We start from the raw sequence: 144179 nt of genomic DNA on the forward strand, positions 1-144179 counted from the left end.
CTTCTGAATTGTCGAGAGAGTTATTCTTTCATATTTTGGGTGTTTATTTAAAATATTATGCCTTTTAATAATGACAGCATTAACCAGATAGAAAAATCTTACTTTTTTTTTTTCTAACACTGTTATTATTATTACAGAGAATTTTTTGAAGGCTACATTGCATTATGCTAGATCATTTTTAAAATTTTACTGAGTTTTTAATTAAAAAAGTAATATGTACAGATGGTAAATTTGTTTCTAATAAAACAAAAAGGTCCCATGAAAAGCCAGTCTGCAGTCTTTATCCCTTCCTCAGAGGTTTTCTGTGAGTCGTTCCAGAAGTGGTCCATGCATATGCATCTGTGTCTGTCTACTTACCTATCTCTCTGTTTATCTTTATCTGACTTGTCTTTTCTCCCTCACCAAATGGATTTGTACAGTATATTCTCTTCCATGCCTTTTCTTTTCTTTCCTCTTTTTCTGAGAATGTTATTATAACATGTTCCTTTTTTTATTTGTACAAATTTATGGGGAGCATAAGATATTTTGTTACATGTATGTAATGAGTACTGATCAAGTCAGGGTATTGAGGGGTTCACCCGAGTACGATAGATTCCTGTTAAGTACAGCCACCCTACTCTACTATCCAACATTGAATTTATTCCTTCCATCTTAGTGTGTGTTTGTACACTTTCACTCACTTGTCTTCTTCCCCTCACCCCCACAACTCACCCTGCCCGGTGTCTGTTCTCCATCTACCCAATCTCTACCTTCATGTGGTCAAAATTTTTAGCTCCCACATATAAGGGAGAACATGTGATATTTGTCTTTCTGAACCTGGCTTGTTTCACTTAATATAGTGGTCTCATGGCTTGTACATTTCATATACTAAAGCGATATATGACATTGGCACATTTCTTTTTCTGTGGCTATGTAGTAATCTGTTATGGATATGAACTGAAGCTTATTTCGTCAGTCCACCATTAAAGGTCATTTAGATTGTTTTTGGTCTTTTGCATGAATATTTTATATACATCTTCACTTATGCTTTCTCATCTATAGGATAAAATCTTAAAACAGAGTAACTGGCTAAAGACTATGTGCACTGAAAATTCCAATAGATGTTGCCAAGTTGTCCTCCACACTGACATAAAATGCTGGACCATTCTCAAAGGCCAGCTGATCCATGAGGCTGACTTTCAAAAGATGAAATTTTCACTCTCACTATATTAATATACCAGTGTACTTCTCCCCACATATTGGCTAACACTAAATATTTTCAAACTTTTTCATGTCTGCCAATATCGAAGATAAAACTATGGTATTTTATTAAATTTACATTTCTTCCGTTTGACATCCTTGAAATTATACATCCCATTTCTTTAAAGTCATTTGTGTGATTTTTTTTTCCTGTGGTTTGCTTGTGTCCTTTATTTTTCTGTTGAATTATTAGTATTTTCATTATTTGTTTATAAAACTCTTTATCTTTAATCAAATCTAGGCTTTTGTGAAGTGTGACAATTATTTTTCTACAGTTTGTTATCTTTTGCCTTTGTTTATGTTTTGAGGGCATATGTGTGAAGAAAGTATTAGCTCTGATGTATTCAACTATATCAATCTTTTATTCTTTGATTTGCTTAGAAAAACCATTTCAGCATTAAGGTGCTTAAATTTCTTATACAAGTGTTCCTTCAAGTTCTTTTAATGCCTTAATTTTTAAGGCTTATATCTTCGATTCATTTGGAAATGATTTTGATTTAGATTAAGGAAGGAAGGGTATGTTCGGCTGTTCTTCTATGGCTATAAAGAAATACCTGAGGCTGGGTAGTTTATAAGGAAAAGGGGATTGATTTTGGCATATGGTTCTGCACTGTACAGGAAGCTTCATGTCAGCATCTCCTTCTGGAAGGTCTCAGGGAGCTTAAAATCATGGCACAAGGCAATGGAGAACCAGTATGTCACCTGGCGAGAGCAGGAGCAGGAGAGGAAGCACAGAGGTGCCGCACATTTCTCAACAACCACAGCTTGCGTGAGCTCACAGTAAGAGTTCTCTTATCACCAAAGGGATGGCACCAAGCCATTCATGAGGGATCTGCCCCCATGATCCAACACCTCCTGCCAGGCCCAACATCCGGTATTGAGAATTACATTTCAGCAGGAGATAGGGAGGGGACATGCATCCAAACTACATCAAAAGGAGTCAGCTTAGTTTTTGCTATTCAGTGAAACCTAGATGAATATTGGATAATACACTTTCCCTCTATTGGTCTAAGATGCCACTTTTATTTAAAGCTAAATTCCCATATAACATTAAGCTAATTTCCCATATAAAATTTTGTATAGGATTATTAAATTCTGATTTTATATGTTCATTATTTTTTCTTTTAATTATTGAGTGCTTTGGATGTGCTAAATGCTGGAAAGATGGACAGGATGGATATGAATTTTCCTTTCCTAGAACTTGCAGTCAAATTTCTACATAGGAAACAAACAAAGAGGTAACTAGAAATTGTCATACAGGCTATCAAGAGGCTAAAGAGGACTCTAGAATAAAGACTAACCCCTGTGTCTGTGCATGAGAGTGTGTGTGTGTGTGTGTGTGTGTGTGTGTGTGTGTGTATGTGTGTATGTGTTTATGTACTTTGCTTTAAATGGAGTTGGGGCTCTTCAAGGAGCTCACATTGAAGCTGTGAATTAAAAAGTAAGAAGAAGTTCCTCATTTAAAAAGAGAAAGTGCTCCAAATCAGGTGTTCTTAGCTTGTGCTAAGGCTCAAAATAGGAAAGAGCTTTGTGAATTAGAGAATATAACAGATGCCAATGAGACTGGAGACTATTGGGTGCCACACAGGGTGGCAGGTGTGGAAACACAGTGGTGAACAAGACAAACTCCTTCCTCCAAGAATTGACAGCAGAATGGGGGAGAAGACACGATGTAGGTCAATGACCACTGCTTCGAACACTCACTATTATTTTTTCTTTAGTGTTGAGTTTTTGTTTTATTGCCCACTGTCTCCTTTTGCCAGCCCAGACTTCTCAGGGCCATGTCCTCTCTGCCACACCTCTGTGTCACTAACCACTCCTGCCAGGAACTCCTGATCAGTGACGCCTCAAAGGTCAAGAGGGGCAGGGCAATTTGATGTGCAGTGCTGGCTGTAGAGATAAGTTCTGTTCAAGGGTGCTGAGTTACTGAGCACAAGAAATGCCTAGTTAAGAGATACAGTTTATGGCTCCAGGGAGGTGCAAGCCAGACAGCTGAGAAGCGAAAGTGTCTTTTTACTTTTTGATATCACCACCAGCATAGACACCTCTTGATTATTTAGACTTGGCCATAGTCAGATTTTGATTTGACACAGATGGAGCTATCCCTAGTGTCCCTCCTCTTCTCCTTCCTGAGGTGAATGGGTACTTGGGAAAGTGGCTGGGATAATTACCATCAACAGCAGCAGTGGGGAAGGAAGGGACATTCCTATGGCCTCAGGCCATTTCTGGAAGGATGTAATGCTTGGAGGCCCAGAGGGGAGAAGGAGGGAAACTATCTGGGAGGGAAGAGTGAGAAGACCGGATCTGAGTGAAGAGAGGGCACAAGATGGGTGGGAGGGTTTTTTGTATTGTTGTAAATATTTAGTGATTGTAAATTATAACAGGTGCTGTGTAATAGGTTCCTTTAGTCGACTGGGCTACATCTACTTTTTACATCTCTTGGTTTTTGGTTCTCAAAGTCATGATGTTGCCCACTGAGAGGGCAGTTGGCAATGTGTGTGGGAGTGTCTGGGTGGCCAGAATGCGTGATTGAGTGGGGATTGGAGCCCAACCAAGGTGTAATAAACATCCTGCACTGCATGAGACAGTCCCACACAACAAAGAATTGTCCAGTCCTCAAGACAATGACACCCCACTCCCCTTGAAAGGTGAGAGACCTGTCTTTCCCACCTTCCTTTTACGAAGGGCTCTATTGGCAGACCAGGAGTTTATGAACTTCTGCAGGGCTCCTGGGTCTTAAAAGTCTGTAAAATCTGGCTGGGTGAGGTGGCTCATACCTGTAATCCCAGCCCTTTGGGAGCCTGAGGCAGGCAGATCACGAGGTCAAGAGTTCAAGACCAGCCTGGCCAATATGGTGAAACCCCTTTTCTACTAAAAATATAAAAACTAGCTGGGCATGGTGGCATGCGCCTGTAATCCCAGTTACTTGGGAGGCTGAGGCAGGAGAATCACTTGAATCCAGGAGGTGGAGGTTGCAGTGAGCCAAGATTGCACCACTGCACTCCAACCTGGGCTACAGAGTAAGACTCTGTCTCAAAAAAAAAAAAAAAAAAGGTCTGTAAAATTTGAAATTGCAATGCTATGAGCTTAATTGGGACAACTGGAAAGGTATGAAAGATGGAGAACGTGTAAATGGACAGGTGGGACCAGAAGAGACAAATCACTTGGACCAACTTCTTCATTCTATAGATTAGGAAACTCCGGTCCTGGAAAGCTACCACATCTCACCCAACATCAGCCTGCTAGTTAGTAGAAAGGATGGTGGGATGAGACTATATACTACAGGATGTTCCTCAACTTGCAATATGATGCAGTTACATCTGATAAACTCATCACAAATGGAAAATACAGTTAAGTTGGAAATGCACTGGACACGCCTAATTTACTGAACATCATAACCTAGCCTAGCCTACCTTAAACATGCTCAGAACACTTACATTAGTGTATAGATGGGCAAAATCATCTAACTAAGCCTATTTTATAATGAAGTGTTGAATGTCTCATGTAATTTACTGATTACTGTACTGAAAATGAAAAACAGAATGGTTGCATGGATGTCCTTAGAAGAAGGGGGAAATGCGATATGAAGACTCAGGCACGGAGGGAGAAGGCCATGTGGCAATGGAGGCAGAGAGGGGCATGCTTCAGCCGCAAGCCAGGGGATGCCAAGGACTGCCAGCAACCACACGAAGCCAGGAAGAGGCGAGAAAGAATTTCCCCCTGCAGGTTTCAGAGGGAGCATGGCCCTGGCCAACACCTTGATTTTGGACTTTTTTTTTTTTAAGACATAGTCTCACTGTCACCCAGGCTGGAGTGCAGTGGCACAATGGCAGCTCTCTGCAGCCTTGAACTCCTGGGCTCAATTGATCCTCCAGCCTCAGCCCCCGACCTCACAAGTAGCTGGGACTACAGGCGTGCATCACACCTGGCTAATTTTCCAAACAATATTTTTATAGAGACTGGGGTCTTGGCCAGGCGCGATGGCTCATGCCTATAATCCCAGCACTTTGGGAGGCCAAAGCAGCCTGGGTAAAAAAAAAAAAAAAAAAAGAAAAGGTGCAAAGACGTTTGATTAGAATCAGAGTCGGCCTGATTGGAATGAGGAAGAACAGATAGCTGTCACTCAGGGACCTCTAGGCCCCCTGTCCACCTCACTACATGACTCTGCTTCTCTGTAATTAGCTGGAGGATGGCTCTGAGCAAGCCTTTTCCTTTTTACAGGCTTCCATTTTTATAACTCTAAAGCGGGGGAGTAGACAAAACTGCTTGTAAATTCCCTTCCGTCTTAAGGCTACTCTGATTCTATGATCCCAGCTAGAAGCATTTATCCAGTCTTTTCTTATTAAAATTTACTAACATCAATTTTAAAAAACCCAACAACTTGGTTTTGGTTCCAAAAATTTACTTAAAGTTCATGTTGCCTGCCTTAATGTGAAAAAAAAAAAATTCATTTCTGACTTTTCATCATTTCAGGCAAAGCAATGTCAGTAGCAAGATGCAGGATCCCTATTTTTAGGCTGCTGTTGTTTTCATGGCATCTTAAAGCCTGTTCCATGTTATAAATTAAGTTTTACTTTATGAGGGTACATTATGACCAAGACGCCTAAGATGAGACTTCCTTGTCTTTTGAACTTCCACGTATTTTGGCTCTATTGTACTGGCCAACTTCAAGATCTGAACTTTCTTTTTTGTTTTTTTGTTTTTTTTTTTTGTTTTTTTTTTTTTTTGGAGACAGAGTTTCGCTCTTGTTACCCAGGCTGGAGGGCAATGGCACAATCTTGGCTCACCGCAACCTCCGCCTCCTGGGTTCAAGCAATTCTCCTGCCTCAGCCTCCTGAGTAGCTGGGATTACAGGCACGCGCCACCATGCCCAGCTAATTTTTGTATTTTTAGTAGAGACGGGGTTTCACCATGTTGACCAGGATGGTCTCGATCTCTTGACCTCGTGATCCACCCGCCTAGGCCTCTCAAAGTGCTGGGATTACAGGCTTGAGCCACCGCGCCCGGCAAGATCTGAACTTTCTATCAAGAAGGTACACTTTGAAAGTGATTTGTCACCAGGCCATGTGGGCTACACCCAGGAGTCTGACTAAACTTTGATGATCTACACATGGCAAAGGTAAAGACCATGTGAATGAGGACTCCTTTTCTTTTTCTTTTTTTTGGCGGGGGGATGGAGTCTTGCTCTGTTGCCTAGGTGGAGTGCAGTGGTGTGATCTTGGCTCACTACAACCTCTGCCTCCGGGGTTCAAGCAATTCTCCTGCCTCAGCCTCCCAAGTAGCTGGGATTACAAGCATGCACCCCTGTACCCAGCTAATATTTGTATTTTTGTAGAGACAGAGTTTCACCATGTTAGCCAGGCTGGTATCGAACTCCTGATCTCAAGAGATCCGCCTGCCTCCGCCTACCAAAGTGCTAGGATTATGGGCAGGAGCCACCATGACTGGCCTCCATTTCTTTTTTTTAAGTTTTTTTTTCATTGTGTATACATAAGGTACACAAAATTATGTTTTGAATTACATATACCAGTGAAATGATTACTACAGTGAAGCAAATTAACATATGATCATCTCATCTAACAGTTACCTTTGTGTGTGTGTGTGTGTGTTAAGAGCACCTAAAATCGACTTTCTTAGCAAATTTCCAGGATACAGTATAATAGTATTAATTGTGGTCCTCCTGTTATACATTAGATCTCTAGACTTAGTCATCCTACGTAACTGCAACTTTGTACAATTTGACCTATGTCTCCTCATTCCCTTACCCCTTCACCTCTGGTAACCATGCTCTGCTCTCTGTTTCTGTGCATTTGACTTTTTAAAAGATTCCACACATAAGTGAGATCATGCAATATTTTTCTCTCTCTGTCTGGCTCATTTCACTTTGTGATATCTGCATTCGCATGTTCATTGCAGCATTACTCACAACAGCCAGGATATGGAAACAATAAAGTATCCACTGACAGATGAGTGGATAAAGAGACTGTGGCATACATGTATGTATATAAAAAATAGGGCATTAGTTAGCCTTAAAAAAGAAGGAGATTCTGCTGTTTGTGACAATGTAGATAAACCTCAGGGACTCCTTTTCTGCTAAATACATTCATGATATTCATTTATTCTTGGTTCAGTGTCATTAGGAGCATTCTGGGGCTAGAAGGACCCCTATTAGGGCAAGGTTTGTTTAAAACTAATTAGTATGATAAAGACCATTAAGTTAAAATGAACATTTTTATTTGGTTGAGAATATATGTAAAAGCCTTCTTGTACAAAATTCAGCTGCATTGTGTAGACAAGTGAACATTGCTTAACATCAAAAATATTAAAGCCTCAGTTGCCTAGTTATAGATATCATTGCACTGCTGGATTTTTTTTTTTTTTTTTTTTTTGAGATGGAGTTTTGCTCTTGTTGGCCATGCCAGAGTGCAATGGCACGATCTTGGCTCACTGCAAACTTCGCCTCCTGGGTTCAAGCAATTCTCCTGCCTCACCCTCCCAGCCAGCTGGGATGAGAGACACAAGCCACTACACCTGGCTAATTTTGTATTTTTAGTATATATGCAGTTTTTCTATGTTGGTCAGGCTGGTCTCGAACTCCTGACCTCAGGTGATCCACCCATCTCAGCTTCCCAAAGTGCTGGGATTAGATTACAGGCTTGAGCCATGGCACCCAACCCACTGCTGGATTTTTCATTTGGTGAAATTGTGTCTAGGACAACCACCCAAGGTGAGAGTGTCCTGTGGTCTGTAATCAAGGTGCCTGAGGGTGTTTGGAATAGAGATGAAGGCCAGAAGTCAGTGTATCTTGTGTTGGCAAGGTTCTCTATAGCTGTACTGTTGAGCTGAAATATGGGTTTGGTATTTCAAAGTTATTTTAACTCTCTTCTGCATTTCATTCCACTTGATAACCTCCAGGTGTCCTATAAATGTCTACTGAACTAAACCAACCTTGCCTGCATACCTGCCTACTATGTTCTGGGCACTATGCAGATTCTAACAATGTAAATGATAAAGTCATTACTGGTATCACTGATTGCATCATTGGTGAAAAAGACGTATAAGCATCATTTCCTACAACATAGAAGGTGCTATGGTGTAGGCTAACCTGCTGTTAGGCCTGTGTGCAGCAGGGTACTTATTCCAGTATGGGGGAGTTACCGTACCATAGTTCAAATTTTGGCCAATGGGAGGTTGAAAACAAGAAGGAGCCAAGAAATCAATGCCTCACTCCTTCTTCTCCCAAGTAGCTGTTTTGAGGTACAGCGATTTCATATTACCTTTTGAGATGTATCACACAGGACTGAGCAGCTGACTTCTCCAGAGGCTACGGCCTACTCGGTAACATAGTATTTGCTTGAGCTGTATTTGCTGTTTGTCCTTTCCTGCTCATTTTTTTTTCTCTCAATTTTGCTGCCCTGGGATTTTACCCCCTGTAAATATGTTTTCATAGACTTTATTTATCTTTTTTTTCTAGAGAATTGGGGCTGAGACATTATTTTTTAAATGTTGGGAATTTTATCCCTGGGTGCTATGGGGCATATAACCTGAGGTGAATGAGTTGAGGAGTATTGGAGGAGGAGATGCAATCAGGAAAGGCTTCCAGAAGGAGGTGACCCTGGAATAGGGTTTATAAGGAAGAGTAAGATACAGTCAGGCAGAGTGGGGTTAATAAGAGAAGATGAAACAACATGAACAAAAATATAGGGACAAGGAGCTATGGAAATAAGATTTCGATTTGGAAAGCTAGTAGAAGAGGTGGTGTCTTGAATCCTTACTTGCATTACTGCTTGGGAAGAGAAAAGGCTGCTTTAACCTCTCTCTTCATTAATCCTTCCAGTAAGGAGAAGAAGAGAAGTAAGAGGATTCAGGAATACCCTGGAGTTTGTACCCCGGAGGACTAAGTATAGAATCTGGCTCATAGGCATAAACCCACTAATGTTGGTCCATACAATTGGGAACTTTTTGTTTGCTTTATTTGATTGCCTATCACTTTTATGTAAAAATGAGAAACCTTGTTTGTCTTGAAAAATAAGACCTGGCTTTTATTTCTACACAAAAAACAAATGATAAGGGCTGAGCAGCAGATGCCCACTTGGATGAAGCATGAGAGCTCAATTTCACGCAGTCCCCACCACTCCCTGGTCTAGCTACTGTTACTCATTCACATTAGATGACCTGCCTTGCCTCCCAAGCATTGGGGTTTGCAATTTTGGGAATTTTCTCAATATTGGGTACTTTTGAAGAGCTGTAGGAAATGTGTCTACATATCCCAAAGATATACAATACAAAGATGAGAGTGATAGTAACCACTGTATTCAGTTTACTTGGCCAATAAGACAATTTGTTCTCTACAATGAAAACTATAAAACATTGATGAAAGAAATTGAAGAGACTACTAATAAATGGAAAGATATCCTGTGTTCATGAATTCACAGAATTAATATGTTAAAATGTCTATACTACCAAAGGTGACCTACAGATTCAGATCCTATCAAATTGCCAAATGACATTTTTCACAGAAATAGAAAAAACAATCCTGAAATTCATATGGAACCACAAAAGATCTCGAATAGCCAAAGCAATCCTGAACAAAAAGAACAAAGTATGGGAGGCCTCATACTATCTGACTTTAAAATATGCTACAAAGCAATAGTAATCAAAATAGCATGGCATTGGTGTCACAGGATCGGTAGGATGTCACTTTTCCACCTGGAAACCTCTGTGGCTGGTGCACCTTTGCCTGAGTTTTGCTTGGGCCTGCTGGGCTTGTTTCACTCACTCGGCCCAGCAGGCTGCACTCAGGACTGCTACTGGCCTGGATCCCATGCCTTTCAAGGGTGGGCCAGGTGTGGTGCAGCAAGGGGTGTGTGAGTGAGTGCAGAGTCCAGCCACTGTGAGTGAGTGCAAGTGTGCTAGCTGCAGCAGGGCAGGCAGTTCCATGTGGTGACACAAGCATTGTCTCTGTGCTAGGCTGAGGCTGGAGCAGGTGTACAGCAAAAGGGTTCCACTGTGGGGACCAGGAAATATGGTGGTGCCCAGAAGCTTGGAGATGCCAGGACCTGCAGAGCCCCAAAGAGCATGTTACATCCCTGACTTGGAAGCCCCTGGATCTGGGCTCCCCAAAGGGTTGCAGCTCTTACTGCCACATGGCAAGCCAGGGGCCTGTTTCAGCCCTGTTTGTGTTACAGCTCTTTCTAGTCCCGTTATTTGGCAGGTCCTAATTGTCTCATATCCAGGAAGAATGAGTACGCAAACAACTGGAGAGTGAGCAAGGCAGAGAGGAGCTCTGTTGAATGACAGAACAGCTCTCAGGAGACCCAAAGTCAGTAGGTCCTTTCTGCAGGCAGGTTGTCCCTATAAGTGTCTAGATCTCAGTGGAGAGGAGAAACACAGTGGGTAGCTCCTTTCTGCAGGCAGGTTGCCCCAATGTCTGTGAGAGTCTGACTGGATTTGGGGTTTTTATGGGCTCAGAAGGGAGGAAGTGCATGCTTATTGATCCATGGATAGCCATGGGCAGGCCTGGAAAAGCACCATAAGTTCTTACTCCAGGCCACGGACTCCACCCAGGCTGCAGGTGGGCCCTGGCTTGAAGGTGGAGCTTCTCCAGGGACCCACCCCTTTCCACCTAGGAGCCTGTCTGCCTCCTGTTGCAATTTGCAGGTTGTCTCTGGTACCCAGGCTGTTCATGCAGAGGGGCTCCTATAGCCTATGCCAATCTGCCTTCAGCCCCCCTCAGTCTCTGTCCTGTGCTCATCAGTGCCCAAAGTCCAGAGGGGGCTGAGGCAGCAAGAGGCCAGAGTGTTAGCACCACCCTGAGTCCATGCACACCTGGCCAGGTTGTGACAGTGCCCAGGCTGGGCCATAACTTTGCTTTGAAATCAGAGTGGGTGCAGGGAGCTGGGGGAGGCCAGGGAAAGGGAGCAGGCACTTCCAAGCCTGCAGGGGCAGGGGGTTTTCCCAGGCCCCTAAGAATGCAGGGAGGCCCAGGTCTGAAGCTGTGGTTGGATGGCTGCAGCTGTGACAGGGAGCATGGGACTTCCATCCCTTTAGCTCCATCCCTGCTAGCTCCACAACGCTCTGTGCACAGCCCCTGCCATGCCACCCCTATGACAGCTGGTACCCCCTCAGTGGCTGCTACAGACAGGCCACTGCCACTGGCATAAAAGCAGTCACATGGATCAATAGAACAGAATAGATAACCTAGAAGTAAATTCATACAAGAGAGGTTGGCTAATGGGTACAAAAATACAGTTAGATAATGGGAATAAATTCTAGTGTTTGAAAGCACAGCAGGGTGACAGTAATTAACAATAATTCATTGTATAATACTTCAAAATAGCCAGAAGAGAAGATTTGAAATTTTTCCAATGCAAAGAAGTGATAAATGTTTGAGGCAATGGATATCCCTTATTACCCTGACTTAATCATGACACAATAAATGCATGTATCAAAATATCACATGTGCCTTATAAAGAGGTTCAATTATTATCAATAAAAAATTAAAATTAAAAAAGAAATCCAGATTTTTATAGCCAACAAACACATTGCCAAGAGCACACATGCGGAAAGGACAGTCTCTTTAATAAACAGTGCTGGGAAAACTGAATAGCCATATGCAGGAGAATGAAACTGGATTGCTATCTCACTGCTGAAAAAATTAACTTTAAATGGATTCAAGACCTAAATGTAAGACCAGAAACTAATAAACTACTAGAAGACAACATAGGGGAAATGTTTTATGACATTGGACTGGGCAAGAATTTTTTGGATAAGACCTCAAAAGCACAGGGAACAAAAGTAAAAATAGATGCATGAGATTACATCAAGCTAAGAAGCTTCACACAGCAAAGGAAATAATCAACATAGTGAAGAGGCAATCTACAGAATGGTTAATATCTAGAATACATAACAAATCCATCTCAATAGCAAAACAAAAATAAAAATCAGATTTAAAAATGGGCAAAAGATCTGAATAAACATATCTCAAAGGAAGATATGCAAATGGCCAACAGGTATATGAAAAACTGCTCAACATAATTCATCATCAGGGAAATGCAAGTCAAAATCACAATGAGATATTAGCCTCACCCAAGTCAGAATAGCTATTACCAAAAAGACAAAAATGAAATGCTGGCAAGGATGTGGAGAAAGGAAAAGTCTTATATACTGTTGATGGGAATGTCAATTAGTACAGCCACTATGGAAAACAGTATGGAGATTCATCAAAAAGTTAAAAATGAAACTACTATATAATGCAACAATCCCACTAGTGAATACACATCTAAAGGAAATGAAATCAGTATGCCAAAAATATATTTGCACTCCCATGTTTATTATAGCGCTATTCACAATAGCCAAGATATAAAATCAACCTAAGTGTCCATCAATGGATGTATTAGTCTGTTCTCACACTGTTGATAAACACATACCCAGGACTGGGTAATTTATGGAGAAAAAGAGATTTAATGGACTCACAGTTCCACTTGGCTGGGGAAGCCTCACAATTGTGGCAGAAGGTGAAAGGCACCTTGCACATGGTGGCAGGCAAGAGAGAGCTTGTTCAGGGGAACTCTCCTCATAAAACCATCTGATCTCGTGATACTTGTTCACTATCAAGAGAACAGCATGGGAAAGACCTGACCTCATGATTCAGTGACCTCCTACCCAGTCTCTCCCATGACAAGAGGGAATTATGGGAGCTACAATTAAAGATTTGGGTGGAGACACTGCCAAACCATATCAATGGATAAATACATTTTAAAAACATACACAATGAAATCCCATTCAGCCATAAAAAAGAATGTGATTCTGTCATTTTCAATATCATAACTGAACCTAGAGGACATTATGTTAAGTGAAATAAGCCATGAACAGAAGGACAAATACTGGATGACCTCAGTTATATGTGGAATCTAAAGAAGTTCATCCTGTAGAAGTTAAGAGTAGAACAGTTGGTTATCCGAGGCTGGAGAAGGGAGAGGGGAGAGATTGGCTGACTGGTATGAAGTTACAGATAGACAGGAGGAATTGTTCTGGTGTTCTATTGCACAGTAGGGTGATTATAGAAAACGATGCATATTTCAAAATAGCTAGAAAAGGATTTTGAATATTTTCATCACAAAGAAATGACAAATGTTTGAGATGATGGCTATTACCTGATTTGATCATTACACAATGTATACATGTATTGAAACATCACACTGTACCCTAAAAGTATGTACAATTATTATGTGTCAATTGAAAGTATTTTTTCCAAGAGCCAAAATTTTTTTCAGATTCAATTTTGTCAAGGTTTGATTCAGCATAAACAAGCTAGAAATACAGTATGCTAAAGTCAAAAAGGCACTGACCTGGGTTCTAATCCTGACCTAGCCATGGCATGTTGTGCAGAACACAACTTTTGTGGATCTTCGTTTCCTCACTTATAAAGTAAGAGTGTATCTGCTGGGGTTTCATTTGCAAACCATAGGAACTGATGCTGGCTGAATTAAGGATTTTTGAAAAAGATTTATTAAGCTATATAGGAGCTCTCGCCAAACTTCTGGGAAGGCTATAGAACCAGAGTCGGGAACAACACCAAAAACCGTACACCAAATTGGACAAGTGAGAAAAATCACTGCCACCTCAGCTGCCCAGGGATGGATGTCCCTGCAGCCCTAGAAGCTCATCTTGTTGGGACTGGGAAGATTCACACAGTCCCTGCTTCTTTTCAGCACCAGCTTCGGATTCAGGCTCAAGCATGAGCATGTCTGACTGATGCAGCTGAGATCACACGCTCAGGTGTTAGTTGCAAAGGTAGCTGAGAGTGAGAATATTTGTCATTTATCGGGAGGTGGGCTCAGCCAAACGAATGGCAAAAATCTAATTAGGGTTTGGACATCTAGGTTCCTTTCCAAATCTGAGGCTCTGTATGCCACTGATTTTCAATAATTGCTGCAAGTCTGCCAGTGAAGCACATGTGAGATGATTTTAGTTGCAACATACAAAAAACTATACTTTGATAGCACTGCATTATTTCATGTATTTTAGGAAAATACAACTAAGGTATCAAACCTGTGAATGACACAAAAGATTTATACAAAGTGTGACGATTTAAAGAAGAGTCTTAAGTTAAGGATAGTTTAGATAGTACTTAAAAATCATATTATTCTTCAAATGACGAGGTTTTGGAAACTGGTCTAGGTAAATGCTTATCTCTAAATTCCTTTTGTGACAAGTAATAGTAATAATGATGATGCCAACAGTGATAACAAAAGTTTCCACTTTTTAGTGTTGTGGGCCAGACTCTCTTGAAAGCCTTTTACATGAGTTTGGTCTTTTTTCAAACAGTACATCAACCTTATGAGATAGTTAGTATTATTATCCCCATTTTACAGATAAGGAACCTGAGGCACAAAGCAATTAACCAGAAATCACTTAGTACACAGTCAAATGGGGAGGTGAATTCAGGCCACTACCTTCTACCTGACAATGACATGAGTAGATTGGACATGAATTCCTGTACAGTTATTGCACCTAATATCTTCAGCATTAGTTGGAATTAGGGGTCAGAAGCATAAGATGAATGTTTTTACAATACACTTTCACGACGAGTGGTTTGTTGTCTAGAGCAGGGTTCTCATCCTTAGCTCTATTGACATTTTGGGCCAATACTCTTGATTGTAGGGGACTGTCCTATGCACTGTAGCACAGCATCCCTGGCTCCTATCCACTAGATGCCAGTAGCACCTTCTCCAGTTGTAACAACCATAAATGTCTCTGGACATACCCAAACGTCCCCTGGGGACAAAGCTGCCCCCAGTTGAGAACTACTGTTTAGGGAGTTCTGAAGTGTCTTGGTGAAGAGCCCATTAACAATCACCAGCATGACACGATAGTGTGACTAAGTTGCTCTGGTATGTTTCCTTGTGTATTCTCTCACAGTTTGATGTCATTAGTTGTTCATAACAGGTGTTCTTAGCTTCTCAAATCAGAAATAAACATACGGTACCAGCTTGTACCAACTATTGGTTTTCCACGCAATGTGTGGTGAATCTTTAACTTTATGGATTACTTATAAATAGAACAATAAGCTTTTTATTTCCTTTAAATCCGGGTGGCCACACACAGAGCAAGAAATTCGATATATCCACAATATCTTTAAATATTTAAGCCAGTCCACATTTCTTTCCTTGACTTTGTGTTTGGTCATATTGGGAAGTTTTTTTTTTTTTTTTTTTGGTTCTATGTAAACATAGGACAGATTATAAACTTGGTACACTCTCCATATTTAAATATGTTCATCAGGATTTTAAAGACAAAAGTTCATCAGGATTTTACAGACAAAAATGAAAACAAATCATGATATAATAATATATCACAAACTACTGAAGAGCTACAAAGAAAACAAAAGGACAGGTCGGGGCGCGGTGGCTCACACTTGTAATCCAGTACTTTGGGAGGCCAATGTGGGCAAATCACCTGAGGTTGAGAGTTCGAGACCAGCCTGACCAACATGGAGAAACCCCATCTCTACCAAAAATACAAAATATTAGCTGGGCATGGTGGTGCATGCCTGTAATCCCAGCTACTTGGGAGGCTGAGGTAGGAAAATCGCTTGAACCTGGGAGGTGGAGGTTGTGGTGAGCTGAGATCATGTCATTACACTCCAGCCTGGGCAACAAGAGTGGAAACTCCATCTCAATAAAAAGGACAAATTATCACTTAGGTGGGACTTTCTGGTCATTGATACCAGAGTCTAGCGAGAATGTCATTTTATTCTTTTTACTTTAATCTACCCTTTTCTTACCTTGCATCTTCCATATAGTCTCTGGCAGCCAAAACACCTTCTTCTCTAATCCCTTCAGATCTTTTCCAGTGTTAAAACCCAGCATAAAGGCCACCTCTTTCATGATTGCTTCCAGAATCCTTAATGAGAAGCTCCATTTCCTTCTACTAGCATCTTTTATGTGTCACTGCTTTCTACAGGTATTGATTGACTTACGACCCATGCAACTTACGACCATTCAACTTTACGATCACAATCGCTAGCCACGACTGCTCCGCGTCTGGCAGTGCAAACGTTGTCCAGCTAGGCGTATGACAGTGCGGACCAGCTTCTGGCAGCACTACCATCTCCGCGTGCACCATTTCAACTGTACATATAGCCTACTCAACTTATGACCAAAGTGTGTTACAACCGCTCCGCGGTCCCAACCGTGGTCGTAAGTCGAGCACTGCCTGTACTTCGTATTTCGTTGGGTTATGTACCTGGATTCTCAACCCTATTCACTGTAAATTATTTAAGGGTAAAGATGATGCCTTATTCATTTATGTGTCCCCAAATGCTTAATGTAGCTCCTGGCACATAGAAACCATTTAGTCCTAAAATAAGGTATCCTTTTGTTAAATTAATCCTTCTCAGATTAATTTCAGATTTCTAGAATCAGAAATCAGTATTTGGAAGCAAGGCATAACCAGTTGCAAACACTATTTTTGTTGTTGGACTCTGAGAATCAGGGTTGTGTGGGGAGCTCGGTGTCAAACTTTCCACCTCTTTCCTTATTTATAGAGTAAGAGATTTTCCTCTGGGATTTTTCTTTAGCCCTAAATATTTAACTGCTTTCTGTCTCTTTCACACTTGAGAATTAATCGCAATCTTTGGTATTCATTTCAGTGGTGGAGTCCATGAAGCAATCTTGATCCCTATGCTCTTTGTAGCCTGGGTCAGCATTATCTGCCTAAAAGAACCCCACCAAAACTTTGATCCTTTAAAAGATTCAGGGTTCCCATCAGAGACAGGCTCTTCAGTAAGTCATAGTTTTGGTTCTCTTGGTTATTTCTCTGAGTGATCTGTGAAAACCTGCTTTCCTTCACCTCATGACAGGCTCTGCTGTGTGATAGCCAGGGATGCTAATGTGTGGATACTCATGCTATCTTAGCAGGCAGATAGCGAGGGATTATCACTCCAATTCAGTCTTGCTCCTTATCTCCCATGTGCAGAAAATGGGTCTTGGTTCGGACTAAAGCTGGTAGTTGTTTTGGGTGGAAAATATTCATACGGGACTAATCACAGACACAAAGAAAATGCAACTGGTTTCTTTCCTAAGGTGGACCTAATCATTCTTACACTCTTGCTCCACTGGCTAGTGGTGGGAGTTGGGGGGAAGCTTAACCCTATCAATTGAAAGGCTCTTATTTGGCCTCTTTCTGTTTAAATATAGTCATCTCACTGGGACTATGGTTTCTACTGGGAGATGCTCTCTCTTGAAGATTTCAACTTCCTCCCCTGTTTCTCCCCAAGATATGGCAATGGGAGCTAAAAGAATTCAGAAAATCCTTTTTTCAAGAAAGCCTGGCTTTTCAGACTACTGTCTCGCTCAGACTCCAAAATCCTAGTTTGTATTTCAAAAGCTGAACTTTGACTTTCTCTTGGCCTTTCTTTGTAATAATCCTTATTTTCTCAAAAGTAAATAGGTGTATCTAGCTTCTTGATTAATCTTTTTCTGACTTTTGCTTCCCTGGGCCTACTTTTACCAGGTGCTCAATACAGCTAGCTTTCTATATACCTAAAAAGAAAAGAAAAAAGAAGTACTATGCATTAAGGCTATATCATTTCTAAAAACCTGTGGTAATTAATAACTTTACTAAATCTAAAAGAAAGAGAATTCAACATTTCTGTTCCTCAGAGAGAACAAATCCTTACATAGACCTGGCCAAAAAACAGCCAATTTATATTTTTCCAGGATCGGTTGTAGTTGTAGCCTATCTCTTACTCACATCTCATTATTATAGAGGTCACAAAACAATCCCACAATACTTGAACTTAATCCCTAATCAGTTTACACTAGTAGACAAATTTGTATTTCTTGTTAGACAGTTAAGAGATTACGTGTTGCTGAAGGTGTAAAGTTTGAATGATGTAATGGAGAAGGAAACAAAAATGATTTCACTTTTGCCAAGTTCCAAGGCACTGCAACAATATACCCAAATAAGCTAAGAAGACCTAAGGTGGCCCAGTGCCATTATGTGTGACACATACTCAGATAATTTCCATATTGACCCAATAGTGTGCCATTCTTTATTTATCTCCTAGTGTTATCAAGGGGTGGGGAAATTATTTCCTTGGTCTACATGAATGTTGAATAGATGGCTGCTTATTTCTTACACTAAAAGCTTATATTGGGTAATTGTTTTGCATATACAAAAATTATTATACGCGATCATGGAATTATTGAGTTGTAGAGTTAGAATTGGACATGAGAAGTTATCCAGTGGGGTGTGGTGGTTCATGCTTGTAATCCCAGTACTTTGGGAGGCGCAGGTGGGCAGATCACTTGAAGTCAGGAGTTTGAGACCTGCCTGGCCAAGATGGTGAAACCCCATCTCTACTAAAAGTACACAAATTACCCGGATGCAGTGGTGGGCACCTGTAATCCCAGCTACTCAGGAGGCTGAGGCAGGAGAATCATTTGAACCAAGGAGGTGAGGGTTGCCGTGGGCTGAGATCGTGCCATTTCACTCCAGCCTGGGCAACAGACTAAGACCTCATCTCAGAAAAAAAAAAAAAAAAAAAAAAAAAAGAAGTTATCTTTGTTGAGTCTCTTCATTTCAGCAAATGATTATTGAGTACCTGAGGCCCAGAGAGGCCTGAAAAATGGTGGTCAACTTTAGTTGTACATTGGAATTACCTGGGGATTTTTTTTAAATGCAGCACCCAGCTTATCCCTTGGAAAGGTTTTGCTCTGTCGCCCAAACTGGAGTGCAGTGGCCCTTTGAGGCTCACTACCACCTCAAACTCCTGAGCCCAAGTGCTCGTCAGCCTCCCAGTGGCCTTTGTAGACAGCCTGAAGGAGTCTCATGGCAGACAAGATTAATTAAACAATGTCTTCCAATTTTAACAAATTTCTGCAATCAAAAAAAAAAAAAAAAAAAAAAAAAAAAAAAAAAAAAAATGCAGCACCTGGATTCTAACCCCAGAAACTCTGACACAGTTGATCTGGTGTGCGACCTAGATGTTGATAGTTTAAACAACTTTTCAGGCGATTCTTGTGCTCCTAGTACTACCCCCCACCCTTAAAAAAAACTGGCATTCAAGGTTTTTATTCTGTATCTTATCCCTTCAAGATTACCCATATACTTAAATAAACTAATTTGAGGAAGGAATGTATAAAAAAAAAGAAGAAGAAGAAGAAAAACTTTCCAGATGGCATTCACTTCCACTGGCTTTCATCGTCTTACGCCTTTTGTCTCTTTGTATTTCCAGCTAGTCCAACGTTTTCTAAAAAATAAAATTGAGAAAATTGAGTACCGATGTGGAATACCTCCCCATTCACTCAAAATGTGATTTTTCTTCTTGTCATGGATACTGTGACAATATTTTCAATTAAGGATAAATCATGCTCTGTAGCTGACCAACTTAGCCTCTCTACCTGAGCTACCAAGAGGCACAAATGGAGACTTTGAGATTGTACGAACCTCAATTGGATCACTTCCTGGTGGGTGGGCATAAGTACGAGTGCTATTAGAAACTGCAGACAAATTAGAAAATGAATTTCACGGACCCTAGGGCCTGAGGAAATGGCTTGGGTTACAGTCGATAGTTAGATATGGGAAAGTGGAGATTTTGCAGGTTTTAAATATAGATTTGTTGTGTGAGATCAACCCCTGGTGGTCACCTTGACTATTACAATTGTGTGGCATTTGCGTTGAGGGAGCTTGATCTTGGAATGTTCATTTCCACCTCAGATCACAAATGTCCTAAACACAAACTGACTTCAAATGGCAGAAAAATAACGTTCTGCATAGTACACATGGATACAGAATGTTCATCTTTCAAAGGCTGTGTGGCAAGGGAATCTCTAAAACAAGCTTGTAGTTTTTCAGTTGTTTTCCATCAATTGCAAAAGAAAGTTCTAGAAACTCTTTAAAAAAGAAAAATGTTCCTGCATTTTCTTGCCCCTTCCCACCTCTGCATCTTCACATCCTGATTCTTCAGAATTCCATTCAATGTCCAGATAAAAAGTTTTCCAGGTAAAGAAGGAGGGATAAGCTTTCCAGAAACTGGTATTCTATATGCAGAGATATAAAGGGATTAAACAGTAGGACATGTTTAGGGGGATTGCAAATGTCTTAGTCTTTCTGAAGTGTGTGAAGCAAGAGACGATGGACAACTGACCTTTCCAGTCTAGCTGAAAAGTTTTCTTACCTTTCCACAGAGACAAGGCTACAGAATTATTTTTTCACTCCAAAATAAAGAAAGCATAACAGACAGCTTCCATAAAAGGGAGTCAGTAGGGAGTAATGGGGAATATGGTCCCCGGGAAAGCTTATGTCCTAAGCAAAGCAGCCTTTTCTCAGCTTCACTGTCTGGTATGAAGGGGCGGTAATGCTGCAGGACTTTCCAAATTTTCAGGAGAATCCCCGAATCTTAACTTTTATGAAAATTCTGCTCCTATGCAACACTGATCATTCATTCAATATTACTGAGTGCCTACTATGTGCTGACCTAAGCCTGAGGACACAGCAGAAAACAAAACAGACAAAAGACCCTATTTTTGGAAGCTTCCTCTCTGATGGGGGAGATAACTTTAAAGATTAAGTCATTTACTGAATATATGAGGTGGTAATAAGTGCCAACTCCACTTTATGGAGAAAAATAATGCAGGGGAGGAGGATGCAGAGGGTTGGAGATATGTTATGCGTTTGAAGAAGGTGTTCAGGGAAGGCTTAACTGAGAAGTAGCACTTGAGAGCTCAGATATCACATAGCCAGTTCATTCATTCAATACGCTCAGTGGTATTTATTGAGCACTTATTATATATGGTACATGATTCTAGGTCCTAGAGATAAACTGATGAACAAGAAAGACAAAGCCCTTCCTTCTGTGCAGAGACAGTCAACAAACAAGGAACCAAATAGGATAATGTTGGACAGCAATTCCTTGCAATCAAGGACATGAATAAGGTAATGAGAGAGGTAATGAGGTTAGGGGGGTGAAGGGAGAAGTGACTAGGTTGGCCAAGGCAGCTTGAGAAAGCCACTCTAAGTGACACTGGGGGGACTGAAAGGAATCTGCTGTGCAAAGGTCTGGGGGAAAGCATTCAAGGTGGAGGGGCTTGGAAGGGCAAAAACTGGGAGGTAGGAACAAGCAGGGCTAAGGTGTCTGGCATGGGAGAGATGAACTTGTTCATAGAACACAGCAAAGCACATATGGTATGGAAACCTGAGGCTAAGGTCGGACTCAGAGATAATGAGTATGGTCTGTCTGGTATGAAGGGGGTCAATGCTGCAGGACTTTACAAATTTTCAAAAATCTGGGCTTTTATGAAAATTCTGCTCCTATGCAACATGCATGGTTCATTCAGTATTACTGAGTGCCTACTATGTGCTAACCTAAGCCTAAGGACACAGCAGAGAACAAAACAGACAAAAGCTCCTATCTTTTGGAAGCTTCCTCTCTGATGGGGGAGACAGGCAAAATTGTGAAACAGAAAAATGTTTACAGTGATTCCCTTTCCTCTCTTTTTTCTGGACACCATTTCCTCTCCTACAGGTGTTTCCTCAGCCTCATTTCATCCCTGAGCTCTTTCTCTTTCAAATGTGCTCTCAGAAAAAGATGTGCCAGCTCATGTATACTTAAAACATAATAAGGCTTAAAAGGAATTATTCCTCCTAAGGCCATTTACCTCTGAATCACAATGACTTTAGTTATAAAATTTGATGCACCAGCTATTTAGCTGTTGAAATATTTTATCGTTGGGGGAGTATATTAATTTCCTGTTGCTGATGTAACAAATTGCTACAAATTTAGTGCCTTAAAATGACATACATTTATTATCTTATATTTGAGAAGATCAGAAACTCAAAATGGTTCAGCAAAATTCTCCTTTTGGAGAATCCATTTCTTCTTGCAGTCCCTAGAAGCTGTCCACATTCCTTGGCCTGTGGCCCTGTATCATTCTGACCTCTGCTTCTGTTGTCACATCACCTTCTCTAACTCTGACCCCCCACCCCCCTCTAAGGACCTGGTGATTACCTTGAACCCACTTGGATAATTCAAGATTAGTTTCCCATGTCACGATCCTTAACTGCATCTGCAAAGTCTCTTTTACCATATAAGGGGCAAACTCACAAGTTATAGGAATTAGGATGTGAACATCTTTGGGGGCTATTAGTACTCCGACCACAGGGTGTGACATTCTTGGGTCTTTGAGTGGGGTCACTAGATGGCTCCCTACTTTCAGGTAGTTTCTGCTTGTTATTTCTGTTGAAATTCTGGGAATGAAATAGTTCTGCAGTCTTTATGAAGGGCAAATTACCTAACCCAGCTGGGCAGTTTTCCTCAATATGATCTGGTAAAGCCAGGTAAGACCGAATTTCACTGCGCTTGTTTATGGTTTTGAAGACTTTTCTTTCCTTTTTTTTTTTTTTTTTTTTTTGTTACCCACGGAGTTAATTTGAAGGACAGCTTCAAGGATGGAGCTTCTAATACTCTGCAGTTTCTGACCTCTCTGGAATTTGAAAAGCCAAAGGTCTAGTATGGTAAAAATTAGCAGGAGCCTCAGTCAGGGACCTTAAGGAAGGACATTATTGGCAAGCGAAAAGGTGAGGTACTGTAAAGAGTGCTACATGTGGCGCCCAGTGAGCTGCTGTTTTCAGCTTTCTGGAGCTTGGGGAAGAAGTCCTGTTCCTGAACTTCCCAGCAGAGGGGGTCATGGAGCCGTGTGGGTTAACTTACACCTTTGAACTGCTATCCTCTCAAAGAATGGTCACCTTGGGGGGAAATGAGGCAGATCAGTACTCTAATAAGATTGTGTATCAAGCGAAACCTGGTTCCTATTCTTTAGAGCTTGTTATTTGAATCCTTCCCGTCCACATAGCTTTGACTCATTCCCATTTCCTCCCTCATGTGTCTGCTTTTGTCAGCTACTTGCTGAGTGAGACTCTTTAGCCATAGGGTCACATTTCAAAAGTCTGTTTGCCTTATTGATTCAATGGGTGTAGGTTCACCTCCACTTATCCCATGTCCACTTTTATAGTTTTTGATGCATCCACTAAACTCAATATAGTACATTGATCAGGTATTTACCTGCTGAACTGCTATCATTAGCTAATAATAGTTTACAGGGATTTTTGAACTAAGTTGACTTTAATTTTCATTGTTACTTATATTGCATTAGACCCAAGTTACACTTTGAACTCTACACTTTGAACTGTACAGTTAGCTCTACACTTAGAACTGTAAAACATTATTTTAGAGGACGACTACGTTGTTGACTTTGAATGAACATTGTCTAAATTGGAAGAGAAGGTAGAAGAGTTCAGTGAGTGAAAGCCTGAGGTGGGGAACCAAGAGGATGGCTCTAGAGTGAGGATAGCCGTGGGCTCCAATCTGGCTCTGGCACTACTACCCATCTGATCTTGTGAGCAAGTCATGTAGCCCTGCCAAGCCTCAGTCTCCTCCTCTGTCAAACTGGGATAGAAACAGTGGTTACTGTTGTAGGAATATCAGGGTTGTGAGGAACAACAATCTATTGCAAGTCAAGGGCTTAATACATGGTGGGCAGGTAAGCAATATTTGTTGAACAAGTGTCTTACGGTTAGAGTTCAGTTAACTTTAGTTATGCTGATGAGGATCTGTAAACATAAGATTCAGAGTACTTAGCTCTGGGCTATTACAGTTGTATAACAGGAGGCCAAAACATTTATGAAGGGAAGTGTGTACTTGTCACCTTTGTTTCATCAGACATAATGGGGTTTCTGCTAAGCATCAGACTTGCCAGCTGTCGAGGTGTGAGTTAGGCATCTTACAAAAAGTTCTCTAAGTCTACAACTCGCAATGTATAATGAAACATTATTTAAAACCATTGTTAAAAACTGAAAAGCAGTTGTGTAAGGTCTTTTAGGCCGACTGACAGTGCCACGGACTATGCCATGGTAACCTCTGTGATGTGTATGGATATTCCAGATGAGTTCCTGGAAATACAAAGTCTGAAGTAACTGGAAAACCACAAAAGGGAAGAATGACTTGAGACGTTCTTCTATTGTTCCTTATTCCCCCCCCTCTTCCCCCACCACGCCACCCACCGGCAACTGATAAGGCAATTGGACTTTGTGACTGACCTGGTCAACCTCGTGACTCCAGACCCTACGACCTCCTTCCAGCTTGCAAAAACCACCCTAAACTGTAACTTCTGTAACTTTCCACTGCCTACCCCAAACCTATAAAACCAACTCCTATCCCATTGCCCTGGGCTGGCTCTCTTTTCCGACTCAGCCCAACATCACCAGGGTGAATAAACAGCCATGTTGCTCACACAAAGCCTGTTTGGGGGGGTCTCTTCATTCAGTGCGTGTGATTCAACAAGCTGCAAAAACACTGAAGTTGTCTCTGGTTGCTGCCAGGAGTAATGGTCATGGGTTTGCTAAGGCAGTGTAACAAATTCTGGAAGAAATTATTCCCAAGGACCTTATCACTCGATCTGAATATAAGACATGCTGGATTTTTGCTTTTAAAAAGTGACTCTGGAGGCATTTGTGTGGCGCAGGAGAAAGCAGAAATTGAGAGGCTACATGCCAACGGTTGGCAAGGGTCTCTCTGTCTCCTAGGTGCCTGTGGGCTGCTTCGATCTGTCAGCACCACTGTTTAAAATTTCAGCTCCCCGAATCCCTTGCATTGTAAGAATTTGGATCTTCTTGGGAAGTGCAGCCCAATGGCGAGCAGCACACCTTGGATGGGAAGAGAGCTTACCAGACCTCCGCTCTCCCACTGCCCTCGCTTCTCGCTCAACCCGGGGCAAGATCTGACTGAGAGACTCTTTCCCCAGGGGCCTGGACCCGTTCCCCCGTCGTCCTGGCCCGGGTTCCGGGCTGGCCTGTGGAGAACCCCGGCGAGCGCACCGCACTCCTTGTAAAGCCAGCCACCGCCGGCCCGCTTCCCAGGTCGCTTTTCTCAGACAACCGATCCCAGTGCGTGCAACCACCTGTTCTGGGACCACCCAGCTTCACATTTTGAGGAAACTGGGTCGTCAGCAACGGCAACACAAACCCAAGTGACAATTTCCATTCATTCAGAGACAGAAACAGGGAGACGAGGCGCGCGAGCGATGGGCGCTCACCCGGGTACTTCCGGGCACCTCATCGTCGCCCCGCCCTGCAGCTAGTAGAGGGCGTGGCCACAGGCCAGTCCGCGCCCCGCCCCTCCGGCCGCGCGCCAGCGGGCGGAAGTGACGTGAGCAAAAAAAGCCATTTCCGGCGGGCCGAAACTAGGAAGAAACTTGGAGCTGTTAAGGCGACCCAGCCTTCTGTCGCTGCTGCTTGTGCTCGGTTTGTCCGGGCCACGCTGAGCTGTCGGGAGCCCAGGCCATGGGGCAGCTCGAGCCTTCGGCAGTGTGAGACGCGGGGCCTCCCGCGGGGCTTCCCTGACAGGCCGCGGGCGGGCAGGCGGGAGGCGTAGTGTGGGTCGCGGTCGCGGCCCCTGCCGCCGGCCCTGGACACGGCATCATGAACATAGACGTGGAGTTCCACATCCGGCACAACTACCCCTGGAGCAAGTTGCCGGCCAACGTGAGACAGGTACGGCCGGAACCTGGCTGGGACCGGGCCCCTGACGGGTTCGGCCCGCCCCGCGGTCACCTGCTTGCTTCGCCCGCGGGGCCCGAGCGGGCTGCTCCCGGCTGACTCCCTTCCTTTACCCCGCCGTGGTCGACAGACCCTCAGCTCAGGGCGAGGAGGGGACGGCAGTGGGGCCACGGGGCCAGGACGGGGCCGTTGCTAAATGGGATGGCAAGGTGTCCACAGGACCCGGCTGGCGCTTTTGTCCGCAGCCTCCCTTTAGCCAGGCACCTGCGATGGAGATTTTAAGCACGGTCCTTGACCTCCAGAACTTCAGGATGGTGGGAAAGGGATGAGAAACAAACGAATACGATACAGGATGATAGCAGCTCATACACACCTCCACTGTAGTATATGTGAGAGCACAGGGATGGATGGAAGGATGTGTAGAGGAGGCACTTAAATTGGGCCTTGGAGAACGAATCAAAGTTAAGTAAGAGGGAATAAAGATCTTTCCAGGGGGAAGGAAAGTCATTTTACAAAGTTTGGATGACTGAAAGGACATATCTCATGAATAGCAAGTGACTGAATATCACCAGAGTTTGGACTGGTATGTTTGGGGTTGAAATTTTTTGAGTGTGTGGGGCTGGTACCAGATGAGGCAGGAAGAGTGGTTAGGGCCAGATGTTGAAGGGGCTTATGTGCTTTGTTTTGTTGGACTCTATCCTCTAGAGAAGATGAGTTTATCAGAGGTGTTTCAACAAGGGCGACATGAGGTTTTTGAAAATTAATGCTCGATTTTTTGAGTGTGTTTTACTCAGTTGTTTAATAGATGTTTATTGAGCACTTACTAGGTGCTGTGCGTTGTTTTAGATGCAGGTAATTCGCAGCAGTCAACAAGACAAAGATTGCCTTCATAGCTTCCATTTTACTGAAGAAAGACAGTAAACAAATAAATTGATAAATACATAACAGCAGATGGTTTTAAGTCTTACGAAAGTAGTGATAAGGGCTGCAGATAAGGCACTGCTGCTCTGGTCATAGATTGACGTTCACTTCTTCCCATTATACGAGGTCGAGGGTGAAATTTGGCTTTCTGTTGGCACTTGGCGGTGGTGTTTTTGGGAATTTGGAATGGTGGTAGTGATGATATAAGGATTATAATAGTTTAGTTTGCTTTGCTCCCTTCCTCCCTTGGGACTTAGCGCCAGGAAGTGAATATTAAGGTTCTGGTCATGCATCATGTGGCCAAGAAAATGCTTTCACTTTAATATAGCAAACCCAAGGAAGTGGAAAGATAAATTTAAAGGATTTGAATTCTTGGGTGTCAGTGGCTGCCCGTGTGACATTTATCTTAAACTGAGAGAACAAAGCTCTAAACCTAAGGGAATAAATTTCTTTCGTTAATCCTGAATAAAGGCTTTAAAGGACACTTTTGTACTTTAGGGTTTTGTGGCAAATCCGAAGACACAAGAAGAAACAATTCTTCTTTTCGTCGTTTCTATTTTTTCTCTACTCTTCATCGGAATAAATGTAGCATACTGAAAGAAAGATGATTGATGAGATTGTATACAACATGAATAATTGTCTTTAATTAGTATTGGCAAAAGAGTTTCTAAAACATAGTCATGACTATTTGAAAATAATCACAGATCAGTTAAAATTAGATCTAAATGTGAAATTAAGTATGTTTTTGTTTTTAAGATCACTTGAAACTGGCTATTTTAGCTTAGGATAAGGTTGGCCATTCGAACCCGTGTGTACACGTTTACTTCAAGGACCTTCTCTAGCTTAATCACTGCTTCCCTAGGCCGAGCTCCATCTGAGGTTACTACATCAGCGTTCTTCTGTCTGGTCTCTTGCTCTCAGAATAGGACTTTCTCCTGCATTCTTCATGCTGCTCTAGGGGTGAGGCTTCTGAAATGCAAACCCAACCTTATTACTGCCTGTCTCCTTTATATTGCTTGTATTTAATAGCTTCTTTTTGAATCTCACTCTGATACTCACTGCTCGTGGGAGGTTTCCCTGACCTCCTAAATCTGTGGTGGTTGCCCCTAGTCTGTCTTACCATTGCGTTGTATTCCTCACCTGTCATAGAGCTTACCCCACTATGGTGCATTTTCTGGTTACAACACTGGCTTTGCTTTTGTACCTTGAGTACCTCTCACATACTTAGCTTTTAGTAAATATTTATGGCTGAGCACCTAAAGCTCAGTCAGTTTAAATGTGGGGAATATTCCTTGTATGGAAAGAAGTTGTCTTTTGGCATTATAGATTTTTAGATACTTTGGTGGTGTTTCCAGTAAGTTTTGATGGGTTTCCTCGGAAATGACTCACATTTTCCAGTTCTGAAAGCTGGGGGCAGGTGATTTAGATTTTTTAAAAATGTATTTTAAGCTAAGTCATTTTTATGTGGATGAGAGGACATTTTAAAAAATGTGATATGGGTCATGATAGACTTTTAAAAAATACATTAAAAATTGGGGATGGGTCATTATTAAAGGATTTTTCTGTAGTTTACCAGTATCTTATATCCTTTATTCAAAATAATTAATAGTACTTTTATTTTAAGGGACATCTTATGATGAGGATACATCTAAGAAGGATCAATTTTAAAAATGTGTTTTTTGGCAGGGCACAGGGGTGTACTAGGGGATGTATATGCCATGATTGGAGTCTGTAGGACCAAAAGTTTCAGAAAATCTTTGTGCTTTTTAGCATAATCTGTGATGGGTGCTTTATAGCTAGTGTCTTATTCTTACGTCGTTGTTTCATCTGATGTAGTTACTTTTATATGCAACCCAACTTCATTTGTCAGACCTGGTCAGTATTTCTGCAGGGCTAGAGTTATCTCCCGATAAAATGACTTTTCTTTTTCTTCTTTTTAAAAAGTTAACCTTCTCTAGTGGCAACTGTGTTTTAAAATGTGAATGATGGGAGAAGGTGGGGTAAGAGTGGGAGGGGAGCCCAAGAATCTCAGAATAAAGCAATTTATATTACATACTTGGCTAGTGAAGAGTAAAGCCAACTTTTAATGTGGGCTTTAGAAGTTTGTGTGCACTCATGTGTATTGATTAATATATTCAGGACCAGTCATGACTTGATGCTGAGAGCCAAAGCTTACAAATTTGGTAGGTGAAGAGACTTATTTTGAAACAGAAGAGCAAAACCTCAACTTTGGAAGTTGCTAAGATGTTCACAGAACTGTGTGCTTATGTGAGTATAGGTGTATTTGTATTCCCTGAGGAAAAGACTTTTATTTAGCAGTAAAGACAGAGAAAATCTTTAAAAGGGTGCTATTTTGAATTCTCTAATATTGTCTCTTCAGTGCAGTGACCCTGGCACTGTTGCTACCAAGAGGATGGTAGAGTAGTTTCTTTACAGTGAGGTCTACTCTTAACCCCTTGTAATGTGAAGATGGATGAAAATCATATGAGCACATACATTCTGGTAGTACCGTGAGTTCTGGCTTGGCCTGTGATAAACTAAGCTAGATGCAGGAAGAAAGCTGACCCTTGGACAACATGGGGTTAGAGGTGCCTGCACCCCTGTGCAGTTGAAAATCCATGTATAACTTTTGACTTCCCCAGAACTTAACTACTTGTAGCCTACTGTTGACTGGAAGCCTCGTCCAAAACACAGTTGATGAATGCATATTTTGTATGTCATATATATTATTAATAGATACTATATTACAATAAAATAAACTGGAGAAAAGAAAGTGCTATTTCATCATATTTTTATAGTCATTAAGTGGAGATGGCTCATCTTAGAGGTGTTCATCCTTGTCTTCACATCAAGTAGGCTGAGAAGGGGGAAATACAGGAATTTTTTGGTCTTGCTGTTCAGGATGGCAGAGGAGGAAGAAAATCCCAGAGTAAGTGGACCTATGCAGTTCGAACCCATGTTGTTAAGGGCCAACTGCACTTAACTGCACAGTTAAAATGGGACACATCATGTTCCATGTTTCTGAAAATACTACCTACCAGTGGGTCTAGTTGTGTATCAGTTTACTTAGATGTGAGTTTCATCTGTCTTATTCTGAAGATTGCCTTAAGTGAAAGATGTATGGACATTTCTTTAGTTTTGGCTTACATGTGAGTAAGAAATATGACAAACTAAATCCTCTGATCTTTCCATCATTACTTTCCTAAGATGTCTAATTTCACTTTATAGTGTATTGGAAACACCATCCCTAGAAATTAGAAGGGGGATAGCAGTCATATATTAAATTAAGTTTATGTTCTTACAGTGAATATAATGTTAACCATAATCAGGCAAACTTGTTCTTTACTTTCATGGACACTGCAACAGAACACTCAGTGCACAACTAGAAAGATTTTAGCTTATTAAAAATAGATCAGAATTCTAAAATTGTCTAAATGCTTTCCAATGAAGCCAGGAGATTGCATTTTTAAGAAACAATCTTGTGTACCTTTCCAGAAATCTTAATCTTTAATAATTATAACCCTGAGCTACAAGTAATTATCAAAGAGGGATGTCTATGTCCTTAGTTGCCATTCTTAAATTTAAATAAATGTAGATGCAGGAAACCATCTATCCATTCACTTAACATAAGATTCTGGAAGGAAATCTGTATAAGAATCAGCAGAACTTAGTTCTTTGTTAACTGAAGCGAAATTATACTCTCCTACTTCTCTTTTATTTGATACTAAATACTTTGGATAATTTTAGAAAACTCTTTTGGAAAGGTAGACGGAAAATACATTGAATTTTTGCTCAGAATGCTGTAGCAGGAAAGTTAGCATAATAACATTTAAGAAAATATTTTTTATTTAATTCTGGAAATTAGAGATGCCAGGATAAAATCAGGAGTCGTGGTTTTAAAATGTTTGGGAAAAAAATAGTACTCTTGTTCAGTTTGGAAGTTGTTTAAATTCTATTTGAAATTTCTTTTAGAGTCTTGGAAATTCACAGAGAGAATATGAAAAGCAGGTTGTCCTGTATAGTATCCGCAATCAGTTACGATATAGAAATAACTTGGGTAAGTAGGGGCATTTTTATATTGGGGTGGAACTGACCATTGCTTTATCATATTCATAAATCTGTCTTTGCAATACATATTTCATAGTACTGATATTATTCCGTGTACAGCCTTTAAGAAACTCTCCACTGATCATTTCACCTAACAATTTATATTAGCAAGTAGACTTTTCATTCTAATTCTGATAAAAATTATTTTTAGAGTACTGTTTGTAGACTCATTTTACCTATAAAGTAATCTTAATTCAAATGTCCTCTTTTTGCCTGAGGTTAGAAAATATGCTATAAAAGAAAAAATATATTAGTTCTTAGTAATTTGACTTTGAGTTGTCTCCATAAATTTTTCAAATAATATGAAAAACTTTTTCTATAATAATTGTGACAAATTTTAAACATAGTTCATTCCATTATTTCTTTTTCTTCTTTCTAAAAAAAAAAAAAAAAATTGCTTTTTATTAGATTATTTTGGTTAGTCTGTTCTGCTGTTGCCCTGGTGGTGTTTCCCTCCTGTTTGTTGCTCTTATTTTAAGCATAATGTTTCTGATAATTGTTTTTCTGTATGAACATTTTCCATGAAAGTCAGAGGGCTTTTTTACATCTAAAAACTAAAAAAACAGCAAAAAAAAAAAAAAAAAAAAAAAAAAAAAAAGATTTGACTTCATTGAAAACTAGCATTCAGTTTGGCTCTCTTATAAAGTAATGTAATAAGCCTCTGTTTTGTACCTTTTTAGGGGCCATGTTGGTAGTTTCTCATTTGGCAGGAATTATTCTCTACTAATCTGTCCTATTATACATTTTACTTATATACTCTGAAGTCTGTTTCATGTCATACAACTGTTTCTTTGTTCCAACTTAGAATATTTTATTTGTTCTCTTGCAACTTACATACTTTTCTTTTAAATCACTGTTGGTTTGTGAAGTATTTCTTACTGCATTTATAGTTAATATGTAACTGTAAGAAATCCGAAAAAAACTAGACAATTTCCCTCTTTTGTGCAGTTAAACATGTCAAGAAAGATGAACGCAAATACTATGAGGAACTGCTAAAGTACAGCCGAGATCATCTCATGCTGTACCCTTACCATTTATCGGATATTATGGTGAAGGGCTTGAGGATAACACCATTTTCATATTATACTGGGATTATGGAGGTGAGTTTACAATGTGGGTGAACCACTGGGACTGGGATGGGACTGCATGTCAGGGACACTTTGCAGATGTTGACCAGCTCTTCTGCTCTCATCTACGGTGAACAGTCTTCTGAACGTACAGTGTAAAAAGGACAAGTTAACTGTTTGAGCCACACCATGCAAGTACTTATCCTTATTGATGTTTTTACATAGGGAAGGTGCCTATTTCTATTCTGGTTGTTGAAGGTGCTCTTGACCATTTGTGCTGTTGTAGCACTGATCAGTGATTTATCTTAGCAGAGTCTGTGTAAAATTTATTGCCTTTTAAAACAGGTTGAAAATGTGGGTGACAGAATTGAACATAAGGCTCTGAGAAAATTAATGTATTTATTCACTAACTGTATAAAGAATAAATGATGACATAGACCCAACATTATGTAATACAGGTGCCAGAAAAGAGAAATGTGTTAGTAGTCTTGGCTGTTGATCTCTTTCTATAATTATTAACTTTTAGTCGTTAGCCTTTTTCCAAAGACAGCTTTTAGGCTTGTACTGGATAACTTAAATACTAGTTATATACTGTTTTCAAGTGAGCTTTATGAAAGATTGGCAGTATTCATTTAGTGTTCATTTGCTCCTTAATTGTGTTTGAGTGCTCCTGTTTGGGGCTCACTAGCCACTTGAAGAGCAGAGAGGAGTCTAGAACTGAAAGAGTTGGGAACCTGTGGTAACATGAGGTTAGCCCTGTGATGACATGTCCCGTACTGCTCACTCCCTTTGCTTATCTCCAGAAGCCCCTCCTTCATGGGCACTTCTGCAGTCCCATGCTTCCCATGTTCCTCTTTTGGAGGAAATAACTAGAAAAAAGCAAGAGGCCTGATAGCCCAGGTAGAATAATGAAGAACCAGGGTAGCATAATGAAGACGGCAGCTCATCAGGAAGTAGCATAGTTACTGCTGTCTCTTCATTTTTCTAGTGTAGTCCACAAGTTTGGGAGCTAAAATAGGTGGAGTTTTTGTTTCATTTACCAGCTTTCATTTCAGTTACATCTACATAGTTGCTGCAATCTGGTTTCTGTTCTTATGTCATTGGGTATAGCTCCTGGGTTGAAAACGGGCCTTATCCCCACAGCAAGCAGTGGGTTTGTTATTGGAGAAACAGCTTGGGGTGGAAAAAGCTGGATGTGAAGTTTAACTCTTCTACAGATTGGGACTTGTAGGATCCAAGACCACTAAAGTGGTTACAATGTTTATTGGTAGTGCATGTGCTTTGGATGCATGTTGATGGAGCTGTAGCACGTTATTTGGCTTTCTCTCATGGTGGGGATCTAGGATCAGGTATGAAATGTGGAGAGACTGGACCCCTGAGCTCTAATAGAGCCATTACTTAATTGGTTCCACAGGGCAGAGGTTACAGGGCAGCTGTCTGGGAGTTGTAGAGAGCCTTGTGAGAAACCCATACCCAAAAATCTGCCCTTTAATTACTAGGTTGGGAACATGTGGGAAGTGCGACAGGGTGGCATGCATGCTCTAGGTTGCCAAGCTATGATCTCACTGCTTCCTGTAATAATCATTGTTATTCTTATTGGCTATAGAAATATATTTATGCACATTTTATTTAAGGACATTTTAGATTTCAAATTTTAAATTTTTTTCTTTTTAAAAGGACATTATGAACAGTGAGAAAAGTTATGATTCATTGCCCAATTTTACTGCTGCCGACTGTAAGTATTTAATCATGCTGAAGAAGGTAATGTTTAGGCTGTGTCTTTGTGCATGCATTCTGTCATCTGTTAATATTGTAATGTATGTTTTTAACCTGAAATATGTGAAAAATGAGAACAGTAAGCAACATTATTAGTGGGAATTTTATCAGATGATACAAGACGCAAATGTAAAATTAAATGTCTAAGAGAGAAATATTTGAGAGTGGTAGAATCAAAAAAATAGGACTAATCTGTATATTTCCAGGGAATGAAGTTCTTTCTGATACTTGGGGTGTGTGTGTATTAAATGTGGGAGGAAAACTGTGCACAGTATTTTTGCAGAGTGGCATACAGTTTTTACTGACTTAATTTGCTGCTGTTTTATGATGCTTATTTTGACAAAGTATATATTTTGAATGTGTCATAATTCTGTTGTTTAAGAAGCTTTCACTGAGTATTACATTTTGACTTCCTAAAATTGGCAGGAATTCTGCTTTTCAAAAATGTTTTTATTTGTTAGAAGTGTCACCTTGAATTCAACTCTCCCAAAGTTTAACTTTCTTTTATGTTTTGTTTGAAGACTTCCGTTTAATTTGATATTGATATATGATTAGTAATTAAAAGATGAACATAAGCTGGGGTTTTTCCTCAAATCACTTGTGAGCATATTGACATTTCAAGATATATGAAATGTTTTTAAAGGAAAGACTCTTTTTCAGGTCTAAGGCTTCTTGGCATAGGAAGAAACCAGTATATTGATCTTATGAATCAGTGTAGATCATCAAAAGTAAGTTAGTAATTTCCGTTTCTGTTTCATTGTTTTGGCTTCATCACACAGTTTGATTAGTTTTTTCAAGCGGTAGAAATAATGAATTGTATTTCTTTGACCAAATTAAATGTACTTAACACAGAAACAATACCAAAATAACTCCTCAGTGTTCTCTAGGTTATAGCTTAAATGATTATTTAAAAATTTTAATGCATAAAACATTCATTTAAAGAATTATTTTTGTTGTCTTGGTCTTTTTATTTGCTCATTCTACTTGTAGAGTTAACAGGTGAAATAAGTGTTCACATTTTCAAATGCATTTCCCATTGTTTGGGTTTCACTTGAGTTTCTGGAATTAAATCTTGATTTAACAGTGTTTTGAAATAATTTATTTTGAGACAATTTAAGAATGACTGTCTTCATTCAGTATATTATCTAGAATTTCGTTAAGATTTTAAAACATGAAGGTTTAAAAAGATATTTATTTAGTCTATTAGAAACTGTCTTATGGTTGATGAAAGAAGAAAGTGATAATTTTAGGTTGCAGATTCTCAAGTGTTTGTACCATTGCAGAAATTCTTCAGAAGGAAAACAGCCCGTGATCTTCTACCAATAAAGCCAGTGGAAATTGCCATAGAGGCATGGTGGGTGGTGCAGGCTGGATATATCACAGAAGATGACATCAAGGTAGAGACCTTTAAAATTAAACATAGAATTTTTATTTTTAAAATTTATTTTATAATTTTTAATTATAGCTTATAATTTTAAAAAAAGTAGCATTTTATTTTCCTGAAGAAAATTAAATTTAAAACTTAAAATGATCTTGGTAGACAAGAATATTGGTGAGTTTCTGAGATACTCTGTAATGATGAGGGAGACCTGACTTGGTTCAAATTCAATTATCTTGGTTCAAATTCAATCTTGGTTAATTAGATAGAAGCTTCATGTAAAGTAGCATATGATGCCACAGCTGCCAACAACAATAATATTGGCTAATACTTTTAAATACCTTCTGTGTGCTAGATGTTCCATGCTCTTTTGCAAGTGCTTTTCACATTGTCTTAATTCTCATAACAACCCCAGAGATACGTATTATTTGCACCCCCATTTCACAGATGAGGAAAGTTTGCACAGAACAGTTGAGTAACAGCTCAAGTCTTAGCCGTAGTAAAGGGCCAGGATTTTTTGGCAGTTTGTCATGGGACCTCGTACTCTTAATCACTGCAAAGAACTGTTGCACTGAAGTGATAGGTGCCTTTATGGGCGATAGTGTCAAGATCAAGAGAGTTGATATTCCTAGTGGTCAGACCACATCTTGGAAGGGATGTCGATTTAGAGGAAAGGAGTGGAGTAATGAAGGGACCTGGAAACCACGTTGTATTTATGTGCCGCTGAAGCAGTGTAAGAGAGTGTGTGGCCTTCTTTTTAGTTTGCGTTTAATTTTCTCCAGAGGACATATTAAATATGATGAGTGGAAGGCTTAGAAATTTTACTTCAGTCTAAAGTACCTCCTAGTGGAGCTCTCAAACTGTGTTATAATAAGCTAATGAACCTTCCTGTTACTGACAATATTCATGTGGAGTTTGACTAAACTTCTGATTAGAGAGACTCTGAATTAGTAAATGTATCTAATTCCAGTCCACTGACAAGCAACAAATATACTAACCAGCAAACATTGGTACTTACAGTAAGTTTGTTCTCCATGTTCTGTTGGCATGTTGCATATTTTGGCACCTTAATTGATGGCTATGTGCATAGTGTTTTGTTTGAATTCTAGAGTGATAAATATGTAGTTCATTGAGCTAATAACATGTATTCACTGGTTTCAACATAAATAAATTTCAGGAGACTTATGAATTAGTTAATTTGGACAGAACTTAATTAAAAATATTTTGCTTTTCTTAGATATGCACTTTGCCTGAGAAATGCGCTATTGATAAGATCATCGATTCAGGCCCTCAGCTCTCTGGATCACTAGATTACAATGTAGTACATAGTAAGTGGTTAGTAGAAATGATCTTCTGTCAACATAAAAACTTGTTTTAAACCATCAATAATTTACTAGCAATTACTTATCAAGTAGGTACAAATAGTGCTATTTTCTAAGGCATGTTATTGTTTGAAATGTGACCTTAGTCTTTTGTTTTCCAGTGTGGCTATAATTAGTCACATACACTAGAAATTTATGCAACTGAATGGCAAGGAAAATTTTGTACTTCTGAGCATATGCAAGAAACCGAGTTTTAAAAACTTAATTATAATTCTTTTTCTCTTCTATTTTACTTTTTCCTTCGTCACATAGCATTCATTTGTAAGAATCTTTAGAGAAAGCCAGGAATCAGTTTTTTTTTTTTTTAAATTACTGTTGTGTAGTGTTCCGTCTAAAACAAGGTACTTTTGCTTCTTTAGGTTTGTATAACAAAGGATTTATATATCTGGATGTACCAATATCTGATGACAGTTGTATAGCAGGTAAGACTGTGCTAACATTTTTCACTATTTTTTGAACAGATATCAGGTGGTAAGCACTGTGTATCATCCATTCTAGGATCTTAGATGTTAGGATATTTCAAGAAAAACATGTTTTCTTTTTTACATTTTAACACAGTACAATGGTTTTACTTAAATTCCTTATTCTCAGTTTTGTATTTGGTTGTATACACTATATTAAAATGATAGAAACCCAAGGTAAAATTCTAACAATCCCAAATCAAATCAATAGTTTTATAAATTTGTGTTGCCTTTTAATCCTTGTTCAGTGTGTAGTATTTAGTAATACCATACAATTGTATGTTCCCATTTTCACTTAACAGACTGGTGCATTATTTTTTCATGTTTCTGTGGTTTTTTATCTATTTCCTTTTCCATTCCTCTTTTACCCACTTCTCCGAGTAAACCAGTATTAAGAGCCTTGTTTTGTGCTGTACTTTATGGATGTATCAATTTATTAAGCCATTTTGTATTGCTGGTTAGTTAGATTTTTCCAGATTTTTGCCACTATGATGCTGGTATGTTCAGTATTCTTGAACACAGAGTGGTGGTTTTTGTTCAACAGGTTAGATTTCTTACAAATGTACAGAAACACTTATCTGTTTCAGGTTATATGTTACAAGTATGTCTTGTGGCATATTTTTTAGCTATTGTTCTTGTATTTTATCATACTTAGATATTTAATATTTGTTTAATCAAATACACAGTATCCAAATTTCAGAGAATGACCTTAATATTAACAAATTAGTGGTGATAGGACTTATTGCAGAAATACTTCCTTATATCAGTGTTGAATCCTGACAAGCTGTCATGCTCTAGTGTGTCCAGACCTTTGGGTTGGCATATATTTGTGATTCTTTAATAGCACATTTTAAACCTCGTGACTATGCTAATTCTCTTTTTTTTGAGACAGAGTCTAGCTCTGTCACCCAGACTGGAGTGCAGTGGCATGATTTGGCTCACTGCAACCTCTGCCTCCTGGATTCAAGCGATTCTCCTGCCTCAGCCTCCCGAGTAGCTGAGATTATAGCTGCCTGCCACCACACCTAGCTAATTTATTCTGCTGATGAAAACCGTAGAGATGAGGTTTCATCATTTAGGCCAGGCCGGTCTTGAACTCCTGACGTCAAGTGATCTGCTGCCTCAGCCTCCCAAAGTGCTGGGATTACAGGTGTGGGCCACCGTGCCTGGCTGCATCCTATTTTAAGCTTGGACAGGCACCTTAAAAAGTATAGGAAATAGTAATTTGGGTTTGTATAGTTGATGCTGTAACAAATACTAGTTTTAAAATGAGAAAGATTTCGAAAAGCAAATTATTTCAGAAGACAGGTGGTAGTGGTTTCCTATCACAGTTGGAAAATATGAAAGCATTACTCTAGTTGCTACTCTCATCAGATAAACTGAGTTGACTCATTTGAGATCCACCTATTAATAGGAAGATTAGTTGGTCAAGCTTGGTGACTCACGCCTGTAATCCCAGCACTTTGGGAGGTGGAGGCAGTCAGATCACGAGGTCAGGAGTTCGAGACCAGCCTGGCCAACATGGTGAAACCCTGTCTCTACTAAAAATACAAAAATTAGCTGGGCGTGGTAGCAGGCACCTGTAATCCCAGCTACTCGTGAGTCTGAGGCAGGAGAATCAATTGAACCCCAGAGGCGGAGGTTGCAGTGAGCCGTGACCACACCATTGCACCCCAGCCTGGGCGACAGATTGAGATTCCGTCTCAAAAAAAAAAAAAAAGATTAGTCTTTGACTAGTTAATTTCAGTCTAGTTTGACTGACGGTTTGAACATTGACTCACATTAGAGCAACTTTTTAATATTAGTTATGGCTAAACTAAATTCATTTGAAAAAAGCAGACAGAGAAGGGCCAGATGGATGGCTGCTCCATTACATTGATGTGTTCTACCATACTTAGTAACTGCTGGTTTTTGTTGGTACAAACAAACAGACCCATGGAATGATAATTGCTGAACTTACCCTTGTCACCATGTTACCTCTTTGGCTATTTCCCAAATTAGCATAAACACATAAAAACAGTTTGACAATGTGGAAGCCATCAAATTCAGTACAAATGATAGAAGGTGATTTCAAAAGAGGCATTTCAGATAACGTTTCGACAACAAAAGAAACAAGCACTATGGTTGGTGATACAAATATAAATGGGGGATAGAAATACTTTAAGGGAGTAATCATGCAAGGCTCTGTTATTAAATAAAATATATTTATTTCATTATTCATCACATTTTCTGACTGTATTTTGTGTATCTATTTTTTATAGCTTTCTGAATTCTTTTATGCTTGAATACCGGTAGAATATAGAAATAGTCTAAAAATTCTTGAGAACTTTTGCTATATATATTTAAATATGTAGTTTGTTAGGAACTTACTTTCATATTTGATAAGAGTTCAGCTTATTTTTCTTCTCTTTGAATAATCAATAGCATTTGGACAGTGCTTGCGCTATTTTTTTCAAAAACTCATTACTGCTGAATGGAGGCATAACTTCTGTTGTACACTAAATTCTACTCTATATTGGATCTAATTTTGATACACCTTTTTCTTCTGCTAATACAGTGTTTGTGTGTGTGTGTGTGTGTGTGTGTGTTTGTGTGTGTGTGTGTTGTTAATTCCTCTGAGACGCTGTCCTGCTTTGTCGCCCAAGCTGGAGTGCAGTAGTGTGATCTCGGCTCACTGCAACCTCCACCTCCCAGGTTCAAGAGATTCTCTGGCCTCAGCCTCCCAAGTAGCTGGGACTACAGGTGCCTGCTATTGCACCCAGCTAATTTTTGTGTTTTTAGTAGAGATGGTGTTTCACCATGTTGGCCAGGCTAGTTTTGAACTCCTGACCTCAAGTGATCCGCCCGCCTCAGCCTCCCAAAGTGCTGGGATTACAGGGATGAGCCACTATGCCCAGCCTACAATATTGTTTTGATTATAGTAACTTAGAGAAACTTTTAATATTAGTTATTGCTAAACTTTCTTTGTAAGTCTTTTTTTAGTAGCTTTCTTGGCTATTCCAAGACATTTATATATATGTGTATGTGTGTGTATATATACATATAATGTTACATATTATATATAATATGTAGCATATTACATATTATATATATTGTATATAATAGTTATGTGCATTTATGGGGTACACTGTGATGTTTTGATCTATGTATACAATGTGATATGATTAAATCAAGCTAATTGTCATATTCATTACCTCCCTTACCTGTCATTTTTTTAAATGGTGAGACAACTGAAGTTTACTTTCTTAGTTATTTTGAAATACTTAATACATTAATATTGACTATACTCACGGTAGTGTGCAATAAATCTCAAAACTGATTTTGTCTGTCTGAACCTTTATATCCTTTACTTAACAGCTGCCCATTCCTCTGTCTGAAACTGTACCCTTTGATCAGCAACTCCCTATTCCCTCCTTCTCTATCCCTGCAGCCTTTGGTAGTCATCTTCCTACCCTCTGCTTCTATGAGTTCAACTTTATTAGGTTCCACATATAAGTGAGACCATGGAGTAGTTGCCTTTCTGTGCCTGGCTTATTTCACTTAGCATAATTTCTACCAATATTATTCATGTTGTTGCAAATGACAGGATTTCTCTGTTTTTTGTGGCTGAATAGTATTCCATTGTGTATGTATACCACATTTTAATCCATTCATCTGTTGATGGACACTTAGGTTGTTTCCATGTCTTGGTTATTGTGATGTATGCTGCAGTGACCATGGAAATGCAGATATCCCTTTGACACACCAATTTCAGTTCCTTTGGATTATACCCAGAAGTGGGATTACTGGGTCATATGATAGTTCTATTTTTAGTTTTTTTTTAGGAATCTTACCACTTCTCATAATTAAAAAAATTTTATTAACATTTTTCAGTAGGCGATAATTACGATACAAAACTCTAAATCTACAAAGGGGTATAAAAAAGTCTGCCTTCCACTTCTGTGCCTAGCCACCCAATTTCTCTTTCAGAAGCCACTGTTAAGTTTCTTCTGTTTCTTTCTAGAAGCACCATATATGTATATATTCTTTGTATGTGGTTGTATTTTTACACAGATGGTGTACTCTAGACTTTTAAAAATCTTTAATATGCATTAGAGACTATATCAAATTTCTTCATAGTCACCTTTTTCTTTTTGCTTAGATATAAATTAAGGCCTAGGAAAATTTCTAATCTCATAGTGCCCTGGTTTCTTCATCTCTCAAAATAGAAGGTGACTGACCAAGCACAGTGGCTCACACCTCTAATCCCAGTACTTTGGGAAGCCAGGGCAGTAGAATTGCTTGAGTCCAGGAGTTTGAGACCAACCTGGGCATTATAAAGGGACCCCTTCTCTACAAAAATAAAAATAATTAGTCATGCGTGTTGGCATGTGCCTGAGGTCAAAGCTGCAGTAAGCCACGATCACCCCACTGTACTCCAGCCTGGGTGACAGGGTGAGACCCTGTCTCCTAAATAAATAAACAAATAAATTTAAAAACAGGTCTAATTATACTACTGTATAGCTCATGGGGTTAGGAGGATTAAATGAAAACATACATATATATATATATATATATATATATATATATATATATATATATAAAGTATTTGGTAATAGTCTAGCACATAGTAAGCATTCAATAAATGTTTGCTATTATTTACATAATTAATAGTGTAGGGAAATAATTAATGTTGTCAAAGATGGGATTTCTAAAATATTTCTAAAAAGAAACCATTGGTCATTAAAACTACCTAGATGACTAGAAATGTAGGTAGTACTAAATTAGAAAATGACATGAAGCCGGGCACAGTGGCTCAAGCCTGTAATCCCAGCACTTTGGGAGGCTGAGGCGGGTGGATCACGAGGTCAGGAGATCGAGACCATCCTGGTCAACATGGTGAAACCCTGTCTCTACTGAAAAATACAAAAATTAGCTGGGCATGGTGGCTTGTGCCTGTAATCCTAGCTATTCAGGAGGCTGAGGCAGGAGAATTGCCTGAACCCAGGAGGCGGAGGTTGCAGTGAGCCGAGATCGCGCCATTGCACTCCAGCCTGGGTAACAAGCGAAACTCCGTCTCAAAAAAAAAAAAAAAAAAAAAAAAAAAAAAAGAAAATGACATGAGCCAGACCTATTAGGGCCCTAATATCATCTAATTGTACCTAAAAACTTAAGGATACCCAAATGCTATATGGCCTAGGCATTCCTCCTCCTCAGGATATTTTCAAGGTAAATTACACACAGGAGAGATTGTCAGAGGAAAGCATAGAGCTTCTTTATTATTGGCTGGGCAGAGCACTTAAGATTAGAGCATTTGTACCAAAGAGATAGAAATGAGTATGAATGGACATTCAGGTGGAGAGTGATAGTTGGGCTGCTCTCTGTGCTAAAGAAGGTCTTGACCCTGTTGCCACTGTGGCCCACTGGGGAGGATACCAGAATAAAAAGCCCCAAAGAACAAGTTAGCCCAGTGACTCCTGGTAATTGTGGCAGTCATGCAAATGAATTTCCCTTTTTAGGATGGAGTAGGGATGATAGGGAGACAGCCAATACTTTGCATCCACCTGGTTTTCATATAGCATAGCAACTCTTTCTTGTGTTTCTTTTGCTTTTCAGCTTTGGCCCACTCACCGCTGCTGCCTATGAGGCATCAAAAACAGGCTTATCAGAAACCGTTTGCAGGCTCCCCCATTCTGAAGCAGCCCCTGTTCCATCACCCTTCTACCAAGTCCATGTCATCCAGCATTTCTGAGTTACCTGTCTCAGTAATTCTGAGAGTTCCATGGTGAATTAAATGAACTCTTTATGGATTTTGTATTTACCCTCAGAGTCTTCTTTGTGTAGATATTGTTGTTTGAGGCCTTAACTTTGAGAGTTTCAGAAAACTTGCTATGGAGTGGATAAAATAAATGAAAAGCTGTATTCAGTCCCTAAGTTGGAGGTTTCTTTTTTTAATTAGATATGTAAATTATACTTTCTTGTTTTATAAAATTGCGTCACTGAGGAAAGTCTCTTCTGTTTTAGTTCCTCCTCTTGAAGGTTTTGTAATGAATCGAGTGCAAGGTGATTATTTTGAAACTCTACTCTATAAGATATTTGTTTCAATAGATGAGCACACAAATGTTGCAGAGGTAAGTTTGACATCGTCTCATGAAATATATAATCTCAAGATTATAAGTTTGAGTAAAATAAGCAAAATTAATATGGTAATATGCTTTTAAAATCGTCATGTGGGGAGATCATACCATTATACTTAAATGTCACTATTCCTAAGTTAATTTTTATAAATGTATATTAAAATTTAAGTTAATAATTTATAATTTAGTTAACTTTTTATGTGAGTTTTTTACTAAAGTATTGTAGACTATATTCATCTATCCAGGAATTTTAAATGAGACAGAATTAAAGAATAAGGAATCTTAAATTGTTATGGTCATTACCTGGATTTGTACTATAAGGATCTTAGAGATAGGGAAAGAAGAAAGATCTGAATTCTAAATTTATTCAGTGTTCTAATTATTCATAATTTACAATTTTGCTAATTATGATTACATTGGTCTATTACAACTGTGTAATGTGCTGTTAATTCTAAGAATGTAAAAATACTTTAATATTATCTTCTAGCTTGCAAATGTCCTTGAGATTGACTTATCCCTGGTTAAGGTATGTTACTTTTATACTCTTTTACTTGTGATGTGATTACTGAATGGATTTTACTAGTAGGTTTTTATCTTGATGAACTGCTGAGAAATGATGGCATTGAGATTCTTGTTAGCTGTCTGAAGGAGCATGCACAGTAAAGGGGCACTTGTAAAGCCAGGAAAGAGCAGGATAAGGGGCCCTGAATCGGGATTTGAATGCATGGACTGAAAAGAGAGCACTCATTCTTCTGTGTGCTGCAAGAAGCAGCCTAGACAGCATCTTGCAGTGAGGTCCATTAAAGCAGCAACTCCTGCTTCATTGGGGGTAGATGTAGGGAGGGCAAGGCCAGAGAGTTGGAAACTTTCCGTCCTATACATTTATGAAGACCTTAAAGGAGGAGCAGGTCTTCTGAAAATAGTTTCTAGTTATGGGATGAAAATGTTTGAGAATTAATCTATTGATCTATTACACTATTTTTTTTCTCTACAAATACTCTGATGTCTAGTTCAATTTTAAATGCTAATTAGTTTCCTGTATATTCCTTTCAGAATGCTGTTTCAATGTATTGCCGATTGGGCTTTGCCCATAAAAAGGGACAAGTAATAAATTTGGATCAACTTCATTCATCATGGAAGAATGTTCCATCCGTAAACAGATTAAAGTAACTTATTTATTCAGTATGAGATACTAGAGTTAACTTTTGAAAAGACATTTAATTTTATATACAGGAATTTATTGATTGATGGAGACAAAGTCTCACTCTGTCGCCCAGGCTGGAGTGCAGCAGTGTGATCTTGGCTCATTGCAACTTCCACCTCCCAGTTTCAAGCGATTTTTATGCCTCAGCCTCCTGAGTAGCTGGTACTATAGGAGTGCTCCACCATGCCCAGCTGATTTTTTGCATTTCTGGTAGAGATGGGGTTTCACCGTGTTGGCCAGGCTGGTCTCAAACTCCTGGCCTCAACTGATCTGCCTGCCTTGGCCTCCCAGAGTGTTGGGATTACAGGTGTAAGCCACTGCATCTGGCCCAGAAATTTTATTTATTCAACCTGTCGGTTGAGGGGAGCCCTATGTATTAGTGATTTTTAATCTTGTGTGCGTTACGGATCTTTTTTGGAATCTGATGAAAACTAAGAAGCCTTTTCCCAGAAAAAAAGGAAATAAAATATTTTACATAAAATCTTGAAGGGATCTTGAATTTCCCAAAGCCTATCCATGGGTCTTAGTTAAGAACCCTTGTTGTATGTAGGCAGAGCATTTTGGGGCTATGTCTTTTTGGGCTTGAATATAAGACTAGATTTAGATGGATTGTTCATAATTTAAGTCGTGACTTCAGTAGATATTTTAATCTAAGGTCATTTATGTGATTTTTAAAAAGCAAATACATTCTTCATTAATAGGAGTACCTTAGATCCGCAGAAGATGCTCTTGTCATGGGATGGAGGGGAAAGTAGGAGTCCTGTACAAGAAGCTTCATCAACAACTGACACTGATACAAATAGTCAAGAAGATCCAGGTTAGCAGTAACTCAGTTTAATGTCGAGTCTGTCAGTAGATACGGCACATGTCCAAACATACACTCTTACTGTTATCTGCTAGTTTTGTTTGATTTTACTTATTCAATATGCAGTCTTTGAGTGTTTCGCTGTGTTTTGGGTATTGTGCTAAGTCCTAGGTATATACAATTGATAAGAATATGGTGTCTCCCTTCTAAGAATTAAGTCTAAAGAGAGAGAAGGAAGTGTGACCAAAAAATTTACAGCAACGTGGGTGCCAATTAAGATGCTTGTAGGGTGTCAAGAGGAAGAGATCCTTAATTGCCTAGAGAGGTTTGGGCAGCTTTCACAGAGAAGATGTTACTGAGCTATGAATGAAGAAGAGCCTGCCAGCTGGTCAGGGAAGGAAAGCCATTTCAGTCCGAGAGAATAGTGAGACTAAGCCCAAAATGAAACGCAGCATAGTGGACAAAGGCCTAGGGTTTCATGCTTTTTAATATTCTTTGTGCTTCAGAATAGGTATGGCTGGACCCTCTTATGACTATTATAGTTCCTTTTTAAAATTATGTACTTTCTGGTTATCAAATAAAGCTGAAATGAAATACTTTCTCACTCCAAATGGTAAGCAAAGAATAACTTCCCTTTAGTTGATTTTAAATTCCGGTGTTTTTCAGCTGACACAGCCAGCGTGAGCAGCCTGAGTCTGTCTACAGGACACACAAAGCGCATTGCGTTCCTGTTTGACTCCACTCTTACTGCCTTCTTAATGATGGGAAATCTTTCACCAGTAAGTCCATTTCTTGTTTAAATATGAAGGCATTTAACGTAAATATTAGATATAAAATGATGCTTTTATGTCTTTTTTAAAGTACTACATTTATTCCTGAAGCACAACTGACTTAGAGGTGGATAATAACTTTCAGGGAGGGTCCTTTTGTAATTGGAAGAATTAGCCCCTCACCCCCCACATCCTTAAGTTTAAGTATATTTGAAAGTATAATATAAATATTAGATATTATGCTTAGCCTAAAAAGGGAGAGGTAGAACTTTAATATTTTGTTTCTTTTTTTCAGAACTTGAAAAGTCATGCAGTCACAATGTTTGAAGTAGGCAAACTCTCAGATGAGTCTCTGGACAGCTTTCTAATAGAACTAGAAAAGGTAAATTAGATTGCATGTTGGGGGTATTAGGGCATTTTGAACCTTTTCTTGCCTTTCAAAATGTCAGTTATGCAGTATTGATTTGATGGGCTTTTGGTGTATTCTTGCTCATTCCTGCCTCATTCCCCAGCTTAATAATAGTTATTTAGGCTTAAACATATTGAGTGGGTGAATTGATTTTGTGATTTTTAAAGTGGTATGTCTCCCTCATCTAACTCTTAACATAATTTGATATAATGAAGAAGTGGGATATAGAAATTTTAGTCTGTAATTTTTTAAGTTGAATTTTTTCTAAAATAGCCTTTCAATTTTTTTCTGGTATGACTCTCTAAGATCACCTCTTAAGCAATTTGATTTGACGTTTTTGTTCCATTTACCTTGAATCTGGAACAATGTCCCTGGGTATCATATTTATATCCGCTCTCACTATCCCTTTTAGCATCTTGAAGACTTCAGCCATATTTGCTCTTAACCACCTTTTTCCCCGTGAGTATAGCCTTAGTTTTCCTTAGCTCTAAATAAATCTGATTGCCCTTTATTGGTATTTTTCATTCTTTGAATATTTTATTCTGTCCTCTTTGTATTCAAATAGTGTGTGTGCCTAATTTGTTCCTTGACTAATAATTTTGGTGCCTTTTGTGCTTTAGTGATGAGCTCTGTATATTAAATGTGCTGTATAGAGATTTTGTGATAATTCTATAACTCCTTTATATCTTAAAAAAAAAACACCGTAACATTTTTCACTGCTCCTCCTCTGTAGGATTTTTACTCTTAGTGCAGAAACGTGTATGAGATAATCCTCTGCTATTAATTGGTCTCTTTTACCTTTATACTGCCGTTTATTTCTTCATGCATTTTTATATGTTAACCCCATTTCTTATTGTATGTTATCTTTTACTAATAAATTTTTTTACTATGTTACTGCACATTTCAAATTCTGGTTTCCTGATTTTTATCTTTTTTTCACCTCAACTAGTCTTTTATCAAATGTAGCAAATTGCAAGATCATGTCTTCACTTTTCCTCACTCATAAATCTATGTTCTTCTTCATCACAGAGTCATTCTTTGGAAAGCCTTTCAGTCTGAGGCTTAGTTTTTAAAATGAATTCTTAGCTATTTTTTTTTTCTTTTTTATTACACTTCACAGATGCAAAAGCTATTTTTTAAGTAGTTTGATCTTGATTAAGATTGATTTTTAAAAAATTTATGCAAATCTAATTTAGTTGTTTTCTCCTGGTGGACCTATCATTCCATTTTCTGTGTTGTTTCTGGGATGTATGTGTCTCTACATATTAAACAGGTGACTTACTCAGAAGAGCGTGCATTAAACTATAAGGCCAGTGAAGGCAGGTGTTTTGTTCATTACTCTATCCTTATCTCCTAGGGAGATCATAATCCATAGGAGGCTCTTAGTAAGTCTTTGTTGAGTGAATTTAAGCTGTGTGTTCAGCAATGGTGAACAGCTATGTTGAATCAGACTCCAATGCCCCTTGTAACTGGTAATACAGAATTGTGAGCAAAATGATGGGAATTATAGGTAAAACTGGTGACCTTGGATTGGAGTACTTTCTGTAGATTGAGCAGAATATGGGTTTTACAGTTGTTTAAGCACTTGATTTGAATCGTGTCTGGGACACTAACATATAATGCTATATGTTAGCATTATTCAGTTACTAAAATTGTTAGTCGTAGTTGAAGTACCTTCTGTCATCTTCATAGATGTAGTAAAATTGGGAACTCAACCAAGACTGAGGTTAATAACTTGTTTCAGTGTTGCCTGGGCAAATTTTTGATTTACTATTTTGGAATAATGCCTTAATATCTCTATTATATGATTATTAGGGTGAATGGCATGAAAGTGGTATTTTTGTTGCAAAATCTATTTTCTCTTGGTTTAGGTTCAGAGCACTGGTGAAGGAGAAGCACAGAGATACTTTGATCATGCACTTACTCTGAGAAACACAATACTGTTTCTGCGTCATAACAAAGATCTAGTTGCTCAAACTGCACAGCCAGACCAACCAAATTATGGTATGATGAATATATTTAATTTTGAAGACATGATCGTATGAAACTTCTTTCTAAGAAATTAAACAGATCATGCTCACTTATATAATCACTTATATATTTTGTGTAGATAGCATATTGAATTTATAACTAGAGGCCTGTTTTGTGAGTTTCTTGCTTGTTAACTGTATGTTAACCTTACTTTACTTTTTCTCTTCTCGTGTGCCATTAACATTTGTAGTATTTAAATCTGTTCACTACCTACAAAAGTATTAGAGTGTTTATTTAAGTAGCTGGAATTTAGAACGGTCATCAGCTCTGAGAGGTGAACAAGGGCAAAAATTTAATGTAGGAAGCGTGAAATTTCAAGAATGAAAGATTCCATCATAATGAAAAGAATAAAGAGGAGCCTTCTGTTCAAATGCTACTATAATATTTACCAAAAGATTTTACTTTGAAAAATGGAATAGATAATTCTTTTTAAAGAGTAAAAGAAATAGTGGCAACTTTAAGGTATTGATGAACTTTATGGAGCTGTTGGCCCAGGTGGGCATTTGGATTCAGTAGGTTTTGAGGTATGACGTGGCACCCAGGAATGTGTGTTTTTTAAAAGATTAATCTAGTGCTCAGCTAGGCTTGGGCACCACTGCGTGAACACTTGGCTCAAGTTCTTGGACATTTGCAAGAGCTGTGTCTTGGGGCTTCATGGGTCCTCAATACCACTATAATATTTAATTTTGATTAGTTTCATTTACCTAAAGACCATTATTTTGGCCAAGAACATCAGTTTCTTAATCATCTCTATTTTCATTTATTCTCTCACTGGCATCTGGCTTTCTTTCAGCTCAGTTTTAAAAATTGAGGGAGGAATCAGCCGTTACTTCACAAGCTGTCACATAGATGAAGATGCTGAGTAGTTTACTTGAGGGAGGCTAGACTTGACAATCAAGTGATTCACTTGCACAGCCTTAGTATGCCTTATCAGCAGAATTACAAATTGTTACATTCTGGGGCTGTTTTGAGATCATTCATAAGTAGTTAAAACTGAGAATATTAGATCACCAAATGCCAATAGTCGGAAGCACTTACTGGTAAGAGTTGGTTGATGGATAACTATTTTTCATTAAAAAATACTAAATCTTGTGATGAAGCAGTGCTGAGTGCACAGTCTTGAAGATATCTTTGGATATAAAACTCCTGGAATTTTTGGGACTTCTTAGTGATTTATGGAGATAAGATTATTCGAAATACTCTGTTAAAGCTCTTGAAATACATTGTCCTTTCCTACCTATCACAGAATTTGAGAATGTTAGAGAGTACTAGTGACCAGCGAAGTATAACTCCTCTTATAGATAAAGAAATTGGAGTTTATAGTGGGTAAATCTTCTTCCTGTTTTTAGTCTTCAAAGCCCATTAGTAAATGGAAGAACCAGGAATGGAAGACTTGAATCCGTGTCTGTTGAATTTTTTCCATTGCCCTGTCCCTTATATTATCTTCTTTTGACCACTAAGCTTTGTATTGATTTACTCAAAAACATTTGTTGCTTAGTAGTATGGGCTAAACTAAACCTATTCTCTATGAAAATAGTTCTGTGTAATTCTAACCTTTAAGGTGGGTTTAATGTTACACTGTTCCTGACACCGGTTGGAGATTTAACTGCTTAGACTAATTGTGGGTCTCCAAAGTTAAATTTGATAAACTCCTCCCCTTAAGACCAAACCTGCAATTATTTATGAAATTTCATTTTTGCTACCAGCATTTCTTAGCTGAGCTCTTTATCTGAACCACAGAACATAGAAAATGATTGCCATGACTATTTCTCAATTTTTCTAATGATGGCACATCATTAGTGCATTCTCAATGTCATTCTCAAAGGTCATTCATTCCATGTAGAGGATGCCTTAGGGCATTAAGGCTTCATGCCTGCCTAGTTGAGAATGTTGCTTTCTGTGGGTACTGGGCTTGGTGACCGAACCTTACTCTTTTTTACAAAAGAAATTATCTGCCAGAGGTCATGGCTCATGGCTATAATCCCAGCATTTTGGGAGGCCAAGGCAGGCCAATCACTTGAGAACAGAAGATCGAGACCAGCCTGGCCAACATGGTGAAACCCCATCTTTACTAAAGATACAAAAATTAAGCCAGGTGTGGTGGCAGTTACCTATAATCTCAGCTACTTGGGAGGCTGAGGCGGGAGAATTGCTTGAACCTGGGAGGCTGAGGTTGCAGTGAGCTGAGATGGCACCACTGCACTCCAGCCTGGGTGAGAGTGAGATTCCGTCTGAGAAAAAAAGAAATCCTCTACTATTGGTGTTTTAAGCATCTTGTTTGAATAAAAATAATTTTCTTTTTATATCACTAATAATTTATACTTTCAGTATATCATGTAGTATTTATTATCTTCTATAAAGCAAAAGTGTTGCAGTATTATCATACAAGCAAACTCTGTTATACATGAAACTAGTTTCTAGTCCTGAGAGTCCTTAATCCCTTGGTTTTAAATAGCATGGGGCATGGCTTATAAATAAAAGCCATGCGTGGTCTGTTTTTTTCTTATTTTATAAACATGATTTGTTTCTTCTTAGATATCTTTGTCTTTAAAAATACATTGTTTAACTGTGATTAGTACATATCAGACATAAAAACCACTGTTTATAATTTGGCAGCCTACTACTGTGGAAATGTTTAGAAATTAAACCACATTTGTAGGAAAGCAATCACAGTTGTAAAGCTATTAGAAAACGTGTTCTAACCACCCTGAACTCTGTAGACTTCCTACTTTCCCTGTTTTAGTATACGGGCCGCATGCAGCCCCCTGCGGCCATTTATCTGCCCCCCCCCCCCCCCCCCCCCCGCGCTTCAGGAAGGGGCACCTCTTTCATTGGTGGTCAGTGAGAGGAGCACAGTATGCGGCGGCCCTCCAACGGTCTGAGGGACAGTGAACTGGCCCCCTGTGTAAAAAGTTTGGAGACGCCTGCATTAGATATTCTCTATACTTGACATTGATAATGTTGAATTTTGCCTGAAGGTTAAGACATCCCTTCACCCTTTTGTGTTTTGGGAAGGGGCTTACTGCAAGGACTCACTTTTTCCCCATAGATAAGATTCACAGCTGAATTCCCCACTCCTTTCTGTTTACCTATGACAAGGTCAGAAACAGATCCTCCGAATTCCCCTTCTTTGCTTCATAAGCAGTGGGCTGAACTGCCTGTTCTGAATTGTCAGTAGGAACAAAATGCTTGTTAGCTAAAGCTTGTTTAAGCTTCTCTCTCCTTTTTCCAGCCCCATGAACTTTGACTCACCCTCAATCTGAGCCCGGATGTAGGCCTTCCTTTAGGACCCCTCCCAGAAAATAATGCAGACCTTATGGTCAAACATTCTGTGATCTGCTGTCCTGTACCTCACCCTGTCATCTCACTTCCTCATACCCCATGCTTTCCATCTATTCTTCATTGGTGATGTTAATTTTGATCACCCAGTTAATGCATTGTCTGATTTTTCCACTGTATAGTCAACTCTGTTTTTCCCCTCACAACCAATAAACAGTCTGTGGGGAGATACTTTGAGACCATGCAAATATCCCACTCCTCATCAGTGTTCCCTCCCAGATTTAGAATCCATTGGTGGTTCTTCCCTGAACCAGTCTGTACTTTGATGGTTGGAAATTGGTAATTTTTTTTCCCCCGCTTTAGCACTTCCACCATATTTAACAGTTGGGACCAGGCATTTTCTCGTATTCTCTGTTTGAATGTATGAATTCTTATTTTTTCAGTGGTCTGTGAGTAGTCATTATTATCTCTCAATTATTTCTGTGTCCTGGTTGTCTCAGATTTTGCCATGGGGAGTTCCTTTAAGCTTGCTCCTGTCTCCTTTCTCCTTTCTCCTTATGACAAGCCTTCAGTTTTTTCCCCTAGGCAATTCTTTACTTTCCGGCCAAGCAATAATATCTTACTGTGTATTTATTCTGCCTCAGTCCTGGAATCAGCCATTTGTCCTAGGAGCCTAGTTTTTTTTTTTTTTTTTTTTTTTTTTTTACTGGGGATTGCTGTTAGAGACCACGATACTGTTGTTAGTTGTGCTTATTGCTTCTAGGCATTTTCAGGAGGTCATAGTATGGATATCTGTATTTTTAGTTACATTCTTGCTTGAAGGAGGAGATAGCTACCCTGATCGTTCTGAAGTTTCTTTTAATGTTAAATATCTCTTTTTAGAGAGCAATAGGATTTGGTGTTTTCCTAAAGGATTAAGAATAAGAGCGCTTAAAATCTGTTGTATGTTGAGTGAGTTCGTGCTCTATGGATCAGAAGTCTAGGATACACATTTCCAAATGAGGAGCTCTTGCCCCTATACTAAAATGAGGACTTGGCTATGATTCTCTTTGTAGAGATTGGAAACTGGAGGAGAGAAGAATATAACTTCTCCTGGCACTTAGGCTTTCGTAATACAGTTGACAAGTGAACAACATGGCTATGAATTGCACAGGTCCACTTATGGGCTGATTTGTTTTTTGAGATGGAGTTTCTGTCTTGTTGCCCAGGCTAGAATGTAATGGTGCGATCTCGGCTCACCGCAGTCTCCACCTCCCAGCTTCAAGCACTTCTCCTGCCTCACCTCCCAAGTAGCTGGGATTACAGGCATGTGCCACCACACCTGGCCAATTTTGTATTTTTAGTAAAGATAGGGTTTCTCCATGTTGGTCAGGCTGGTCTCAAACTCTTGACCTCAGGTGATATGCCTACCTTGGCCTCTCAAAGTGCTAGAGTTACAGGTATGAGCCACTGTGCCTGGCTGAGCTGATTTTTTTTGTTTGTTTTTGAGATGGAGTCTTGCTTGTCGCCAGGCTGGAGTACAGTGGCACGATCTTGGCTCACTGCAGCCTCCACCTCCCAGGTTTAAGCAATTCTTTTGCCTCAGCCCTACTGAGTAGCTGGGACTACAGGCGTGTGCCACCATGCCCAGCTAATTTTTGTATTTTTAGTAGAGTCGGGGTTTCACCATGTTGGCCAGGATGGTCTTGATCTCTTGACTTCCTGATCCCCTCACCTTGGCCTTCCAATGTGCTGGGATTATAGGTGTGAGCCACCGTGCTTGGCTTGGGCTGATTTTTATGAGTAAACATATTGGAACTTTTTTTGGAGATTTGCGACAATTTGAAAAAACTCGCAGACAAACCTTGTAGCCTAGAAATGTTGAAGAAGTTAAGAAAAAGTTAGATGTGTCATTTATGTATAAAATATATGTGGATACTAGTCTTTTTTATCATTTATTACTATAAAGTATATTCAGATCCATTATAAAACATTCAAACATATCAAAACTTAATGCACACATTTACAGATCGCACATCAACACTGCAGTTGAAAGAAATGTAAATAAATGGAAAGATTTAGTATTAAGCCATACTGCGTAAAATTACCTGTAGTATGTAATACTACTGTCATGATTTTGTAGTTATCTCTTGTTGCTATTGTGGTGAGCTCAAGTGTTGTATGTACTTGATTATCTGCTTAAAATGCCCTGTGACACTAATCATCTCTGAGTGAGCAGTGTGTCTTTATTTTAAATGGCCTATTACAGTTAAAAGTGATCTCTCGTGGTTCTCTCATATTTTTCATTGATTTAGTGCAGTACCATAAACCTGGAATAACACTGGGGGAGCCATACAAAGAGCCACTAGTGATGCTGGAAATTTTCCCAGAAAGCAGAGAAAAGTCATAACATTACAAGAAAATGTTGCATTGCTTGGTATGTACTGCAGATTGAGGTCTGCAGCTGTAGTTGCCCATCATTTCAAGATAAATTAATCTGGTATAAAAAAATTATTAAATAAGGGAAGGAAATTTATGAACCTGTTTTTGCATCTATACCAACAGACATGAAAACATTGTACTTTTTGCAAAATACTTTTTTTTATCTCGTATTGAAAATGCACCTTTTATGTGGGTGCAGGATTGCTATGAGGCATAACTATAGACTGAAATATGATTTGAGAAAAAGCAAAGTCATTATGACAAAGCAAATGAAAGAGAATATTCTCTTAAACTGGAGAATTTAATGCCAGCGAAGGATGGTTTAATAATTTTAAGAAGAGGTTTGGCTTAAAAAATGTTAAGATAGTGGGAGAAGCAGTTTCTGTTCTCCTGTTTCTGACCAAGAGGCAGCCAGTGAGTTCCCAGATGCTAATATGTTTTGATTTGTGTCCCCACTCAAATCTCATGTCTAATCTCATGTCCCCACCCAAATCTCATGTAATTCCCAATGTTGGAGGTGGGGCCTTGTTGGATCATGGGGGCAATTTCTCATAGTTTAACTCCATCCCCATTAGAGCTGTCATCACGATAGTGAGTTCTAACAAGATTTGGTTGTTTACAAGTGTGTGGCACCTTCTCCATCTCTCTCTCTTCCTCCTGCTCCAGCCATGTAAGATATGCCTGCTTCCCTTTTACCTTCTGCCATGATTGTCAGCTTCCTCAGGCCTCCTCAGAAGCAGAGGCCACTCTGCTTCCTGTACAGCCTGTGGAACCATGAGCCAATTAAACCTCTTTAATTCATGTATTACCCAGTCTGAGGTATTTCTTTATAGCAATCTGAGAATTGAGTAATACAGATACCATTAAGAAAATCATTGAGGAGAAAGGATATCTGCCTGAAGAGGTCTTTAATACATGCAAAAGTGTTCTATTCTGGAAAAACAAATGCTTTAAAGGACATTTATCAGTAAGGAAGAGAAGTGAGCACCAGGATTTAAGGCAGGAAAGGACAGGCTCACTATTGTTTTGTGCAAATGTAGTCAGGTTTCTGGTGAGGACTGCCGTTATCCATAAAGCTGCTAACTCCTGAGCCTTGAAGGGAAAAGATAAACAGCTGCCAGTCTTTTGGCCATATAGTAAAAGGGCCTGGACAACAGGAACCCTTTTTCTGGACTGGTTACTTTGATGTTTTGTTCCTGACGTCAGGAAATACCTTGCCAGTAAGGGACTGCCTTTTAAAGTTATTTTGGTACTGGAGAATACCCCTGGTTAACCCACGCAGAACTTGCATGAGTTCAACACTGAACGCATTGAAGTGATCTACTTGCCCCAAACACAGCCTCTCTGATTCAGCCTCTGGGTAGAGGGTCATAATGACCTTTAAGGCTCTTTACATGCAGTACTCTATAGAAAGGATTGGAAGAGAATGCTATGGAAGAGAACGCTAATAGAACATCATGAAAGTATGGAAGAATCACACTACTGAAGATGCCATCATTGTTTTTGAAAAAGCTGTGAAAATCATCAAGCCGAAAACAATAAGTTTTTTGCTGGAGAAAACTGTCTAGATGTTGTATCTGACTTCACAGGATTTACAACAGAGCTAATCTAGGAAATCATGAAAGAGATTTTGGATATGGCAAAAAAGATGGGGAGTGAAGAGTTTTAAGATTGGGTCTTGAAGAAATTCAAGAGCTGATAGATAGACACCTTGATGGAGATGGGCGTTTCCAAATGAGTGCCAGACAATGAGGAAGACATAGAAAAAGCAGTGACAGAAAACAAATTGACATTAGACTGTCTGGCAGCGTTCTGATTATTCAAGACTGCTTTTGACTCTGTGCACTCTTCTATGATACAGACACTGAAACTAAAGCAGATGGCAGAAGAAGGATTTGTACTATATAGAGAGATTTTTAGATATATTAAAAAACAAGAAAGTTAGATGGAACTTACAGTATGTTTCCCTAAAGTTAGAACGAGCATGGCTGCCTCTCCTGCCTTGCCTTCCACCTCTTCTACCTGTCACCTCTGAGACAGCAAGACCAGCACTTCCTCTTCCTCCTCCTCTTCAGCCTATTTAATGTGAAGACGAGGATAAAGACCTTTATGATGATCCATTTCCACTTGGTGAATAGTAATAAAGTTTTTCTTCCTTATGATTTTCTTTTTTTCTAGCTTTATTTTAAGAATATAGCATATAGTATATATAACATATAAAATATGTGTTAATCAATTGTTTATGTTATTAGTAAGGCTTCCAGTCACCGGTAGGCTGTTAGTAGTTAAGGTGTCAGGCGAGTCTGAAGTTATATACAGATTTTTGACCGTGCAAGGGGTCAGCATCTGCAACTCCTGTTGTTCAGGGGTCATCTGTAAGCCGCTATTGTAGAGTGGCTCTGGATGGGGAGAGGAAGTAAGGTAAAACAAGTCCATCTTGTTGCAGTAAAAAGTAACATGAAGTGGATGATTATCTGTCTAGACCAAAGAATAAAACATTTCAGCTTTACATCTTAAAGTGTCTTGCTGGTCTCCTGGGAAATTTGGCACTTCTTAATTGAGTTATTCTACCTTAAAATTTAAAATCTCAAGTCAATTGTCAACGTTGTATCTTTAACATTTTTGTTTCACATTGTCAGTCTTTCCCTTATTCTCTGTATGTGCTTAATCATGACTTAGGTTTTCCTCTGGATCTCTTACGCTGTGAAAGCCTTCTTGGTTTGGACCCTGCAACTTGCAGCAGAGTTCTAAATAAAAATTACACGCTGCTTGTTTCCATGGCTCCCCTCACCAATGAAATCCGGCCGGTCAGCAGCTGCACCCCTCAGGTAGAGACCTACTTGGGAGATCCACTTGATAGCGTCATGACTCCCATCAGTTTTGTTTACGTCTCAATCTGCAGATACCAGCTATTAAAAATCACTGAACCATAGAAAGCAGTTTTATATTTTATGCCTTTGTAAGATGATATGCTCAATTTGTGGAGTGTAATTGCTATATATGTATCACCTAGTGACTTGTGGTACATTAGATTAAAATTTATTCATGTGCAGAATATTTTAAAGAGAATGTTTTAGGATGCTCCGAAAAGGAAGCTGGCATCATTTTGAAGGATAAGATAAATTTAGGAAAAATTAAATGTCTTGGAAGGGGGACCATGATTCTGAATAAGCTGAAAAGAAAAGATGGTGCTTGAAAGCTAGAAGTCTGGTTAACTGTATAATTTATATGTGAAAATTCCTCCTGGCCTTTTACTTAAAAAATACATACCAGTTTCATTCATTTGTATGCTTAGCAAGGAAGTTGTGGGCTGTGCCATTTTCAGAGTTGGGATTATGTTCCCTACCTGGTTTCCTAGATAATGCAGGGTTTAATGGTATAGCAGAAATGAAGGGATTCTTGTACACAGTTAATTTGCCCGTGTTCTAGCTGCCTCAGTGAGGATCCTGTCTTCACACCAATTTTGTCCTTAGTATTCAACAAGCGATTTGCATTTAACCTTTTAAAAATAATTCTTTGTGCACACTCCCCAGCTTCCTCCTATTCTTTAACACAACCTCTGGTCGTGGCAGGAATCCATGAACTGCCTAATAAATGGTAAAACGGATGAAAGGGTAGATAATTCCTTTTGTGAAAATTGTATGTGATTAATGATAATAGCTAACACTTTAATGTAGAGCTTATATTCCAGATACTGTTTTAAACTTTTTGAACAACCTTACAACAACATCCTCTTGAGGTAGATTATTTATTGCTGTTTTATAGATTGAACAAAATGAGGCACAGAGAGCTTAAGTAGCCTTAAGGCGATATGGCTGGATGGATAAAACCAAGATTCCAAACGTAATTTCTTAATTCCAGTATAAAATTGAAACTATTTTCATGAGGATAATGCAGTTAACATTTAGCATTTAACAGTTAACACTTACGTGAAGGGATTTGCTGTTTATAAGACTATACTTGGTCACTTACATAACACTTTATTATAACTTTATTTTAACTGTTTTATGATTGTAGCATATTGGACCAGCTATCCCAGAAGTCAGCTCTGTCTGGTTTAAACTGTACATTTATCATATCACTGGGCAAGGACCACCATCCCTTTTATTGTCCAAAGGTACAAGACTTCGAAAACTGCCAGATATATTTCAGGTATGTGTGTGAGGTTTGGATTTGTGTGTGTGTAACTTCTTAATATTTTCCTTATTTCTGAATGCCATTTTATCTGTTAATTTCTTTTCGATAGAATTATGATCGATTACTAATAACATCTTGGGGTCATGATCCTGGAGTAGTTCCTACATCAAATGTGCTCACGATGTTGAATGATGCTTTAACACATTCTGCAGTTTTAATTCAGGTACATTTATCTTATTTGAAAAAATCAATTTTGTCTTTTTATTATAAAGGCGATCATTTTTCTAGCTTTCTATATTGAGTTGCAATAAAATGTCAGTCATTTGAAATTTATGAAGTTGAAACGTAAAAAATCAGAGATGTGGATTTTAGTGCTGGCACTTTGGCAGTGTGGGAGTGGTAGAAGCGATCATTGAAGTTAGACCCAGGTTTGCATTGCAGCCTCACCTTCTGTTAGCTGTGTGACCATTATTATTATTATTTTTTAACATAATAGCTTTACAGTACTTTCCTCATCTGTGGGGGATAAGTTCCAAGACCCGCAGGGGATGCCTGAAACCACTAGTAGCACCCAACCCTATACAGTATGTGTTTTACATATACATACCTATGATAAAGTTTCATTAATAAATTAGACACAGTAAGAGATTAACAACAATTACTAATAAGAAAATAGTATACTGTAATATAAGTGATAGGAATGTGATATACTCTACTTACCTGTTTTATATACTATACTCACCTATTTTCAGACCTTAGTTGACCACAAATAATAACTAGAACCAAGGAAAGTGAAATCTCAGATAAAGGGGGACTACTGTATATAATCACATACTGTACAATTATAATGTGAGTATATAATTCACATACTGTGCAATTTACCAATTTAAATTGTACAGTTAAGTGGGTTTTAGTGTATTCACAGATATGTACAGTCATCACCACACTCAATTTTAGAACATTTTCATTACCTTAAAAAGAAACCCTGTATCCTTTAGTGATCACTTTTCTATTTTCTCCCCACTACTCCCCTTCTTCCCCTTAGACTTAAGCAACACTAGTCTATTTGCTGTCCCTACAGATTTGTTTATTCTGGAAATTTATATGCATGGAATCATATATAAAAATATGTGGTCTTTTGTTACTGGCTTCCTTCATTTAACATAATATTTTCAAGGTTCATCATGTTGTCATATGTATCAGTACTTAATTCCTTTTTATGGCCAAATAATGCTCCATTATATGCATATGCCACATTTTGTTCATTCCTCCATCAGTTGATGGGCAAGTGGGTTGTTTTCACCTTTTGGCCATATGAAAAATGCTGTCATAAACATTGTATACAAGATTTTCTGTGGTCATGTTTTTATTTCTCCTAGCTAAATATATCGGGATGAATTACTGGGTCATATAGTTATTCTATGTTTAAGCATTTAAGGAACTGCCAGACTGTCTTGCAAAGTGGCTGCATCAGTTTACATTTCCACAGGCACTTGGTATTATGGGGCTTTTTGATGATAACCACCCTAAGGGGTGTGGAATGGTATCTCATAGTTTTGATGTACATTTTCCTGATGGCTAATAATGTTGAGTTTCTTTGTGTGTGCTTATTGGGCTGTGTGACATTTTCATGATAAACCTTATACTTTATTTCCCACCTATGAAATGGAGACGGCAATATCTGTTGTATAATAGCAAATACTTGTAATAGTAGCAGCTAATGAATGGTAAGGTAGGCAGTTTATGCTCTTAGAATTGAGAGAATGAAATGAAAATGTACATGTGAAATCTGTAGCACACTTTCTGATGCATAATAGGTTCTCAGTAAAGGTTTTCTCACTTCATCTAATAATTGAATATACATATTTTGTGCTAATTAATATGGATATGCAAATAAGACAGGGCCCCTCATCAATTTAAGGATGGTGGGAAAAGTTGTGTAAGTACCCAGTTTCACTTTATTGAATTAAAAAGAAGTATCCAGTCCAGCCTTGGGGCAAGGAGAAGGGCTTAGGTAGGAGAGGTTCCTTAGAGAAAGTGAGACCCAGGCTGAATACAAAAGGATGATTTAAAAGAAGCCAGGTAGTAGGGTCAGCATGATTAAATCTCTGGGTAGAGGATTTTTTTTTTTTTAAATTGCTGTTTTTCTAGTGCCCAGCAGTGCTCAGGTCATAGTAGTTGTCCAGTTAGTGTTTGTAGAATAAATAAGAATATGAAATGGCATAACATGCCAGGGCCAATAAGCTGTTTGGCATTTTTGAGGGGTGAGTTGGAACGTGAGGGGGCCATGGTCTGAGATGAGTCTGGAGAAGTAGGCGGTGTGCCTTGAGTGTCTGCTGTCCTTGAGTGTCCTACTGTGGAGCTGAGACATTGACCTGTAGATTGATGGTGACAATTACAGAGGGCTAACAGGGATTAACATGGTCAGATGTGTTTTAGGAATCAACCTGGGATGATATTGAGAATGGAAGTGGGGAGATACCTGAAGGAAAAAATACCAGTTGGGACTGTGTGTAGTGGTTTAGGTAAGAGATAAAGATAGCCTGGATCAAGGACATGGTAATAAGAATTAAAAGGAAAAATGAAATAAGAACTACTACAAATATACCATTGATAGAATTGATCAGTATCTGAAAAAGAGATGGGAAGAGGGCAGGAAGATTTTGATTTGGCTTATGAGGGTAGAAGGGTGGTGATAACCACTACTGTAGAGAACACAAGAGGAAGTGACGTCACAGGAGGTGGAGATACCACTACTCCAGAACACAGTGGGAAGAGCCCATTTATAGGGCAGATGATGCCTTGTGTTTATATGGTGCCTGTGGTAAATGGAAATATTCTGAAATTCAAATGAGCGATTAGATGAGTGATTAAGTGTCAGCATCAGCTGGTAGATGGTAGTTGAAACCATGACAGGGTGAAATTAGCCCGGGAGAATATTTAGTATGGGGTAGTTGTGGGAGATAGCATCATAGAATGGGCTAGACACGGACTTAAGTCAGGCTGCCTAAGCTCAAATCTTGGTTCCACCACTTACTAGTAATCTTGGGCATGTTGAATACCTTTTTGAACTTTAGTGTCTTTACCTGTAAACTGGAGATAATTAAAGTTCCTGTCTTTTTAAGGATGTTGAAAATAATGACTGAGCACTCTGTTTAGCACATAGGAAGATCTCAGAAAATGTTATTGTGTTGGTAGTGGCAGTAGAAGTAGAGTAAAGGAACCAATGGGTAAATCCATAAGCTTCAGTTTTCCTTACCTTTAAAATGAAGGATAGCTGGATGCAGTGGCTCATGCCTGTAATTCTAGCACTTTAGAAGGCTGAGGTGGATTGCTTGAGCATGGAGGTTGGAGACCAACTTGGATAACATAGTGAAACCCTGTCTTAATTTATAGTAACAAATCCTTTTTTGAATAAAGTAAAATGAGAAGGGTGGTTACCAAGGTCTTTTCTGTAGGTGGTACTCAGTAGGTCAACCTAAGTTAGGTTTTTCGGTGTGTGTGGGGGCGTGGGTGCTGCAAAATATGGTTAGAAAAACAACCAAATCAGCAGACAGTACCTGTTTTTATTTTTTTATTTCATTTTTTTCATACGGGGTCTCCCTCTGTTACCCAAGCTGAAGTGCAGTGGCATGATCACAGCTCACTGCAGCCTTAAGTTCCCCGGGCTCAAGAGATTCTCTCACCTTAACCTCTGGAGTAGCTGGGACTACAGCTCACGCCACCATGCTTGGCAAATTTTTTGTAGAGACAGGGTTTCGTCATGTTGCCCAGGCTGGTCTGGAACTCCTAGGCTTAAGTGATTCACCTGCATTGGCCTCCAGAAGTGCTGGGATGACAGGTGTGAGCCACCACACTGGGCTAACAGTACTGTTTTTAAAGTGTTATTAAAGAGTTTTGCTTTTGCTAAAGAAGAATGCCTTTTTAATTAAATTTGATGGGAAAAAAATTTACCTTAGTAGAATTTTAAACATGTTACAAATGAAGATTTTGGTTAAAACCATAATTTATTGCAGACATCTGGTTTAGGGGAAAAAAGAGAACTGTCAGAAATATATTTAAATTGTTACATGAAGCAATGAAAAGAGTATGCTTTCTCTTGGATATATCAGGGTTTCTTGAATTTGAATAATGTATAGGTCTCTCTTAAAGGGAAAAACAGATCCTCAGCATTAAATTTCTATGATAATGGTTCTAAATGCATGTAGACAAAGTTAAATTCTTCATGCTTGTTATTACACAACTACAAATTCAAATCAAATTTTGGAATTAAATATAAGCAAAGCTTTAAAACAAAACTCAAATGAACAATATTAATTGAATATGATAGATGAAACTGAATTATCTTTTATAACATGAGAGTGAGGTGGGTAGACTCAGATTTTTTAAATTTAATCTTTGAATTAATAGTACATTCACATGATTCAAAAATGAAATGTTATTAAAAGGTGAATGCGGTGGCTCACGCCTGTAATCTCAGCACTTTGGGAAGCTGAGGCAGGTGGATCACCTGAGGTCAGAGTTTGAGACCAGCCTGGCCAACATGGTCAAACCCTGTCTCTACTAAAAAATACAAAAATGCAAAAAAAAAAAAAAAAAAATGGTGGCGGGTGCCTGTAATCTCAGCTACTTGGGAGGCTGAGGCAGGAGAATTGCTTTGAACCCAGGGGGTGGAGGTTGCAGTGAGCCAAGGTCGCACCATTGCACTCCAGCCTGAGTGAGAGAGTGAGACTCTGCCTAAAAAAAAGTATATAGAGAAAAGTATCAGTCCCTTGCTAACCCTGTCTATCATGTTTCCACTCCCCATCTTTCTTCCAAATCAGATTTCATCTGTTCGTTTCTGCTGTATCCTTCCAGAGTGTCTTTATGCATATGCAAGTGCTTGCACACAAATGTGCCCCCTACATTTTCCATTTAGCCATTGGAAATCTTTCTATTGCAGGTCATAGTTTTCTTTCATTTATGCCGCTCCATTGAAGATATGTCTCCTAATTTACTTAACCAGTCACCTATTGGTGGACATTTGGTTGTTTACAATTATATGTAATTATAATATTGTAGCAAGTAATTTTGAATATATTTCATTTCAGGGCAGGTTTTTGAGTTTCACTTTCTTATTCCATGGTGTGCTATGTGAATATGAGGATTCTTCCTCCACATTTTCCTCTCAGAACTGTGGTTAACCTTTGTGCGACTAAAGTTGGCCTCATTCTTCACTTGTCTAACACCTGACTTACCTGTTAAATTAGCCTCTTTTTTTTGCATTGGCCTATACATTCAATTTGAGAAACATTGCCTTATAGGTTATTATGCACATAAGATTGTCACTGCTTGCTATAGAAAAACAGAAAATTGTTGGAAGCACTTTGATGATGTATTAATATGGGATATACCATTATGTGACAACATCAATGATTGGGAATAAGGTTTCTTGTATACCTTTTCATTTTTGTTTCTTTATTTTTAGGGGCATGGTCTGCATGGTGTAGGAGAAACTGTCCATGTACCATTTCCATTTGATGAAACAGAACTACAAGGAGGTACATTTTGAATTGTTCCTATTGACTTTTTTTTTTTTAAATTACTCATGTCAACAGTTTGGTGGAAAACATGGCAGGAAATGAATTCTTAAAATTTGTAAGTTCTAGGTTCATATTATGCTCTTAAAGAGTATTGGCAAATGGTAGTTTTTTGTCATGTGCTTTGCCATCCACAAATATCAGATAGAACAAGACCCATTTAGGATTTTTGAAGGACTGCTAGTCTGTCTTGGAAATGGAGAGAGGAAGTAGATATCTGCCTAGATGGAAGACTTTTCTCTACTTCTCCTTTTTTATGATTCATACAACTGTCTAATACGCTATAAAGTCTAAGGAAAATAACTTTTTCTGGAGATGCAGGTAGTGACAACAGGATCTTAAAATTGATAAAATCTCAAGAACTGGTTGGTAGATTCTTTGCCTTGGGGGATTATTGTGTAAATTATAAAAATAGATATCTTTATATTTAAATACAGAGCATTTTTCTCTTTTATGAGTTCACATATTTATGAGAACTTGAGTTAATAAATAAGTAATTTAGGGGTGTGATTTCAAGTGCATTGTTAGTTTTAGTTTCAACAAGAATAACAACTTTACATATTTCTTTATTGGAATCAATCATGATTTATTAAAGTATAAAAGTAGTTCTAAGAGTTGTTAAAGAAAAGTATGTTTAAGTTGTTGGCGTTTTGTTGTTTTGAAATTGTTCACTAATATGATGTCAATTCTGTTCTTAGAGTTCACTCGTGTTAATATGGGTGTTCACAAAGCATTGCAGATATTAAGGAACAAAGTGGACTTCCAGCATTTCTGTGGATATGTCACCATGTTGAATGCTTCCAGCCAGCTTGCGAATAGAAAACTCAGTGATGCTTCTGATGAGAGAGGTTAGCCAATAGTTGGATTCTTTGAATTAAGATGGTTGGTTTTGAGTTTAACACAGTGTTAATACATGAAAAACAGCAGACCTTTGTGGGGATGCTGAATTGTTGAATTCTCAATATTCTTTCACTGAAGCACGAGGAAATATTTTGGAACATCATTTAGACAAATATCAGTTGTTCAAATGAAGAAAATAGGATTAGGGTACAGAATGCTTTTGGTGCTTTACTATCATATCTGTGTTTATAAGGCTTTTTTCATTTAGTTGGCTTTATAGGGTGATGGTTTCAAAACTCAAGTCTCTGTACAAATGGTACCAAAATTGGCTAAGTAGTTTTTCTTTTTCAACTTCTTCTGTCAAAAGGCACCATCTTAATTATCTAGGTCTAAAAGCTTATCTTTATGTCATTCTTTCTCTTTTCCACTATGTTCAGTTAGTTTCCAAGTTCTCTGAATTAGGCTTTAGATATGTCTCTCATGTCCATTTCTTTCCCTTTCTCTTCATTTTAAATTCTCTGTGACTGCTCTTCTGGTCTGGGTCTTGATCTTTAAACCTTAAACATGTGCTGTTGCAACCATTCCCTGATGCCTTTCTGCCCTCTTCTTTCTTTCTCCAATCTGTTTTACATATTGGCAACAGCTAATTTTCCTTAGATACCACCTTTTTTTAAAATTTGAAAATTCATTTTCAAATTACCTTCTCATGCTTACTATTTCTTCTCTGGCATAATATTGGCATATATGTGGTTTGGGTTGCCATGGTGCAGTTCTTGTTCATTGATTTGGGAGACCTTTCATTGTCTGCCATTGAGTGACAGTATTCCATTAGCCTCTTAGTTTGAAATTCTGAGAAAATGTTGTTAATTGTATCTGATTGGCTCCCATTGAGATAGGTACTTAGTCCTGTCTTATGTGTCTTTGGCCAAATAGTTGACTGCCAAATATTGCAGGGACATTTTCTAGAGAAGAGGGCTCTGACTTAGGCAGTCATTTCAAAGCATGTCTACTATAGCGGTCCATTTTTTATGTCATTCATTCCACAAACATTTATGGAATACCTGCTTAAGTGCTGGAGCTATTTAAATTAATAAGACCAGGCCAAGCATGGTGGCTCCCACTTGTAATCCTGGTCCTCTGGGAGTCCAAGGCAGGAGGAGTGCTTGAGGCTAGGAATTTGAAACCAGCCTGGAGACAATATAACAAGACCCTGTCTCTACAAAAAAAAAAAGAAAAAGAAATAAGAAAAACAATGTTGTTCCAAGGATTAGAGCCCTAGAGAGGATACAAGTGAATCCGTATAAAGTGTGGTGTTATTAAGTATGACGGGGTCTGCGTTTTTGGAGGGTGGCAGCCTTTCAGGCAGAGGGAATTAGGAAACAGTAGCTCATTACGGCCAAAAGAAAGGATTTGTTGGACAGTAGTAGAAGATGAGAGTAGAGAAGTAGATAAGATCTGAGGGAGCTTGGAAGATCTTCTGTGCTGAAAGATAATGAATCAGAAAAGAACTTTCAAGAGTAGTAACATAACAGATACATACTTCCACAGGGGAGCAAATGGCTTCGGTAATGACCTGTGTGAAAATCTGAACTTGTGTTCTCCTTTTTGAATTTTGGTTTCTTTAGGCTAAGGTTCCTCAACCTCAGCACTGTGTGCAGTTTGAGTTGGATAATTTTTTTTTGTGGAGGATTGCCTTGTGCATGGTCGGTTGTTTACCATTCGTAGATATGAATAGCATCTCTGTCTTCATTCACGTCTGTTGGGCATCAAAATTGCTCCCCTGTTTAGAACCACTTCTTAAGCCAAGGATTATGCATTTTCTTTCCATCGTCATTACTATTGTCTGAAGTCCTTTCCATGTCAGGACTGATTTATTGGCAGCTTCTGCTAACTGCTAGAATCCTAATATTGTGTATGTCCTTTAATTATAAGGAGAACCTGATTTGGCTTCTGGCTCAGATGTAAATGGGAGTACAGAGTCATTTGAAATGGTCATTGAGGAAGCAACTATAGATTCAGCAACAAAGCAAACCTCTGGTATGGTGTTAAAACTTTTTGCAATTTTATTAGACTAATTTTTGAGGTTTAAGTTTTATGTTAAGTCATTTGCATGCCATTTGTCTGTTCTTATTATTTATAATAGACTTTTAAATAAGACTTTTCTAGGAAGCATTTTTACATACTTAGAATAATAATTCAAGTATTACAAAATTATAACTTGAAAATAACAACTTATTAATAACCTTATTCCTGTGGTAAATGTTTTGATTGATTCTCTCATCTTACAGATGTCTTGCATTACTGTTTATTTGGGCAAATGACTACTTTGAATATTGGATAAAAGCTGTGTACCTTCTCAGACACGTGTTTATACCCCAAAAATGTCTATCCTGTTTAGAGCTTAACTGGCCCCTTCAATTTCTTCCTCCCCTGCCAAGCCTGTTGGTGGGTATCACTGGGGCAGGAAGAATTTATGAACCTCAGGTTACGAAACCCTTGTCAGTTATATAATATAAATAAGTAGCTGTATATGATAAAAAAATAAGTTTATATATCCTTTCTTAGGTGCCACAACAGAAGCAGATTGGGTTCCTCTTGAGCTGTGCTTTGGAATTCCACTGTTTAGTTCTGAATTAAACCGGAAAGTTTGCAGGAAAATTGCTACACATGGCCTTTGCAGAAAAGAGAGGTGAGGATTTATATTCATTGTCATATTTTCATCTACTCGATTTTTAAGCTACCAGTGAATAGTTACTATATCTTTCTTTTATTCCACACATGAACACAGTAATTGCTCTGCATATGTTTTTTGATTGAATAGAGATTGCTAGTTTAAGGATTTTGCTGTATTTTTCAAAATTAAGTTTCACTAGATCAGATATTAGTCACAGGCAGACATTTTGGGCACATGTTTTGATTATATTTATTTAGTAATCTAGGTGAGGTGAGGGTGTGTTAAATGGGCATGTGGATATGGAATATGAACCTGGTTTTTAAAAAATGTATGTCTGTAGAAAATTTCTCTGCGTTTCTCTCACTCCTGACATACACACACTCATGTTACATTCTGTTAATAGTGATTGTTTTTTGTGGTAGAATTATGGTTACTTTCCAAAATATTCTTCACTTTCTACATTTTCTAAAATGAGTGTATATTTCTCCTTAGAGATGACATGTGGGTTTTATCTTATATGCCAGCTCTGATCCATTGGGAGTAGCTGCTAAGAGGCAATGGATGGTTGTAAAGGTTCTGAGACAAACTAGATTATCAGGAAAGAACATAATTGAATCTAATTGTCACAATAGGTGGCTTGGAGAGGTGAAATCCACAAGTCAAGATCTTCTTGACTTCCTTATTTCAGAAAATGAAGTTGGACAATAATTCATTTAAATGGCTTAGTATAGCTTTTATCAAAAAATGAAGATTACTTAGTTGACAATCTCTGAAAAAATAATATACATGAATAAAAAATGGAAATACTATAGTAGAACTTTAAAGATTGCCCCTGTAATTTCTACTGATTTACATATTTGAAAAATATTTAGGTGGGTTAGTGTGTTAAATTTGTCATCAGGTTGTCTTTTGCAATTATGTTGGTGATTTGAAGGTTGTGTCATAGTTGTCATTCCTCATAGTGCCTAAATCTTCCTTTGAAAAGTTTCTTTTTCATTTAACATTTATGTTTACTAATAGTTGAATTTTTGTAAAACAATAACTTTGATTTTAGTTATACTATGTATTTATTTCAAAATGGACTTTTAATGCATGACTACTCCCTGTTACTAAAACAGCAAAAATTTCATTGATGAAAAACATTGAAATTGTTTTTAAAATGTTTTGTGATTGACCAGGATGTATAGATGCATTTAAATTGCTAAAATTAAACTCTCATGAGTAACTCATTCTTGCTATTATGTTTGTTTTAAACTTTTTCTTGTGCTTTTCTTCCAGCCTTCAAAACCTCTTACATTCCAGTAGAAAACTGTCTCTGCAAGTCCTTAACTTTGTTCACTCATTCCAGGTAACAAAAACCAAAAAGTCCAAATGGTACTTGTACAGAGCTTTAAGTATGCACAACACTTCTGTGTTTGTTTTTGAGTCATTACAGTAGCAAGATATGCAATAAACATTAATTTCATTGTATACATTCATTTATAAATGAAGACATTGAGATTCAAGAAGTTAATTGACTTGCACATTTCACTGGCCAGGTCTTTGGAGACCAAAGCTTGATTTCTGTTCTGTGCCAGTGCTTTATTCAACAGAAGCGTATTCAGTGTCGGTTATGGGCCGTGTACCATGCCAGGTGCCAGTTTTGGGTTATAGTGCACTTCCCAATAACTAAAGCGATTCTCTGCTGCCAGGATGGGCTGTCTGTTGTGGCAGTGAAGGCCAGTGCTCTGGACTTTTTGTTCCCCACTGTCCCCCATCCTCAAGGAAAGAAAGAATATTCTAGACTTGATTTATAGGTAAACTTTTAGAATGGAATATTTCTGCTCAGAATATCTAATCCAACATTATGAAATCAATATTTTGAAGTTTTACTTCTTTCATTCAATTGGTAATACTTGACCCTGACCACTCTTTCCTGAGTGCTGTGGAAACAGTGCTGCGTAAGACACTAATGGAACTTACAGTTTTATGGGAGACAATAATCAGATAAATATTAAGATGTGTAAGTCCTAACTGATTTTAATCAGTACTTTGAAGGAGCCAAACTATGATGAAATCCGTAGGTAGACCTAATTTCAGTAGGTGCAAGATAATATATAAGCAGAAGCCAAAAAGTTGGAAAAGAATATTTCTGCAAAGCTTAGTTCTGTATGTCCTGTGTCTGGGAAATGTCCAGTGAACGAAGAAACAAATGAAGGCCAGTATGGCAGAAACCTCATGAAAGGGTTAGAAGCAAGACGTGAGGTTGAAGAGGGCAGGGGCACAGTGCACAGGGCCTTCTGGCGTATGTTAAGAACTAGTATTTTGTGCTCAGTACAGAGAGAAATGATTGAAGACTTTTAGATGGGAGATATGTTATTTCCGATGGACTGTTTTATAAATAGGCAAAAATGGAAATGTTACAAGGATGCAGTAAATGGAGAAATTTCAAAATTCTGTCAGTCCTGTTGTGGCAGTGAAGGCCTTGGCCATAGTGAATTAATAAACTAATTTGGGATATATTTTGGAGATAGGTTGATAAAACTTGATGATGAATTAAAAGTGAGGAAAAGATTAGGGCTGGGAGGAGAGGGATCGTGAATGATTTTTATATTTCTTGATTAGCTGGATGTGTGGAATAGAGAAGACTGGGAGGAAGAGGTGAGGGAAAACTTGAGAGTTGAATGATGGACATGCTGAGTATAGAATGCGTGGGGAAGCATCTGAAACGAAGTGTCAGATAGGTGAATGTTTGAGCTTGGAGTCCTGGGGAGAGGTCTATGCAGACTATATGCATCTGAGAAGGCTAGAGTAGATGGGTTATTCTGGTACTTCCTGGTGCTCAGTGTTTTATAAGGATTCTTTTTTTTTTTCCTGAGATGGAGTCTGGCTTTGTTACCCAGGCTGGAATGTGCAGTGGCACGATCTCGGCTAACTGCAACCTTTACCTTCTGACTTCAAGCCATTCTCTTGCCTCAGCCTCCCGAGTAACTGGTATCACTAGCATGTGCCATCATGCCCAGCTAATTTTTTGTATTTTTAGTAGGAAGGGGTTTCACCATGTTGGCCAGGCTGGTCTTGAACTCTTGACTTCAAGTGGTTCACCTGCCTCAGCCTCCCAAAGTGCCGGGATTACAGGCATAAGTCACTGCACCTGGACTTTGTAAGGATTTTTTTTTTTTTTGAGATTTTTCTCCTGTTAGGTAATACTTTGAGGTAGGTCAGGTCTTCTAAAAATGAACTTTTGCTTTCCCACAGTCTCATAGCCTCTTATTTCTATTTATTTAAAAGGACTTATTACCATTTGACTTTATTCGTCATTTTTATATATATTAATACTTGTCATGATTGTTTTGTGCTCACAGTATAGATCTTTGCATCTCCTGTAGTGCTTTGCAGTCCGTAAACACTTCTCAGGTGATCAAGGTCTCTGTTTCTCATTAGTTGTATTAAGTGGTTTTGGTAAAGTATCAAATATCATTTTTCTTGTTTCTTGATCTTTTAGGAAGGTGCTTCAACATTGGATATTCACACGGAGCCCAGTTTTTCAAGTTTGCTTTCACAGTCATCATATGCTGACATGGGTGTTCCACTTCCTGCAAAAAACTTAATATTTAAAGATGGCATCTTATCAGAATGGAGTGGACGGTCACCTTCCTCACTTCTTATTGCTAATCTCCATTTGCAATAATTTGGTTACACCATTTGTTGCTCACACGTTCTGCCTTTTTTCTTTCTTAACATTAGCTTTATAGTGTCAGCCACTAAAAGCATCCTGCTGCTGCAGTGCAATTCTTGCTTAACTAATATTAAAAGTTTGGGGAACATATTCATGTTTTCTGAAGTTTTGCTCATTATTGCACATCTTATTGCAACAAAGTTCTTTTTAGCAGCCAGCACTGTATTTTTTACCTTGAGACAATCTGCATTTCTTTTATAAAACTAAGTATATACTTCGTAGGATTTATGATGACTGTTATGTTTATAAGCAGTCACTATGAAAATTGCAATGGTAATTTTATATGTTAGTTTATCAAACATAAATCTTGTTTAATTTTATATTTTGTTACCTATACTTTGGGGGATCAAGGGAAGAGATGGAACTCTTCCTCTGAAAAGGCTTCTTAGTACTTAAAGTAGTAAAACTACAGAACAATAAACATCCAGTATTGAGAGGTGATATGATAGGGCATTATGAATTCCTATGGGTGTCTGTAAATTATGTATATCAGTTGGACATTGTAGAAGGTATGTAAATCAGCATAGTTATGTATAACTTAACCTTGATTTATAAGGTCTTAACTCAGATTATGACTATTCATTAATGTCTCATGAAAAGCTTTAGAAAACTTTCTATTTTTAAACACCATTTATATGTGGACTTCTGTTGTCACTGACTTTGGGCTTTATATTTTCATAGAGTCTTTATGGAAAAAATAGAATTTATTTTCCACTCTTGTAGCTATAGCTGCTGCACATTTTCACCCTGATTTATTATTTTTTTTCTTAGCTTTGATGTTTTCAAACCAAGGATTGTGATTTTAGGTTAGAATTACATTTTAGAAGCATTAAGGCTATGTCTTTGGATCAAAATCCTGTAGGGATAAACCTACTTTGAAGACATACTCTTAAGCAATCTGGATCTTAAATTTATGTGAATACTTTTTTAGAAAATGATGAAGAAAAATTGAATTATTTCAAAGTGTTCCCTGAGTCATTGATTCTTTTAGTATCGAAAATGTTAATTAGAATAATTGAAATCACTTTTTGGACTTTTCAAGTTACCTTCCTTGGGAAGTTTGTGCAGTGTTATAGTTTAGCTCCTCTTACAGGGTAATGATTTGCTAGTTTAAAACTGTAACCAAACTAACTGGTCAGACAACATATATCTAAAACACTTAAAATGTTAGAAAGTTTGGGAATGTTATAACCTAAACCTTTTTGCTGATAACTTTTTGTTATTTATAAATATTTGTGTATTTAACATACTTACTTCTGGAAATATATGCCTTTCCTAAAACTTAACCATGCGTTCAATACCTTGGCCTGAATATTTTGGACCATGTATCTGTGGCACAGTCAGTGCTGTGTTTGGGGTAAATGCAGTAATGGTTAGTTTTCTACTTTGTCTTATAGAAGGTAGAAACCATGTGTATGTTATGTTTGTCTATAAAAGAAAAAAATACATACTAATATTAAATTTCTTATGACTGTGAATCACTCACTTATTTTTCCAATAATTGATACTGTACATTCCTAGTGCTATTAGGTATGTATGTATGTAACTTTTACAGTTTTTCAGCTGAAAGTTGTAAGTATTTTATTTTTTTTTGGATCAGGGCTCTTTAATCTCATTTTAATTTGCTTGGTTTGAATAAACTGTAGTTATTTTATTTATTCCTGTATTAACCATCTAAACCAACTGTAATGACATGTACACTAATAAAGAATTGACTATTTGTAGTTGTTGGCAGTGAACCCAGTTGTTGGTGAATTTAAAGCTTAAAATATGGGAGTGATTTGCTGCTATATTTCCTTTGGGAGATAAGGGAGGAAAAAATAGAACCTAATAGTGATCATGAATTTTAGGGAAAGTATTGAAAAACCATGGGGTCATTTCTGGTTTCTTGTGTTGAATGAGGCAAGAGTAATCATCTGATTCCGAGTGAAGACCTCTCGTACTCTTAAGGAGGGAGAGTCTGCGTTTTTAGAGCTTTTAGAAAAATGTGAAAAGCTGATGTTTGTGCTTTGCTTTGTGAATTTGGCTTTGTTTTATTTATACATTAACTCATATAATCTCTTAAATCTTACAAGTATTGATCCATTTCAAAAAAAGTTAAATTTAAAATGCAGACTTTGTTATTTGCCAAAGAAGATTCATGAAAAATTTATATCCAGTTATTTGCAAATAGTTAATTTCATTTGTTTTTTTTGCCACATTCCTTCCTTTCTTTCCCCACTTCCTTAATGTAATGTGAACCCTGGCAAACATTCTTTAGAAACCAAGAGGAAAAAAAGAACAAATATCAAAAAAGATATAGAATTCAGTGTGGTACAATTTCACCTCTAAAATAGTTTGGAAGAAATGCAGCTTTATATCATCAAAAAATGTGATCATCTGATTTTCTTTATTTCTTTTTTAAATTGTGTAATCAGATGATTTTATATACTTTTTGGGGTGGTGGAATATTGGTTTCTCTTACTTGATGTTTTCAGTTTTCTCTGCCTTTCATGTTTCTTATTTGTGTTTAGTGTTTCAAATACAATTTGTATTTAAGGATTTTAAAATACCAAACTGTAACTGAGTACAGTGGATTGTTTTCTGTTAGGATGTTAATATTATACAAAGAAATATATAAAGTGCTGTCAATTTGATTATTGACACATATAACATGTTTACAAATAAACTGTGGTGTTGATCAAGTTACTATGAAAATGTGTTTAATCTTCTGAAAGTTTCTTTCTTAATTTTAAAAACAACCATGGTTTTGGTGCTGTGGCTTTCCTGTACTTAAAAAAACACACACAAAACTTGATTATTTTATAGTAATTTCAGATTTACACAAAGTGGCAAAGGTAGTCAGATGTTCTCTGTACCCTTCACTGAGTTTCCCCTAATCTTGACACCTTCTGTAAACTATGGCAGGGTCAAACCTTAGCAATTAACATTGGTACAGTAGTGTTTTCTAGACTGCATACTTTATTTGGCTTTTACCAGTTTTCCTACTAGTGTCTTTTTGTTGTCAAGATCCAGTCCAGGATACCACATTGCATGTATTTACTCATCAGTGGCTCATTAGTCTCTTCCAGTATGTAACAGTTTTTCAGTCTTTTGAGACCTTGACACTAAAAGAGTACCAGTCAGTTATTTTATAAGAATTCCTTCAATGTAGGTTTGTCTGATGTTTCCTCATGATTACATTGAGGCTGTGTTTTATCAGAAAGAGTATTACAAAGGTGATGTGACCTTCCCACCAGTACAGCATATCATAGGGTACATGATATCAGTATGTATCATTGGTGATGTTCCTTTGTTGGGTAAGATGGTATTTGCTAGGTTTTTCCACTGTAAGATACTATTTCCCCCCACCTTTTATACTTGATTTTTTCTTTTGTCAAGGAGTCACTAAGTCAAGCCCATACTCGGGAGAGAAGTGTACCTCTTTTTTTTTTTGGAGGGAGTATCTATACATATTATTTAGAGCTCTTTTTAAGAATTTCTCGTTTATTTATTTGATCATTTATTTATATGGGCTTGTGGCTATTTTGTCTTTTGGCTTAAAATCCAATCTTGTTTTTTTTTGTTGTGCACATTGTTTCAGCTTTAACCATTGGGAGCTCTTTGGTGTTGGCTTCTAAATCCTTTTGATATGTCCTCATCTTTTTTAAAAGACCATACTTTGTGACACTACAAGTATTGTCTGATCCCAGCTTTAGAATCAGTCATTTCTCCAAGGAGCCTTGGTTCCTTTTGTTGGACAATGGTATTTAGAAACCAGGATCTGGTTGTTGGGTGTGCTTGTGGCTATTGGAGTGTCACTGCTTCTAGGTCTTCTGAACTGAGCTAGGGGATATAAGTGTGTATAATAGCCAATATATAGTTAGAATCCATTTTTAGATCTATCTATGTATATTAAATATGAGATTATATTGACAGTACAATAAATTCTGAACACTACCAATAAGTTCTTGCCATTTGTGACTTCAAGTGAAATGACATATAACAAAAATCAACATTATGATGAAACAACATTGAAGGAAATGATGTTATTTGAGGACCTGATGTGCATTGTTTTGATTAAACAGTGTTACATGCTTCCATTACTGTAATCCAGCACCCCAAGATTCATTCTAGCCTTATCTCCCTGCTTACTTGAAATCCACTAGGATGTCATAAATCCCTGACAACCTCCACCTCCTGGGTTCATAAATTACTGACATTATAGTTGATTTTATTTACTCATACAGTAAAATTCACTCTGTGTGGACTTCGACAAATGTGTTTACCATCCCCGTACAATACAGAACAATTTTATCACCCTAAAAATTCCTCTTTGTATTCAACCACTGCTCCTCCACCCCAATCCTGGAACCATTTATCTGTTTTCCATTTCTATAATTTTTATTTTTCCAGGATGTTACATAAACGGTGAAATCATTCCACTTGTAGGCTTTGGACTGGTCTGTCTTTCCCAGTAAAATGTATTTTAAATTCATCAATGTTAATGTGAATCAATAACTTTTCCTTTTTTGTGCTGAGTACTCTATTGTATGAATATAGCAAAATGCCCTTTAACATTCATTACTGGTTTTAATATAATTTGCTTTGCTTGGTAAATACCTAGGCGTGGGATTCACTTAGTAAATGTGTATTTAACTTCATGAGAAACTGCCAAGCTGCCTTTCAAAGTGACCGTCATTTTGCATTCCCACTAGTAATGAATGAGAGTTTCTGTTGCAGTGGTGTCTCATTGTGTAGTTGAAATGTTCATTTTCATAGTGGAAAATGATGTTGAGCATCTTATTTGCCATCCATATATCTTCTTTGGTGAATTGTATATTCATATTATTTGCCTGTATCTCAGAAATTGGGTTGTTTGTGTTATAGTTGACATGTAAGAATTCAGTATATATTCTGAATACAGGTTATTTATTAAATACACGTTTTGCAAATATTTTCTGCCAGTCAGGCTTTTTATTCTTTTACTAGTGTTTTAAGAACAGATGTTTTTAATTTTGGTAAAGTCCAGTTTTTCTTTTCTTTCTTTGCTTTTTTTTTTTTGTTTGTTTGAGACAGCGTCTCCCACTGTTGCTCAGGCTGGAATGCCATGGTGTGATCTCGGCTCACTGCAACCTCCACTTCCTGGGTTCAAGCAGTTCTCATGCCTCAGCCTCCCTAGTAGGTGGGATGACTACAACCATGCACCACCATGCCTAGCTAATTTTTGTATTTTTAGTATAGATGGGGTTTCACCACATTGTCCAGGCTGGTCTTGAGTTCCTGGCCTCAAGTGATGTGCCCTCCTCAGCCTCCCAAAGTTCTGGGATTACAGGTCTGAGATGAGCCACTGCTCCTAGCCCAATTTCTTCTTTCTTTTTACTAAATGGATTTGTTGTTGTTGTTGTTGTTGTTGTTGTTGTTGTTTGACAGGGACTCACTCCATCACCCAGGCTGGAGTGCAGTGGCATGATCTCAGCTCATTAAAACCTTCACCTCCCAGGCTCAAGTGATCCTCCCATTTCAGCCTCCCAAGTACCTGGGACCACAGGTGCCTGCTGCCATGCCTGGCTAATTTTTTGTATTTTTAGTAGAGACAGGGTTTCACAATGTTGCCTAGGCTGGTCTTAAACTCCTGAGTTTAAGCGATCTGCCTGGCTTGGCCTCCAAAAGTGCTGGGATTACAGGTGTGAAACAGCACATCCAGCCTGGGTTGTGCTTTTGATGCTCTTAACCCAAAAATTAATCACCAAACCCAAGGTTGTATAGCCTTGCCCCCTCCCCTCCCCTCCTCTCCTCTTTTCCTTCTTTTTTTTTCCAGCCTTTATGTTTTACATTTAGGTCTTTAGGTTTTACGTTTCGAACCAATTGTTTTATATGGTGTGAGGTATATGTGAAAACTTATTTTTGCATAGGGATATCCAGTTGATAGAGCACCGTTTCTTGAAAAGACTATCCTGTTTTTTTGAATTGCCTTTACGTCTTTGTCAAAGATGACCTGGCAGATATACAGAAACAGTAGATTAGTGGTTGCCTAGGCATGGGAATGAGGACTGCCTGGAAATGGCATATAAAGCATCTTTTTTGGAGTGAGGGAAATGTTCTGCAGTTGGATGGTGGTGATGGTTGTACAATTCTAAATTTACAAAGTCATTACGTAGTACACTGCAGTGAATTTTATTGTATGTAAATTATACTTAAAGCTGTTTAAAAATAGTTGACATTATTTTTGTGAATATTTCTGGGCTCTTACATTAATAAATAGGTTTAGCTTTTCCTTTTGTTTTTAAGTTCTGGGATACATGTGCAGAGTGTGCAGGTTTGTTACATAGGTATTCATGTGTCATGGTGGTTGGCTGCACCTATCAACTTGTCATCTAGGTTTTAAGCCCTGCATGCATTAGTTATTTGTCCTAATGGTCTCCCTCCACTTGGACAAGCCCTGGTATATGATGTTCCCTTCCTGTGTCCATATGTTCTCATTGTTCAACTCCCACTTAGGAGTGAGAACGTGTGGTGTGTTTTTTATTTTCTGTTCCTATGTTAGTTTGCTTAGAATGATGGCTTCCAGCTTCATCCATGCCCTTGCAATGGATATGATCTCATTCTTTTTTATGGCTGCATAGTATTCCATGGTCTATATATGCCACATTTTCTTTATCTAGTCTATCATTGATGGACATTTGGGTTGGTTCCAAGTCTTACTATTGTAAACTGTGCTGCAATAAGCATACGTGTGCATGTATCTTTATAGTAGAATGATTTATAATCCTTCGGTTATATACCCAGTAATGGGATTGCTGGATCAAATGATACTTCTGAGTCTAGATCCTTGAGGAATCGCCACACTGTCTTCCACAATGGTTGAACTAATTTATACTCTTACCAGCAGTGTAAAAGTGTTCCTATTTCAACACAGCCTCACCAGCATCTAAGTTTCCTGACTTTTTAATAATCGCTATTCTGACTGGTATGAGATGACATCTCATTTTGGTTTGATTTGCATTTGTCTAATGACCAGTGATGATAGGCTTTTTTTCATGTTTGTTGGCTGCATAAATGTCTTATTTTGAGAAGTGTCTGTTCATATCCTTTGCCCACTTTTTGATGGGGTTGTTTTTTTCTTGTAAATTTGCTTAAGTTCCTTGTAGATTCTGGATATTAGACCTTTATCAGATGGGTAGATTGGAAACATTTTCTCCCATTCTGTAGGTTGCCTGTTTACTCTGAAGCTAGTTTCTTTTGCTGTGCAGAAACTCTTTAGTTTAATTAGATTTTATTTGTCAGTTTTAGCTTTTGTCGCAATTGCTTTTAGTGTTTTAGTCATGAAGTCTTTGCTAATGCCTATGTCCTGAATGGTGTTGCGTAGGTTTTCTCCTAGAGTTTTAATGGTTTTAGGTTTTACATTTTAAGTCTTTAATCTATCTTGAGTTAATTTTTGAATAAGGTTTAAGAACGGCAGCCAGTTTCTGTTTTCTGCATATGGCTAGCCAGTTTTCTTCTCTTTAATATGACACTGAAATTGGTAGTATGAGTTCTTCAGCTTGGTTCTTTTTCAGAATTGATTTTTGGCTCTTTTAGTTGTTTTGCCTTTCTTATAAAATTTGTCTTATTAATTTTTATTTACTTATTTAATTAACTTTAGACATGGGGTCCTACTATGTTGCCCAGGCTTTTATGAAACTCTTGAATTTACTATGTTGCCCAGGCTGCTCTTCATCTCCTCAAGCAATCCTCCTGCCTTGGCCTCCCAAAGTGTTATGATTAGAGGTGTGAGCCACCATGCCTGACTTTCTTATAAATTTAGAATCAGCTTGTCAATATCTACGTGAAAGCTTGCACAGATTTTAATTAAAATTGTATTGAATCTATAGGTCAAATGGGGGATAATTGACATTTTAATAAAGATTTCCATTTATTTATAATTTTTCTGATTTCTTTTGTCACTGTTTTGCAGGCTTTGATGAATGTGTCCTACACATATTTTATTAGATTTATATTTAAGTACCTTATTTTCTTATGCTATTGAAAATTATTTTAAAATTTCAAATGGAAATAGTTTATTGCTGGTTATAGGAATATGATTAACTTTTATATATTTAAATCTTGCTAAACCTTTTTAAAATAGATTTTGGGGATTTTCTACATAATCATGTCATCTGTGAATAAAGATATTTTTCCTTTTTGATCTGTCTTTCTTTTTCTTTTCATATTTCACTGGCTGGGAATACCAGTATCTTACTGAATAGGAGTTATAAGAGCAGACATCCACCATTTAGTGTGTTGTTAGCTATAGGTATTTTAATAGACAACCTCTAGCTTAAGGAGGTCCTCTTGTTCCTAGTTTGCTGAGTTTTTTTCATGAATGGATGCTGAATTTTGTCAGATGCTTTCACTGTACCCAATGAAATAATCATGTTTTGTCTTATTTATACTGTTAATGTGGTGAATTACACTGATTAATTTTCAGATATTGAATTATCCTTATATTCCTGGTATGAGCCCTACTTGGTCACAATCATTTCTCTTTTACATAGTAGTGATTTGATTTTTTAATATTGAGGATTTTTATGTCAGTGTTTCTGAGAGATACTGGTCTATGGTTCTCTTGTAAAGTCCTTGTCTAGTTTTGATATTAAGGCAATTTTGGCCTAATAAAATGAGTTAGAAAGTGTTCTCTCTTTTGGAAGAGATGATAAAATACAAGTTTTTTTTTTTTTAAATGTTGTTAAAATATTTAGTGAAATTAAGAAATGACTAATGACACCATCTGCTCCCAAATTTTCCTTTGTTGGAAGGTTTTGAACTACAAATTCAATTTCTTTAACAGATAAATTCAGGTTAGCTATTTCTTGAGTAAGTCTGTTCACTTTTTGTTCCTCTAATCTGTGGGATCAAAATTTAAAAAAAAAAAGATGAAGTGAGGAAAATTTAAAAAGAAAATTTCTGAGAATTATCCAGAACAGGTGAAAGATAGTAATTCAGAGATAGAGGAACCCCAAGGCATATCAGTAATGAGTTCAGGAAATAATTATGTTACATCATCAAAGTACTTAGAGAAAATGATGGTTGACTTAGAATTGTGAATTCAGCAAAACTGCCTTTCGGCAACAGTGGTGAAGATGGTTAGCCTTAGAAGTGGCTAGAAATAATCTGGATTATGCATAATAAATATAAGGATATGTCTTTTAAAAAAGAGTTTATAATTTACAGATTAGTAGAAGGGAAAAATGGAATGGGGAAACAAAAAAGGGATAGAGGGTGAAGGAAGGAAAAACAGAGCAAATGGCGAAAACGTAACATGGAGAAGCAATCTAAATAGATAGGAAACCATAGTATGCACAAATTGACTAAGCTTGCTAGCTAGGAAAAAACAAAGATGGCTAGCTTGAATTCTACCTCCACTCCTTCACCTAAAACTGTCAACTTGATGTTTTCAGGAGACATGCCTGAAGCCTGAAGATGTGAAAAGGTCAATGGTGAAATAATGGAAAAGATACACAAAGGAGCTAGGTACGAAAGGAAATGTTATGTTCGCATAAGACAGAGTAGAACTTCAAACAGAAAAGCACTGGGGATATACAGCTTTCATCATTCATGGTCACAAGTAGAGGCAGATGGCACATTCAAATTAGGACAATTCAAGGAAAGTTAATTTACAAAAGGATTAACTGCAGATATTAGTGAGTTAGAGAACAATGATAGAAAAGGGAAGCTTAACACCAAAAGACAGATGAGATTAATCCATAAAAGAGAAGGAACCAAGTAGCATTAGGAATTAAAAAGATGTAACTTTAGATTCGGAAGTTTATTAGATAAGAATATGCCAATAACTTTAAAAACAAAATTGGCAAACTTCTAAAAAGTATAACTTAACTAACATTCTGATTGAAGAAGAAACAGAAAGCCTGAATAGATCTGTAACTTAAGTTAAATAAGTAATTTAAGTATTTACAAAGAAAATACTAGGGCTAAAGAATTTTAATTTTGGCAGATTTCCTCACTGAAAGTAGGTGAAATGTTCTTGATGCTTCTGTGAGGCTATTTTAATCTCAAAGAGCAAGACAGTACAAGAAAAGCCAATCACAGGCCATTTCACCCATGAATATTGTTGCAAAAACCCTAAGCAAAATACTTGCAAACTGCACTCTGAGACATATACAGAAGATAACAAGTTGAGTTTGTCCCAGGAATGCAAGGCTAATTTAACAAAGGTATTAATGCAATTAATCTCAAACATTAAAGAGGAAAAAATAAGATCATCTCAATAGATGCAGAAAATGCATTTGATAAACTGCAATACCCAACTAAAAAAGAGCGTGAATACTTTTGGCAAAAAAGTAGGAGTAGAAAGGACGTTTTTTAGCCTGCTAAGGTGTTATCTGCCCAAAACCTACAGCAAATATCCTTTTTAAAAATGTTTTAATTTTTAGAGATGATGTCTTGTTCTGTCATCCAGGCTGGAGTGCAATGGAGTGATCTTAGTTTACCAGCAGCCTCAAACTTCTGGGTCAAATGATCCTCTTTCCTCAGCCTCCCAAGTAGCTGGGATTACAAGTTTGAGCTACTGCACCTGGCCCATAGAGCGAATATTCTTAATAGTGAGATGTTAAAAACATTCCCTTTAAATTCAATAAGATAATGATATCCACAATTTCAACTTTTATTAAATCTTATATGGAAGGTTCTAGCCAGTGAAGTAAGAAGAAAAGGTTTGGAGAGAATGAAATTGTCATTATCTACACATAATGTAACTTTTAATATACAAAACATAGTCTATTGATTGCTAGAAATAAAAACTGGATGTAAGTTCAGTAGATAAAAATCAGTTACATCTCTATTCACTGAGAACAAACAGAAAACATTGAATATTTTAAGAGATATCATATGGCAAAACCATAAATTTGTAAGAATTTATGCAGCACTTCCATGAAGTGCATCAATTACCTATCAGTCAGGGTCTATCTAGGATAAAAGAAGCCACAGTAGTTATTTTAACCAACAGTTAAATAGAGGGATTTTGTTAAATAGCTGTTGGACAGCTAAAAAAAGGAAAACTGAGATAATACATAGCGGATAACTTCAAAAAAAAAACAGGAAAGGAAAAGAGATTAGGGTTATGAGAACTTGGAAGTGTAAAGAGGAGCCCTCCAGAGACAGGAAGCTGACCTCTAAGGAGATGGCACCACCCAACTGAACTCGTGAGTTTCTGGAGCTTCCCTGTGGAGCTGGCACTCATTCCCTGGAGAGAGCACTGCCTGGCTGAGGGACAGAAGCTGGAAACGGACTAACTACTTCTCCTGGTGCAGCAGCAATCCAGTTTTCCCCAGGAAACCAGTTACTCGGCCAGGTCAGTGACCTTCTTCACTTGTTATTTCAATGAAATGAGCCCAAGATGGCCTTGGTGGCAGCCTCCTCTATTCAGTGGAGCTATATTGTGTTCCCTGGGGGAAGCATTTCTGCTCTAGGAGCCTAAAATCTCAAAATGGGAAGCAAAATGCTGCATGTAGTGTGTTAGGTGTAATGGCAAAGGGAGCCACTCCCATTTCTATTGCTGGTCCTGTGTATTCCGGCTATGGAGAATAACTGGAGAGGCAGCACCATATGCTGGTCACTGATTCAGAGCATATACCATAGGATAGCTCTAAGATAGAACCCCAAATATACACGTGTAAGACTCTCGGAGCTGAGAGAGCTATAAATTGTTACTGCTGGTGAGTTTAAAGTTGGTTCAAGCTCAACTAGAAAACAATTTGGCACAATCTTGTAAAGTTGAGCATTTGCATATCCTGAGAGCCAACAATTCTAATCCTAAGAGTCTTAAGAGGCAAGTAGCAGCATTGGGTGTAATTGTAGCAAAACATTGGAAACAACCCAAAAGTCAATAGAAAGGAGACTGAGACCAGGTATGGCGGCATGCACCTGTAGTCCAGCTACTTGGGAGGCTGAAGATAGAATGCCCTTGTGCCCAGGAGTTTGAGGCCAGCCTGAGCAACATAGGGAGACCTCAGCTCTAAAGAATCAATTAAAAATGTAAAACATAAAATAGAAGAATGAACAAATGAATATGTTACATTTATATATAGATATTAAATATACTTCAGAAGTATATCTAAGAAGATATACTTCTTGAAAGAAAACATTTAAGCTATAACTGTTCTTTTAAAATTATAACATCCATTTAATGGATGGTTGCAATATTTTCTAGTGCTTCCAGCTCATAGGTTCTGTATGTGTTCTTTGGGTCCAGGCAATGTTATAAGTCAGTAATAACGGTACAGGACGGGGGGATATTTGTGCTGTTCCTGGGTTAAGGAGGACTCCAGGGAGGGAGGCTGCAGTTTCCTTTTCCAGGCATTCTAAGTACAGCTACGAAATTCTGGGATCTGGGAGGGGAAGCGAAATCTCCGCAGTCTACCCAAGTCTGCACATCACTATCATCTTCCAGTCCTGTGGCTCACTCCATTTCAGCCTCTCTCATCCAGTTTTTCCCTTAGTGGATGGGGAAGAGGTGGGATTTAGGGGAGTAAATGCTCTTTATAATGAACTCTATTTTCTGCTAAATTCCTCTTCCTCTGCTCTGCAAAGCCATCTTCCAGTTCCAGATATCTGCTTTCCATCTTCGTGTCCTGTGGGTTGGGTTACAGATCTCTCATAGTTTTGTCAGTGATTGTTTCTGTTTCTCATTCTTGTGGTTTTTTTAGGGGATAGTTGCCAAGAGAAGAACAGCAGAAAGTTCTTAAATATTTTCGAAGCAGAAATCCTCCCAGCCTCATTATGTTTTTATTCCTTTTTATTAGGGAACATATACAAAAGAAGAGACAATAGCATAGTGAAGCTTTATGCATCTGTCACCTAGTTTCCACAATGATTTATGTTTAGCTCCTCACTTCATATATACAAAACAGAGACTACTTATATATGTATATATGTGTGTGTGTATAAATATCCACACACAAAGAGACTATTTCCCTCACCACTAGATTATTTTAAGACAAAACTTGGATACCACATAGTTTATCCTATGAGCAATTTAGAATCATTCTTTTTTTTTTTTTTTTGAGACGGAGTTTCGCTCTTGTTACCCGGGCTGGAGTGCAATGGCACGATCTCGGCTCACCGCAACCTCCACCTCCTGGGTTCAGGCAATTCTGCCTCAGGCTCCTGAGTAGCTGGGATTACAGGCACGTGCCACCATGCCCAGCTAATTTTTTTTAGTATTTTTAGTAGAGACGGGGTTTCACCATGTTGACCAGGATGGTCTCGATCTCTTGACCTCGTGATCCACCCGCCTCGGCCTCCCAAAGTGCTGGGATTATAGGCTTGAGCCACCGCGCCCAGCCTAGAATCATTCTTAACTCTGCATTTCTGGAAGTAGTGATCTCCCAGGACATAAACAGCACAGGTAACCCCACCAAACTGTTATTAGGCATGTAACATTGAGATTAGTAGCTGATAAAATTAGGCAAAAGAAATTAAAATAGGAGGTAGTTACACTTAAAAGGATGGGGAAAAATTATAATGTTTCAGATAATATACTTGTATACTAGGAAAATGCAACCGTTATCTGAAACTTTAGAAACAAAGTTTTCAGTAAGTAGCTTTCTTACCTGTAATCAACAACCAGTTATATTATTGAGACAATGAAAGAAAAGAGCTACATTAATAGCAAAAATTATATATAAATATAATGAAAGAAAAGATCTTTCTTTATAGAACAAAAACCTCAATAAATAAATATGTATTCATGCATAGATATAAGGTAAAATACTGGATGTCTTAATTTGCTCAGTTTAGTTCAGGTACACAAAATGTCACAGTCTAGATGGCTTATAAGCAGCAAACATTTCTTTCTCACAGTTCTAGAGGCTAGGAAGTCCATGGTCAAGGCTCTGGCAGAGTCAGTGTCTGATGAGGGTTCTTTTTTCCAGTGCATGGATGGCCATCTCCTCAATGTGTCCTCACAGGTGGAAGGGTCAAATGAGCTCCCTCCAGCCTCTTTCATAAGAGCACCAATTTCACTCATTAGAGCTCTGCCCTCACGACTTAATCACCTTCTGAAGGCCCCACCTCCTAATGCCATCAAGTCGAGGGTTATGATTTCAACATATAAATTTTGGAGGGACATATTCAGATCACAGCACCTGACAAGAAGCTTAGTGAGAAATTTGCAAGATATCCTTGAGCACTTTAAAGCACCCCTTCTGTAGGACAGAAAAAAAAACCTGAATGTACAGAAAGTCATACACTGTTCTTGAATAGGCAGCCCCAATATTGTCAAGTTACCAATTCCCCCTAAATATATTATGAATTAAGTGCAGATTTCTTCAGAATACCAGTGGGTTTCTTTTTTTCTCTCTCTCTTTAAATTTTGGAACTTGACAAAATGATTCTAAAGCTCCACCTGGAAGAAGAAACAGTGGAGACTAAAAGATTTTAAAAAATTAGAAAAATCTATCATAGCAGGTGTAGTCAAATGCATTATAAGCTTAAAGTGATTAAACAGTATAGTACTAATTCAGATACAGACAGATTATTCAGATACAGACAGAAAACTAAAAAATAGAACTAAATACACAAGAATCTGAATGTGGCATTTCAGATTAGTATTCATAAATGCCCATGAATCATTCAGTAACTGATTTGGGGATAACTGGCAAATATTTGGAAAAAATATAAGGGAAATTCTGCCTCAATCCTTACACCAAAAATTTCAGATGGATCAAGGTTTAGATATTTAAAAATGTTAACATTAAAGTGGGAACAGGTGATTTTTTTTTCTCATAAATTTGGTATAAGAAAGATTTTTAAAGTATGACACCAACCCCAGGAGATTTAAAGAAAACTGGTAATTATTACTAAATAAAAATGAAACCTCCTGCCTGCCAGAACTCTATAAACCAAGTCAGAAGAAAATCTTAAACCTGAAATAAAATATTTTCTAGGTATGTCAAGGACTAATTTTCTTCCTGTCATGGGTCGAATTCTCCAGGAAGCAGATGTTGAGACAGAGTTAAGAGTGCTTGAGGTTTGCCCGGGAGCAGCACCTGAGAAGCAGGAGGGAAGGAGCAGGGTCTGCAGGGAGAGCCGTGGGACCAGGGTGTGGACCGGCCACACCAATAAGCTTCCTACAAGGGTGGCCTGTGAGGAGAGTCCTGCTCTGGGCAGAATGGCTAGGCCCTGGACACTCAGGGCTCCCTAAGGAAAAGCACAGGCTTACCATCTTCCTTCCCTCCTGTTTCCTCGGGGGACAGCAGCTCCATTCTCAGAGGAAGCCACTGACAGTGGGTGGTGGATGAGCAGGATGGAGCATCATGCCTCAGGGTTGGCATGCCTGTGGGCTGTCTCCACCTTCTACTTGGCCATCTGTGCCTTTGACTTGGCCAGAGTGGCCATCTCGTTCCTACTGTCTTTGGATCCTCTTTCCTCTGGCTCAGTCACTGGCTGGAATGACCCTGAAAAGACTATGGCCCAGGCTGGAAAATGAGGCCAACCATGAAAGAATGAACAGCAGGAGGCTGCCAGATAAACATCCTTGTTGCAGCTGGATGGCGTGTCCGGTCTTGAATAGAGATCTGAGGAGCACATCTCTGTGCCCGCCACACTCACTATACAAACACTGCTTGTAAGTAGAAATGACAAACCAGACTCTAGAAAAACAGGAAAAATACATGAACCGGTAGTTCATAGAAAAGAATTAATGGCCAACATAAAATAAAACTAATTCATAATTAAAGAAATTAAAACTACTGCAAAGTAGCATTTACCACCTGACAGACTGACAAAAATGAAAAAGGTTGTTAATACTTAGGGCTGGTGACAACCTAGAAAAGGGAAAGCATGCATTTCATATGTACCCTTAATTGGAGTGCAAATTATTACAGCTTTTTTTTTTTTTTTGAAGGAAATTTGACAATGTCTATTAGAATTTAAAGTGTACTATATATTCTCTGATACAATGATATGACCCCTGGGAATATGACCTTTGGATATATGTATACATGTGTATAGGAAGATGTTCATTGCAGTTTTGTTTATAATTAAGAAAAAGAAAAAAGAAAAAGAAAAGAAAAAAGCCACTCTTTTTTTTTTTTTTTTGAGACAGAATCTCACTCTGTTGCCCAGGCTGGAGTGCAGTGATATGATCTCAGCTCACTGCAACCTCTGCCTCCCAGGCTGAAGTGATTCTTCTGTCTCAGCCTCCCAAGTAGCTGGGATTACAGTTGTGCACCACCACACCTGGCTTATTTTTTGTATTTTTGTAGAGATGTGGTTTCACCAGGTTGGCCAGGTTGGTCTCGAACTCCTGACCTCAAGTGATCCACCTGCCTTGGCCTCCCAAAGCACTGGGATTACAGGTGTGAGTCACCACACCTGGCCTCATTTTTAATTTGATGGAGTACTGGCTAAATAGAGTTACACAATATCCATTTTTAAAGAATTAAGTAGTGGTGAGAAGGGATATCTACAAGATATTGTCAAGAAAGAAGTTCTGAAGTTCTGTATCTGAAGAAAAAAGCTGTCACTCAAAGTTGTTTGAGTAAAACAAAAGGGGCCATACACCTCTGTGGGTATAGAGTTAAGTACTGAAAGATTCCATAGACAGTAGCGTTGTTATCTCTGGGAAGGGAGTTCGATTCAGTTGGGAGGGCAAAGGATGTGGCTTTCATTTGATCATATCTCCTCTTCTGTTTGCATACTTTTTCCAACAATTAATAGTTATACACACACACACGCACGCACACACACACACACACACACAATTACATAGCTGCAATGACCATTTGGACTAGTTGACAACTATTTTCAGTTGTTTCCCTTCCTGAGCCATGGTAGGAGGTCCAGTCTTGTGTAGTTGGATGAAGCCAAGTGACTCATCTGGTCACTGGTGAGTAGAAGTAACAGCGTCAGTTCTGGACAAAAGATTTAATTGCCAACGTGAGATCCTCTAGAACTCTTCTTTCCCTCTAGGGAGGTGACTGGCAACATTTAAGATGATGGGTGCTCTGTCAGCCTGGGTGCCCTGTGACTGCAGTGAGTAGACTTCCCCTCCACCCCACCTTTGGCTTGGGACAGACATGTATGTGCAGTGAACCTACAGGGGTGTCGGAAAAAAAGGAATATCTGGCCAGGTGTGGTGGCTCACGCCTGTCATCTCAGCACTTTGGGAGGCTGAGGAGGGTGGATCACCTGAGGTCAGGAGTTGGAGACCAGCCTGGCCAACATGGTGAAATCCTGTCTCTACTAAAAATACGAAATTAGCTGGGCATGGTGGTGCATGCCTGTAATCCCAGCTACTTGGGAGGCTGAGGCAGGAGAATCCATTGAACCCAGGAGGTGGAGATTGTAGTGAGCCGGGATTGTACCATTGCACTCCAGCCTGGGTGACAAGAGTGAAACTCTGTCTTGGGAAAAAAAAAAAAAAAAAAAAAAAGAAAGAAAAAAAAGAAAGTAATATCCAGAGTTATCTGAAAGGGTCACTAAATTACTCCTCCCTTTTCCAAATACATGTTTGTTATGAGGTCAGATATTCTTATATATGTTCATCAAAATCACATATCCCAACAGATGAAATGAGGCATGGATGAGAATCCAGCTGTCTTCCAGTGACCCAAACATTACAGTGATTTGCGAAGATGTGGAACAATGTTGTACTTCTGCTCTGGAAAATACGGTTATTTTTTCATAAAATATGTTGTTTATATAATGAATTTATGTAATTTTTGACTAAATTAAATGTTTTAACATTTTCTCAGTTTTAATTTCTAGTGTAGTAAATATCATTCTATAACCCACTCAAACCAAAGCTCTTTGGGATAATAAATAATTCGTAAGCTGGTAAAGGAATCCTGAGACCGAAATGTTTGAGAACTGCTGACCTAGACAATTCTGTTTCAGAAATTAGGAATGTACAAATATTTAAAAATTGCCATCAGCCATGGCCTATATGATGATTTAAGCTTTTTTATTTTTTGAAAGCTTTTCAAGTTATTGAGTTGTTTTGACTATGAAAAAATTCACATTCAGTATAGACAAATTGGAAAATGAAAGAAAAAAGAAAATAACCGTAATTTTGCTCAGAGACAAGCATTTTGGTGCATTTCGGTGCCACTCCCCCTACCGTTCCCCACCCACATACAAAACAGAAACACACAGGCACAGATCAACGCCTGAAACAATTTAGAACCATACTCTATGTGAAGCTTGATCTGTCGATTTTTCCACTTTACAGAAATAAAGTTAGAATTTAGTCAGGAAAATTTAGTTAGATTTTGCAAAACATCTCAAATATTCTCTGAAAACGTACTTTTAATGTTGGTGAATTTTTAAAAAAAATATTGTGTGTACCTATGCAACAATCTTGCATGTTCTTCACATGTACCCCAAAACCTAAAATGCAATTAAAAAAAAAAAGATTATTTGCGTAAAACAAGCAAACAAAAATATATAACTTGTATTCTGTGAGCTCCAGCCAAATAAGTAGTCTTAAAAGATCTTGGAGATTAGTGGTATCCTAATCCCAACAGAATAAAAGAAAAGTTGTTTTATTGTAAAATAAAGTCCTTGGATGTGTCATTCATTTTCTTAATCCAAAAATCTCCAGATGGAGGTATAATGAACTTCCGTCTGAATAAGTCTTACGGGGCTCATTTTTAGGGCTAAATCAGCAAGTGTGTGATTTCTCTTAGTGTCTGAGAAAAGGGACAGAGCTTTGTAAATTCCAAGTCTCTGTAATGTGTTTTGTTGTTTTTGTCTGTTTTGCTTAAGAGAAAAAACAGTGCATGGTTTTCATTTTCCAAGCAGGCATGCACCTAATTCTAGGCAGAAGTTTGCAATAGAAACGTATCTTTACATGATTCCTGCTCTCTGTTCTTCCAGCAACACCGTTGTAAATCTGGAGTACCAAGAGGGCACAATTACCCAATTAAACTTTCCTTTTTAATTTGCTCTCTTATCGCTAGGTTAAAAAAAAGTCACTGTCCAACTACCTGGCCTGTTGGGGTAAGGACTCTGGCAATGCACCAATGTTTCTGTTTGAAAGCTTGGGATCTGGGGATCATAGCAGTTTGCTTGGAAAGCCCTCATCTGTTTGCAGAAGCCTTCCTTCTGTTTGCACCATTTTCTCTTCCAGTGGGTGGCAGTATTTAACTTTTTTTTTTTTTTTTTGATGGAGTCTCGCTCTGTCGCCAGGCTGGAGTGCAGTGGCACAATATCAGCTCACTGTTACTTCCATCTCGGGGTCAAGCAATTCTCCTGCTTCAGCCTCCAGAGTAGCTGGGATTACAGGCGGGTGACACCACACCTGGCTAATTTTTTGTATTTGTAGTAGCGATGGGGTTTCACCGTGTTAGCCAGGATGGTCCCGATCTCCTGACCTCACGATCCACCACCTCTGTCTCCCAAAATGCTGGGATTACAGGCATGAGCTACTGTGCTGGGCCAGTATTTCACTTTTTAACCCTCAATTCCATCAGGGACTTCTCAATTTGCATGAGGCTAGCATAGATTTTTCTTTTCAAAACAGTAAGCAGAATTCATTTATATTCCCACTCTCTTCATGCCCCCCTCCCCACCACTCCTTCCCCAGTCTTGTTAACCTGTTGGTGAGTTCACCTGGAAACTCAGAGAACATCAGGACTTAATATGACAGGTTGATGGTGAACACACTTCTAGGGGAAATTGTCCTGTCCTGGTAGTGTCTGTGTGTAGGATACATTCTTGGAAAGTGACATGAATGGATTTGGGTGGCATTGCCTACCTAGCATCCTCTGCCTCTTCTTTCTACCTGGGAAATTACTTCTTTCCCCTAGCTGTGTGCTGCAAGAGCATCTGACCCAGCCCCCGTGTCACAAAATAAGCACAGAGGGTGGGTTTGGGGTAGAGACAATAGCTTAATAGTCAGTGTGGTGGCGGCGGAGTTATATTACTGAGCCTTAAAAGGTAACACTTATTTGACCATTCTTGTATTCACTTAATAAAAATGTTTCAGATGTATTAGATTTCTATTGCTGTGTAATAAATTACTGCACACTTCATGGCTTAAAACAATATTCATTTATTCACAATTCTGCATCTGAACTCTCAGCATGGCATGGCTGGATGTCTGCTCAGGGTCCTAAATCAAAGTGGCATGAACCAAAAGTATCTGAGACAAATCTCAATCCATTTCAAAAGTGTATTTTGCCAAGTAATGTTGTGCCTGTGACACAGCTTCAGAAGATCCTGACAACACGTGCCCAAGGTGGTCGGGGCACAGCTTGGTTTTATACATTTCAGGGAAACATGGGACATCCATCAAATGTGTCAGATGTGTACTGGTTCTGTCCTTAAAGGAGGGACAACTCAAAGCGAGGTGGCAGGGCTGGTGGGGGCTGGTCTGGTTGGGGATGGGGGGTGTGGGGGTACAGTCAGAACTTTGAGTTCTGGCTGTCCTTTGTCCCACACCTGTGAAGGCAAGCTATCAATTTATGTTGCCAGGGTGAAACTCAACAGAACTGTTTTAGGGTAAAGATCTTTGAGGCCCACAAGAAATTTCCTTGTGGACAAGTTGGGAGGGAGATAAGCAGCTTTTAAAAAACCTTTGTAGCTATCTTATTTAGGAATAAAATGGTACACAGCTTTGCTTGACACAGTTCCCAGCCTGACTTTTCCCTTTGGCTTAGTGATTTGGGGGTCCTGAGATTTATTTTCCTTTCACAGTAGCAAGATAGCTGCATTGTTCTCTAGAACATGGGGGCCACTTCCTAGCCCATGCTGTGTGGCAGAACCCAGTTCCTTGTGGTTGTAGGACTGAGGTCCCTGTATCCTTGACTATCTGCCAAGGGCTGCTCTCAACTTACTAGAGGCCACCCACATTCCTTGACACAGGCACCCTCATTCTTTCCAAAGCAATGGATAATCTCCACTGCACTGACTACTATTCACACTTTGACGGGACTTCTCTGTGTCCAACCTCTAGGCCCACCCATGGAATCTCCTTATCTTAAGGTCAACTGTTTTGAGACCTCATTTAACATCTGCAGAGTCCTTTCATGGCGGCACCCATGTAAGTATTTATTTGATTGAATAACTGAGAGAATATATGTGTACACCAGAGCTCCAGAATCTCTTGAGGGCTTCATGTGTTCCCTCAAAAGTCTTGAAACCCCATCTCCAATGTAGTGAGGTAGGGCCTTTGGGAGGTGATTTAGGTCATGAGCCTGGAGCCCTCTTGAATGAGATTAGTGCCTTCGTCGAAAGGACTCCAGAGAGCTCCCTTGATCCCTTCTTCCATGTGAGATTATAGTAAGCAGATGGCCGTGGTAAACTGGGATGCAGGACCCTCACCAGACTGCTTTGATCTAGGACTTCCCAGCCTCCTGATCTGTGAGAAAGAAATCCCTGTTGTTTATAAGTCACCTAGTTGATGACATTGTGTCATAGCAGCCCAAGTGGCCTAAGATAGAAGCCGTCTTAGAATTCTGCCGCCACAAGATGGCTGAGCTACCTGCTCTAATGGAGTTTACATCTTCTTGGATTATTGTATTGCATTATTCTTGTATTATTATTATTTCTTCTTAATGGAGGAAGTCAGATTGGGGAACATACAGTAATACGATACAAACAACAATAATAAATGAATAAAGAAGACGCCTGAAAAAGTGGCAAGAGCTCATGTAGACAGTAAGCAGGGAGTGTGGAGTGGTTGGCGGCGGGGCCACTTTCCATGGGCTGTCTAGAAAGGTCTCTCCGAGGGGACATTGAGCTGAGCACTGGAGGATGAGGCAGACCAGTAGTGCGAAGAACTGGAGGAAAAGCTTTCTGGGTGGACTAGAAAGGAAGAGGGAGGCGTGCGTGCTTCTATCACCCTTTGCAGTGCCAGCCTCCAGAGGCCAACCCAGCTGAGCCTCTCTCTTCCACCAGTTTATTAGCACCTCTTTTGAATATGCTTGAAGATGGGGTCAGTTTGGTTTCAAAGAGGAAGAAGCAGAGGGTTCCCTGAGAGCCCTCCGATGTCAATAAGATCCTCCAGCTCAACGTGACCAGGGAAACTTGTGCCCAGTGAGGTGTGTGGTGGGGGGCAAGGTCCATGAGAGTGTGCTTACCTGGAAACCGATAGATGGGTAAAGCCTCACTTGTTTCAAAGTATCTTTGTATCTCCCTTCAAGAAGACAGGCTTAGAAGAATTGTAAAGGACTTCAGTAAGTCGTAAGTAATGTATGAAAATAATGGAGAAAAGAGACCTTAACATTCATTCTTCACCAGGGCTCACCAAGCCCACAGGCTGTCACAGCAGCGTGTACAGTGGCCAGGGCTCAGCTTCAAATGTTGAGGGCTCACCACTCCTGTGGTTAACTGTCTTGTGCCCAACCAGTGGGCTGAGCATATTTCCTGGGTCAGGGGAAGATGGAAGGCAGAGTCACAGGCGCTAGGGGAGGGAGGCATCAGCATGTACAGGAACTGAAGCTGCAGGGGCGTGTGTGGTGACCAAGGAAACATGGCTGGGTCTCAGAATATGGCGGGTGTGTCGCTGGGAATCAATGTGCTGTGATTTTCATTGGCTGGTGATCCATGTACCATGTCGCCCTGGTTGGAGCTTCATGAGGGTGGGGTGGGGGTATTATCCTGGGCTGTGGCTGCAAGTTGGCTCTCTTCTTCGTCTCTAAAGAGAAGCCCCCACACCCACAGCTTGGAACTGGGGAACTGACAACCTTCATCTGCAAGAGATAGGTACCCAGCTCCTTCTCCTTCCTCTGCTTCATTCTCTATGCCTGTGTAGGTCTTTCCTCCTAAAGGCAAAATCCGCTTTTTTTTTTTTTTTTTCTGTGAGCTCAAGCAGAAAAGTCATGAGGAAGAAGGTGCTTGGCTCAGTTTGGATCACTGCACCCATCACCGTGGCTGGTGGAATGGGGCAACCTGATTGGCTATCCTGGGTCATGTGGTCCTCTAAAGGCCAGCCGCATCAGGATCGATAGAATCCCTGAAGGAGGGGCCAAAAGAAAAAAAAAAAATCCTTCCACTACCGTTTCAGTTTGCATAGCTCTTTAAGGCATGCAAAACACTGTTGGGTGCGGTGGCTCACACCTGTAATCCCAGCACTTTGGGAGGTCGAGGCGGGTGCATCACCTGAGGTCAGGAGTTCCAGACCAGCCTGGCCAACACGGTGAAAGCCCGTCTCTACTAAAAATATAAAAAAACAGCCGGGCATGGTGGCGGGCGCCTGTAGTCCCAGCTACTCAGGAGGCCGAGGCAGGAAAATTGCTTGAACGCGGGAGGTGGAGGTTGCAATGAGCCGAGACTGCACCACTGCACTCCAGCCTGGCGCCTGTCGACAGAGCAAGACTCTGTCTCAAAAAAAAAAAAAAAAAAAAGGCTGGAGAAAAAGTCACTGTTAGGTTCAAAGAAAGATTCATTCTCCATCCAGACAGTTCAGTACAGTCTTCTGTATCCCCTTAAGATCCTTTCCAAGTGATTGCTGAGGAGCTGTCTGGAAAGAGATTTCATGATACTTGTTGAGCATTAAGGAGAAGACAAGAGGGCTGGCTATGCAGACAGAGTAATCCGCGTTGAGCCCACGAGTGCAGGAACCTGTGAAGACCGGGATCAACAGCTCTCCAAGTGTCACCCCTGCCGAAGTCAAACCCCTCAGGTGGCCGGTCACTGCCAACACTTGACTCAGCCAGGCAGATTGTCATAGGATGGGAGTCATTTATTTGTCCTTGGGCAGCTAACTCGCCCACTTTGAGCCTCAGTTTCCACATCTACAAAATGGAAAATATTACTTACATGTGGAAGTGAAAACCTTTTAAGGGTTTTTAGTAGCATTTTTAAAAAATGAAGCCAATTCCGGGCCGGGTGCGGTGGCTCATAGCTGTAATCCCAGCACTTTGGGAGGCCGAGGTAGGTGGATCAGAAGGCCAGCCGTGCGAGATCAGCCTGGCCAACATGGTGAAACCCTGTCCCTACTAAAAATATAAAAAATTAGCCAGACATAGTGCTGAGCACCTGGAATGCCAGCTACACGGGAGGCTGAGGCAGGAGAATTGCTTGAACTTGGGAGGTGGAGGTTGCAGTGAGCCGAGATCGCGCCACTGTACTCCAGTCCAGTCAACAGTGCAAGACTCCATCTCAAAAAAAAAAAAAGAAGAAGCCAATTTCACACTTTGCCACCATTGAGATGCTGACCCTGAAGCATCAAGTCTTCTCAAGGGAAGACCAACACTGGCTCCAGCTCCCCTTTTTCTGGGTCACCAAAGGTGTGTTTTCTATGTCTCTATGATTTGGCTTTTCTCTCGATGTGTTGGTGCCTCTAAATATACTGGTCTTTGTGTTTTGTGGGATTCCAGAAATACAGCTTAGAGTTAGCATCATCCCATGGGTCTCTGGGGGTACCTGGGCTGCATTCCTGGAAATCTGGGCTGCTGATGTGCTCTCAGGCTTGCAGGTGGTTCTTCTGTTTCTTGGACCTTCTGGTAGAGGCAGGGGTGACTGCACATGCTTGAGATGCTGGTAGACCCTCTGGTTACATAGGAGCTCAGTTCCTGCCCTTGAGGAGCTCACTGTCTAGTGAGGAAATTCTCATTAGATGGAGATCAAAATCAGTAATAATAATAGGTGTGGGTTATCACCGGCTGTGGGCCAAGTTCTTTGCATGTGTCACCTTAGTCAAGGTGTGGAGCATGGTTCAAAGTGGCATTAACTCCAGTCCTCAGGTTGCCTCAGTTCTACCTGGGCTCCACCACTTCTCCCCTGTGGGGTTTCTGTGCTTGCTATCTTCAACAGGAGCAACTGCAAAATGAGAAACAAGATACCATGCTATTATGGAAAACAAAGTATCATGCTATTATGGGCTGCAACGGTCAGTTAGTGCCTCCCTCTCCACCCCAGTGCAGAGTCTTATGGCTGGGCTGGAGGATGTGGCTTAGGTAGGAGGTAGATCTAAATGGTTTTCCAACTCTGAACCTTTCTGTAAATCCCAAGATGATGACATGAAGAGAGTGAAGAAAGAGCAATAGAGCCAGGTCAACCCTGGGGAAGCAGGCTGACTAAATTTGCCAACTCAGAGAATGGCGGCTGGAGAGGGAGGAGCTCCGGAGAGAGAAGTGAGTGTGGGACCCTGGCATACCCGCAACCTTGACTGCCAGTAGGTGGGATGTGTTTCCTCATCTGGGAGTAGGACAATTAGATGTGCAAACCCTCCACCCTGGAGGGTGGAAAAAGAGATAGGTGGCAATGGTGGGAAAGGTGTAACGTCTTCCTTCTCCCTCGAATCCCCACAACTCTGCACGCTGTAACCCAGAGGAGTCTTTATTTTATTCACTTCCTTTGCAAATGGATTGCCAGGCACCCACACACTCAGAGTCTTGGCATTCCCTCTTTTCTCTGCCTGGAACACTCTCTCCCAGCTGATACCATGTGTGTTTCCTCACTTTGGGTCTTTCACAATAAAATGTTGCAATATTGAGGTAGAGTCCTGTAACCTCACCCCACCCCCATCCTGCCTCCACCCCCAATTAACATCCATCTGCAATCTCAGAATGTGACTTTATCTGAAAATAGTGTTTTTTCAGATGGGATTAGTTAAGATTGGAGTAGAGTGAGCCCTAAATCCAATGACTGTGTTCTTGTAGGGAAAGGAGAGGGAAGAAGGCTGTGTATCCCAGAGCCAGAGAGTGGAGTTGTGCTACCAAGAGCCGAGGAACACCAGGGATTTATGGCAACCTTGGAAGCTGGAAGAGAGGCGGATACAGTTAGGCACTGTCCCCTCCCAAGTCTCATCTTGAATTATAATTCCCATAATCCCCATGTGTCAAAGGAGAGACCAAGTGGAGGTAACTGAATCATGGGAGCTGTTTCCCCATGCTGTTCTCATGATAGTGAGTGAGTTCTCATGAGATCCGATGGTCTCATAAGGGGCTCTCCCCACTTTGTTTGGCACTTCTCCTTCCTGCTGCCTTGTGAAGAAGGTGTCTTGCTTCCTGTGCTATGATTGTAAGTTTCCTGAGGCCTCTTCAGCCATGCTGAACTGTGAGTCAGTTAAATCCCTTTCCTTTATAAATTACCCAGTCTCGAGGAATTATTTTTAATAGTATGAAAATGGACTAACATAGAGGCATAGAGCAAACGAACTCTCCCCAGAGCCTCCAGAAGGAACCTGCTGACACCTTGCTTTTGGCCTTTGGCCTCCTGCACTCTTAGAGGATCAATTTCTGTTGCTTGAGCCACTCAGTTTGTGGCCCTTTGTTCCAGTAGCCCTAGGAAACTAGATAGCTACCCCTGACTGGAACCCCCCTTGCCCTGCTACTCCTGCTTAGCACTTGTCCCTGCCTGGTGTGACATGTGTTTTACTTCTGTGTCTTCCTGATTGTCAGCCTCCCTCCTTGGAATGTAAGCTCCGCCAGGTCAGGAGTTTCTATCTCTTTTCCCTCTGCTGCATCTCCACCATCTAGAACAGTGTGTGGAAAATCGAAGGCACTCAGTAAGTATTTGTGAGTGGATGAACGAGTGACTTCATTGATTTATTCCCTTTTCCTTGAGAATACATGGAGTCCATTTTTCTTTTTATGGGATTATTGGAATCCAAAGAAACCATATTAGCACTCTGTCCTCAAACAGTAGTGATTTAAACTAAAAAAGGCACTTGGTAGGCCAGGGATATAATGTGTACCCTTTGAGAGATCTCCCTTTGCTTCCAGTGGCCTTGGCTGACTGCCAAGCTTTTATCCCTTCTTGCCATTGCTGCACAGTGTTCAATGGTCTCAGTCTCCAAAATGCAGCCAGAAAAGAAAGCTCAGAGACTGGTTCTTTGGTGGTCAACCCATAGGTCCTGACCCCTTGGGTCCTACCAGCTTCTTTATTTAAGTTGCTCTTTCTTGTGACTTCTGCAGAACTGGATGGAGTCGCTAAAAATGACCCTCGTCACTTATTCTCTGGAGAAGCACACAGCACACAATTTCTTTGCCAAATGCCAACAATCAAGAAAAAGGGATTCGTTTCAGCTATTGTCTGGGCTTCGGGGAGCCATAACGGCTCAGCATTGAAACAATAACTGGCATCTCAAACAAGCCCAGGAGGGATGGCTGGTATCAGAGGAGGGAGGTCTGTGCCAGCCACTAGTGAGAAAAGCCAGGTTGCCTCCAGCAGTAATGAGGACAGTCTCATCAACAAATGGCAGTGACCTACTCCAAAGGCCAGCTATGTCCAGTGGGGCAGCCATGAAGGCTGTGTGTGACAGGTAGAAAGGGGACTGGGAGAGAACTCAGGCTGACAAGGAGGGCATATTGAGCATCCTAGGATCACTGATTGGGGGCCATCCCTCAAAACTTATGGGTGAGGGGCTGGAGGCCCAGAGAGTGAATGGGACAGGAAAGGGAGAGAAGAGAGGAGAGGAGAAGGGAGAACGAAGAAGAAGAGAGAATGCATTCTGACCATCCTGGCCATGATTTTTGTTACTGGTTTGTGTCCCTGAGGTCGCTGGACTTGCCCTCCTGGTTCCTGCAGCTCTTCTCCCAATTCTCTGATGAAGCTCCATTTTGACTAAAGCTTTTGAATTGGGTGGAAGTCTCCTGTAACTGAGAGGGTCCTCATGAATACCCTAGCAGTGCAAAGAGAAAAGGAAAAGAGAGAATAGAGACTCTCCTAGGCCACCAGCATCCTATCCCTAGCACCACCACCATTCAACATACATTCCTTTGAACCCAGAGGTGTTTTGAATCCTTCTTAATGCAGTGCTCCAGATGTTGGAATTGGCAATAACTGAAACATGTTTGTCATCCCTGATGTAGAGTCCAGACTTAGGTTACCAAATTTATTCCTTGAAACAACCCTATGAAGGTGACACCCTCATTCCACTAAAGAGAAAACTGTTGCCAAAGTGGGTCAGTGGCACAGCTAGTACCTGTTAAAGCTAATCTCTGTGAACACTAAACCCAAGCTGCTCCCACAATTCCCCATGAAGTCAAGTGGAGCATCCTGGGCCCAGGGCTTCAGTGGGACTTCAGAGCCACGCCTGGAGTGGAACCCTCCTTCTGTCTCAGTGAAAGTGGTTATTCTGAAGGAAGTAGCTCTGCAATCACAACTGTTACCAAATCCCAGTTAGATGATGGCTGAGAAAGACAATTTGAGATTGGTCCACAAAAAGTTGTACAGGGAGTATATTTATCATAGAAACCTTGGCCACAAATACAATCTGCCTGTCTGCAAATATCTTTGTCTGTAGAAGAAGGTTACTAAAGAATTCCAATTCCCAAGAGGTACACGGTGAGATACCTGTGAGATGTGTATATTCCTGGCGTTATTTATCTCATACATCTTTAACTATATTTGGTTACTTTTGTTGTTAAAATTAAGTTGTTCTTTTTCATTTCCCTTGAAACAGAACTACCCTGTAAGGATTTAAACAGATCATTGAATTTTGCTTGAAACATGCAATCACGCCAAATAAATGTATTCTGAGCAGACACTGTTGCTTTTAAAAATTCTAGTGAAAATTCGATCAAATGAATAGCTAAAAATTATAAACGACCTAAAATGACTTTGTATGCTTTGGTGGACTTGTGCGGGGTGAAGGGGAGGGGTCAATATTTATAAAGACTTATGCAACATATCCCTAATGGGCTGATTTTAAATAGGATGCATTAAAATCAGAGTTTGAGTGATGGTTAGACATTTGGGGCAATATAGTAATGATTCTCACGTCAGTCTAAGAAGAAATTTGCAAGTCATTTAGTTAGGCCAATTTACATGTGGTGTGGGATGAAGGATCCAAATAATAGAATCTTCTTTGTTTTCTATTTCTTTTGTCTCTAGAGCATTAATTGACAATGAAAAGGAGAGAGTTGGAGAGAGAAAGAGAGAAAGAGTGCAGTCATGGACAGTGGAGTAAAATTGTGGCTGGGCTCAAATTGTGGCTCCACCCACGGTAGTCATTAGGGCTTCCCACTAAGAGTTCTCTCCTGGCACATAGTGGATTCTACTTTCCACCTCTGGCAGTTAGACGTGGCCATGTGACTTGCTCTGGCCAATAAGATGTTAGTGAAAGTGCTGATGTCATTTCCAGGCAGAAGTCTCTAAGGGCCATTGCACAATTTGCTGATTCCCTTTGTCTTTCACTCCCACAGATGAGGCTGCAATGGCAGAGGATCTGCCAGCCTGGGTCCCTGGTGAGGATGCTGTTGAGCAGAGCCACCTGACACCTTGTGATGAATGGAGGTAGCATGTATGAGAAAGCTTTATTGTTTTAATCACTGAGTGATGTGGCTTGGCTGTGTCTCTACCTAAATCTCATCTTGAATTCCCACATGTGGGAGGTAATTGAATCATGGGGTCAAGTCTTTCCTCTGCTGTTCTCATGGTAGTGAATAAGTCTCACAAGCTATGATGGCTTTATAAGGTGGAATTTCCCTGCCAAAATCTCTTTCTTCTTTGCCTGCCACCATCCATGGAAGTCATGACTTGCTCCTCCTTGCCTTCCACCATGATTGTGAGGCCTCTCCAGCCATGTGGAGCTGTAAGTCCATTAAACCTCTTTTTCTTCCAAGTCTTAGATATGTCTTTCTCAGCAGTGTGAAACAGACTAATACACTGAGATTTTAGAAGTGTTTGTTACCAATGCATACTCTAGGCTACCCTGACCAACCCTCCATGTGACCTTGGGCAAAGTGCTCAACCTCTCATTTCTCAGTTTCTTCTTTTGGCAAATGGAGATCCTTCCTGATTCACCTAAATTATTTTCAGAATTAAATGGAAAAGTACATGGAAATGGTGTGCCTGGCCTAGAGCAAGTGCTCAATAAACATTAGCTGTTACTATTTTACATGTGGATAGGTAGAAAGAATACTTCTCTATGTATTAAAAGCCTCCTTTCATATAATCGTGTAGGTGTTTGTGTTGATGCATTAATATCTGTCCTTAGCCTGAGTCACGATGGAAGCTGAAAAGGATGTTGGGGGTGGGGGAAGACCTCTTTGCCTCTCTCTTGTTTTCTTAAGGTAGCTATTTGTTGAGGGTGAATATGCCAACAGTGTGGCACAGAAGAGAGGGTGGCATAGTCAGTGCCCAGGTTATGAGCCCCTGGCCCCACACCACTCATGCTTTTAAGTGGCCAGATTGTTCTACCCTCACCTTCCACTCACTGGGGCTGTCTCCATCTGTTGCCATGGAAATGTGTTGAAGTTGATGCTATGTATCCATTTGGATTTGTCATCTCCAAAAAACAGAAATAAGTCTGGCTAAATGAAACAGTAAGAGGGCTTAGAAAAAACAAAACAAAAGAAAAACCCAAACATTGCAAAATGCACTGAGATCCCAGAAAGGGCAGCACCAGGCTTGAAGGCTGCATGATCAAGTACTCCATCCTAAATCATGCTTTAGACCTGGCCTGGAGAACTCATCAGTTCTAGGCATGGACACTTCAGACTGCTGCTGAGAACCTCTGCCACGGTTGCTGCTGGAAATTAGTGCAGCTCCTGCCTCTGTCATTACTCTTGCCAAATGGCGTTCATGTGGTCTTTGCTTTGTCCTGTCACCGGTTTCTATAGGGAAAGGGACTCTGCCTCCGACTGTAGTGAATTACCTCCTTTCCTTTCAAACTCCTTAATCAAATGTACAAGGTCCATACCTTGCGGGGGGGCCAGATCTAGCCCTTGGGATTCTACCACCTGCAAATTCCTTCAAATATGTCCTGCAGGCATTCTGAATGCACTGTGGTTTCCTGAGTGCATCGGGATCCCTTGTTTCTGTCTCTTTGCACATGCCATTTGAACCCTCAGCCTCCCTTTAGTTTCTGCATCTGTTGTCACACAGATACGGTGTGTTTGTCATCTGGCTTACTCCTCCAGATTGTGCAGGACCCAGGCAGGAGCTCTACCTTCATGCTCTCAGAATACTTATCATGCTGTAATGCGTGTGCCTGTTTCCTTATCTATTCTTACCAAACCATGCGTTCCTTCAAGGCGGGCTCTATGTTTTGTTCACCCTTGTGTGCAAAGTCCTATGACAGTGCCTGGTGCATGTTAAGACTCAAGAAATAGCTGAAGAATAGGCCGGGCGCGGTGGCTCAAGCCTGTAATCCCAGCACTTTGGGAGGCCGAGGCGGGTGGATCACGAGGTCAAGAGATCGAGACCATCCCAGGTCAACATAGTGAAACCCCGTCTCTACTAAAAATACAAAAATTACCTGGGCATGGTGGCGCGTGCCTGTAATCCCAGCTACTCAGGAGGCTGAGGCAGGAGAATTGCCTGAACCCGGGAGGCGGAGGTTGCGGTGAGCCGAGATCGCGCCATTGCACTCCAGCCTGGGTAACAAGAGCGAAACTCCGTCTCAAAAAAAAAAAAAAAAAAAAAAGAAAAAAAAGAAATAGTTGAAGAATAAATGAACAATGTTGAAGAAATCAAAGGAGTGCAGTCTTCCTCTTTATTTCATGCTCCTGGGAAAAGCCTGCCTGCCTGCTTGACTCTGCTTCTGGCAGGAGCATAAGGGGGTAGTTTGAGGAGAGAAGACTCATTTGTCCCCCTGATGTCCCTCTCACAGGTCTGGGCCACCTTGACACCCCAGAATTTTTCTTTCATCACTGGAGTTGGTGTGTGATGATTCCTGTCATAATCAAAAGTCTTTTCTAGGAACTATTATTTTAGCTCACATTGCCTTTTGGTGTAACATGGTCTTCATATTAGTTTCATGGGGCTCCTGTACCAAATTAGCACAAACTGGTGGCTTAAAACAACAGAAACTGATTCTCTCACAGCTCAGTGGGCTAAAAGTCCACGATCAAGGTGGTGGGAAATTTGGTCTTGGATGAGGGCTCGAAGATGGCTACCTTCTTGCTGTGTCTTCACTTGACATTTCCTTTTTGCAGTGGTGGGGGCGAGGAAGAAGTCTCTGGGGTCCCCTCCTCTACTTATAAGGACACCAATCCTGTCAAATTAAGGCCTTACCCTTATCACATCATTTATCATTAATTACCACTTGTGATGGTTAATATTGAGTGTCAACTTGATTGGATTGAAAGATACAAGGTATTGTTTGTGGGTGTGTCTGTGAGGGTGTTGCCAAATGAGATTAATGATTGAGTTAGTGGACTGGGAAAGGAAAACCCACCCTCAATCTGGATGGGCACAATCTAAACAGCTGCCAGTGTAGCCAGAATGAAAGCAGGCAGAAGAACGTGAAGAGACTAGACTGACTCAGGCTTTCAGCCTACATCCTTCTCCTGCCCTGGGATGTTTTCCGCTCTCAAACATCAGACTCCAAGTTTTTCAGCTTTGGGACTCAGACAGGCTTCCTTGCTCCTCGACTTATAGATGGCCTATTGCGGGACCTCATCTTGCAATTGCTTGAGTCAATATTTCTTAATAAACCCCTTTATGTATATGTCTAGCCTATTAGTTCTGTCCCTCTAGAGAACCCTAATTCACTCCCTAAGAACCCTCTTACCAAATACAGTTGCATTGGGGTTTAGGGCTTCAACATGCAAATTTTGGGGTACCCAGAATCTGTACCTTTCTTTAACAAATATTTCTGCAAAATGGGAAAAAAGCCAGATCCATTATGTGAAAGTCAACACTAAATAAAGATGTTTTCATTACTGGGTGCATTTGCCATCACCGAATTTATTTTTTTCAGGAAAACTATACCCAAGCAATAATCAACACTTGGTTCATTTCTTTTTCATTCCAAGAGTTGGTGAATAGCTGTCTTTATAATTCACATTTTGTTAAATATAAGATAAAATAAACCTGGTTTTATTATTGAGGTGATAGTCACATAACATAGAACTAACTATTTTCAGTGGCATTTTGTACATTCACAATGTTGTACACCTACCACTTTTATCTAGTTCCAAAACATTTTTATGACCCCCCTCCAAAAGACCCCATACTCATGAAGGAGTCACACCTTATTTTCCCCTCCTCTAACCTGTGGCCACCACTACTTTCTATCTGTATGGATTTTCTGATTTTGGACATTTCGTGTAAATACAATATGTGGCCTTTTGTGTCTGACTTCTTTCAGTTAATAGATTATTTTCAAGGCTGATCCATGTTGCAGCATGTTTGAATACTGCTTTTTTTGTGAAATTCTATTGTTAGGTGGATATAGCACATTTTGATTATCCATTCATCTGTTGATATATACATGGGTTGTTTCTGTCATTTGGTTATTGTAAATACTGCCCTAATTTTTAACTTTCTCTCTTCGAGGCAAATTCCAGTTTAAACCTTACTGCCACCGTGTAGTGGACATTTTGTTTCCCACTTGAGTGGGTTTACTTTAGGGGATCCCTGGGCAGCGCAGTTTATCCCTGACTAAGCATGGTCATCATTTCCTCGCCGTAGAACTGGCACCACGACTCCAGTCAGGGGCTTGTTTTGTTAGGTGACGCCGACCCCCTTCCCCACTCGCTTCCCCCAGAGAAAATCCAATTTGCTAAAAGCCAACATTCCTTTACCATTCTGAATCGCCCAGGCTTTACCACAAAGAAAATAGATTACTGTAGCCTTGTAGTATAGTTTGAAGTCCGGTAGTGTGATGCCTCCTGCTTTGGTCTTTCTGCTTAGAATTGACTTGGCTCTGCGGGCTCTCTTTTGGTTCCATATGAAGTTTAAGGTGTTTTTTTTTCCCGGTTCTGTGAAGAAGGTCATTGGTAGCTTGATGGGAATAGCATTGAATCTGTAAATTACTTTGGGCAGTATGGCCATTTTCACGATGTTGATTCTTCCTAACCATGAACATGGAATGTTTCTCCATCTGTTTGTGTCCTCTCTTATTTCGTTGAGCAATGGCTTGTAGTTCTCCTTGAAGAGGTCCTTTACGTTCCTTGTTAGTTGTATTCCTAGGTATTTTATTCTCTTTGTAGCAATGGTGAATGGCAGTTCGTTCTTGATTTGGCTCTCTTTAAGTCTATTACTGGTGTATAGGAATGCTTGTGATTTTTGCACGTTGATTTTGTATCCTGAGACTTTGCTGAAGTTGTTTATCAGTTTCAGGAGATTTTGGGCTAAGATGATGGGGTCTTCCAGATATACAATAATGTCATCTGCGCGTGCACACTAATGTTCATTGCAGCACTGTTTACAATAGCAAAGACCTGGAACCAACCCAAATGCCCAACGATGATAGACTGGATAGGGAAAATGTGGTCCATATACACCATGGAATATTACGCAGCCATCAAAAACGATGAGTTCACGTCCTTTGTAGGGACATGGATGAACCTGGAAACCATCATTCTCAGCAAACTGACACAAGAACAGAAAGTCAAACACCGTATATTCTCACTCATAGGCGGGTGTTGAACAATGAGAACACATGGACACAGGGAGGGGAGCACTACACACTGGGGTCCGTTGGGGGGAAATGGGGGAGGGGCGCGGGGGTGGGGAGGTGGGAAGAGATAGCATGGGGAGAAATGACAGATACAGGTGAGGGGACGGAAGGCAGCAAACCACACTGCCATGTGTGTACCTATGCAACAATCTTGCATGTTCTTCACATGTACCCCCAAACCTAAAATGCAATAAAAAAAGAAGGAAAAAAAAATAGAAAACAGCAATAAACAATCTTGTTCTTAGTAAATGCTTGTTGTTTATTGCTTAGGGTAGAAAGCCAACAATATGTTATGAGGAAAGCAGATTTATTTCTCTTTTTGGAAAGAGTGGCTCTGTGTTTCCTATTTTCAGGTGCCAAGGAATATTAGCTTCCAGCTTTCATTAATTGGGTGCTTATACCTCCATCTTTGGTAATTAGAATCCTCAGTCAAATGTACTAGTCCTATGTTGTATCCTAGTAAATGGAGCAAACTGAGCATGGATACAAATGTAACAAACCCAAATATCTTTTAGGATTGTGAAATAATTGCAGGTAACTTGGAATATACAGAGAAACACAATGAAGAGAAATCACACAGAAGCCCACAACACAGAAATGAGCTGTATGTACTAATGATGTGAATCTGCTGTCGGCAGCAGATCCTGGGATGGCCTCTGAACCCCCATCCATGCTATAGATTCCGGACACGGACAGTCTGCTGAGGCCAGTACTTAGCCCCTTTTGAAGAAAGCATCTCGGCTACTCTGTTAATCAGCTGGGTGTGTAGAACTTTACGAGAGCGGCTAACAGCAACAAGGCGGATAGATGCTTTGAAGTCTAAACCAAAGGCAGTTCATACTTTGCAGCCTTTTAAAAATGCCTTCATCTTTACTTCTAAGACTGCTGTGAACGCCAGAGCAATGGGAAGGAGCCAGGTTCAAGCCTCACAGTGCTGGAGTGCATCAAATAACCCTGGGCAACTGTGTTCTTGCTCACTTTCTTGGGAGTTCTTACTTCAATGGTAGTTTTTCACTTGATTATATAGCATCTGTCTCCTGCTTATAGAAATAAGGGTTTATAAAAACAAGAAAAAGGAGATTTTTGATATGCAAATCAGAATGTTCTGAAACCTGCAATTACAGCTATTCTCCAGCTTCAATTAACAACTTGAATCAATCAACCAGTCAATCATGTTGCCAATCAATCATTTAGGTTCTCTTGAGCAGAAGGCATTTGTGTGTGTGTGTGTGTGTGTAAAAGAAGGGTTAGTGATGATGGGTAAGGAATAATTAGGCCTCTACTTTTTTGGCAGCCTCCCCCTGTTTCTTCACCTTGCTTCCAATTCCCATCATTAATCCCAGGGTCAGGATATCTGGCTGAGCTTCAAGAAGGCACATTTATCCCAGGTCCAACCAAGTAGCAGGGCTATTTGTTTTCCATTACACATTTAGTAAGTACCTGCTTGAAAAGATGTTCAATATTTTTAGCCATCAGTAAGACACAGTGAAGTCCACAATCAGATAGCACTCCACACCTATTAGAATGACAGGAATCAAAAATAGCGACAACACCAAATGCTGGCAAGGAAGCAAGAAAATAATCATGTATACGTTGCTGGTGGGAATTTATTTATTTTATTTTCTGAGACAGAGTCTTGCTCTGTTGCCCAGGCTGGAGCGCAGTGGCATGATCTCGGCTCACGGCAACCTCTGCTTCTCGGGTTTAAGTGATTCTTGTCTCTCAGCTTCATTTACCTTCAGTAAAAGGGTAGGGTGTGGTGAAGACTTGCACTAGAGTGGCCATGGGAACGAAGAGAAGGCTGTAACTGGAGAGAAGTTGGTGGGTAAGATTTCTTGGGTGCTCAGGATGAGAGAAAGGTCAATTTGGCCACATGCCCTGACCCTAATGAAGCATCTCACCCTATCACCCCTGTCCTGCCTTGCAAGGGGCCTCCTTCTGTCTCTTAGTTAACCCCATCTGTCCTTGCTGTTTTCCTTGAGTACTGCTTCATGAGGCGACGTCTCACCCACAAGCCTGCCATTGGCTCTCCTTTCACTCACCCTGTCCTGGACTCCTTGGAGCCTCCCCTCTCCTCTAGTCTGCATTACTAAGGATGCTCTGCCTGTGGTTTCGGGAGGGAATGGTGACTGCATAACTTTAGAAACCTCTAACACCTTAACTGTGAGTCTCAAAGCTAAATTAGTAATAAAAATAGTCTGTGGTAGCTGATATGGTTTGAATCTGTGTCTCCACTCAAATATCACCTTTAATTGTAATCCACATAACCCCCACGTGTCAAGGGCAGGACCAGGTGGAGGCAATTGTATCATGGGGGCAGTTGCCCCGTAGTGATCTCGTGATAATGAGTGAGTCTCACGAGATCTGGTGGTGGTCTAGGTGTCTGGCATTTCCCCTCCTCGCAGCCATCTCATCTTGCTGCCTCGTGAAGAAGGTGCCTGCTGCTTCTCTGTCTTCTGCTGTGATTGTGAGTTTCCTGACGGCTCCCCAACAAGGTGGAACTGTGAGTCAATTAAACCTCTTTCCTTTATAAATTACCCAATCTCAGGCGTTTCTTCATAGCAGCCTCTAGTGCGAGTTGCATGTGCTGTTTCTTCTGCTGGAATTCTCTTCCACCTGTCCGTCTCAGTGTACAAAAATATTACACATGCTTATCACTAAAATTTCCAACAAAGCAGGAAACTATAAAGTAGGAGGTGAAAATCCCCTTAAACATCCAGCCCCACTCCCCAGACTTACATTGTAAACGATACTGAGTCTTAAAATTTCAGTGAACACATAAAATGGCTTTTTCCTTTAATTTTTAAGTATTACTATAAAGTAATACTAGTGCTTAAGTACTATTATAAAGTAATAGTAGTACTTAACTCACCCTGAGTTAGTAGCCCTTCTTTGTAAACTCAGAGTATTCTGTATATATACTATGAGAGCATTTATCACAATGAATTGCAAATTCTCATTTGTTCGTCGTTCTAGCTAAACAGTAAGCTCTATGAAGACAGGCACTGTTGTGTTTATCAATGCTTACCCAGTGCCCAGTATGTTGTAGGCACTCAATAAACGTTTCTGTAATGACTGAATGAGCCCCTCTAACTGGGACTCTTCTCATTTATAGTTTTCTCTAGAGAACCTGGAGATATTTCTACACAAAGGGCCATCACTCTGGCCCATGAGTTCACTTTTTATGTGGTTACATAAAAAGCTCCTCAAACCCCTTTGGTAGAAGCTCGCTAAATGCTCCCTCAAATCTGCTTCTTGACTAAGCAATGCATAATGGAGTCTCTCTCTATTTCTGACATAAAAAGAACAATGTGTTTGTGTTGGGACATGTTCTAAATTTCTAGAGAAAAAAATGGTGCCCCAGCAGTTAGAGATGCTTTAGAGTTATGTATACTGGGATGGATGTCCTTTGAAAACCACTCAGTTGCGGTGATCTGGAGTCCTCTCTATCCCTGAACTCGACTCCATGTCTTTACTCATGTGGCAGAGACATTTGTCCATCAGCAGCCACTCTTCCTAGCTTCTGTATTTAGTTTTCAGCTGGGTACGTGGCTTCCTAGAATAAAGACATTTTCTCCAGCCTCCTCTGTAGCCAGGTGTGGCCAGATGACTAAATTGTGGCCAATGGAAGCAAGCAGAATTGATGCATCTTTTGGGTTATGTCCTCAAAAGGAGGCCTATGCTACCTTCATCCCCATTTCCTATTCCCATTACTTGGAATGAGAATGTCAGAGTGAGCTGTCCTGGAGCATGTAGCTGCGGGGGTAACGAGGCAAGAAGGGGTAGGAACCAGGCTCTCTGATATCCGCCTACTCATCCAGAATTAGTCTCATCTGGACAGTTCTATAAATCAGAAAGAAAGGGAATATCTTCATCTGGTATAAGCCTATTACTTTGGGTTTCTGTTGTAACAGATGATGCCATGTTCTAACTGATATACTTGCCCAGGCATGGTGTTTGGGAGGGAGGGGCTTGGAGATGGTATAAACAGTAGGATGGGTAAGTTTTGAACATGCCTTTTGCAAACTTGGGGACAGACAGCTATTTTCCCATTTTCTGTAGCAGTGTTACAGTTGTTTCTCTTTGAAACAATCAGTTCCGCTACAGGATCTGATGGCAGCCAAGTTCATGAAGGTCGCAGGAGAGAAAAGCTGTCTTACAGAAACATTCTCCCCATGAGTGATGTCAGCCTCCCACTGGCCTAAATGGGAAATCCAAGGAATCAGGGACAGTCAAGTCAATCACCCCTTTGACATTCTCTCTGTTTTCCGAATGAATCTTCTTTTACCACTTGATGCAAGGGAATAATGCAATAACATAAATAATATAAATACATTAAATATATACTATACCATAGTATATATTTTATATATTATCTATGATGTTATACAAATACATTGACTGTGTAAAATATATTTATAGAATTTAAATATATTAAATAGCCTAAATATATTTAAATAAATATAAAAATGCAGAAATGTCCATAACTAGAACACTAACAACAGTAATAAAACAGCTACAATTTGTTGAAGTATATAATGTGCAAAGTTCTGTATTTTGCTGAATCTTTTTAACAGTTCTTTCTCCATTGAAGAGTATATTGAGAGAGGTTAAGGCACTTGGCTAGAGTCACACAGTTACAAAGTTGGCAGAGCTGGAATTTGAACCCTGCATCATATGAATTCAAAGTTTAAACTCTTTCCACAATATTATGCTGCTTTGCTGATTGTTGTATTGTTATAAATTATTAATATAAAAGTTGTTATAACATTTAATAATTAACTGAATGTTAGAGGCAGTAGGGATCTTAGAGACCAAGTGGCTCAAAGTGCTAACATCAAGGAGCAAATACAGCCAAAGAAATGAGGGGCCTTGCTCAAGATCACCCAGCGGCAAAGTCAGGACTTGAACCCAGGACTCCTGGCTTTTCAGCCTGTGTTGTTTTTTTCCTAAATTACCCTCAGAATAAACTGTTTGGATATAAAATACACCTTTGCTAGTAAGGAATGCTGCTGTCTACTTAGAGGGTTTTTTAAAGTAGAGGCACATTCAGTAGAATCACCTGGAATGAAATAAAAATACCTGTGCTCAGACCTCACCCCAGAAGTATTGAATTAGAAGCTCTGATTTTAAGGCCCAGGCATGTGGGCCTTGAAAAGCACCCCAGGTGATTCTAATGAGCAGCCAAGATGGAAAACAACTAAGTTTTCGGCTAAGTCTAGTCAAATATGATTTCCTTGGGTTTCATTTGTCCAAGGCAAAGGGAAAAAGGGAAAATTCATGTAGTGATATCTTCTAGTATTTTGTGGTACTTTCTCACCCTTTGTGGCACACAAACTGATTTCACAATTACGTATATATCAATAACTACATTATGAATACTTGAATCATTGCACCGATCTGCATGTTAGCATGGAGTATGGAGAGACCTTATTCGCAATCAGTGAAAAGCCAAACTAATTGTGATGATCATTGTGTCATCCAGTTTTTAAAAACATCACTTCTTGAAGTCCTTGAGACAGTTTAATTTACCAAATACAAATTCTGATGAGATGATTGTGAGTTACAGCCTTTGTGCAGATCATTGTGAGGGTAATGTGCAGAATTATAATCATTTTATGCTCCTCATTAACTTCCTGTATTCCAACATTTGTATTTCTCATTCTTCTTTGTAATCGCCAATCCACTGAAGCATAGCTGAAGCAATATATGACTAAGAATAAAAACAATCTAAAACTGTATTACGATCAAAGCCATATGGTAGCTAGCGGTGTTCAGTAGAATAATACATTGAGTCAGGGGCACATTCATCTAATCTCTGCTTACTGTGTTGCTTGCTCATTTGATTCACTTACATAAGTATTCCAATATATTCTGTATTACAGGGAAAGGTTTTTTATAATTATTCATTAAAATTAGAAACAACAGACGTGGTGTTACCTTTAACCTCTTAGAGGAACTTTATACATTTTCGAGAATCTGCAAACAAACAGTTGGGAAACCCTGGTATAGTGGGCAGAAAAAAAAAGCTTAGACATTGGATTCTAACAGAACTACAATCAAATTCTGGCACTATTATTTTCTGGATATGTGAACTAAGTTAGCTAACTTCTCCGAGCTTCAGTTTTTTCATCTCAAAAATGATTTGACAACTATTGTAAGGGTGAGTTAAGTCATTACCTTAGGGCCAGGTACTGAATTTTATGTACTTTGCAAGAGATAGGACCAGGGGCAGACATCAAAGTCATAAAAACGTTATAAGCTTGGTTTGACTCCTCAACAACAGGTAGAAGGATTAAGGAACAAGATTTACTTAGGAAAAGTTTGCTTTAACCGACATAAGCATGTTTGCTAAGTTCCATGCTAGAATGAGGCACTTAATAGTTTCACAGAAATAGAGCTCACTGGTCTGTCTTTGCTGAGAACAACCATTGCTGCATCATTTAAATTGGGTTTATTTCTGAACAGGTGGGCACCAGAATGATCTGTAAGACATTTTTCAATAGCAGAACACCTTTTTTAAATCTTAATTCCTTCCTTGGTCCACTTACGTGAGCTTAGGAGTTAAAAAAAAGCTCTCATTTTACATTTATTCTTTTTTTTGTAAATATATGTCATGTACCTACTCTGCTATAGAAATTGTGTCCGGCACTGGGGGATGTAGTAGTGAAGAAGGTATGTCGCTTCCCTCAATGGTCATATAGTTTAATGGGGAAAACATACATCATCCAGTGATTAAACAAGGGTAAAATTGAAACTATGTGAAGAGCTATGAACAAGAGATATATTCTGTGATGTGAGCTCATGATGTGTGTCAATTGACCTAAAGACAGACAATCAGGATCCAGAAAGTGTAATCTATTAGCAAAAGTCATACAGTAACTTGGTATCACTCACTCAGGTATTAACTGAATTTATATTTACTACAAGATCATCCAAACACAATAAAGCAAACAAAACAAACAAAAAATGAACTCAGACTCCATTAGAAAAAAATAATTTAGTCAACTTGGGAATAAATAAAATACATAGTTTGAAAACTACAAAGTATTTATTATTTGATAAAATTAAAGAAGACTTAATAAATGAAGAGATTAGAAGATTTAATATTGTAAGTGTTCTAAAATTGTTCTGTAGTAAAATTTCTAATCAGAATCTCAATATTGTTTGTTTTTGGTGGGTGGTAGTGGTAACTTCCAAGTTAATTCTAAAAATTTATATGGAAAAGTGAAGGACCATGAATAAAAGAGGTGATCTTGCAGAAAAACAAAGTTGAAGGACTTACCACAGAATGAGACCTGCAGAAGTGAAGTTATTATGATAGTTTGTGTTGCAAGGTTAGACAAAAAATGAACTAGGAGTGCCAAAAAATAATTCTACACCTACAAAGCAATATGATTTATGACAAAAATTACACTATGGTTCAATGGGAAGTATCATTTTTTTTAAGCAAATGGTACTGGGTCAATTAGATATCCGTGCTGAAAAAATGAATCTTGATCCCTTTCTCATGCTATACATGAAAATTAATTCCAGATAGGTTGTAGATACAGATATGAAAGGTAAAACAGTAAAGCTTTTAGAATAAAACAGACTCCTCATGGTCTTGAAGTAGAGAAATCATTTAAAACAGGTACAAAAACACTAAAGGGAAAATTTCGTATAAATATGAGTATAATTTTCTTAAGCATATCTGCTAACAAAAAGACACCATTAAGAGTAAAAAGACAGACTACATTTTGGGAAAAACTTCTGCCCTCAAATGTTCTGGTGTGGGGATCACGTATTCTCAGTTGTTCGTGCTGGGACTTCCTATTCCACCATTGTGCTGATGTTCTTGCTAATCTCCTTTCTCAAAAAGGGAAAATATTAGATCAGAAATATGAATATCTTAGGGGAAGGGATTCACCTTTAATTACAGGGAAATGAAGCAAATAACTTGGTTCTAAAAGGATTTTGTTTCCTGAGGTTCTATGTTGTATATTTGTTCTCTGTCCTATTAACATAGCTGAAAGGCCATACAAAGTTAAAGAATCTACTCGATAATTAATTCGATTGAAACAAAGGTCTTGTGATTACACTCAAGCACAGTCTGTTTTTCAGTTTCCTGACACTTGATATAAAGAGAGGAGAATTTTCTTGACATCAGATTGTCTTCCTTCAGAGATTATCTTCTATTCCCTTGAAATATAAACTTCTATATTTGATGGATGCCGAGGTTTACAGAAAATGATTTGGATGTTAAAAGTAACAAAACATGACTAGTGTAAGAGTTAATTATATCTAATACATTCTACATGATCATTTCAGTTGTATTTAAACAATAAACTGATTTTAAACTTGTTTTTCTGTTTAGAGTTAAGTCTTGCTTTCTATGCTTAATATAACTTGTGGAGATATTTAAAATTGCTGTTTCTTGCTGCAGAGATTTTCAGTCAGTTGAAATTATATAAAAGTGTTTCAGACAATTTCAATGTTTAAACATATTGCCAAATGTTATTTATCTATAGTACTCAAATAATTCTTGCTGTTTTTTTTTGGTGTAGATTCTATCACATCTGTGAGAAAGAACATTAAGAACCTAATGTTTGTACATCAACCACAGAAGGAACTGACAAAAATGACATAAAGAAGCCCATGAAAAGGAAAGTCAGGCATTCAGTGTTTTTCTGACAGTCAGGTTTTCTCATAGAGAAAACAAAGAAGCAATACCAGTACTGACTCTGGTTGTCATGGTGAATAATCTTGACAATTTTTTCAAATCTAAAACATACAGCAACATAAGAAATGCTTCACCAGACACATAATCCAAGCACTCCATGTTCTTTGAAGCAATAAAATTTGGTGTCAGAAAAGGTCTAGTTTCTTCTGGTCCCAGCTCCATCACTGATTATTGATGTCTGTGATGCCTTGAGGCTGTAACTTTACCTTAATGAGCCTCAGTGGGGGTGTGTATGTGTGTGTGTGATGGAGATAACAAAATGTACTTCATTTAGTTATTTCAAAGATTAGACAATATATTCTAAGTCTTTCACTTTGTACAAGACATACAGAAAATGCTGAAAAAATTATCCAGTATTAGTATCTGGTATTTGAATATGACATTAAACTTGGAAGTAACTGAGAATACGTAATCCCCACACCAGAACATTTGAGGGCAGACGTTGTCTCTTTGAGCCTAAACTTATATTCAAACACATCAGGACATGTTTGCTGAGGTGGAAAAGCAAGTATAGGTGAGTTGATGTGCATGCAGGAGGATGAGTTCTTTAGTAGAAGAAGAAGTAGGCTTTTGAGTTTTCCCTGGCAGGTAGAGATATGAGGTGGAGACTATGAGCTTGGGTACTTGGTAGAAAATGCCTATGGCCGGCACATTCCCAGGATGGGTGCAAGGGAAATGGTGATGTGAGAGTCTTGGGTTGAGTTCATTGCTGAAGGGTGCTGGAGAGGAGAATGTGGAGGACATTGAGAGGTGAATATAATTGATAGACCGCTTCAAGCACGTATCCAAGATGCCCCTCAGACATAACTTTTATTTCAGAAAATTATTGTTCCTTTGATTACCTTTTAAAAATTATAACATAATATTTTTATTTCTTCTGTCTTTAGGCTTAATTTGTTCTTTTTGTAGTTTGCTAAGGTGAAAGCTTGAATTATCAATTTAGATCTTTTTTCTTTTAATATAGCATTCAATGCTATACATTCTTATTTTTCTGAAGTCAAATTTTGATAAGTTGTATATTCATTTAAATTTAGTCCGAAAGTAGTTTGAAAAATTATCTTGAGACTTACTGTTTCACCCATGGGTTTTATAGAACTGTGTTAATTTTCAAATTTCTGAGATTTTCTACTTATCGTTCTATTATTTATTATTGATTTCTAGCTTAAGTCCATTGTGATCTGATAACATATTTTGCATAATTTCTATTTTATTAAATTTTTTATTTGAGATGAGGTCTCACTCTGTCGCCCAGGCTGGAGTGCAGTGGCTTGATCTCTGCTCACTGCAACCTCTACCTCCCAGGTTTAAGTGATTCTCCTGCCTCAGCTTCCTGAGTAGCTGGGATTACAGGCACCTGCCACCACATCTAGCTAACTTGTGTGTGTGTGTTTTTTTTAGTAGAGATGGGGTTTCACCATGTTGGCCAGGCTGGTCTCAAACTCCTGATCTCAAGTGATCTGCCCGCCTTGGCCTCTCCAAGTGCTAGGATTACAGGTGTGAGCCACTGCTCCTGGCCTATTTCTTAAATGTGTAAGTGTGTTTTATGACCCAGAAAGTGGTCTATCTTAGTGAACGTTCTGTGTGAACATGAGAAGAATGTATACTTGTTGTTATTGGTGGAATATTCTATAAATGGCAATTAGATTAAGTTGATTGATAGTGCTGTTCAGGTCATTTATCCTTACTGATTTTCTGCCTGTTTGATCTATCAATTATTGACAGAGGAGTGTTGAAACCTCCACTACTATTATATGGTGGATTTGTAGATTTGTTTTTTTAGTTCTATCAGTTTTGCTTCATGAATGTTGATTTTATTTTCGTTACATGCATACATGTTGAGGATTGTTATATCTTCTTGGAGAATTGACCTTTTTATCATTATGTAACATCAACTTTTTTCTGATAATTTTAATTATTCTAAAGTTTACTTTGTCTGAAATTAATATATTTACTCCAGCTTTTTAAAATTAGTGTTGTGATTTTTCTTCATCTCTTTACTTGTAACCTATTTGAGTCTTTGCATTTACTGAGTTGCTTGTAGACAATATACAGTTAGGTCTTGCTTTTTTATCCATGCTGATAATCTCTTTTACTTGATGTATTAAGGCCTTTCACATTTAGAGTAATTATTGTTATAGTTGGATTAATATCTACTTGTTTTCTGTTCATTGCATTTTTTAATATCTTCCCCCCATTTTATTTGGCGTTTTCTGGAGTATTTCATATAATTTTATTTATGCCTCTTCTCTTAGCATATCAACTAGGATGCCTTAAAAAAGATTTTTTGTGGCCGGGTGCAGTGGCTCAAGCCTGTAATCCCAGCACTTTGGGAGGCCGAGGCGGGTGGATCACGAGGTCAAGAGATCGAGACCATCCTGGTCAACATGGTGAAACCCCGTCTCTACTAAAAATACTAAAAATTAGCTGGGCATGGTGGCGCGTGCCTGTAATCCCAGCTACTCAGGAGGCTGAGGCAGGAGAATTGCCTGAACCCAGGAGGCGGAGATTGCGGTGAGCCGAGAGCGCGCCATTGCACTCCAGCCTGGGCAACAAGAGCGAAACTCCGTCTCAAAAAAAAAAAAAAAGATTTTTTGCTGGATGCGGTGGCTCACGCCTGTAATCTCAGTACTTCGGGAGACTGAGGCGGGTGGATCACTTGAGGCCAGGAGTTCGAGACCATCCTGGCCATCATAGTGAAACCTGTCTTCTCTAAAAATACAGAAATTAGCTGGGTGTGATGGTAGGCACCTGTAATTCCAGTTATTCTGGAGCCTGAGGTACAAGAGTCACGTGAACCTGGGAGACGGAGGTTGCAGTGAGCCAAGACTGTGCCACTGCACTCCAGCCTGGGTGACACAGTGAGACTCTATCTCAAAAAGTTTTTTAGTGACTGTGTTAGAGTTCACTCTTTACAGTTTTAATTAATCTAAATGTATTTTCAAATAATCATACCATTTCAAGTATAATTCAAGTAGCTTATAGGAATATATTTCAAATTCCTCCCTCTCATTTTTTATGACTTTGTTATTTATTTTACTTATGTTCCCTTGTATGGAAAAAAAAATCCATGAAGAAGGATTTCAACCATTCAGTCATGCATCATTTCTAAAGACTAAGCTGTAATCAAGTTTCTAGACCTGTTGTGTCCTAAAGGGGACATGAATTGGTCACAGCTCAGTCTGATTCTCCACGCTTGCTGCCACCTCTCCAGCATCTCCGAATATGAACAAGAAGACCGGTGGGACGCTAAGAGGCCCATGTGTGGGGTTTGAGTAACTTGAAATCTGAGCAGTTAATTACATTCCGTCTGATATGACCCTCTAAATCAGTTGTCCCCAAACTTTTTACACAGGGGGCCAGTTCACTGTCCCTCAGACCGTTGGAGGGCCGCCGCATACTGTGCTCCTCTCACTGACCACCAATGAAAGAGGTGCCCCTTCCTGAAGTGCGGCGGGGGGCCGGATAAATGGCCTCAGGGGGCCGGGGGCCGTACTTAGGGGACGCCTGCTCTGAATTAACTTGTGCCTATTGAGATCTCTCAATCCATTTCAAACACTAAGAAAAATGATGACATAAAATGAAATTTATTCTGAGATAAAATGTGTTTTTAAAGAGAAGTTAAAAGAGGATAGTCTAAAAGGATCCTGGCTAGTGAGTCTATATCCTCCCTCCCCCTAAAATCATGGCTCCAACTGGGCTATATTTATGAAGTAGCCCCTCAACTATTCCCTTTCTCGGATGTCTTCATGAAATTGGAAGAATCACATACAATGTGTGTGTGTGTGTCTGTGGATGTATATGTGTGCTTACACATATCCGAAATGAACATTTCCAGTACCCTTCCTAACGAATGTCCCTCTCCAGAAGTGACCATTATTTTGACTTTTATCACCTTACCTTTTGTGTATCTTTGAGCTTCATATATGTGGAATGATAGTGTGCAGTCTTGTATCTGGCTTCCTTCCCTCGTTGGTCTGTGAGACTGATTCCTGTTGCTGCTCGTGGTCGTAGTTTGTTTTTGTTTCTGTATAATATTCCATTGTGTAAATATACTAAATTGCTACGGTTGATGGATATTTAGGTTGTTTTCAACTTCCATGTATTATGAATATAGCTGCTATGAACATTCTTGTGTTATCAAGTGGCCCTGGAATTCATTTCTGTTTGCTAGAGTGCCCCAGGAAGCGTGTGCTAGAAGAAAAGATTTGGGGAACTTATGTTTTGGCATAACAATTCTTAATAAGAAAGTATAAAAAAAAATGTCTGGTTATTTCTTCCAGGCAGCAGGAAGGGAGAGGGAATGGTGATCTGCTGTAGGTCTACTGGGCAGTGGAGCCTCGGCCAAATCTCCAGGGAATTTCTAGAGGCATGAAATGTTCTGTGTGAGTCAGTATGCATGTATGTACACAAATATGCTCATAACAAAATAAAGAAACGCATGATAATTAGTCCTTATTTCTGTAACTGGGCACGTGGTTGTACCTGACATTTAGAAGCACTTTCTGCTACTCATTCTGAATTACCTTTGTGCTCAGCAAGCCTGTCTGTTGGTTGAGATTCTTTACCTGGTGGGATGACCCAAATCTTCATTCCTGAAGGGTCTGGGCCATTAATAGTCCTACCTGAATTGGATTGTTTTAGTTTCCCATGAATTTGAATCACAGAGTATGGTAACATTAAGAGGTACCCTAAGGGATCTCCTGTATTCCAGACACATTCTTTCTTGCCTCCATTGTGGAATAATAGCACATTTCCCCCTTGATAGTCAAGATCAGTCACCCCAGCCAACACTGAAACTCTCTTCTTTGTCTGTCGATTCAAAGGTATGAGGAGCCCAAAGTGACTGGCAGTGGTCTTAACTTCCAGTTCAATGGAATCACTGTTGTAGCTGCTAGTGGAAGCATCCTTTTTTGAAATTAAGATCCCTAGGCTAACAGAGGATAATAAAGGAACAAGAGGCAAAAATTTTGCTAGTGAGTTATTAGGGGTAGTAGTGAGTGGTGCTATCCCATTTTCACACCTTGATTCCTAGACCCATGAGTCCTGGCTAAGGGAGAAACAGCACCATATACTGCATGCTGATTCAAAGAATATACAGCTTTCTTTTTTTTTTTTTAGGATCAAAATCTCATGTAACAATATTAACTTTATTATTTTTTTAAATTGCATTTTAGGTTTTGGGGTACATGTGAAGAACATGCAAGATTGTTGCATAGGTACACACATGACAGTGTGGTTTGCTGCCTTCCGTCCCCTCACCTGTATCTGTCATTTCTCCCCATGCTATCTCTTCCCACCTCCCCACCCCCCCGTCCCTCCCCCATTTCCCCCCAACGGACCCCAGTGTGTAGTGCTCCCCTCCCTGTGTCCATGTGTTCTCATTGTTCAACACCCGCCTATGAGTGAGAATATGCAGTGTTTGATTTTCTGCTCTTGTGTCAGTTTGCTGAGAATGATGGTTTCCAGGTTCATCCATGTCCCTACAAAGGACGTGAACTCATCGTTTTTGATGGCCGCGTAATATTCCATGGTGTATATGTACCACATTTTCCCTATCCAGTCTATCATCGTTGGGCATTTGGGTTGGTTCCAGGTCTTTGCTATTGTAAACAGTGCTGCAATGAACATTTGTGTGCATGTGTCCTTATAGCAGAATGATATATAATCCTTTGGATATATACCCAGTAATGGGATTGCTGGGTCAAATGGGATTTCTATTTTTAGGTCCTTGAGGAATCCCCATACTGTCTTCCACAATGGTTGAACTAATTTACATTCCCACCAACAGTGTAAAAGTGTTCCTATTTCTCCACATCCTCTCCAGCATCTGTTGTTTCCAGATTTTTAATGATCGCCATTCGAACTGGTGTGAGATGGTATCTCAATGTGGTTTTGATTTGCATTTCTCTAATGACCAGTGATGAGCATTTTTTCATATGTTTGTTGGCCTCCGAATATACAGCTTTCTATAGAACCTTGTCCCACTAGTACTGTCACCTAGTTGGTGAGGTCACCTGTAACTGACTTCAAAGGCCACTTCGCCATTCCATCGTGCCAGCTGCTTTAGAATGGTAGGGGACACAATAAGACCAATGCATTTCATGAGCACAAACCCACTGCTGCACTTCATTTGCTGCGAAGCGAGTCCCTTGATCAGAGCAATGCTGTGTGAACCACCATGAAGGTGAACAGGGCATTTTGTAAGTCCACAGATAATAAGGTTTACAGAGGCATCGTGTGCAGGGAAGGCAAACTCATATCCAGAGCCAATATGTATTCCAGTAAGGTAAAATGCTACCCCTTCCACAGTGGAAGCTGTCCACTGTAATCAACCTGCCTTCAGGTAGCTGGCGGGTCACCCCAGGGAATGGTGCCATATAATGGGGACTCAGCATTAGTATCTGCTGCTGGCAGATTGGGCACTCAGTGGTTGCCATAGCCAGGTTGGCCTTAATGCTTGAACTCTGTATTGTGACTGTGTGTGAGAGAGATAGAGGAGAGAGAGGAAGGGGAGGGAGGGGAGGGAGGGAGAAGAGGAAGAAACTAGTAAAACTTCAGGGGATTATGGGGGCAAAAGGCATGAGAAAGTTACCTCAGGAACTCACAGAAAATGTGGGGCATCTCACAAGATTATTAGACTTTTAAAAATGTAAATTTTTATTTTACAGAAAAGTTGCAAAGATAAATTGAGTTCTCTTGAATCTCTCACCCAGTTTTCCCTAATGGTAACATCTTACATTACCATGGTACATTGATCAAAATGAAGAAACTTCAAAGGGATCATTACTATTAATGAAATTCCACACTTTATTTGGATTTCACAAGTTTTTCCCCTAATGTCTTTTTCTGTTCTAGGAGCCAGTCCAAAATCCCACATTGTATTTTGTGGAGCTGGATTTTGAAGCAAATTTAATCATCCCTAAGGTTACATATCATATATATGTATTACATATAGATGTATATAATATGTCTATTTAGCTACTGATCAGATAGATTTTATTTTTATTTTTGTAGAGATGGGGCCTCACTATGTTGCTCAGATTGGAACTCCTGGGCTCAAATGATCCTCCTGCCTCAGCCTCCCAAAGTTCTGGGATGCCATATGTGAGCCACTGTGCCCACCCTCAGATAGACTTTAAAATATAAGAAATTTGAAACTTTTTTTTTTTTTTTGAGATGGGGTCTCACCCTGTCACCCAGGCTTGAGTGGCACAATCTCACAATCTCAGCTCACTGCAACCTCTGCCTCCTGGGTTCATGCAATTCTTCTACGTCAGTCTTCCTAGTAGCTGGGACTTGGTGAGTTCTGATTCTAACTTTAAGAATAGGCAGAGGCTGGTGCCATGGAGGGCAGGCGTGGAGCAGAGGGTTGGCTAGAACCCACCGAGTTCTCAGCCAGCGTATTAGCATGGAATGGGAAAAAGAGAGTGAGCAATACTTTGACTTGTGGGTTTATGTCCTGACTCTGCCATGGACCAAAAACATGCTCTTGGGCCAGCTATCTTCCCACAAAGCTGTAAGCAGAGTGGAGCAAGAGAACAGATGTGAAGGAGGCTTTTAAAGTGAAAACCCTATACATACGAGGGCCCAGGACTCATACTAACATGTAAAACAGTTTTTAAATCTGCAGAGCTTTCAGCAAGCATATCCCTCTGAGAGAGAGGGGAGAACTTGGGTCCAATTTCAGGCTCTTCCATGTCTTGGTAGTCGTGCCCTTGCGTAAGTTATTTAATCACACTGAGCTTCAATTTCCTTATCTGCAGAATGAAGTTAATGACATTATTTACTTGATAGAGCTATTGTGAAGACTAAATGTATTAATAGATGTAAAATGCTTTGCGAGGTACTTCGTGTGTCATAATGTTAGCTGTTGTTTTATTGTCACTATTATTAGAATCCCTATCTAATGCTTTTGAGAAGAGATTTCAGAAACACTTCCTCATTATGTCCCTGACTGCCCGATACCTCTGTACATGAGGGCACATTGACTTCCGTCTGCTTGGAGGAAGAACGAGCAAGTTAGCACAACACATTAACTATGTGCAGTGCAAATACATAGAGTATTTTCACAGAATTTAATATCAAGTTAGACCCCATTCGTGTTTATTTGCTTTTACTCCAGGGGAGTAGAACCATTGTTAGAAACAAATGTCCCACCATTGCAGTGTGATGCTTCTCTGGGTGAGCTGGATGGGTCAGATGAAGATGGGGCAGACCAGCCCCACTGTGTTGATGCTGGTAACTGCTCAGATGAGATGTCTTGACAAGCAGTATGTTGATGAGGATACCAATGTACAAGCAGTAGATTCCATTCATCTCCTGGGTTATCCTCATCAACCTAGTGCCTGATTTATGGAAAGTCTGAACTCCACAGAGGATACAAGTAGAGAATGTGTTTACTTTTTCCAACTACTGCCTTCTTTTACTCTGATAGATTTTTTTCCCCAGCTCTGTGAAAAATCAGAAAAAATCCCATTGCTCTCTGTGGTTTTAGTTATATGTTTCATTTTGGTGATCGTGATTTATATTTAATTATTAAAAAGTTTAGCGCCACTGCACTACAGCCTGGGCAACAGTGTGAGACTCCATCTAAAAAAAAAAAAAAAGTGTAGTCCAGGCCTGGGCACAGAGGCTCATGCCTGTAATCTCAGCACTTTGAGAAGCCAAGGCAGGAGGATCACTTGAGGTCAGGAGTTCGAGATCAGCCTGGGTGACAGAGATTCCATGTCTACAAAAAATTTTTGAAAACTAGCCAGGCATGGTGGCATGCACCTGTAGTCCCAGCTACTCAGAAGGCTAAGGTGGAAGGATCACCGGAGCTCAAGGGTTCAAGGTTACAATGAGATAGATAATGCCACTGCATTCCAGCCTAGCAACAGGGTGAGACACTGTCTCAAAAAAAATGTCCAGTCCAATGTAAAGCAAAATTTTAACATGTACAGTTAAAGCTTTTCCATTCCTTCCCAGTTCAGTTCTTACCTATTAGGAATGCTTCACTCTTTCTCTCTTCCTATCACCCCTCCCGTTCCTGGTTGTTTCAGTGTGTCGGATGGATGGGCTTGTCCTGGCAGCTGGCCTCTGAAGTGGGTATCAGCAGCAGTGGCACAGTGACTGTCCTCCATGAGACCCCTCAGCCGGCAGGTTCTTGGAGGCCACTGCTCTTCCACTACTCTCTCTCCTCTTCCTGCGGTTCTATCCTGCTCCTATTGCCAGAATTTTCTGGAGAAAAAGCAGAAACTAATTTCCATGTTTATGTCTGTTCTCAATCTCCTCAGGACTGATAAACTCTCTGAAAGCTGACTACATTTTACTCCAGAGTGGCCCTGGGCACTTAACATCTCACCTGTGAGTGGGGTATCAGCCTCCCCTTCCTGCAAGCATCCCCACATTTCTTTGAAGTCTTTGGAGCCCTCCTCATTTAGACAGGGACTGGGGGTCATCCCTTCCTCTCCTACGGGAAACAAGAGGAAATGCTCCCTATTCTTCTCCAGGGACTCCCTTCTCTAATGGGTTCTCCTATTTTAAAACCTTCATTTAAATGACACTTAAAAAAATTTACATAGGCTGTTAATGATGAAGAGATGAGATTCTCAAGGCCAGTTTGGCACCAAATGGACAGTTCTGGAGGTGGCGTCTGGCAGGTTCTTGGTGCTCTTTTTAGAATATGGAAGTACGTATTATCTATTGTCTTAAGCTTTGGGGCCTTAGCTAAAATTTTTAGACAAAGCAAAAGTCAATATGCTAAGAGGCTGTGAGTGTTTGGAAGATGTTTTAGTTAGGGCAGTGCTATCTGCTATAACAGATACATTTGAAATCTCAGTGGTTTAAAGCACCAGATGCTTATTTCTTGCCGAATGGCAGTCCAGTCACCAGTAGAGCAAAGTTGGGTCCTGGATTGATGTCCCCATCTTCAACACCTGATTGAGGTGCCATCTTCAACACCTGCTGGCAGATGAGTAAAGAGAGGTAGGAAGTCAAAGATCAGATGTGAGGGTTTAACAGTGTAGGCATGGGCATGACATCTGTCATTTCTCTTCATATATTTTGGCCACATCTCAGTGATACAATCACAGCTAACTGCAGGAGAGACTGAGAAACACGACTCACTAGACATCCAGGAAGAAGGTGAGATGGCTTTAGAAGCAGTGGTCAGTCTCTGGCACCAAAGCTTTCAATGCTAAACCTTCAGAGTTAGGATAGTGGAAAGCCAGCTCCAGAAGGGATGGTAGAGGTCATTTAACCTAGAGATTTTCCACCAGGGCAGTATTGTGCCTGTAGGGACCACTTGTTTGAAAGATGTGGTGCCGTTTTAAAAAATGTTTTTTAAAAATTTTAATTGACAAATAATAATTGAACATATATGTCGAGGACATTGTGATGTTATTCATTTATTCAATTATTTTTCTTTATTTTTTTTTTCAAGATGGGGTCTTAGTCTGTTGCCCAGGCTGGAGTGCGGTGGCACATCTGGGCTCACTACAACTTCTGCCTCCTGGGCTCAAGCAATCCTCCCATCTCAGCCTCTTGATTAGCTGGGACCACAGGTGTGCACCACCATGCCCAGCTAATTTTTATATTTTTGGTAGAGATGGGGTTTCACCACATTGCCTAGGCTGGTCTCAAACTCCTGAGTTTAAGCAATCCACCCGCCTTGCCTTTCCAAAGTGCTGGGATTATAGGCGTGAACTACCATGACTGGCCCATTTATTTCATTGTGATGTTTTGATCTGTATATACATTATGCATCTAGCTAATTAGCATATCCACTACCTCACCAATTTATTGCTTTTTTTGTGGTGAGAATGTTAGAAATCTATTTTAGCAACTTCGAAATATATAATACATTGTTATTAACTGTGGTCACTATGCAGGGCCATAGATCACTAAAACTTACTCTTCCAGTCTAACTGAAACTTTCTACGCTTTGATCCACATCTTCCTTTTCCTCAACCCTCCTCTTCCCCCAGATTCCAGCCTCTGGTAACCAACTTTCTACTCTGTTTCTATGAGGTTGACTTTTTTAGATTCCACATATAGGTGAGATCATATCTATGTTTGTCTTTCTGTGCCTGGCTTATTTCACTTAGCACAGTGTCCTCCCTTTCCATCCATGTTGTCACAAATGTCAGAATTTCCTTATTTGTTAAGATTGTATGGTATTATGTGTATACATAGTGTGTGTGTGTGTGTGTGTGTGTGTGTGTGTGTGTGTGTGTATTACATTTTCTTTATCCATTAATCCTTTCATGGGCATTTAGGTTGCTTTCATAACTTGGCTATTGTGAATAACGATGAAACGAACACGGTAGAGCAGATATATCCTTGGCATGTCATTTAATTTCTTTGGATATATACCTAGAAATGGGATTGCTGAATCATGCAGTAATTCTATTTTTAGTGTTTTGAGGAAACATCATGCTACTTTCTGAAATGTCTGTGCTAATTTACATTCTCACCAACAGCACAGCAAGGTTTCCTTTTCTCCACATCCTTGCCAACACTGGTCATCATTAGGCTGGAGTGCAGTGGTGCCATCTAGCTCACTGCAGCCTCGAACTCTTGAGCTCAAGAAATCCTCCTGCCTCAGCCTCCCGAGTAACTAGGTTCACAGGTGCATGCCGCCATACCTGGCTAATTTATAAATTTTTGTGTAGATATGGGGTCTCTCTACGTTGCCCAAGCTGGTCTCCAACTCCTGGCATCAGGCAATCCTCTTGCTTCATCATCCAAAGTGCTGGGATTACAGGCATGAGCCACCATGCCTGACCAGGTTATTTGTTTTTATGCTATTGAATTGAGTTCCTCATATATTTTGAATATTAGCCCCTTATCAGATGTATGGTTTGCACATATTTTCTTCCTGTTTGTGAGTTGTCTCTACTGTTTCTTTTGCAGTGCAGAGGCTGTTTATTTTGGTACAATCCCATTTGTCTATTTTTGCTTTTGTTGCCTATGCTCTTGGGGTCCTATCTGAGAATGCATTGTCTAGACCTGTGTTGTGGAGATTTCTCCTGTGCTTTCTTGTAGTAACTTTGCAGTGTCAGGTTTTACATTTAAGTCTTTTATTCATTTTGAATTGATCTTTGAATACGGCATGACATTTTTATTTAGAATAATCCCTGGGTTGTCACTGGCATTCCCTGGTTAGGCGCAATGCAGTCCCACACAAAAAAATAACTAGTTCAACCTGTTGATTTTATAAAGATGTCAAAGTCCAAGGTGAGAGAAATGCTTTTCTTTGGCCACACAGTGTAACCTGGAATGATAATTCCAGTACCTGACTCTTACTCCAGTGTTCTCACTTTTCTGATCCAAGATGTAGTGAATAAGAATGCAGGCTCTGGGTTGAAATTCTGACTGTAGTACGTTCTATCTGTGTGATGCTGGGCAAACTGCTTATCTAAGATTCGGTTTCTTTATTTACAAAATGAGGATAACCTCTTAGTACCTACCTCCTATGGCTGTTTTGAGAATAAAAACGAGTCAATTTACCTGCAAAATGCTCAGAATAGTGGCTGGTACCTGGGGAACTCTCCTTAAATGTTGGATGTTATTATTGTCCATAACATTTGCATGTAGCTGTTTTCATGAAGATGGATGGTATTTTTTCTTATTTAGGTGGTTTTATTGAAGAATAATGAACTTATACAAAAGTTCACGTGTCATAAATGTGCAACTTAATAAATGTCCACCAGTAGCATCCACCCTCATTACCAGCTTTCAGGTCAAGACACAGAATATCACCAGCACCCATGTAGCCCTGTTGTGCTCCGGTCCCTGTTTCCCTCAAAGAATAAACCATTATTCTAAATTCCAGCAGCATAGATTCTTTTTTGCCCATTTTTATACCTTGCATCCATGGAATCATAGAACATGTACTTTTTGTGTCTCTGGCTTCTTTCCCTTGACTTCTTTCCTTTGACGTTGTTATTTGTGAGATCTCTCCTTATTCCTCCCTTCCTTCCCTTCCCTCTCCCTTTGCTTATTGGAAGGGAGTAAAGAGCCGGTACAGAAGGAACCGATCTGGGTGGGTGACTTCATCAGAGTTTTCTGATAGGCAAATAGGCTACTGAGATTCATGAAAAGAATTTGGTAAATTCTTTTCTTATTAAGGAGTCAAATAAATCATGACACAAAAGAATCCAAAGGTGGTAAGAAGTTTGGAATTAGTGGTTTGGACTTTGAGAAAGGAATTGAAGAAAGAGAATGATAAGTAAAAGCCTAAAAACATAGCATCATTTCTAGGGCAATGACTCAAAGCAGGCCTCTTGCTAGATGGAGTCAGTTAACAGAGCTTTCTCATTTCCCACTGGTGTTTTCCCTGATCATTTTATTTATGGTAACTAAGGCTCATTTCTTTATATAATGAAAATACGTTCTGAAGTACAAGTCGTTTTCCATGAAAATGATTCTCAGAAAAATGATTTTCTGCTGCCTGCCTACACTTTGTAAGGTGCCCTCAAGTGACCCCACACCTTCTTTCCCCAAGCACCTTTCCCTGCAGACCTGTTGGTACATTTGTGCAGAAGGTAAATAAAAATCTATTGACTTGAACTGATATTTATCTTTATTTTTATATTCCAGTGGCAGCCATTGTCTGCTTAACTTTAGGACATCAAGGTAATTCATTATTTCTTTCACTACAGTGGCAAAACAAATTCTGACCTAATGGTTTAACCAGGCAGGAAATCACCAAAGAGTTGCCAGACCTTTAAAGAGAGGTATCACAAAGAGAAATAAAGAGCACATCCCTGCAGAGAGATTCACAAATGATTTAATCAGTAGTTCAGACAGGCGGGGAGAGTTGTGAGCTGTCATCTTTCAGGTAGTCTGAGTTGTGCATCTGGATCTAATTTGGGGCTGAATTTAGAATTGCTACTAGATAAGACTGTGGGCTTGTTTAAGGTGACTAAGATAAATAGGCAGGGAGGGATATTTTTCCTAAAGATATAATGAAAGACATTGCTGCTGGGTCAGGCCTAAATGTAGAGAAAGCAAAGGATTAGACTAGTTTTTTCAGCTTTGCAAGAGTTAATTTTTACTGTTTTTCTCATTGTAGAGTTAGACATTATTAGTATTCTTATTATTTCCCCAATATGATCTTCCTTGTTTTCATGTACACATCCATGGCTTCAACCATTACCTTGTATAGGTGACTTCCAAATCTGTGTCTCCAGCGCATCTCTTCCGCTGTGCTCTGTATCTGTGTATCCAAATGCTGGCTGGCCTTCTCCATCTGGAAATCCTTCCATTGTCTCATACACAGGCAATATGTCCGAAGCTGAGCTCATAATTTCTACTTTTTTTCTATCAAATCAATTTCATCCTGTAATATCTGACTTGATAAATGGTGCTATCCACTCAAGTTCAAGCTAAAGATATAAAATAATCTAAAATTTAAATAAAGGAAGAGATATTTTATGAATTGGACAACTCAGCATTGTTAAGATGTCAGTTTTTCCCAAGTTAATTTACATATTTAATACAATCTCAGTTTAAATTTCAGCTACTTTGTAGATATTGACAAATGATTCTAAAGTTTATGTAAAATGGCAAAAGAATTAGCCTAATGAAAACAATACTGAAGAGAAACCAAGTTAGAAGACTCATACTACCTGATTTAAAGACTTAATTTAAAGCGATAGAAATGAAGATAGTGTGGTACTGGTGAAAGAATAGACATGTAGATCCACAGAATAGCACGGAGAACCTGGAAATACACCAACACAAATATACAGAAAGAGTCCATCGCTCTTTTACAAAGGTGCAAAGGCAACTGGATAAAGAATACTTTTCAACAAACAATACTGAGACTATGCTGGGCAAAACGTCTACACAGACATTATACAGAAGAAAATACTTGGACGGCAGTCAGCATATGAAAAGATGCTCAGAGTCATTTGTCATTAGTGAATTTCAAAGTATAACAAAAAATGAGATTCTAGTACACATCTACTAGAATGTTTAAATCTAAACTAACAAAGTCAATTGCTGGTAGAGATGTGAAGCTGCAGAAACTCTCAAACATTGCTGGTGAATATGTAATAGGTACAGCTAATTTTGAAGATAATTTGACAATTTCTCACGAAGCTCAGTATAGTTCTAACATATATTTCAGCAATCATGCTTCTAGATATATGTCCACCTGATTTGAAAACTGATATCCACAGAAAACCCAGCACATGAATGCTTATAGCAGCTTCACTCATTATTACCCCAAACAGTAAACAACCAATATGTCTTTCAATATGTGAGTGGATAAAAAAGCTGTGGTATCTTCATGCAATGAAATATTATTCAGCAGTAAAAAAGAATGAGATATTGAACTGTTAAACTACACAAAGAAATGTATACATCTTCAATGCATATTGCTAAGTGGATGAAGACAGTCTGAAAGGACTATGTACAGTATGATTCCATTTGTGTAACATTCTGAAAAAGACATAATTATAGAGATGATAAGTAGGTCATGGTTGCCAAGGGTTTGGGAGGGTATAGTTAGACAGGTGAAACAAAGGAGATGTTTTAGGGTGGTGAAACTATTCTGTTTGGTTCTGTAATGTGAATACATGACACCAGATGTTTGTCAAAACCCATAGAACCTTACAGCAATAAGAGTGGACCTTTATATACATAAATTTAAATAATCATGTAAGAGGTTGAAGGATCCCAAGATGGGACACAGAACATGACAAAATAATCTACCTGTATTAAAAATGTGTGAAACCACCTCACTGAAAGGGTTGGGAAGAAAATGTGTGACTAAAAGCAGAAGTACATAAACAGTGTACTTTGATAAAGTTTTTTCCCATGGGGCTATGTGTTAATTATAAAACCACTATATATGTATACAGGAATTGAATACTTCAGTAAATGAATGGCAGATGGTAGGGGCCATTTTCTCACTTTGGGAATGGTTGGTTATAGACAAACAAAAGAAGCCTGTAATAATCCATTTAGTAACAGATTAGAGTTGGTGACATCAGTATGAACTCATGTTTACTTTACCATACAGAAATATGTGCGTATGTATTCATAGGTTAGTATGCATAAATGTATTTCCTTGTGCTGCCAGCTGAAAGGGCCCTGAAACAATAACATCCCAGTTGTAACAAACACACCTTCCCACACAGATCTTGGTTTCTAACATCATTCTTCAATAAAAGAAACCAGAGCTCTCTAGGAAAAAAATGGTTGATTCTAGGACTGGTACAGAAAATGTGTAAGAGCACCCTGGAGTACTTTGTAGTGCCAAAAAGTTAGGAAATGCTGAACACCAATCCCCTGCCCACCCTCTTAACCCCACACATGTTGGGGAGTTCATAAACAGGATAAAAGATCCAATTGAAAGAGGTTCCCATGACCAAGGTTGGAATGAAGTAATATTTTATTATAACCCAAAGTATAAAATAAATATCCAAGAGTCCATCCTGATATATAAACAAACAAATAGAATAGATAAATCTCCCATGTAAAAAATTCCAAATTATTTGTATAGATACCTCAAGGAGATAAAGCATAGCTTCCTACTCCTTAAGGGTGAGGTGTGCATGGTGGCTTTTGTTTAATGAGTGCAATATAGTAAGGGGAGTAGAAACGGTCACTTTACAGTGCAGAATCCTTGTAAACACTACCTCATTCAGGCGATCACTATTAATATCAGCAGAGATAAGTCATGTTGATAGTATATATCTTTGCTACAATGTAATAAGAATGGGACTTTACCTCTGTGATCTACCCTCTAAAACCCATACATATTAGGCTGTTCTTACATTACTATAAAGAAATGCCTGAGACTGGTTAATTTATAAAGAAAAGAGATTCAATTGGCTGTATGGGAAGCATAAAACAGGTATTTGTTTCTGGGAAGGTGTCGGGAAGCTTCCAGTCATGGCATAAGGTGAAGGGGAGCAAGCATCTCACTTGGCGGGAGGAGGAGTGAGAAAGAGAGTGAGGTGTCGCATACTTTTAAACAACCGTATCTTGTGAGAATTCACTCACTATCACGAGGACAGGTGCTAAATCATTCTTGAGTGATCTGCCCCATGATCCAATCACCTCCTACCAGGCCCTACCTCCAAGACTGGGAATTACATTTCAGCATGAGATTTGGGTGAGGACAAGTATCCAAACTATCACTGTCATTTCTAGTCTCATTGTGAGAAAAATATCAGACAAATCACAATTGAGGGACCTCTACAAAATACCTGATCAATACTTCTTTAAACTACAAAGGTCATTAAAAACAAAGTCTGAGAAACATCACAGAGGAGCCAAAGGAGATGTGGCAGTTAAATGTAATGGGGTGTCCTGGATGGGATGGTGGAACAGAAATAATACATCATGAAAAATGAAGGCAATCTGAATACATTTTGTAATACTGCAATTTTATAATATGGCGCCAATATTGGTTTGTTAATTGTGAGAACTGTAACATGCTAAAGTAAGATGAGATTGTGGGCATGGGGAATATAGAAACTCTAGTATCTTTGAAATTTTTCTATAAGTTTAAGAGCATTCTAAAATAAAAAAATATATTTTAAAGTAGTGTAGCTGATAGAGAATTCCCATTTAGTATTGTTTCATGTTTCCCCAACTCCTCGACATGTGTACGAGATCCTCTGTAATCTGACCACCAAAAACCTCCTAAATCTTGTCATCCAGTGCTTTTTGTATAACTCCTGTCCACCAACTATGCCAACATACTCAAGATTCACCATCAATGTTGGTCTTCTTCATGCTGTTATATGTTGGTCATGACGGTCCCTCCATGCAGAATTCATTTCCTCCACTGTCTCCCAGAAAACCACGAAGTCCTGCTGAGAGTTCTTCTTGCCTGGCTTCCGGGCTATAGCAAGACAGGACTTCAGAGCTTTGTGTGATCCTGGGAAGCATGACATCCCATTTCTTCCCTCCCTCTAACACTCACAATCTCAGAACCATGATCCACTGGGGATTATCAAGATCCACCATGTACCTGACCCCCGTTGATGTCAGTCACCTCAGGCAGACTAGGACACCCAGATCATTCCTCTCACCCGGACTCTCATCTCCTCGGCTCCACACTTCCTCTAATTTGACATCACGTCTCATTCCTCCCCAACTCCTGAAATCCATCACTGTGTTCTTTGGAACTCATCCCAGTCCCCTGCATTTTCATCCTCTTTTCTGAATGTTGCCTTTCCTTTCTTGCTGTAATGAAAAACTGTTTCACCGTGGAGGAGCCTGTTTCTCCTGTAGCCTCATCAGCGATAGCATTTTATTCCCCTTAACATCTCTCGTATCGTTGAACTTCGAAGCGGAAAAGTTTTACTTTTACTTTTTTTTTTTTTTTTTTTTTTGAGATGGAGTTTTGCTCTTGTTGTTCAGGCTGGAGTGCAATGGTGCAATCTCAGCTTACCATAACCTCTACCTCGCGGTTCAAGTGATTCTCCTGCCTCAACCTCCCCAGTAGTTGGGATTACAGGCATGTAACACCACGCCCAGCTAATTTGTGTTTTTAGTAGAGATGTGTTTTCTCCATGTTGGTGAGGCTGGTCTCGAACTCCCAATCTCAGGTGATCCACCTGCCTTGGCCTCCCAAAGTGCTGGGATTACAGGTGTGAGCCACTGTGCCTGGCCCCAAAAGTTTTACTTTTTTCTCACTGATGGCTTAAAACCATTCTCTCTCCCCCTCCTTCCAGCTTTGACGTGCATGTCTTCAGGTTAAAGCATCTGCTAGCCCTCTTTGTTGCAACCCTTTACAGGTGACACCTCCCAACCCCAGGACACTCTTCTTCACTCTTTGAAGATGTGGGTCCTGGGTCACCATTATTCTCTCCAGCAAATGCCTGGTGGTTTCCCCATCTACATGAATGACCATGTTATCTTCTGCTCTTCTACAGCATTCCATTCCTATGACACCCTGATCTTGTCATTATCAATAGTTGCATCCCTTCTGTATCACATTCCTTTCTGATCAGTTTCTGACCTTTCTGCATCTGTCTTCTAATGGTCTGAATCCAACAATTATTGACCACACTGGGATCTATAATACATTGGTTTGATCATCTTCTCACTACCCCTTCATGCTACTCATATTGTCACTTTCCTTATCAGTTTAGATTCTGTAGAATATCTTATAATTGCCACCTTGCCTCTTTTGCTCTTATCTCCCTTTAGTGTATTCACCTGGCCAAATTCCAACCACAGTTAATTACAGCTTTCTATCTACCCTTTGTCTATTCCCAGACAGCTAAAGGAGGCTAGAGAAAAACATGCCACCATGTTGACTGGCTTTGCTTTATTTCCATGACTACTAATTTCAAGTGAGCTCTTACTGATATGTTTCCCTAATCGATACTTTCTTCTTTCCTGGATAATGATTTTATACTTTCTTTTCTCAAGTCTTAGAATATAGGGTCAGACTGCCTAGGATGACATCCAGGCTTTGCCACATACTAACTGCATCACGTTACGTATCCCTCAGTCTTCATGTCTCAGACTCGTCATCTGTAAAGTGGGAGTAATGACAATAAAATTAACTACTTCATAAAGTTATGATTAAGTGAATCATGCATGTGCACTTCTAAAGATCAGTCTCTACTCATAGTGAGTGCTAAAGAAATAGTAGCTGGCTTTCTGTTGTACATAGAAAATAGTAATAGTCATAAAAGAACTTTCACAAGCTTCAGCTCCACTACCAATACAGCTACCAACACAACTACCAATACAATGCATGCATAATGTATCATACACTCTTCTTTCTATATTGTGTCTGTAAATGAATTAAATGACTGGTACATCTTATTTTCTAAGTCAGCCCCCTCCTCTGTGTTCCAGTTGTTTTGCTCCATCACCAACTCAAGACCATTTCCTCTGGCAGGTTTACTTTCTCTCTCCTGAATCATCAAATGTTTCTTCTTTAGTGGATTGAAAGTATAAACATGCCATAATATTTTCCACCTTGGAAGATGTTTTTATTGACACTATATGTTCCTCCAGCTACCATCCCATTTCTCTGCTTTCCTTAAAAGTAAACCTCAAATATCTTCTGTACTCACTATCATCACTTTCTACTTTCCAATTTTCTCTTGAATCAACTCTACTGCAAGAGGTCACCAGTGACTTCCATGCTGCTAAATCCTAACAATTCTCATTTCACGCTTCAGTTTCTGGGATGTCATGGAATCTGTTGTCCTTTTACCTCAGCACCGCTTTTTCTCAGTCTCCTTTTCAACTTTAAAAAGTCGGGACATTCAGGACTTAAGCTTTGCTCCTCCTCCTCCTGTCTTCTTCTTCTAAATGAGTATTTATCCTTTAAGGGGGCTTATCTGATTTCATGATTTTAAATACCACCTTCCAATTTTATATCTGCAGCCTGGGTCTCTCTCCTGAATTCCATATGTGTATATACGATTGCCCACACCAGATCTCCTTGTACATCTCAAACATCAAGATCTACATAGGAGGTTCTGGCTTTCCACCTGTGCCACCCACATATGCTCTTCTAAATGTCTTCGCCATATTCATAAATGACAACTTCATTTTTCAAGGTTCTCTGGCAAAAAGCTTTGGAGTCACCCTTGACTCCACTCTTTCATGAATACTATTTCCAATTTATGAGCAAATCCTGCAGGCTCTCCCTTCAGAATCTGTCCAGAAGCTAAGCACGTCCCCATCTGCCACTACCATTGTGACCCAAGCCACTCTTGGCTCTGGTCTGTTAACTCACTCCTTTTTCATACCTTCTCCTTTATAGGATTCTCCCCTCAGAATTCAGAGTGATCTTTGAAAAACTTCAGTCAAACCATGGCACTTTGCTTTTCAAAACCCACCAGTTGCTGCTTATTTCACTCAGAGTAAAACTCAAGGTTGGGCGCGGTGGTTCACGTCTGTAATTCTAGCACTTTGGGCCGAGATGCGCGGATCATGAGGTCAGGAGTTTGAGGCCAGTCTGGCCAAATGGTGAAACCCTGTCTCTACTAAAAATACCAAAAAAAAAAAAAAAAAAAAAAAAAAAAAAAAAAAAAAAAGCTGGGCATGGTGGCATGTGCCTGTAATTCCAGCTACTCGAGAGACTAAGGCAGAAGAATTGCCTGAACCCAGGAGGCGGAGGTTGCAGTGAGCCAAGATCGCACCACTGTACTCCAGCCTAGGTGAAAGAGCAAGACTCGGTCTCAAAAACTAAAAACAAAAACCTCAAGATCTGTTCAACACTCCTCAAGGCCCTCTGCAGTCTGGCCCTTGTTTGTTCTCTGATCCCATGTCATGCCACCCTTCCCCTCCTCTCTCCATCCCAGGCCCACTTCTCTGCCTGCTTGAACACACCCAGCAAGCTGCTTCCTCCGGGCCTTGCGCTGGCTCATTCTTCTTTCCAGGAAATTTTCATCCTTTCCTGGATATTCTGTGTGGCTTGTTTCTTCCCTCACTCCCATCTATTTAAATGTCACTTTGATTTTGATATGTCTTGCTCTGTGGCCCAGACTGGAATACAGTGGCATGATCATGGCTCACTGCAGCCTCAACTGCCTGGGCTCAAGGCAGCTTCCCACTATAGCCTCCCAAGTAGCTGAGACTGCAGTCATGTGCCACCAAACTTGGCCACATTTTTTGTTTGTTTGTTTTTTGTTTTGTAGAGATGGAGTCTCACTACATTGTTCAGGCTGGTCTCAAATTTCTGACTTCAAGCAATCCTCTTACTTCAGCTTCCCAAAGTGCTGGGATTGTAGGCATAAGCCACTGTGCCCAGCTTACTTTTTCAAATCGTTTTTCCTTAACTATCTTATAGAAAAAAAGCAATCCCTTCTACACCTTTACCCCATTATGCTCTTTTCCATTTACTCTTTTTTGTTTCCCATAGTGCTTATGTGACTGATGTAAGTCTATGTTTATGATCTCTCTCTCTCTCTCTCTCTCTCTCTCTCTCTCTCTCAACTAGAATATATGCTGCATGAGGGCAGGGACTTGTTCGCTGATATAGCCTGAGAACTGAGAATGATCCCTGTCAACATTTGTGTAGGCAAAAGCTGTGCATATTCTTTAAAACTCAGAGTACATGTTACTTCCTAAGGGAACCTTACCTAACCCCATATCCCCTAGGCCCCTAGGCTGTATTGGCCATTCCCGCTTCCCTGATCCCCCACATCTTGCACTCAGAGCTTTATAACTGTTATTTGCTGTCCAGTTTCCTCTTCACCCACACTAGTCTGCAACTTCCCTAGACGTGGACTAGGTCTTCCTCCTCCTCCTGGTGTCTCTGGTGCCTACCACAACACCATAGGAATATTGACTCATGGGACAGAATGATGAAATTAACATGAAAGCTCTTGGCGAACATCACTCAAGAGTCATCCTTTCTTTGTTTTTAAATTATTGCTGATTCACTGAATTTGTCTAGAACTGTGAGGCTTCTTTTTGTTCACCACCACGGTTTTATCCAGCCCTCCTCCGTTAATCATATTTTTCCATGTCCTATTTCCTCTGTCCTTCCAAAATAGCGAAATAATTTTTTTTGGTTGATGCTACTTTTCTGTATAAAATGGTGAAGATCCTGGACTCACACGCCTGGGTTCTCTGGGCCCAGGTGAGACTCAGAAAGAATTGTGGGGGCTTTGGGAACCTGCAGCTGGCAGCATTGGCATAGAATGAGATGAGGCGCGGGACACGGCCAAACACCTTCCAGCAATGGGCATGAGGAGAACATCATCCCCTCTGCTGCTGTGAGAGGCAGTTTGGGAAACTGTTCTCTGAGAACTGTCACTGGTAGCCTCATCTTCCTTGAATCCATGTCTCTCAGGGCTCAGATTAGCATTTTTATAAGATTCCTCCATAACATATTGTGCAAAAAATCCACTGGAATATGCATATGAAATAAGCTTCCTTTAACTTTTTCTCCACCAGTCCCTGCACAAAAACAAAAACAAAACAAAAGAAATTATCTCCAGTGAGATTGATTTTTTCTCTTTCCCTAGAAAAGCTTTTATCACTGTGAAAAAGAATCACCAGCCATAGTAGAAGTTGATAAATTATTGTGGTTCTTAAGTCGATTTATCGTTCTAAATACAATAAAGGGGGTTGGGGAGAGAGATCTAAAGAAATCTTTTTTGCAGTGTGAACAATTGCATGGTCTAAGTGCTTTAATGTTTTATTATTTCTGATAAAATGGAGGATCTCCTTTAAGAAGTCAGGCTTCAACTTGTTAAGTCACTGAGTGTCACTCTCCCAGAGAGAGCAAGTCTTAGAAAGAATTAAAAACAGCTGCAAGAAGGGAGGGGACAATACAGTAACATGATATGTCCCAGTTCCAAAGCTTCCCAGAATGGACACAGGCCAGAGGAGAGGCAGAAGACAGGTGCTGTGTTGGCTGACTGCTGAGAATTAGGGCAGGGAAAACGGGGGGACTCACTTGATTTGTTTTTGCTCCCAAAACTCTTTCATGGCCAAGTGTAAACTGGAGTTCACAGAATCAAAGTCATCAGGAAAGGCTGGAGTCGTCTCTGGGTAGGAGTAAGTTAAATATTGGGCAATCGATTAAGACCCAAATTTCATCATTGCGGCCCAAGCCTCTGACGTCCCCACCACCTCTCAGAGAGTCACCACTGTCCTCTACTTCAATATTTTCTGACTTCTATCACTTCTACTGTGAGGGGCTGGGAGTAGAAGTCATATCTCAGGAGCAGGACGATCCCTAGTATTACCCTTTGTCCAGGCCTGGCACAGCACTAGCTGTGTGACCTTGAGTAAGTTTCCTGACCCGTGAGCCTTATCCTGAGCATAAATGTGTTAACATCTGTGATGTGTGTGGAATAGTGCTTGGCATGTAACAAGAACCGGGTGTATGTTAATAAAATACTTTTTTTTTTTTTTTGCCTTGTCCAAATACTATTTTTCCTACTCCTTTTTATAAACATTTACCCTTAACTATATTTATTTTAAAAGAAAACTTTGTCACTGCTAAAAATAGAAAACCAATATTTGTTATAAAAGGAACGTTTTCACTGAAAGTGGTTTTCTTCTCAGTGTTTTAGTGAAAACACTGAGAAGAAAACCATGTTAATAAATTCCAGCTATATTCTGTGGCCTGTGCTAGGCTCTTAGCCTGAGGCCACTTTCTCTCTGTTAAAAAGTGAGATTAGCAAATGCTTAAGCCTTAAAGATACAGTAGCACCAAAATGCAACTTTCTCTTCGATGTAACCACAAGGGTCAAGGGAGAAAGAGAGTGCATAATAATTTTCTTATAGATTCAATAGGCCAGGCCAGGCCAGGCAACATAGCAATATCCCATCTCTACACAAATTTAAAAATAAAAAACTGGCTGGGTGTGATGGCATGCTCCCATAGTCCTAGCTATCCAGAGGCTAAAGTGGGAAGATCAGATGAGCCCAGTGGTTTGGGGCTGCAGTGAGCTATAATTGTGTCACTGCACTCCAGCCTGGGCAACACAGTAAGACCCTTTCTCAAAAAAAGATCCAATATCATTTAACGTCACTTAAAAATAAACTCAGTGCCACTAATGTCTTATGTGTATCTGTCCTCCACTATGGGAAATACTCACATGTGTGCATGCGCATGCATGTGCACACACTCACTGAAGTGTACCTTGGGAAAATGGAGGTTTAACCTCACATCTCTCAGGGCCATGTGCTCTCTCTGCACTCTCATCTCTGCCAGGGAGCACGTGTTGCTGGGTATCTCTTGGATCCTGGAAGCTGTCTGTCCATTGCACACTATCTTCTCTCCATGGGTTAAGGTTTTCGTGGGGCAGGCTGCCCTTCTGCTGATGGTGCTGTCCCCGTTCACCATGACATTGACTCCAAGATTCAGACTGTACTGAAGGGTTGGAGGTAACTTAGAGAATTACAACACAACTTTAGATCATATCCCTTTATGGCTATTTGAAAATTATGATTATCCCTAAGCTTCTGGGAGAAAGCATCCCTCAAGTTAATTTTCTCTGTAAGAAATTCCTCGTGGGCATCCCCTCTTCCCCAACCAACTCCCACTTCCCAACTTCCCTCCACTCTTCCCAAATGCTCTCCTTCATCAAACCAACCAAATGATCAACTGATTGGCCAGCTGTTTGACTGACTGACTGACAGACCAACCGGGCTTTCTTCTAACTTCCTCTGTATTTAACTCCCTCTCTTTTCATGACATTTAGCTGGGATCCACAGGAATTGGCTTTATCTCAGGGCCTTGTTTATGTCCTCCATCCACAGCAGCCATTTTTTCAAGTCCAGTTTATTCGGTTGAGGTTAATGTCTTGAGGGGCTTTAACAGGACAAGCAGTGATGGAAATTGATCGTCCAGTTTTGCAAAGAAAACTTACTCCAATTCCCACTGAGTGGTCCCACCACACAATATCCCCTGAACTTTGGGCAGGAAAGGTAAATCAGGGAAGCTGACCCAGGGTATTTTATGGCCAAACAGGCTGAAAGTGGTTTCTATCACTTCAGCCCATGTCCCCAACTTTGCGGCACTCAGCCACAAGGGCCCAACTCAACCACAAAGGAGGCTGGGAAAGCCACCTTCTTGGGATGGTGAACGCACTGCATTGTCTTTGATTCCTTGCACTGGTTTGTTTAAAAGCAAGATGATGGCTGTGCTCCCACCATTTATAGAGACACTGGATTTTCTGCCCGACATCTGATGATCAGCTAATTATGATGCAATTCTGGGAGCTTTGCCTAACACACATAACAGGAACCAGTTGGGGGCTAGTACCTCCCCTGGCCTGTTACTTGATACTGTGCAAGCTGAGCTTCAGTGAACGTCACCTGCAGCTTAACATTAAGCCCTCCCCGCTGGGAAAGATCTCTTATAAGTAATCATGTCTGTCGCAATGACAGGTCATGTGCAATGTTGACTCTTCACCTCGGGAATAATTTTAAGAGTTATCTTTTGCTTATTTATTAGATAGTTTTATTAGAGCTCAATGCTAAGAGATGTAAATAACATCCTTTTCCTTCTTGGGGATATTAATGTTTTTTCATAAAATACATTAACATTTCAAAAAAGTGAATAAAAAAAAGAAGGAACTTAAAAAAAAAATCCTCACCCTCTGTAGAGAAAAATCGCTTTTTCTCTAGTTGTCTTCCTGATGAATCTTCATGAGGGTAGGGTGGAATGGTGTGGTGCTAGGGAGTTGGGATGAAAGGCAAGAATGCAGAATGTACGCAATTCACCTATGGCAAATAATGGACACATGTTCTCTTTATTTTCATGGCCTAAGTTTTGTTCTAAGTTTGACTTTCCTTTAAGACTTTTGAGTATTAACTTAAATGATATTTAGTCTGAGTGAAGAGTGAGTTTCTACTTCCAAAAGTGGAACTGAGAGAATATTCTTTTTCTTCTAAATAAGTGGGTGTTTTGTCTAGAGAATGCAGACTTTCCAGGGATGAGTTTTTAAAAAGCAAACTTTAGTGCTACCTCCCAGCCATACTTAGACCCACACAAAGAAGTATAAGGGTACAGCTTCAACACCCCAGACCCTGTGTGGCCCATCTTAATAAGGACCTTGACCTGGCAGCCTGAAGGTCCCTGAGGAGCTGAGTCAACCTCATCTTATTGGGAAGAAGAGACAATTTCTTCCACAGGTCCCAACCGACTAGCAATGACTTTGATGATGGGTCCTGTTTTTACAAATTGTGTCAGAGCAAAAGGAACCATGGGTCCCCTTCGTGGTAGAGCCAATTGAGCATATTCATGGAGTTCATCTAAAGCTGCTGAGAATTTAGGGGCTGAGCTGCTTGTAAGCCACCATTTCTTTCACACCCTGTTGCTAAAAGCTAATCACTGTTTCACAACCTTTCTATCACTTTTGTATCTACATTTGAACTACCACATTATAATCAAATGGCATTATCCTTCTTTAAATTAAGGCTTACAGATTTCAACTAATTTAGAGGATTCTTTGGGGGAACCAAAGAAAGAAAATCTGATGTGAATGTGATATTTGCCTAAGGAACATTGGAACCCTGAGAGATTGTCCTGGAACTCTGACCCATAAAACTGTACACTACATTTTAAAAATAAAGTCCCTGATGCCCAAGAATATTTTGAAATAGATTCACTGTCTAATAGATTTGTTTATTTTAATTTAGAGCAAAGGAGTGAGCCAAAAGAGCAAACCTATGTGAAGCCCCTCAGCTGCCGGGCTCCTGACGTCCATCTGAGTTAGCGGCCCCTGAATGGATGAAATTGGAGTGATTAGTGAAGAGTAGCGTTAGGGTTAGGACGAGATGGAGATGTGCTTACTTGGTTTGGTGCACAGGTTTTGATTTCTCTTTGGGAACAGGGCCCACATCTATCTGGTTTATTCATTCATTTATTCATTTGTATATATTTACTGAGCATTGACCATATGCTAGGCATTGAGAGCACAGCTGTTGAACAAGACAGACAAGATGTCTTCACAGAGCTGATGGAGTGAGAGCATCAAATAAGCAAAATACAAAAATAAGAAACATTGAGATAGTGCCAAGTATTCTAAGGGAAAATAGATACAATACAAATGACAGGGAAATGAGAAGAGGGCTCTTTCAGATAGGGTGATCAGAGGCCTTTCTAATAGAATGTTTGTGAATAGTCAGAGCACAGAGGATTTTGGGGGCAGTGAATCGACGCTGCATGATACTATTGCGGTGGACAGATGTCATTATACATCAATCCAAACTCATAGAATGTGTAATACCAAGAATGAACCTTAATAAAAACTACAGAGTCTGGGTGATAATGACATGTCAGTGTAGGTTCATTGATTGTTAACAAGTGAGCCATTCTGGTGCAGGGATATTGATGATAGGAAAGGCTGTATATGTGTGAGGGTTGGGGATATGTAGGAACTCTCTGTACCTTTTCTCAAGTTTGCTGTGAACCTAAAACTGTTCTAAAAAATAAAGTCAACTAAATAATTCACCACCACCACCACAACAGCAACGAAAAAATCCTTAAAAAGCCAGAGGTAAATTTGAAATGAGATATGAATAACGAGAAGGTGTGAGCAATGGTAAGAAGCCAGGGAAGAGCCTTCCAATTGGAAGGATGGGCAAGTGCAGGAACAGGGAGGTGGGGCTGTGTCGTGATGTTTGGATTCCCTGTGTCTTGCCTAGGGCTGGTTCCAAGAGATGCTCCATGGATGTTGAAATGAATTCAGCTTTACAGGCTGCCTCAAAAGAAGGAAGTCGGGGCAAACAAGCATTGTCATGCAGGCACATCACAGCCTGGAGGAATCCAGGTGTTAGTTAGGGGCCAGGGAATCAGCTGAAATCAAGTCTTGGTTTTTAAGTAGTCTCTGAAACTTGACACAAGGCCTTGTGTGCACAGTAAACACTCAGTGGATATGTGTTGAATAAGAGTGGTGAGACAGGGACATTTGAGGACAAAATAATAGTAGATTCAGATTCAGGTTGATGTCCGTTTAGGTCCTTTTTTGCTGTTCCTGCTGCTATAACAACATGCTTTACACTGGCGATTTACAAACAATAGAAGTTTATTCCTCACAGTTCTGGGGCTGGGAAGTCCAAGATCAAGGCACCGGTAGATTGTGTCTGGTGAGTCTCTGCTTCTAGGATGGTTTCTTCTTGCTGCGTACTCCAGAGGGGACAAACATGATGTCTTCCCATGGTGGAAGGGATGGAAGGATGAAAGGACAAACAGCTCTCTTGGAACTCTTTTATGAAGTCATTAATCCCATTCATGAGGGCTCTGCTCTCATGATTTCATCACCTTTTAAAGACCTATATAAATTCCCCAAATAGGAAAACCTAAACAATATGTAATCTCTGATATATTTGTGTGTGTATATGTGTGTGTGTGTGTGAATATATATGCACATGTATAAATAAAAAATACGTATACATATGTACACATGTATATTTGGTAGGTTATAAAGATATAAAGGACAAGGAAACTCAGAAATCAGTATAGGGACAACTAGCTAAGAATGGAGAAGAGACAAAAGAGTAGTTCTCAAGATTCAAAGCAGGTGTCACCCTTGCTCATAATACCTTATACTAACTAGGTAGAGAGTACGTGCATGTTCATTTTATCATTAGTGTTTCAAATACTCATATCCTCATATCCATTATATATTTGTGTGCATATACACCTGTGGGGGTTATAGGTGTAACATCTGTGTTGTAATCCATATTTTTTAAAGTGCCTGTGTTATAACAATCAGTACTAAAATTATTTGGTGTGTAGCAATTCAAAAAAAAAAAAAAAAAAAAAGACCTCAACTCTTAATATTTTTTAATACAATCACTTTGGTAATTAAGTTTCAGCTTGTGAATTTTGGGGGGACACATTCAGACCATGGCATACATGAAGTGGTTTTTTTCATATATTTTTAAAGTGAGCTCCTATGACATATATACACTGGGAAAGAGCAGCACACGCCCTTTGGAGCTCTTGGAGAAGTGGAAAAGGAGGGCTGTGTGTGCTACAAATCACAGCACTGTGCTTTAGTGCTGTGTTGCTACCTCTGCCGGGCACCCTGGGTGCCGTTCACAAAGAATACCACATGTGTGCTGCCCCAGAGTTGAGTAATGGTGTTCTCCTGGGGAGGGGGTGTGTCAGGGAAGGTGGGACATCCCTCTAAATAGTCCTCCAGTCTTAAGATGGAGTTATGATTATCCCCATTGGGCAGATTAGGAAACTGAGGCAGTAAGTGGCTTTCTCCCAACCACGAAGCTGCTAAGGGGCAGCTCTGGGATCCACACAGGTCCTCTGCCCCAAACCCACAGCCCTTCCCCAGTGCCACACAGCTTGACAGGGAAGATGACTGAGGAAGGACAGAGGGAAGAAAAAGGCAGAGGCAAAATTGCTCTCATCCACAGTGCAGGCTGTTCTGGCCTCATGGAGGGTTCTGGAATTCTTTCATGGCAGTTTGCTTCAGCTTTTCTGGGTCTGAGGATCCTAGATGCTGATATAATAATGTGTCTATTCGACGGGGTCTGAGCAGGAGGAAGATGGCAGGCTCAAATGGGAAGAGAAGTTTAGAAAAGGGACTATTTACAAGGACACAAGCAGAGTGTAGGGAATCCCCCAGGGTTGGTGCTGGGAATGGCTGACCCTGCAGCAAGGCAGCTTGGAAATCCCTGCCCCCGCTGGCCTTGCCATCCCCTCCTCCCCCTTTCCTCTCTGCTGCTTGGTCTGCTGCATAGGCTTTTACCTGAGCCCAGAGTAAGGCAGTACAATGGGTGTAATTGTGTCCATCCGGAGCCTCAGAATGGAACCCAATTTGAAAACAGACTCTTTGAAGATCAATTAGTTAAGATGACACCAGACTGGATTAGGGTTGGCTCTGAATTCAA

General features: G+C 39.6%; 1 protein-coding gene across 1 annotated transcript; it reads left to right on the forward strand.

Moving 5' to 3' along the window:
* The first annotated feature begins 25461 nt into the window (after positions 1–25461).
* Positions 25462–73222, forward strand: FAM91A1 (family with sequence similarity 91 member A1). The gene is made up of 24 exons (XM_003933729.3): positions 25462–25794; positions 30694–30778; positions 31777–31928; positions 33573–33630; positions 34332–34399; positions 34955–35068; positions 36287–36377; positions 36791–36853; positions 42896–43002; positions 43496–43534; positions 44062–44174; positions 44914–45029; positions 45684–45796; positions 46083–46169; positions 48068–48200; positions 56607–56755; positions 57945–58079; positions 58174–58287; positions 63532–63604; positions 64342–64491; positions 66416–66520; positions 67049–67172; positions 68436–68505; positions 70642–73222. Exons 1-24 carry the CDS (start codon positions 25723–25725, stop codon positions 70825–70827), a joined length of 2517 nt encoding a protein of 838 aa, XP_003933778.1. The 5' UTR covers positions 25462–25722; the 3' UTR covers positions 70828–73222.
* Positions 73223–144179: the final 70957 nt, after the last annotated feature.

This window comes from Saimiri boliviensis, chromosome 15, assembly GCF_048565385.1.
Source record: "Saimiri boliviensis isolate mSaiBol1 chromosome 15, mSaiBol1.pri, whole genome shotgun sequence".
NCBI lineage: Eukaryota > Metazoa > Chordata > Mammalia > Primates > Cebidae > Saimiri > Saimiri boliviensis.

Coding starts and splice junctions, on each gene's coding strand:
- FAM91A1 (XM_003933729.3), top strand. CDS start 25,723: ATGAACATAGACGTGGAGTTCCACATCCGGCACAACTACCCCTGGAGC. Junction 45,797..46,082: donor TGATGGGAAATCTTTCACCA/GTAAGTCCATTT, acceptor TCTTTTTTTCAG/AACTTGAAAAGTCATGCAGT. Junction 46,170..48,067: donor TTCTAATAGAACTAGAAAAG/GTAAATTAGATT, acceptor CTCTTGGTTTAG/GTTCAGAGCACTGGTGAAGG.